At 38.5% G+C, this 103314-nt stretch overlaps 2 protein-coding genes across 3 annotated transcripts in view; both read right to left on the bottom strand.

The window, feature by feature from the left end:
* Nucleotides 1–11406: 11406 nt before the first annotated feature.
* On the bottom strand, nt 11407–57190 carry LOC102810059 (lysosomal leucine aminopeptidase-like). 2 transcript variants are annotated; one of them, XM_085502511.1, is made up of 10 exons: nt 57042–57190; nt 53515–53734; nt 52758–52980; nt 52229–52390; nt 47924–48068; nt 47507–47707; nt 18472–18612; nt 18061–18246; nt 15578–15684; nt 11407–13101 (listed from the first exon to the last, which is right to left on the bottom strand). In XM_085502511.1, the coding sequence occupies exons 1-10, from the start codon at nt 57109–57111 to the stop codon at nt 12934–12936; spliced, it is 1623 nt and encodes a 540-aa protein (XP_085358637.1). In that variant the 5' UTR covers nt 57112–57190; the 3' UTR covers nt 11407–12933. The 2 variants fall into 2 exon arrangements, with proteins under 2 accessions (XP_085358637.1, XP_085358638.1); XM_085502512.1 differs by lacking the exon at nt 47507–47707.
* A 28847-nt stretch (nt 57191–86037) lies between these two features.
* Nucleotides 86038–103314, bottom strand: part of LOC102807083 (uncharacterized) — an 18427-nt gene continuing 1150 nt past the window's right edge. Inside the window, exons 2-9 of the mRNA XM_085503000.1 lie at nt 100448–100583; nt 99541–99676; nt 98722–98878; nt 96632–96778; nt 93741–93872; nt 91700–91786; nt 91144–91286; nt 86038–88257 (exon numbers count right to left, since the gene is read on the bottom strand). Coding sequence (XP_085359126.1) covers nt 88096–88257; nt 91144–91286; nt 91700–91786; nt 93741–93872; nt 96632–96778; nt 98722–98878; nt 99541–99676; nt 100448–100583 — 1100 coding nt within the window. The 3' untranslated portion in view covers nt 86038–88095. The remainder of the gene's footprint in view (nt 88258–91143; nt 91287–91699; nt 91787–93740; nt 93873–96631; nt 96779–98721; nt 98879–99540; nt 99677–100447; nt 100584–103314) is intronic.

The following is a 103314-nucleotide window of genomic DNA, read 5'->3' on the forward strand; positions in this document are numbered from 1 at the left end:
CCAGCCTTTTTTTCAAGAAATTGATGTTTGTATTTTAGTGGAAAGTCGCCATTTTGACACTTTATAACACTTTACCACAGGTTCCTATGGCAGAGATATTATGCAATATCTCAAAATCTAGCCTGGTGACAGGCTGAAAAAAATCGTATATTGTTAATGATTGAGTACTTTTTGTTCTGATTTATTTAAAAAATCTGGGTTTTAAAAAGTGTCAAAAAATGCAATTTTTCTTTAACATTATGTTCTATGGAATTGTTCTAAAAATAGCATTTTTCAAGAAATATTACAATATGTTTTTCAAAGCATAACTAACACACAAAATATTGTACCATGAGATACTAGCTTCATGATTGTACATAATAAACTAATGAACATTGTCATGCAATTTATGACGAATTTTGTAAAAAAATTATGACTGCTTCTACTTACTTTACGTGGCAACGTTATCCAAGTTCTACTCGGTGAATTGCTTTGTGGCACATCGTGTAACACGGCGCGATTTTTTCACCTAGGCATAAGTTGGACTAGAGTTCTTCCTACCCTAACTATGTGTGAAACAAATGCCTAACTGGTTTATTTTATTTAGTCTGAATACAACGCAAAACAAATTCATGATCGTACTTAGAACTGTAAACATGCCAGTGTCTGATTCCCCACTGTGAAAAACGCTATGACTCAACGCCTCAACGCAACTGATTTCTATTAAGCAGATGCTATGATAGGATCTTGACAATTCTTGTGTGGGATTGATGAAACGTTTAATATATTGCAAGTAGTTAGTGGTGGAACCCACATATACCACTTACCACAAAGATACCACTTACAACTAATCGTTGTTTTCCAAACATAACTATATATACACTAACTGCCTCATCACAAATGTGAGTGATCAACACTCGCCCCGCACGTCATTATAATAAGAATATTGGCCGTGTAAGAACATGGTCCATGTATTCCCACTGAAGGCAATCCAATTACTAGTATTATAGTAGGACACGATATGCAGTATTCTCCGTGGCAATTCTAAATAATTTATGCATTCTCGTCAGAGTAAATGAACACCGTAAATAGAATTTTGACGTTAAAACATTCATTTATTAGGCTCTTTTTGGGCGCAGTCCGAAAATGGAGACTTAAAATGCATCAAAATCGCACATGCTCACTATTCCGGAGCTGTGACCTAGTTGCACACAATTTGAATTTTTCGGATAATGTTGAGAATCTCAGACTGGCGGCCACTTCATTACAGAATACAGTTCCAGACTGATTGTATCATTGTCGTTAGTAGTGAAAAGTGTTAATAACTTACCCAATTGTGGATCTTTGTACAAAAGCCACGGTCGTATAGAGAATTTCAAAGATCACAAAACAAACTACTGGCAACAATTTACAAGAACAAAACAACAGACACAACGCAATCTGAATCTGAGTGACAAAGATGTATGGTCAGACGTTTTCCCGACAACTCCGCCTGTGGCACCTATCATGTGCAATTCTGAGACTCCTGAATTTGATAAACTGAAGATAAACTAGTAGCACAGAATGACTACATGAATATGTTCAAGGAAATATGAAATCCATCGCACAACAGCCGGGAGACTAGAAATATGTTAAAGTATTGATACAAAACAAAATATCGTGTCGCTGGTACCATGTAATTCGTATTTTAGAATCGTTTAATGGTACATGTTAACAATCGCAGTATATTAGATTATCATATGCGTTTTTATGGTAAAATCTAAGACTGTCAATCCTCGTCCTGAACTTGTAATCTAAGTCGTGTGGCGGCGGTATTTAACAATCCTTGTCACATGATTCACAAAGTCTTAGGATGGCATTCTTAAAATGTTCAGTCCCATCTGCACACAGGAGTAATCCCCTGCCTTCCATAGTACTGGAAATGGATATTTCAGTTCAGAAATACACTAATGAGTCCCAGAACATTTACATTAAGTTATTCGTAACCAATATATATATAAGTTATTCAGAAAAAGTCCCACTTTTCATATTCAAAACTGTATAATAATTTGCATCAATTTGCATGAATTCATGCTACTGATGCACCAAATATCACCAAAAGGTCTATTGTTTCCTGAAATAGTATCTCACTGGCATATATGCAAGACTTGACAATACCCTGAAGGTTGTAACGTGAACCAAATGGCTCCCCTGACTGATCGATATGACTGCCGTCTTGTTGAACAAGAGTCTTTATTACTGCCAGGGTAAAAATCTACTAGATGTTAATTGGCCAGCCGCACTCCCTCTCTCTGTTAATTGATTCTTGACTAAAAATAGATATTTATATCATCTCTAAGTATGGATGTATCACCTCGACAGCAATGCAGACGGCGACTGTCCCAGAAATCATCTTTTAAATTGAAATGAGAAGTAGAATGCTCTGGGTGTGGTAGACTTTTTCGTGTGAGGTTGGTACACAAGAAGGCCCGTGAATATGGTCAGACTTGGAAACCTGCCCCAATCTCGAACTACTATTTGATAATGAGGCTACCCCAAGGTGCAAACATTTCTCAACAATATTAACTTTAAATATTGACATTGCTTCTTTCGTCCAAACCGCAATGGTTTTATGGAGAATGAGTGGCGGTAACCTTGAACAGACTGTAATGAGCTTGTGAGCAAATACGATAATGCTCATCTCACTTTGCATCAATGTCACTTTTATGACGTACACCTTTGGTTTCTTTTAGAGATCTTATTTGACCATGACTCGTAATTATATATGACAAACATATATGATGTGGGACAGGATGTGCTAACTTTTATCGAAACGCCTAACATCAATTTATGTACTGAATTACATATATCGTTCTACTGATTTGACTATGTAGTGTAGTGTCAGTTGTTTTGTTCGTGTGAATTGTTTGTTGCATGTAGTCACGTTTTTATCTTGTATATATTTCCTATACAATTTTGTCACAAGATCTACAATCCAGCATGTTATTTCCACTTTAAAAAAGGGAAATGAAAACACTTATTAGTATAACTTGATAACATATGGTTATATCACTTTGAAAGTTTGGTTTTTGTAATCGTATTCATGTCTATAAATGGCTCTGACACGAGCTACAGTGAAGCAATCAAAGTATTTATGACGTGAAAGTGAGTATGATGCATTGCGAGCCCTGGCTGTAATCACTGTGTATCTTGTTCAAGGTAGGCTTCTATTAATGTGTAATTCTGTGTTTGCCTTTGTGCAGAACCTCTCACAACTCCTTCCAGTTGACGTGCATGTGGTCTGTTGTGGTTTTGACCAAGGACTGCTCTTGGCAGTCCATTAAATGTTTATCCCGAGTCTACATCTATGTGTGATGATAGACAATCTTACCATCCATGAAAATCAAGAAATCGTCTACGTTTGTTATTGGGAAGGATTCAAAAACTGTATTGAAAGTCATAACTCATCTGAGATGGAAGTCCACTTCTGTCTTAAACAACCTGGGGGTATTGTTGGGTTTCAAATGTGAGTTTTCTACATTGATAAACACTCCCTTACGAATAGAGAAGCAGCATAGTGAGCTTGGTTCCTGCTTCATGAAGTTCTGATCAAACAGACAATTTTTGACAACATATGAATTTTCTGCAAGTATCAAAGAGTTGGTAAAATTGCACCTGAGAAGTTTAACCCAAAGATTATGTATAGGAAGAACTAGTTGAATCCACTTGCAAATCTCTTGATGTCACTGTTTATGGTTTATTTTGGCAATGTGTCAGTTGGTTATTGCTATAGCAACCAAACTATATCTTGTAAAATATTTTATTTTAGTTGAAAAGACCTTTTGGAAGTTTTGTATGGATTATATTTTGTAAAATATAAGAAAAGGTATATTTGCAGGATTTCACTGAATCATAGCAAAAATAAATTCAAAGCGAAAATAAAGTGTTTTACAGTAGTAGTAGTAAAGTTTCACATGTTTCAAACAGTGATGGACATTGTTTGTTTGAACGTATTTTAATTATGTACTAAGAATGTATGAATCAACAATATATGTCTAGACTTTGTGGTCCACATGGACACAGAAGGAGGATTATATTAAGTGACATGGTAGACATGCAAACTAACTTTGTCATCACCAAACTCTTACTGCCAAATCAGATTTGTACAAGCTGGAACAAGACCTATTCAACTGTTCCTAGTCTGCATTCGTTCATTGCTTGTTCTTCAGTTGAGTGAATATAGGTAATGTGAGGTGTAATTTTCAGTGGTCATCAACCGGATGTATACGAGAAATGGCCACTAGGAGCACACTAAACGCACATTCTCTGTCCCCTCCAAGCAGAAGGTAGGGGTGGTGGTATCACATCTCAAAAGGGCCGTTCTGTAATAATTGAAATTGTTAGGAGAGCCATAATCAAGAGCTTTCAGAGCTAGTTCACCAGAAGGCATAGGTGCCTTCTAACCATGCTTCTGCATCAAGCTGAAATTGTTGTGTGGTCTGAGCCACAGCGTTGAATTTGTCAGCAGCTTTTTTTTACAGACAAATATTCTAACTTTACTCATTAGTAATAAGGGAGATCATCAAGGGTGCGTCTCTCGAAGGACTGTAAATATGCATCCCACCTTTTTGACTTCAAACCTTAGGGCAAGGTGATCACTGGCACATAATCATCTTCAAGCACTTGCTACTAGCAACAGGGGAACATAGAACCGGAACTTTAAGTTGACTGATTGCAATTGATGGATTGCATCTCTGCCAAAACAATTTTTGCTTTTTCTGAAATCTTTGGCAATGAATGTTGTACCCTCAATGTACCACTGATAGAACAAACTTATGTGAGACTGATATACTCAATTGCGCCATGCATAGCCAACCCATGGGGATGCTAGGCAATGGGGTGTGGCCAAGTGAATGTGCAGAATTGATGTCTCCCGTTTCGAAAAGTGTCTAATCTACAGTGTTTTTCAAGAACTGTTAGTTATCCACATAATTTATTTTTGTTTTGATCGTATAAAGGATAGAGGCCTAACCAATTACATGTATGCAATTGTATGTCTTGATGTGGTGAACAACTTATTTTTATCATTAACATGCAAAAAGTCCTGGTACTGCAAAGATGATAATCCCTCCAGAGCTTCCAGTTGAGCAACTTCATTCACATTGCAACTAGTATTTGGGAGTCCTGTGTTTATAAACAGGTGGTGGCACAAGGAAACACTGATGAAAGCCTAATTTCTTCAATGAATCAATAATGAAGTGCCAATGCAGCACAATTAGTTTTGTACAAGTTGTTCCCCCTCAAATTTTATGTCTCTGATGAACAGCTTTGAAATAAGCTTCATCATAATTAGTTTAGCTTTAGAGTTGGAAGGAATTGCTTGAGCTTCTTTTCAGCTCTCTGGTTGTCAGATTTGGGAGAGTCAACTATGAACAAGTCATTGAAAATGACACAGTCTCAGTTAAATTTTTGAAAGTTCTCTTTGTGCTCGTCATATTAAAGCGAAGGGGTTGTCGTGAGTGTGTCTCTGAAACTTGAGTCCCAAGTGGCAAATACATTATTTATTTACATCAAAATCGAACACGTGTTGCATGACAACCCCTCCGGTTTAAGACATAGCAAAGAAAAACATAGATCACAAGTGAAAGTAAAACAAATTGAGGTGCATGTCTATGTTATTGCACTTGCTTAAATTGTTTAAAGTATGTTTGAGAAAATGCAAGTCTGAGGATCGGAATGAGACACTAAATTACCATACATCTCATGAATATGAATGCTTGTTGCCATTGTACTCTACAATAAATCTTTACATAGGGCTTACAATGTTAACATATGTGTAATGACCGAAATTGAGATTCTGGGATAGGAAATACAGCAATTGCAACTCTTTGCAATTGTATTGTTAGTTCTGGACTAAAGTGGCTAATAGACCCTTTGTACAAGTCAAGCGCCCTCTTGTGTTGAATAATATGGTGAAGACAGTGTCCTCAAATTTGCAGTTTTAATAAATATCAGTTCAAAATAATGTGTTGAATACAATTTAACGTTTGTCATGCCTCTAATTTAAATTCACATGGCAGGAGGTGTCAAACAAAGTTTATTAGTGTAAAACGACTATAACCTCATAACCATATCTGAGAGGCGGAAAGCAATCTCAGATATGCAAAAGGTGCTTGCTTGCTGTGGCAAAATGCAATGAGACATGTAATTGGCGAATCAAATAGTAGCATTAATGTGAATCTCCCCCTGAGGGTAAATGGCAAGCGGAGTTGAAGCGTAGGTCAGAATAACTGGCATGACAAAAAAGACACCAACATTAAGAGTAAGCTAGACACAGGCCCGATTCAAAAATGTCTAAGCATGTCCAAGTTATCACATTTTAAACAAGATGGATTTCTTCTATTGGCTAATAATACACGACACGACAATATTGTCTTACTGTATGTAGTTACCCGAGTGTCCCGTTATTTTATTTCTGTTATTTGGTTGTGGTTTCTGTTATGTAACAGTACACTGAGTTCACACTGCTAGTTTATCTGTTTCACTAGTGTCATGTATATGAATAATTCATTGCAAATCAAGCCATGCATGGCACAGTCCCCGTTATCAAATTTAAGATACCGGTATATGGTTTTGTTTATAGTAATATAGTTGGAACATAAACATGTCAGAAGTATGGATCCAGAAGCTGATGCTTGATTATGATAATTTACATCTTGTATCTGATTGTCAAATGACTACTTGTTCATATTGTGAATTATATTATACCAGTATACTGATGGTGTTAATTCATCGATTTGATTGGTCCAAACACAAAATTTACATATGCAATTAATGGTATATTGGCTGATAATGGACGGCTAAACAAAGTGGCCCTGGAACATGAATTGACTACAGGTTTAATACGGAAATACGTAAACCGGTAGTATTTTTAGGGAAATATAGTGGTTGAATTTTGAACAAATATTGAGAAAAGTACCGAATTAATACATATGAAAAATTATATAACTATAATATTGCTTTTTGTTAATGGCGAGACCCAAGTTGTGAGTGTCGGTCGTTGGGTGATTGTCGTTCGTCACACAAACCTAAACCACTGCCCCTCAACACCGTGAGGTGCCTAAACGAATGCCAGAATGCTGTGTTCTCCATGTTGTGACATTCAAATGGATTGCGAACCTCCAACAAGGGAAACATGATCTTTAAGATTTAACTGGTGACCAACTAGATAAGATTGAGGGATTGAAGAAAAAAAAATGCAAAAAACTACGAGTCACAGGCAAAAATGTATGCCACCAAAATTGCACCCGGGTAATTGCCATCTGTTTCAAAGAACATAGGAAAATGCAGAGTTCAACGACTATATATGGTATTGTAATTCTCCACTATGGGTAAATAAATTACAGGAGATGATGAAGGGAATTTTGAAAGCTGAAGATTTGTGCCGAGTGTACACCAACCACTTTATTAAGTGCGACGGCTGGAGTTGAGACAAGCCATATCAAGTACATGTCACAATCAAAGAAAGCTTAGAAAGAACTCCCATGTGCTGAGAGTATTGGAGACACATTAAATATAATTCGAAATTACTTAGCTGAAAACTAATTATGCAAATCAGAAAATTAATATGACCAGATTTGAGTGTAAAACTAATGAGGTCTGCGCAATGTAACAGAACCAAAAAATTATGAATTATTATGCTTATTAGGGAATTAATATGAACAGATTTTTACCCCAAACTAATTAGGTTTGTACATTGTCCTAGAGCATCTTTGTACTAAGTTTCATTGAAATGGAATAATTAACACCGCGAAAACTCCAAAATTTCGACCCCTCTAAAAATTTGACCGCCTATTTATTTGCCGGGTTTCGGTGTTTTATTTACCTCCAAATTTTCGACTCCACTAAAAATTGCCGACTCATTCTTATTCGAAAATTGCGACCAGTTTTAGTTTTCCCCCAAACGAAAAAAAAACCGATGTGAGCGTTCAAACGGGACCTTCCTCAAAGGCATGAATCCGGGTTTCTGATTGACTGAGAGATTTTTATTTTATTGGTAACGAAAATATATTCTAAATAAACGAAGTTTCAAATAAAAACGAACACAAAAATCTCGGCATGCTGCGTTTCTGAATTGTTGATTATTACTGTACTCAGTAGTGATTATAATAATGTACACAAAATAAATTTGTTGAATGGTTATGAAATACAAATAAAAGTCAACTTAGTTTCATCGTAAGCGAATGATTCCGGTCTCGTATAAACGTTTGATGCTGTAGGATATCCGCCATGTTCTCTTAGGTCAAATAGGTCAAATCGCTAATTAACCAATCAAAAAGCTGGATGATGCGAAAACGGCATGATTTTTTTTAAATAAAAAAATTAGTTGTTTTTAAAAAATAAACTGGTCATCTGAAGAATAATTTAACATTGTTCACAGTGATAACAGCTCATTCTCGAAAGGAAGCTTACCCGCTCACGCTAGTCACGATAAAAATCATACACGTGTACTCTTGAATAGACAGACGTCAATGACTACGGTAAAACTTAGACTCTATTTTAGCCGGCAGGATTGATTGAAATGTCCGAAAAATGACGCCAAAATACACCTTAAAAGTCCCATTTTATTTTCTTAAATCCCATTATATTTTTTAATCCAAGGGCGAATTTACGGCAGAATTTGGTCCCTCAAATCACCGGTACGGTGCTCAAATAAGGGACACGTGAGCTTTGATTCTAACCGGATACATTGCACTGGGTCGGGGAGATCGTTTGCTAAACTTCCATGTATCTTTTGTCCAATGGGTACCTGTACTTCGAACATTCACAAGTTTTCCTAGGTAGTGCGAGACAGCTTTGTCTTTTGACCTATTAGTTTTGTGCTGACCTCTTCTCCGCGTCTTGATGTTTTGTTTTGCTTGTCATAATACTCACTGATTGATGACTTTGTTTAGATTTTGAGTTACAACTCGGCCACGACCTTTGCTTTTACCGTGAAACATGAGGAAGTTTACGTCAATTGACGGACATTGCATTTTTTAAAAACTAATGAAGCACACTGTCTATCATCCCCATTTTTTTTTGCTGATTTCTATTCTGAAAAATTCGACCGTCCGAAAATGCACCTTAATTTTGACTCTAAAAACACGTCACATTTCTAACACAAATTATTTAAAACCAGTCGAAATTTTGGAGTTTTTACGGTACTTTAGATATCAGTGTGAAAGATTAAAATTGGTTAATTATGCAAATTAGGTAATTAATATGTACAGATTTTAACCCACAATTATTCAGGTCTGTGTATTGTCCTACAGCATCCATGTACATTCATTGATATGTGATGTATAGTACCTGAGATATCAGTGTGAAAGTTGGTTAATTATGCAAATTAGGTGATTAATATGCACAAATATTTACCGGAAACTAATTGGGTCTGCATAATTCTAGATTCATTGAAATATGATGATTAGTACTTTAGATATCAGTAGAAAAGCTGAAAATTAATTATGCAAATTAGGTAATTAATATGCACAATTATTTACCCTAAAACTAATCAGGTCTCTGCATAGTCCTAAAGGATCTATGTACCAAGTTTCATTGAAATGCGATGATTAGTACTTGAGATACCCATGGAAAAGCTGAAAATTAACTAATTATGCAAATTAGGTGATTAATATGCACAAATATTTATCGAAAACAATCAATCTCTGCATAGTCCTTGAGTATGTAAGTACCAAGTTTCATTGAAATGTAATGCTAACTACTTATATCAAATGCTGAAAATTAATTAATTATGCAAATTAGGTAATTAATATGTACTGATATTACCATAAAAACTATCAGGTCTGTGCAGTGTCGTATGACATCTATGTACCAAGTTTCATTGAAATGTGATGATTAGTACTTGAGATATCAGTGGAAAAACCGAAAATTGACTAATCATTATGCAAATTAGGTAATTAGTATCCACGGATTATTACCAAAAACTAATCAAAACCTAGCATTAGTTCAGAGCATCTATGTACCAAGTTTCATCAAAATCCAATGAGTGGTTGTTTAGATATCAGTGGAACAGTCATGGAACCACTAAAAAATAGCTAATTATCATGCAAATTAGGTAATTAATATGCACGGATTTTTACCAAAAATTAATCAAATCTGCGCATATGTTCAGAGCATCTATGTACCAAGTTTCATCAAAATCCAATGAGTGGTTCTTTAGATATCAGTGGAACAGTCATAGAACAGCTAAAAATTAGCTAATTATCATGCAAATTAGGTAATTAACGAGCATGGATTTTTACCAAAACCTAATCAAATCTGCGCATTGGCCCAGAGCATCTATGCACCAAGTTTCATCAAAAACCAATGTATGGTTCTTGAGATAGCAGTGGAACAGTCGGACACACATACACACATACACACATACACACATACAGACACACTAACTGCAAAGACTCCCATTTTGTGCTTCGCACATGGGAGTCAAAAACGATGCGAGAATCCGATCTTACACCATCAAACTTACCCCAGAACAACGACAAAACTTGTCAGACATACTGTCACAAAACTGTCTTTGGTTATACCAAAGAGGTATCCAGGTCAGATGTTTGGACTGAGATCGATGTACATACACCGCATCCCGCCGCGTCTCAAACTTCGGTCGAACCAAGTACCACTGAACGTCAAATATCCACAGTTACAAGTAGTATGATGAGTCACAAAACTGATTTGTTTCACTACTGTACTTTCAATGGGAAAATTACAATCCAAAAACTGGAATGAAAATGTGGAAATTTGTTGTTTTAATGATCCAAACTATGCATTCAGTGTACACCTACATGCTATCCTTATAAATATTCATGTTCAAGGGCCATAATCATGATCTAATAGTAGATACAAGTAAACTAGTTTTATCGAATTGTCAATACACTGGTATAATATAATAGCAATAACCCCCCGCCGAAGTTGGGTATACCACTTGATATTGGACAATTCTCTCCATATATGCACTCGGTGCAGCATCAAATATGTCACAATACCATTTCTGGATTGGTCAATTTGATTTCTATTTTGAATATACAGGTATATCCAAAATAAACTATCATAAATGTTAGTTCTCAGTCAGCACTTTCAAGACTTTCATTAACCTTCTCACCACCAGTTCCCTTTTTTCATCACAAATTCACAAAATAGTCCTGTTTATAGTCTGCACTTTTCTTCAGAAGATTGGAACAAAAATAGCAAATATTTTGGAGAAAATACTAAAAATTGACTCAAATTTTGTCTGTTGGCTAAAAAATTAGGGTTTATTTCCAAAACTATTGAAGAATATAAGAAAAAAGTGCAGAAAATTTTGGGCAAAAAAGTTTGGTGATGAAAAGGTTAATGAGATACGAGATAAATTTATGAGATAAATCTGGACAAAATGTGTTTATCATATGCAAATTAGATTTGAACACCAAAAAATAACCATTTATTCAAAGTATCCCAAATCACTGAAATGAAAATAAAACATAGTTGAACTCTGGTGACCTTGCCCTTTGTTATATAATATAATTCCCTTTATCACAGTTTGTTTCAATATAAATATGCATTGTCATAATTAATTTTGAATACAAACAAGTTTTGGGGTTGAACCAACAGTGGGGAATCAGTCTACCGAATGTCCTTAAAAAATGTAAATATCTTACAAAAACATTGGTGCCTTATTTGTTTATTTGTTTAATTATTTTAAGGGACATAATTTTCAGTTTTATTCAAAGTAATTCAGATATTTTAGTATAAAAATAAATGCCTCATCGCAAAAAAAAAGTTCTGCATTTAGACGTGAATAGATTCATAAAACATGCAAGATAACAGAAAATCTTAGCTGGCTTTTGTCCAAATTTTTTGTACAGGTGTCTGTCAAAAATTAATGATTCACTGAGACAAATACAAACTGCCTCATTGTGTGACTACTGTATTATATGAAAAGTAAAAACAACACCCTTTATGAATAGCTATCATGTTGCAAGCTCTGCTTTGTATGCAAATCAACTTAAATAGTTAGTTGGTGTCCAGTGGAGGGAGAAGTCAACAGTACTGTTGCCTCCTGAGAATCCAAATCTTCAAACACTGCAATCTTCGAAGTGCGTTTTTAAACTAGTATTATGAAAACTATCATTCTGTTCTAATAGCTGAAACATATTCCTGCGAGTTTTCATTTGTCGAATGAACTGTTTGTCAAATACAGAATACATATATTTTAGAACAATTTTCTTTTTAAAATGTGGATGAAATGTTTTGCTTTTTATGTATTGATTTTGATTTGATAACTTTGAACTAAACATATTTTCTATTAGCTTCAGATCTTGATCAAAGTTTGGCACCCAGTTCATAGGAGTGCTTATATTGATTTTCTGACATCTTGTTTTCTGTAAAGATTTTATTGGTAGGTTTAAAAATGTGTATCAGACTGTGCAATCTCTCCATGAGTTGGTTTTGAAACCCAATATGGGATTCTGAGATACATTACCAAGGATATTATTACAAAATAAATCATTTGCTTCATTGAACACATACAACAATGCATATTTCCACTGAGATCAGTGACCTTTGATGTGTATCACCAGTGATTAGTCAAGTCGAAACAGTCAAAATATTTTATCAGATTTTCTCAATTTTTGCAAGATATTTTCATACAGGACATCTGTTGTTCAAACTCATGGAAGACATTATACTGATGAATAAAGTGACCAAGTTTGATGAAGTTTGGAATAGAATTAGTAAAGTTATTATGCACACAATAACAATTATTAACGACGACGACAAAAACAACAACGGACAAAATCTTTCCCTTAATATACCTTTCCCTTCCATCTTTGATGGTACGGGCAAGGTAATAATAAACTGTTGAATTTAAAAAATGTACATTTCATGCAATTACAGTACAATTAAGTAGCAACAGTAAAGAAAAGCAATTTGAATCAGTTATCAAAGCTCTGGCCGCATGTGAATAAAATGAAAATTGTAGCTTTGTGGCACCCCAATATGGGAATCAGGAAATCTATCAGTCCATTTAAATGGCTGTAACCCTGTCCCGATTGTTGGTCCACTGATGGCCTCCGATGTCAGCTGCTTGGCCATGAAGAAATCAGAAACCTACAAGAAGACAAATAAAGATGGCTGTATTAAATCAGATCACAAACAAGTGATTTTCAATTCACTATGAAAACTCTGATGCAATATTGCAATGATTTAGTTGAATTTTCCTTTCTCATAGTTCAATGTCGAAATTTCCATTTTTTAGAGAAAATGATGTACAGAAATATATATGTAAATGTAAATCAGTACCATGACTGACAATTTAGAAGTCATGGTCAAATTTATTATTTTAAACATGAACAAAAAAGAATGTTCTGAGGGACACATGGTAGAATGTATGAACAAATAGACTATTAGTCTGTAAAGCCAATGAGCCAATCTTTGCTATCCAATGTTTCTGGGGATAAAGAAGATATGTAAATGTAAATCAGTACCATGACTGACAATTTAGAAGTCATGGTCAAATTTATTATTTTAAACATGAACAAAAAAGAATGTTCTGAGGGACACATGGTAGAATGTATGAACAAATAGACTATTAGTCTGTAAAGCCAATGAGCCAATCTTTGCTATCCAATGTTTCTGGGGATAAAGAAGTACTGTGATGGATAAAGAAGTACTGTGATGGATAAAGAAGTACTGTGATGGATAAAGAAGTACTGTGATGAATAAAGAAGTACTGTGATGAATAAAGAAGTACTGTGATGGATAAAGAAGTACTGTGATGGATAAAGAAGTACTGTGATGGATAAAGAAGTACTGTGATGAATAAAGAAGTACTGTGATGGATAAAGAAGTACTGTGATGGATAAAGAAGTACTGTGATGAATAAAGAAGTACTGTGATGAATAAAGAAGTACTGTGATGAATAAAGAAGTACTGTGATGGATAAAGAAGTACTGTGATGGATAAAGAAGTACTGTGATGGATAAAGAAGTACTGTGATGAATAAAGAAGTACTGTGATGAATAAAGAAGTACTGTGATGGATAAAGAAGTACTGTGATGAATAAAGAAGTACTGTGATGAATAAAGAAGTACTGTGATGGATAAAGAAGTACTGTGATGAATAAAGAAGTACTGTGATGGATAAAGAAGTACTGTGATGAATAAAGAAGTACTGTGATGGATAAAGAAGTACTGTGATGGATAAAGAAGTACTGTGATGGATAAAGAAGTACTGTGATGAATAAAGAAGTACTGTGATGAATAAAGAAGTACTGTGATGGATAAAGAAGTACTGTGATGGATAAAGAAGTACTGTGATGAATAAAGAAGTACTGTGATGGATAAAGAAGTACTGTGATGGATAAAGAAGTACTGTGATGAATAAAGAAGTACTGTGATGGATAAAGAAGTACTGTGATGAATAAAGAAGTACTGTGATGAATAAAGAAGTACTGTGATGGATAAAGAAGTACTGTGATGAATAAAGAAGTACTGTGATGGATAAAGAAGTACTGTGATGGATAAAGAAGTACTGTGATGAATAAAGAAGTACTGTGATGAATGTATAACATACATGTACTGTGATGGATAAAGAAGTACTGTGATGGATAAAGAAGTACTGTGATGGATAAAGAAGTACTGTGATGAATAAAGAGAAGTACTGTGATGATGAAAGTAAGTAATGGATGGATAAAGAAGTACTGTAGATGATGAAAAAGAAGTACTGTGATGGATAAAGAAGTACTGTGATGAATAAAGAAGTACTGTGATGGATAAAGAAGTAACATGTGATGATGAAGAAGTACTGTGATGATAAAGAAGTACTGTGATGAATAAGAATAACTGTGATGCAATTATAAAATGTACTGTGATAATAAAGAAGTACTGTGAGGATAAAGAAAGTACTGTGATGAATTAAGAAGTAACTGTGATGAATAAATACATGTACTGTGATGAATAAAGAAGTACTGTGATGAATAAGAAGTACTGGTGTATACAGTACTGTGATGAATAAAGAAGTACTGTGATGAATAAAGAAGTACAGTACTGTGATGGAATAAAGAAGTACTGTGATGAATAAAGAAGTACTGTGATGGATAAAGAAGTACTGTGATGGATAAGAAGTAGGATGAATAAGTACTGTGATGGATAAAGAAGTACTGTGATGGGAATAAAGAAGTACTGTGATGAATAAAGAAGTACTGTGATGGATAAAGAAGTACTGTGATGGATAAAGAAGTACTGTGATGAATAAAGAAGTACTGTGATGAATAAAGAAGTACTGTGATGAATGTATAACATACATGTACTGTGTTGAATCAGAACACTATAGAAGGCATCTGAATTCTGAATTGTGATTGTTTATAATCTTTATCTCAAATGTAAAATAGTTTGAGCAGTAACACACAGAAATGTTGCCAGCGTAGTAGATTGAATTCTCAATGGTGTATGCAGCTTGACTACTGACTCAAATTATAGTCATTCTGAACGCATAATTAATCACTATGTATGACCAACTTTATATCTCTAAATCTAACAATAAATGATTTTTAAACTTAGTAACAATTAATATTTGCATATTTCACCTTTGTATCATAGCAACCCTGAGCACGAGGATTTTTGATATTAAGGTCGCCACGACAACATATAGTATTGCACGAATTCATTTCTGAATATGGATCGTGTAAATAATCTGCAAGAAAGTGAAACACAAAAATTATGATATAATAGTAAGTTACCACAAAGTATTGTACACACATGTTACATGTGTTGAGTGTTTAGATTTCTTCCTCTAACAACTAATAAAGTCAGCAGAGTCAGCTAAGTTAAGGTGCATGTCATAAAGTATTCAAAAACCTGAATAACAAGACCTCAAATGTACATTTTATGCGAACGTGCAGTGATGTACATTTATGTCAGATTGATGTGCAAGTACCCGGTACTTCATAGAATAGGGGAGGCACCTGCCAAGCTAATCCAGTCGTTTAGTTTTCATATGAATAAGAGTGATTTCAAATGAAAACCTTTGGGTTTATAAACAAATATACATTTAAAAGAATAAACATGCCTTTGCTGATTTCAGTGTAAACCATTTGCTTTATTAACAAGTCATTGACAATGACATAGTCCCTGCCATGTTATAGTGACTTGGTCAAACTATGAAAAGCATAGTCAGATTATGTTAAAATATTGGATAGCATTTAGCATATTAACTACAAATGTGCATGAAACAGGTATAAAGACTAAGTTTGAATAAAATTGGTCAGGGCATACCCCAGAAAACTGTTAATGAAATGTCCAAATGTTGATTTTTGGAACAATTAATGGCTGTCAGTTGAAGGTCAACAAATAAAACAAAGCGATATTAACATTTATCATGATTTGTGATGTACCAACTTTAAAAAACAAAACAAAAAACATTTAATCCATTATATCTTGCCTTTACCAAATTTAACCCAAATCTACAATTATCTCTGTATAATTAGCAGAACACTCACAAAAAACAAAATGGTCACCAGTCCACCATTTTGAATTGAATCACGAAAAAACAATGACTTGCCTCAGTAACCCACTATCACTGATGTCAACACCAAGTTTGCATGAAATAGGTCAAGGCATGTCCAAGAAACGGTTGATGACATGTTTCAATTTTGTGATTTTATTTGTTTTTGACAAAAAATTGCCGCCATTCAGCTAAATTTCAATGAAAAAGAAAAAATAACTGAAAACAATATTTAACTCATTATATTTTGGCTTTGTACAAAATTTAACCCAAATCTGTACAATCATCTTTGTAAAATGAACAGAACACTCATAAAAAAACAAAATGGCCACCAGTCCGCCATTTTGAATCGAATCAACAAAAAAATGATGTGCAACTTTAACCCACCATAACTGATGTCAATGCCAAGTTAGAATGAAATCAGTAAAGGCATGTCCGAGAAACGATTGATGACATGTCCAAATGTTGATTTTTGTTTTTTTTGGAACAAAAATCCGCCAGTCGGGTAAAAGTGTGCATATGTCTCCCATTATGACTTGCCTCTGTACTAGCTTTTAAGAAAATCTGTCCCGGTGTCTCTGAGAAATGACGACGGATGCCAAAACATAAGTCTCTGTATCGGACTACGTCATGTAAATGACTGAAGCAAGTCTATGGACTAAGGAAGATGTATTTTAATGATTTCGCATAAAATATTTGGTTTATGTTGGCTTCAAATAAAGAAAATACGATACTTTTCGCCTGCAACCTAATAAGTGCTGTCCTCATACAAAGTCTGATTCAAATATGCCATCTTCAAATAAGTCATCTTGGCTTATTAACATATTCAAAGTTTTGAATTGTTAACAGTCAAACTCAAATTAGATCATAAAACAAAATTTTGTACCCAAGTATCTCTGAATCATGTCAGCATACAAAATCATTGTATGTCACGTAACCATATGTAAAAATAAATATAATGCCATCATATGAAAGCAGATGACACAATATTTTATACCGTAGATGTCTGAGTATAAACCCCTCCGGGAAAACGGCAAATTGACGGAAAATTGGGGGGGGGGGCTTATAATCAGATAAATGACTTGTAAAATGCTGCAAATTTGGAGGGGGGGCTTATACTTGAGCAGAGGTTTATACTCGGACAACTGCGGTAGTAATATAATATTTATCACACTTTTAGAATGTTTTGTGAAAATGCTTCATTTTTTGTGTGGAAATTTTCTTTAAGATTGTTCTATTCTATTCTACCCTATGAGCAGTTCCACTATCTTTGATGACAGCAGAGAAATTTAACATTACATAACTAACAAATTCAAAATCTATCACCGTATACAGCTATTATTTTCTTTATTAGACTAGCATCACCAGTAGAAACAAAGGTACATCGAAATTGCATACATGATCATTAAATTATGACTTAATTACATATTAAGCATGGAGCAAATAGCAGAAGCAGATACAGGAAAGCATATTAAACTCCAGTCAGTTATTATTAGTTATATATTGACACACGGATGGCAGATATTTTGCTATATCGACACAGATTAATATTTTCTGTTGACTTACCATTATATCTCATTATCGACTTCATATCATCAAAATTGGACACTTTTCCCTGGTCTCTTCGGAATATTTTTGCTCTTGGAGCTAGCTGATATGAATAATCAAGTCCAAACTTTTCAACAATCGCTGGATATCCACTCATATTGTAAATACTTTCGTAAAATGGTATGTTGTAAGACGGCCAGTAACCTGCAGATTGAATGAAATTCAAAAATGAATGTTTGTGGTTGCACAAAAAAATGCTTCATGCAGAGTGATCAGGAGGCTAGATTTCTTTTTAGTTATTATCATTTTTGACCACTTCTCCTTGACCAAACTTGACCCATTCAAGAAAAAATAAAACGATTAAAAAATAAGTCAGTAACTTATTCGGATACTAGCGATGTACTTTTTAATGAGATAATATAAAATTACCTGATCTGAGAATGGCAGTCTGGTCCCCAGATTCTACCTTGGACGGCATTTGCTCAACAACCCAGAATGCATCATCCCTGATAGTTTGGTTCAGAGTAATAAGATTAAGGTTTAATATCATATACTGGTTGTTGTAAGTTCCTAATAATTACAAACAAATAAATTTAAATATACTGTATTCCTCACATTTCCAAATGACAAAAAATTACATTTTGAACTGACATTTTTAAGATCATCATGACAGAGAGTTAGATACTTGAAAAAATGTATCCACATGTATCTGTCCTGAAACTGTCCTGCAATAACAATATACTGTTTTACAGTATGACACAATAAAAGCACTGAATTATTTGCCCTGTGGTGGCGCTATTTAGTATCAATAGGTCCTATCTCCCATGTTCAACACTAGAGGGCATATTTTCAATATTTTGTTCAGCTCAGTGAAGCTGTTACATTATTTTACTCCTGAACTACAGGATTTATTCTCCCCAAAGTTTTCAATTTCATTGACTGTACATTGCTACAATAACCTGCAAACTAACAAAACAAGCAGCCTATCGGCTGAGATAGCTCCACTGTTAGCAATGCACATTTCAATTAAAGAACTGAAGACATCATTAGAAAATGAATAATATGTATAGTATCAAAGCAATCGGACTTACAGTTTTTAACAAGAAGTCGAAAATATCATTTTCTACCAAAAATGACAAAAATATTCACCAAAATTAGAGAATTTAAGATATCATCACGAAATGAACAAATCTGAACAAGTCATTGTCAATGACACGTCCCCGTTCCGTTCATATTTGAGTGACATATACATTCAAAGCAGATCATGACCGAAATGCACCTGCATATGTACAACACATTGTACTAAATCTGAACAAAATCCATGCATGCATGACTGAGATCCGGTTCTGGAATTGTGAAAATACGTGATTTTAATGCATTTTCGGCCTTAAAATGGCCATCATTCAGCTATTGCTAAGCGGATCATGAAACAAATGCACATATCTATTTGTGACATGATGCACCATGTGTGTGTGAAGTTTGAACTTGATCAATCCAGACATGTCTTGGATACGGATCCAGAACTGAATTCTTTAAGAAAATGGCCGCCAGTCGGCCATTTCGAACTTGATCCGAAAAAAAAAATGACGTGCATCAAGGTCCTATTATGTTTAATGTAAGTACCGAATTTGAACAAAATCCGTCCATGCATAACTGAGATCCGGGTTCGGAATGGTGAAAATGTGCGATTTCAATGCATTTTCGGCCTTAAAGCGGCCGCCATTTGGCTATCGTTAATGGGATCATGAAACAAATGCACATACATATTTGTGACATGATGTACCTTGTGTGTGTGAAGTTTGAACTTGATCAATCCAGACATGTCTCGGATACGGATCCAGAACTGAATTCTTTAAAACAAAATGGCCGCCAGTCGGCCATTTCGAACTTGATCTGAAAAAAAAAATGACGTGCATCAAGGTCCTATTATGTTTAATGTATGTACCAAATTTGAATGAAATCCGTCCATGCATAACTGAGATCTGGGTCCGGAATGGTGAAAATGTGCGATTTCAATGCATTTTCGGCCTTAAAGCGGCCGCCATTTGGCTATCGTTAATGGGATCATGAAACAAATGCACATACATATTTGTGACATGATGTACCTTGTGTGTGTGAAGTTTGAACTTGATCAATCCAGACATGTCTCGGATACGGATCCAGAACTGAATTCTTTAAAACAAAATGGCCGCCAGTCGGCCATTTCGAACTTGATCTGAAAAAAAAAATGACGTGCATCAAGGTCCTATTATGTTTAATGTATGTACCAAATTTGAATGAAATCCGTCAATGCATAACTGAGATCTGGGTCCGGAATGGTGAAAATGTGCGATTTCAATGCATTTTCGGCCTTAAAGCGGCCGCCATTTGGCTATCGTTAATGGGATCATGAAACAAATGCACATACATATTTGTGACATGATGTACCTTGTGTGTGTGAAGTTTGAACTTGATCAATCCAGACATGTCTCTGATACGGATCCAGAACTGAATTCTTTAAAACAAAATGGCCGCCAGTCGGCCATTTCGAACTTGATCCGAAAAAAAAAATGACGTGCATCAAGGTCCTATTATGTTTAATGTATGTACCAAATTTGAACGAAATCCGTCCATGCATAACTGAGATCCGGGTCCGGAATGGTGAAAATGTGCCATTTTGATGCATTTTCGGCCTTAAAATGGCCGCTATTCGGCTATCGTTAATCAGATCATGAAAAAAATGCATGTGCATATGTCCCATATAATGTGTGATGTATGAGTGAAGTTTAAACATAATCGGTCCATGCATGTTCGAGATACAGGTGATCACGGACGCACGGACGCACGGACGCACGGACGGACGCACAAAGGGCAAAACATAAGTCCCCGTTTTCGGACTCCGTCCGAACGGGGACTAAAAAGGTCTACATGTAGTATCTATATATGTAATATCAAAGCAATTGAACTTTTGGTTTTTAACAAGAAGTCGAAAATATTACTTTTTACCAAAAATGACAAAAATATTAACCAAAATTAGAGAATTGAAGATATCATCACGAAATGAACAAATCTGAGAAAGGTCTACATGTAGTATCTATATATGTAATATCAAAGCAATTGAACTTTTGGTTTTTAACAAGAAGTCAAAAATATTACTTTTTACCAAAAATTACAAAAATATTAAGCAAAATTAGAGAATTGAAGACATCATCACAAAATGAACAAATCTGAGAGAGAAACACATGTAGTACCTATATATGTAATATCAAAGCAATTGGACTTGCAGTTTTTAACAAGAAGTTGAAAACATCACTTTTACCAAAAATGACAAAAATATTCACCAAAATTAGAGAATTGAAGATATCATTACAAAATGAACAAATGTGAGTGAGGTCCACATATAGTACCTATATACTTAATATCAAAGCAATTGAACTTGCGGTTTTTAACAAGAAGTCGAAAATATCACTTTTTACCAAAAATGACAAAAATATTCACCAAAATTAGAGAATTGAAGAAATCATCATGAAATGAACAAATCTGAGAGAGGTCTACCCAAGGTACATATACACGAAGTATCAAAGCATTCAGGCTTGTAGTTTTCAAGAAGAGGTCGAAAAAGTAAAACATTGACACGGACGACGACGACGGACAATCACTCATATGATAAGCTCCGCTCGACAAAGTCGACAGCGGAGCTAAAAATAAAAAAATAATTTGTTCTTGTTTTGTTTAATGTGATAATTATATAAGAAAACCATGACAAAAATGTTAATAGATTCCTACAACAAGTTCTTATAAAATTCATATAAAACAAGATGAAGTGGTGTATGGTCATAGCAATTTTGGCAACCTTCCTTTGTGGATGGGTAACCAATCCTATAAAAATGGCAACCTGTCCTGTGGATGGGTAATCAATCTTATAAGAATGGCAAACTGTCCTGTGGATGGGTAACCAATCCTATAAGAATGGCAACCTTCTCTTGTGGATGGGTAACCAATCCTATAAGAATGGCAACCTGTCCTGTGGATATGTAACCAATCTTATAAGAATGGCAACCTTCTCTTGTGGATGGGTAACCAATTCTATAAGAATGACAACCTGTCCTGTGGATGGGTAATCAATCCTACAAGAATGGCAACCTTCTCTTGTGGATGGGTAACCAATTCGATAAGAATGGCAACCTGTCCTGTGAATGGGTAACCAATCCTATAAAAATGGCAACCTGTCCAGTGGATGGGTAATCAATCCTACAAGAATGGCAACCTGTTCTGTGAATGGGTAATCAATCCTAGAAGAATGGCAACCTGTCCTTTAGATGATTAGCAATCCTATAAGAATGGCAACCTTCTCTTGTGGATGGGTAACCAATCCTATAAGAATGGCAACCTGTCCTGTGGATGGGTAATCAATCCTATAAGAATAGCAACCTGTCCTGTGGATGGGTAGTCAATCCTATAAGAATGGCAACCATCTCTTGTGGATGGGTAACCAATCCTATAAGAATGACAACCTGTCCTGTGGATATGTAACCAATCCTATAAAAATGGCAACTTGTCCTGTGGATGGGTAATCAATCCTATAAGAATAGCAACCTGTCCTGTGGATGGGTAGTCAATCCTATAAGAATGGCAACCTTCTCTTGTGGATGGGTAACCAATCCTATAAGAATGGCAACCTGTCCTGTGGATATGTAACCAATCTTATAAAAATGGCAACCTGTCCTGTGGATGGGTAATCAATCCTATAAGAATGGCAACCTGTCTTTTGGATGGGTAACCAATCCTATAAGAATGGCAACCTGTCCTGTGGATGGGTAACCAATCCTATAAAAATGACAACCTGTCCTGTGGATGGGTAATCAATCCTATAAGAATAGCAACCTGTCCTGTGGATGGGTAGTCAATCCTATAAGAATGGCAACCATCTCTTGTGGATGGGTAACCAATCCTATAAGAATGACAACCTGTCCTGTGGATATGTAACCAATCCTATAAAAATGGCAACTTGTCCTGTGGATGGGTAATCAATCCTATAAGAATAGCAACCTGTCCTGTGGATGGGTAGTCAATCCTATAAGAATGGCAACCTTCTCTTGTGGATGGGTAACCAATCCTATAAGAATGGCAACCTGTCCTGTGGATATGTAACCAATCTTATAAAAATGGCAACCTGTCCTGTGGATGGGTAATCAATCCTATAAGAATGGCAACCTGTCTTTTGGATGGGTAACCAATCCTATAAGAATGGCAACCTGTCCTGTGGATGGGTAACCAATCCTATAAAAATGACAACCTGTCCTGCGGATGGGTAATCAATCCTATAAGAATAGCAACCTGTCCTGTGGATGGGTAGTCAATCCTATAAGAATAGCAACCTGTCCTGTGGATGGGTAATCAATCCTACAAGAATGGCAACCTGTCCTGTGAATCGGTAACCAATCCTATAAGAATAGCAACCTGTCCTGTGGATGGGTAAACAATTCTACAAGAATGGCAACCTGTCCTTTGGATGGTTGATCAATCCTACAAGAATGTCAACCTGTCCTTTGGATGGGTAAACAAACCTTTAAGAATGGCAACCTGTCCTGTGGATGGGTAACCAATCCTATAAGAATGGCAACCTGTCCTTTGGATGGGTAATCAATCCTACAAGAATGGCAACCTGTCCTGTGGATGGGTAATCAATCATATAAGAATGGCAACCTGTCCTTTGGATGGGTAATCAATCCTACAAGAATGGCAACCTGTCCTGTGGATGGGTAACCAATCCTTTAAGAGTGGCAACCTGTCCTGTGGATGGGTAATCAATCCTATAAGAATGACAACCTGTCTTTTGGATGGGTAATCAATCCTATAAGAATAGCAACCTATCCTGTGGATGGGTAGTCAATCCTATAAGAATGGCAACCTTCTCTTGTGTATGGGTAACCAATCCTATAAGAATGGCAACCTGTCCTGTGGATGGGTAACCAATCCTATAAAAATGGCAACCTGTCCTGTGGATGGGTAATCAATCCTGTAAGAATAGCAACCTGTCCTGTGGATGGGTAGTCAATCCTATAAGAATGGCAACCTTCTCTTGTGGATGGGTAACCAATCCTATAAAAATGGCAACCTGTCCTGTGGATGGGTAATCAATCCTACAAGAATGGCAACCTGTCCTGTGAATGGGTAATCAATCCTAGAAGAATGGCAACCTGTCCTGTGGATGGGTAACCAATCCTATAAAAATGGCAACCTGTCCTGTGGATGGGTAATCAATCCTACAAGAATGGCAACCTGTCCTGTGGATGGGTAATCAATCCTAGAAGACTGGCAACCTGTCCTTTGGATGAGTAATCAATCATACAAGAATGACAACCTTCTCTTGTGGATGGGTAACCAATTCTATAAGAATGGCAACCTGTCCTGTGAATGGGTAACCAATCCTATAAAAATGGCAACCTGTCCAGTGGATGGGTAATCAATCCTACAAGAATGGCAACCTGTTCTGTGAATGGGTAATCAATCCTAGAAGAATGGCAACCTGTCCTTTAGATGATTAGCAATCCTATAAGAATGGCAACCTTCTCTTGTGGATGGGTAACCAATCCTATAAGAATGGCAACCTGTCCTGTGGATGGGTAATCAATCCTATAAGAATAGCAACCTGTCCTGTGGATGGGTAGTCAATCATATAAGAATGGCAACCATCTCTTGTGGATGGGTAACCAATCCTATAAGAATGGCAACCTGTCCTGTGGATATGTAACCAATCCTATAAAAATGGCAACTTGTCCTGTGGATGGGTAATCAATCCTATAAGAATAGCAACCTGTCCTGTGGATGGGTAGTCAATCCTATAAGAATGGCAACCATCTCTTGTGGATGGGTAACCAATCCTATAAGAATGGCAACCTGTCCTGTGGATATGTAACCAATCCTACAAAAATGGCAACTTGTCCTGTGGATGGGTAATCAATCCTATAAGAATAGCAACCTGTCCTGTGGATGGGTAGTCAATCCTATAAGAATGGCAACCTTCTCTTGTGGATGGGTAACCAATCCTATAAGAATGGCAACCTGTCCTGTGGATATGTAACCAATCTTATAAAAAGGGCAACCTGTCCTGTGGATGTGTAATCAATCCTATAAGAATAGCAACCTGTCCTGTGGATGGGTAATCAATCCTATAAGAATAGCAACCTGTCCTGTGGATGGGTAATCAATCCTACAAGAATGGCAACCTGTCCTGTGAATCTGTAACCAATCCTATAAGAATAGCAACCTGTCCTGTGGATGGGTAAACAATCCTACAAGAATGGCAACCTGTCCTTTGGATGGGTAATCAATCCTACAAGAATGGCAACCTGTCCTTTGGATGGGTAAACAATCCTTTAAGAATGGCAACCTGTCCTGTGGATGGGTAATCAATCCTACAAGAATGGCAACCTGTCCTGCGGATGGGTAACCAATCCTTTAAGAATGGCAACCTGTCCTGTGGATGGGTAATCAATCCTATAAGAATGGCAACCTGTCTTTTGGATGGGTAACCAATCCTATAAGAATGGCAACCTGTCCTGTGGATGGGTAACCAATCCTATAAAAATGGCAACCTGTCCTGTGGATGGGTAATCAATCCTATAAGAATAGCAACCTGTCCTGTGGATGGGTAGTCAATCCTATAAGAATGGCAACCTTCTCTTGTGTAAGGGTAACCAATCCTTTAAGAATGGCAACCTGTCCTTTGGATGGGTAATCAATCCTACAAGAATGGCAACCTGTCCTTTGGATGGGTAAACAATCCTTTAAGAATGGCAACCTGTCCTGTGGATGGGGAATCAATCCTACAAGAATGGCAACCTGTCCTGTGGATGGGTAACCAATCCTTTAAGAATGGCAACCTGTCCTGTGGATGGGTAATCAATCCTATAAGAATGGCAACCTGTCCTGTGGATGGGTAATCAATCCTATAAGAATGGCAACCTGTCCTGTGAATGGGTAACCAATCCTATAAAAATGGCAACCTGTCCAGTGGATGGGTAATCAATCCTACAAGAATGGCAACCTGTTCTGTGAATGGGTAATCAATCCTAGAAGAATGGCAACCTGTCCTTTAGATGATTAGCAATCCTATAAGAATGGCAACCTTCTCTTGTGGATGGGTAACCAATCCTATAAGAATGGCAACCTGTCCTGTGGATGGGTAATCAATCCTATAAGAATAGCAACCTGTCCTGTGGATGGGTAGTCAATCATATAAGAATGGCAACCATCTCTTGTGGATGGGTAACCAATCCTATAAGAATGGCAACCTGTCCTGTGGATATGTAACCAATCCTATAAAAATGGCAACTTGTCCTGTGGATGGGTAATCAATCCTATAAGAATAGCAACCTGTCCTGTGGATGGGTAGTCAATCCTATAAGAATGGCAACCATCTCTTGTGGATGGGTAACCAATCCTATAAGAATGGCAACCTGTCCTGTGGATATGTAACCAATCCTACAAAAATGGCAACTTGTCCTGTGGATGGGTAATCAATCCTATAAGAATAGCAACCTGTCCTGTGGATGGGTAGTCAATCCTATAAGAATGGCAACCTTCTCTTGTGGATGGGTAACCAATCCTATAAGAATGGCAACCTGTCCTGTGGATATGTAACCAATCTTATAAAAAGGGCAACCTGTCCTGTGGATGTGTAATCAATCCTATAAGAATAGCAACCTGTCCTGTGGATGGGTAATCAATCCTATAAGAATAGCAACCTGTCCTGTGGATGGGTAATCAATCCTACAAGAATGGCAACCTGTCCTGTGAATCTGTAACCAATCCTATAAGAATAGCAACCTGTCCTGTGGATGGGTAAACAATCCTACAAGAATGGCAACCTGTCCTTTGGATGGGTAATCAATCCTACAAGAATGGCAACCTGTCCTTTGGATGGGTAAACAATCCTTTAAGAATGGCAACCTGTCCTGTGGATGGGTAATCAATCCTACAAGAATGGCAACCTGTCCTGTGGATGGGTAACCAATCCTTTAAGAATGGCAACCTGTCCTGTGGATGGGTAATCAATCCTATAAGAATGGCAACCTGTCTTTTGGATGGGTAACCAATCCTATAAGAATGGCAACCTGTCCTGTGGATGGGTAACCAATCCTATAAAAATGGCAACCTGTCCTGTGGATGGGTAATCAATCCTATAAGAATAGCAACCTGTCCTGTGGATGGGTAGTCAATCCTATAAGAATGGCAACCTTCTCTTGTGTAAGGGTAACCAATCCTTTAAGAATGGCAACCTGTCCTTTGGATGGGTAATCAATCCTACAAGAATGGCAACCTGTCCTTTGGATGGGTAAACAATCCTTTAAGAATGGCAACCTGTCCTGTGGATGGGGAATCAATCCTACAAGAATGGCAACCTGTCCTGTGGATGGGTAACCAATCCTTTAAGAATGGCAACCTGTCCTGTGGATGGGTAATCAATCCTATAAGAATGGCAACCTGTCCTGTGGATGGGTAATCAATCCTATAAGAATGGCAACCTGTCCTGTGGATGGGTAATCAATCCTACAAGAATGGCAATCTGTCCAGTGGATGAGTAATCAATCCTATAAGAATTGCAACCTGTCCTGTGGATGGGTAACCAATCCTATAAGAATGGCAACCTGTCCTGTGAATGGGTAATCAATCCTACAAGAATGGCAACCTGTCCTGTGGATGGGTAATCAATCCTATAAGAATGGCAACCTGTCTTTTGGATGGGTAACCAATCCTATAAGAATGGCAACCTGTCCTGTGGATGGGTAATCAATCCTACAAGAATGGCAACCTGTCCTGTGGATGGGTAATCAATCCTATAAGAATGGCAACCTGTCTTTTGGATGGGTAACCAATCCTATAAGAATGGCAACCTGTCCTGTGGATGGGTGATCAATCCTACAATAATGGCAACCTGTCCTGTGGATGGGTAATCAATCCTACAAGAATGGCAACCTGTCCTGTGGATGGGTGATCAATCCTACAATAATGGCTACCTGTCACATGGATGGGTTAACCAATCCTTTAAGAATGACAATCTGTCCTGTGGATGGGTAATCAATTCTACAAGAATGGCAACCTGTCCTGTGGATGGGTAATCAATCCTACAAGAATGGCAACCTGTCCTGTGGATGGGTGATCAATCCTACAATAATGGCTACCAGTCACATGGATGGGTTAACCAATCCTTTAAGAATGACAATCTGTCCTGTGGATGGGTAATCAATTCTACAAGAATGGCAGCCTGTCCTGTAAATGGGTAACCAATCCTACAAGAATGGCAACCTGTCCTGTGAATGGGTAACCAATCCTTTAAGAATGGCAACCTGTCCTTTGGATGGGTAACCAATCCTACAAAAATGACAACCTGTCCTGTGGATGGGTAATCAATCCCACAAGAATGGCAACCTGTCCTGTGGATGGGTAACCAATCCTTTAAGAATGGCAACCTGTTCTGTGGATGGGTAATCAATCCTACAAGAATGGCAACCTGTCCTGTGGATGGGTAACCAATCCTTTAAGAATGGCAACCTGTCCTGTGGATGGGTAATCAATCCCACAAGAATGGCAACCTGTCCTGTGGATGGGTAACCAATCCTTTAAGAGTGGCAACCTGTCCTGTGGATGGGTAATCAATCCTATAAGAATGACAACCTGTCTTTTGGATGGGTAATCAATCCTATAAGAATAGCAACCTGTCCTGTGGATGGGTAGTCAATCCTATAAGAATGGCAACTGTCCTGTGGATGGGTAACCAATCCTATAAGAATGGCAACCTTCTCTTGTGGATGGGTAACCAATCCTATAAGAATGGCAACCTGTCCTGTGGATATGTAACCAATCTTATAAGAATGGCAACCTTCTCTTGTGGATGGGTAACCAATTCTATAAGAATGACAACCTGTCCTGTGGATGGGTAATCAATCCTACAAGAATGGCAACCTTCTCTTGTGGATGGGTAACCAATTCGATAAGAATGGCAACCTGTCCTGTGAATGGGTAACCAATCCTATAAAAATGGCAACCTGTCCAGTGGATGGGTAATCAATCCTACAAGAATGGCAACCTGTTCTGTGAATGGGTAATCAATCCTAGAAGAATGGCAACCTGTCCTTTAGATGATTAGCAATCCTATAAGAATGGCAACCTTCTCTTGTGGATGGGTAACCAATCCTATAAGAATGGCAACCTGTCCTGTGGATGGGTAATCAATCCTATAAGAATAGCAACCTGTCCTGTGGATGGGTAGTCAATCCTATAAGAATGGCAACCATCTCTTGTGGATGGGTAACCAATCCTATAAGAATGACAACCTGTCCTGTGGATATGTAACCAATCCTATAAAAATGGCAACTTGTCCTGTGGATGGGTAATCAATCCTATAAGAATAGCAACCTGTCCTGTGGATGGGTAGTCAATCCTATAAGAATGGCAACCTTCTCTTGTGGATGGGTAACCAATCCTATAAGAATGGCAACCTGTCCTGTGGATATGTAACCAATCTTATAAAAATGGCAACCTGTCCTGTGGATGGGTAATCAATCCTATAAGAATGGCAACCTGTCTTTTGGATGGGTAACCAATCCTATAAGAATGGCAACCTGTCCTGTGGATGGTTAACCAATCCTATAAAAATGACAACCTGTCCTGTGGATGGGTAATCAATCCTACAAGAATGGCAACCTGTCCTGTGGATGGGTAATCAATCCCACAAGAATGGCAACCTGTCCTGTGGATGGGTAACGAATCCTTTAAGAATGGCAACCTGTCCTGTGGATGGGTAATCAATCCTATAATAATGGCAGCCTGTCCTGTTAATGGGTAACCAATCCTACAAGAATGGCAACCTGTCCTGTGGATGGGTAATCAATCCTATAAGAATGGCAACCTGTCCTTTGGATGGGTAACCAATCCTACAAAAATGGCAACCTGTCCTGTGGATGGGTAATCAATCCCACAAGAATGGCAACCTGTCCTGTGGATGGGTAACCAATCCTTTAAGAATGGCAACCTGTTCTGTGGATGGGTAATCAATCCTACAAGAATGGCAACCTGTCCTGTGGATGGGTAACCAATCCTTTAAGAATGGCAACCTGTCCTGTGGATGGGTAATCAATCCCACAAGAATGGCAACCTGTCCTGTGGATGGGTAACCAATCCTTTAAGAGTGGCAACCTGTCCTGTGGATGGGTAATCAATCCTATAAGAATGACAACCTGTCTTTTGGATGGGTAATCAATCCTATAAGAATAGCAACCTGTCCTGTGGATGGGTAGTCAATCCTATAAGAATGGCAAACTGTCCTGTGGATGGGTAACCAATCCTATAAGAATGGCAACCTTCTCTTGTGGATGGGTAACCAATCATATAAGAATGGCAACCTGTCCTGTGGATATGTAACCAATCTTATAAGAATGGCAACCTTCTCTTGTGGATGGGTAACCAATTCTATAAGAATGACAACCTGTCCTGTGGATGGGTAATCAATCCTACAAGAATGGCAACCTTCTCTTGTGGATGGGTAACCAATTCGATAAGAATGGCAACCTGTCCTGTGAATGGGTAACCAATCCTATAAAAATGGCAACCTGTCCAGTGGATGGGTAATCAATCCTACAAGAATGGCAACCTGTTCTGTGAATGGGTAATCAATCCTAGAAGAATGGCAACCTGTCCTTTAGATGATTAGCAATCCTATAAGAATGGCAACCTTCTCTTGTGGATGGGTAACCAATCCTATAAGAATGGCAACCTGTCCTGTGGATGGGTAATCAATCCTATAAGAATAGCAACCTGTCCTGTGGATGGGTAGTCAATCCTATAAGAATGGCAACCATCTCTTGTGGATGGGTAACCAATCCTATAAGAATGACAACCTGTCCTGTGGATATGTAACCAATCCTATAAAAATGGCAACTTGTCCTGTGGATGGGTAATCAATCCTATAAGAATAGCAACCTGTCCTGTGGATGGGTAGTCAATCCTATAAGAATGGCAACCTTCTCTTGTGGATGGGTAACCAATCCTATAAGAATGGCAACCTGTCCTGTGGATATGTAACCAATCTTATAAAAATGGCAACCTGTCCTGTGGATGGGTAATCAATCCTATAAGAATGGCAACCTGTCTTTTGGATGGGTAACCAAACCTATAAGAATGGCAACCTGTCCTGTGGATGGGTAACCAATCCTATAAAAATGACAACCTGTCCTGTGGATGGGTAATCAATCCTATAAGAATAGCAACCTGTCCTGTGGATGGGTAGTCAATCCTATAAGAATAGCAACCTGTCCTGTGGATGGGTAATCAATCCTACAAGAATGGCAACCTGTCCTGTGAATCGGTAACCAATCCTATAAGAATAGCAACCTGTCCTGTGGATGGGTAATCAATCCTACAAGAATGGCAACCTTCTCTTGTGGATGGGTAACCAATTCGATAAGAATGGCAACCTGTCCTGTGAATGGGTAACCAATCCTATAAAAATGGCAACCTGTCCAGTGGATGGGTAATCAATCCTACAAGAATGGCAACCTGTTCTGTGAATGGGTAATCAATCCTAGAAGAATGGCAACCTGTCCTTTAGATGATTAGCAATCCTATAAGAATGGCAACCTTCTCTTGTGGATGGGTAACCAATCCTATAAGAATGGCAACCTGTCCTGTGGATGGGTAATCTATCCTATAAGAATAGCAACCTGTCCTGTGGATGGGTAGTCAATCCTATAAGAATGGCAACCATCTCTTGTGGATGGGTAACCAATCCTATAAGAATGACAACCTGTCCTGTGGATATGTAACCAATCCTATAAAAATGGCAACTTGTCCTGTGGATGGGTAATCAATCCTATAAGAATAGCAACCTGTCCTGTGGATGGGTAGTCAATCCTATAAGAATGGCAACCTTCTCTTGTGGATGGGTAACCAATCCTATAAGAATGGCAACCTGTCCTGTGGATATGTAACCAATCTTATAAAAATGGCAACCTGTCCTGTGGATGGGTAATCAATCCTATAAGAATGGCAACCTGTCTTTTGGATGGGTAACCAATCCTATAAGAATGGCAACCTGTCCTGTGGATGGGTAACCAATCCTATAAAAATGACAACCTGTCCTGTGGATGGGTAATCAATCCTATAAGAATAGCAACCTGTCCTGTGGATGGGTAGTCAATCCTATAAGAATAGCAACCTGTCCTGTGGATGGGTAATCAATCCTACAAGAATGGCAACCTGTCCTGTGAATCGGTAACCAATCCTATAAGAATAGCAACCTGTCCTGTGGATGGGTAAACAATTCTACAAGAATGGCAACCTGTCCTTTGGATGGTTGATCAATCCTACAAGAATGTCAACCTGTCCTTTGGATGGGTAAACAAACCTTTAAGAATGGCAACCTGTCCTGTGGATGGGTAACCAATCCTATAAGAATGGCAACCTGTCCTTTGGATGGGTAATCAATCCTACAAGAATGGCAACCTGTCCTGTGGATGGGTAATCAATCCTATAAGAATGGCAACCTGTCCTTTGGATGGGTAATCAATCCTACAAGAATGGCAACCTGTCCTGTGGATGGGTAACCAATCCTTTAAGAGTGGCAACCTGTCCTGTGGATGGGTAATCAATCCTATAAGAATGACAACCTGTCTTTTGGATGGGTAATCAATCCTATAAGAATAGCAACCTATCCTGTGGATGGGTAGTCAATCCTATAAGAATGGCAACCTTCTCTTGTGTATGGGTAACCAATCCTATAAGAATGGCAACCTGTCCTGTGGATGGGTAACCAATCCTATAAAAATGGCAACCTGTCCTGTGGATGGGTAATCAATCCTGTAAGAATAGCAACCTGTCCTGTGGATGGGTAGTCAATCCTATAAGAATGGCAACCTTCTCTTGTGGATGGGTAACCAATCCTATAAAAATGGCAACCTGTCCTGTGGATGGGTAATCAATCCTACAAGAATGGCAACCTGTCCTGTGAATGGGTAATCAATCCTAGAAGAATGGCAACCTGTCCTGTGGATGGGTAACCAATCCTATAAAAATGGCAACCTGTCCTGTGGATGGGTAATCAATCCTACAAGAACGGCAACCTGTCCTGTGGATGGGTAATCAATCCTAGAAGACTGGCAACCTGTCCTTTGGATGAGTAATCAATCATACAAGAATGACAACCTTCTCTTGTGGATGGGTAACCAATTCTATAAGAATGGCAACCTGTCCTGTGAATGGGTAACCAATCCTATAAAAATGGCAACCTGTCCAGTGGATGGGTAATCAATCCTACAAGAATGGCAACCTGTTCTGTGAATGGGTAATCAATCCTAGAAGAATGGCAACCTGTCCTTTAGATGATTAGCAATCCTATAAGAATGGCAACCTTCTCTTGTGGATGGGTAACCAATCCTATAAGAATGGCAACCTGTCCTGTGGATGGGTAATCAATCCTATAAGAATAGCAACCTGTCCTGTGGATGGGTAGTCAATCATATAAGAATGGCAACCATCTCTTGTGGATGGGTAACCAATCCTATAAGAATGGCAACCTGTCCTGTGGATATGTAACCAATCCTATAAAAATGGCAACTTGTCCTGTGGATGGGTAATCAATCCTATAAGAATAGCAACCTGTCCTGTGGATGGGTAGTCAATCCTATAAGAATGGCAACCATCTCTTGTGGATGGGTAACCAATCCTATAAGAATGGCAACCTGTCCTGCGGATATGTAACCAATCCTACAAAAATGGCAACTTGTCCTGTGGATGGGTAATCAATCCTATAAGAATAGCAACCTGTCCTGTGGATGGGTAGTCAATCCTATAAGAATGGCAACCTTCTCTTGTGGATGGGTAACCAATCCTATAAGAATGGCAACCTGTCCTGTGGATATGTAACCAATCTTATAAAAAGGGCAACCTGTCCTGTGGATGTGTAATCAATCCTATAAGAATAGCAACCTGTCCTGTGGATGGGTAATCAATCCTATAAGAATAGCAACCTGTCCTGTGGATGGGTAATCAATCCTACAAGAATGGCAACCTGTCCTGTGAATCTGTAACCAATCCTATAAGAATAGCAACCTGTCCTGTGGATGGGTAAACAATCCTACAAGAATGGCAACCTGTCCTTTGGATGGGTAATCAATCCTACAAGAATGGCAACCTGTCCTTTGGATGGGTAAACAATCCTTTAAGAATGGCAACCTGTCCTGTGGATGGGTAATCAATCCTACAAGAATGGCAACCTGTCCTGTGGATGGGTAACCAATCCTTTAAGAATGGCAACCTGTCCTGTGGATGGGTAATCAATCCTATAAGAATGGCAACCTGTCTTTTGGATGGGTAACCAATCCTATAAGAATGGCAACCTGTCCTGTGGATGGGTAACCAATCCTATAAAAATGGCAACCTGTCCTGTGGATGGGTAATCAATCCTATAAGAATAGCAACCTGTCCTGTGGATGGGTAGTCAATCCTATAAGAATGGCAACCTTCTCTTGTGTATGGGTAACCAATCCTTTAAGAATGGCAACCTGTCCTTTGGATGGGTAATCAATCCTACAAGAATGGCAACCTGTCCTTTGGATGGGTAAACAATCCTTTAAGAATGGCAACCTGTCCTGTGGATGGGGAATCAATCCTACAAGAATGGCAACCTGTCCTGTGGATGGGTAACCAATCCTTTAAGAATGGCAACCTGTCCTGTGGATGGGTAATCAATCCTATAAGAATGGCAACCTGTCCTGTGGATGGGTAATCAATCCTATAAGAATGGCAACCTGTCCTGTGGATGGGTAATCAATCCTACAAGAATGGCAATCTGTCCAGTGGATGAGTAATCAATCCTATAAGAATTGCAACCTGTCCTGTGGATGGGTAACCAATCCTATAAGAATGGCAACCTGTCCTGTGAATGGGTAATCAATCCTACAAGAATGGCAACCTGTCCTGTGGATGGGTAATCAATCCTATAAGAATGGCAACCTGTCTTTTGGATGGGTAACCAATCCTATAAGAATGGCAACCTGTCCTGTGGATGGGTAATCAATCCTACAAGAATGGCAACCTGTCCTGTGGATGGGTAATCAATCCTATAAGAATGGCAACCTGTCTTTTGGATGGGTAACCAATCCTATAAGAATGGCAACCTGTCCTGTGGATGGGTGATCAATCCTACAATAATGGCAACCTGTCCTGTGGATGGGTAATCAATCCTACAAGAATGGCAACCTGTCCTGTGGATGGGTGATCAATCCTACAATTATGGCTACCTGTCACATGGATGGGTTAACCAATCCTTTAAGAATGACAATCTGTCCTGTGGATGGGTAATCAATTCTACAAGAATGGCAACCTGTCCTGTGGATGGGTAATCAATCCTACAAGAATGGCAACCTGTCCTGTGGATGGGTGATCAATCCTACAATAATGGCTACCAGTCACATGGATGGGTTAACCAATCCTTTAAGAATGACAATCTGTCCTGTGGATGGGTAATCAATTCTACAAGAATGGCAGCCTGTCCTGTTAATGGGTAACCAATCCTACAAGAATGGCAACCTGTCCTGTGAATGGGTAACCAATCCTTTAAGAATGGCAACCTGTCCTTTGGATGGGTAACCAATCCTACAAAAATGGCAACCTGTCCTGTGGATGGGTAATCAATCCCACAAGAATGGCAACCTGTCCTGTGGATGGGTAACCAATCCTTTAAGAATGGCAACCTGTTCTGTGGATGGGTAATCAATCCTACAAGAATGGCAACCTGTCCTGTGGATGGGTAACCAATCCTTTAAGAATGGCAACCTGTCCTGTGGATGGGTAATCAATCCCACAAGAATGGCAACCTGTCCTGTGGATGGGTAACCAATCCTTTAAGAGTGGCAACCTGTCCTGTGGATGGGTAATCAATCCTATAAGAATGACAACCTGTCTTTTGGATGGGTAATCAATCCTATAAGAATAGCAACCTGTCCTGTGGATGGGTAGTCAATCCTATAAGAATGGCAACCTTCTCTTGTGTATGGGTAACCAATCCTATAAGAATGGCAACCTGTCCTGTGGATGGGTAATCAATCCTACAAGAATGGCAACCTGTCCTGTGGATGGGTAATCAATCCTTTAATAATGACAACCTGTCCTTTGGATGGGTAACCAATCCTATAAGAATGGCAACCTGTCCTGTGGATGGGTAACCAATCCTATAAAAATGGCAACCTGTCCTGTGGATGGGTAATCAATCCTACAAGAATGGCAACCTGTCCTGTGAAGGGGTAATCAATCCTAGAAGAATGGCAACCTGTCCTGTGGATGGGTAACCAATCCTATAAAAATGGCAACCTGTCCTGTGGATGGGTAATCAATCCTACAAGAATGGCAACCTGTCCTGTGGATGGGTAATCAATCCTAGAAGACTGGCAACCTGTCCTTTGGACGAGTAATCAATCATACAAGAATGACAACCTTCTCTTGTGGATGGGTAACCAATTCTATAAGAATGGCAACCTGTCCTGTGAATGGGTAACCAATCCTATAAAAATGGCAACCTGTCCAGTGGATGGGTAATCAATCCTACAAGAATGGCAACCTGTTCTGTGAATGGGTAATCAATCCTAGAAGAATGGCAACCTGTCCTTTAGATGATTAGCAATCCTATAAGAATGGCAACCTTCTCTTGTGGATGGGTAACCAATCCTATAAGAATGGCAACCTGTCATGTGGATGGGTAATCAATCCTATAAGAATAGCAACCTGTCCTGTGGATGGGTAGTCAATCATATAAGAATGGCAACCATCTCTTGTGGATGGGTAACCAATCCTATAAGAATGGCAACCTGTCCTGTGGATATGTAACCAATCCTATAAAAATGGCAACTTGTCCTGTGGATGGGTAATCAATCCTATAAGAATAGCAACCTGTCCTGTGGATGGGTAGTCAATCCTATAAGAATGGCAACCATCTCTTGTGGATGGGTAACCAATCCTATAAGAATGGCAACCTGTCCTGTGGATATGTAACCAATCTTACAAAAATGGCAACTTGTCCTGTGGATGGGTAATCAATCCTATAAGAATAGCAACCTGTCCTGTGGATGGGTAGTCAATCCTATAAGAATGGCAACCTTCTCTTGTGGATGGGTAACCAATCCTATAAGAATAGCAACCTGTCCTGTGGATGGGTAAACAATCCTACAAGAATGGCAACCTGTCCTTTGGATGGGTAATCAATCCTACAAGAATGGCAACCTGTCCTTTGGATGGGTAAACAATCCTTTAAGAATGGCAACCTGTCCTGTGGATGGGTAATCAATCCTACAAGAATGGCAACCTGTCCTGTGGATGGGTAACCAATCCTTTAAGAATGGCAACCTGTCCTGTGGATGGGTAATCAATCCTATAAGAATGGCAACCTGTCTTTTGGATGGGTAACCAATCCTATAAGAATGGCAACCTGTCCTGTGGATGGGTAACCAATCCTATAAAAATGGCAACCTGTCCTGTGGATGGGTAATCAATCCTATAAGAATAGCAACCTGTCCTGTGGATGGGTAGTCAATCCTATAAGAATGGCAACCTTCTCTTGTGTATGGGTAACCAATCCTTTAAGAATGGCAACCTGTCCTTTGGATGGGTAATCAATCCTACAAGAATGGCAACCTGTCCTTTGGATGGGTAAACAATCCTTTAAGAATGGCAACCTGTCCTGTGGATGGGGAATCAATCCTACAAGAATGGCAACCTGTCCTGTGGATGGGTAACCAATCCTTTAAGAATGGCAACCTGTCCTGTGGATGGGTAATCAATCCTATAAGAATGGCAACCTGTCCTGTGGATGGGTAATCAATCCTATAAGAATGGCAACCTGTCCTGTGGATGGGTAATCAATCCTACAAGAATGGCAATCTGTCCAGTGGATGAGTAATCAATCCTATAAGAATTGCAACCTGTCCTGTGGATGGGTAACCAATCCTATAAGAATGGCAACCTGTCCTGTGAATGGGTAATCAATCCTACAAGAATGGCAACCTGTCCTGTGGATGGGTAATCAATCCTATAAGAATGGCAACCTGTCTTTTGGATGGGTAACCAATCCTATAAAAATGGCAACCTGTCCTGTGGATGGGTGATCAATCCTACAATAATGGCAACCTGTCCTGTGGATGGGTAATCAATCCTACAAGAATGGCAACCTGTCCTGTGGATGGGTGATAAATAACAATAATGGCTACCTGTCACATGGATGGGTTAACCAATCCTTTAAGAATGACAATCTGTCCTGTGGATGGGTAATCAATTCTACAAGAATGGCAGCCTGTCCTGTTAATGGGTAACCAATCCTACAAGAATGGCAACCTGTCCTGTGAATGGGTAACCAATCCTTTAAGAATGGCAACCTGTCCTTTGGATGGGTAACCAATCCTACAAAAATGGCAACCTGTCCTGTGGATGGGTAATCAATCCCACAAGAATGGCAACCTGTCCTGTGGATGGGTAACCAATCCTTTAAGAATGGCAACCTGTTCTGTGGATGGGTAATCAATCCTACAAGAATGGCAACCTGTCCTGTGGATGGGTAACCAATCCTTTAAGAATGGCAACCTGTCCTGTGGATGGGTAATCAATCCCACAAGAATGGCAACCTGTCCTGTGGATGGGTAACCAATCCTTTAAGAATGGCAACCTGTCCTGTGGATGGGTAATCAATCCTATAATAATGGCAACCTGTCCTTTGGATAGGTAACCAATCCTATAAGAATGGCAACCTGTCCTGTGGATGGGTAATCAATCCTACAAGAATGGCAACCTGTCCTGTGGATGGGTAATCAATCCTTTAATAATGGCAACCTGTCCTTTGGATGGGTAACCAATCCTATAAGAATGGCAACCTGTCCAGTGGATGGGTAATCAATCCTATAATAATGGCAACCTGTCCTTTGGATGAGTAACCAATCCTATAAAAATGGCAACCTGTCCTGTGGATGGGTAATCAATCCTATAATAATGGCAACCTGTCCTTTGGATGGGTAACCAATCCTATAACAATGGCAACCTGTCCTGTGGATGGGTAATCAATCCTATAATAATGGCAACCTGTCCTGTGGATGGGTAACCAATCCTATAAGAATGGCAACCTTCTCTTGTGTATGGGTAACCAATCCTATAAGAATGGCAACCTGTCCTGTGGATGGGTAATCAATCCTACAAGAATGGCAACCTGTCCTGTGGATGGGTAATCAATCCTTTAATAATGGCAACCTGTCCTTTGGATGGGTAACCAATCCTATAAGAATGGCAACCTGTCCTGTGGATGGGTAACCAATCCTATAAAAATGGCAACCTGTCCTGTGGATGGGTAATCAATCCTACAAGAATGGCAACCTGTCCTGTGAATGGGTAATCAATCCTAGAAGAATGGCAACCTGTCCTGTGGATGGGTAACCAATCCTATAAAAATGGCAACCTGTCCTGTGGATGGGTAATCAATCCTACAAGAATGGCAACCTGTCCTGTGGATGGGTAATCAATCCTAGAAGACTGGCAACCTGTCCTTTGGATGAGTAATCAATCATACAAGAATGACAACCTTCTCTTGTGGATGGGTAACCAATTCTATAAGAATGGCAACCTGTCCTGTGAATGGGTAACCAATCCTATAAAAATGGCAACCTGTCCAGTGGATGGGTAATCAATCCTACAAGAATGGCAACCTGTTCTGTGAATGGGTAATCAATCCTAGAAGAATGGCAACCTGTCCTTTAGATGATTAGCAATCCTATAAGAATGGCAACCTTCTCTTGTGGATGGGTAACCAATCCTATAAGAATGGCAACCTGTCCTGTGGATGGGTAATCAATCCTATAAGAATAGCAACCTGTCCTGTGGATGGGTAGTCAATCATATAAGAATGGCAACCATCTCTTGTGGATGGGTAACCAATCCTATAAGAATGGCAACCTGTCCTGTGGATATGTAACCAATCCTATAAAAATGGCAACTTGTCCTGTGGATGGGTAATCAATCCTATAAGAATAGCAACCTGTCCTGTGGATGGGTAGTCAATCCTATAAGAATGGCAACCATCTCTTGTGGATGGGTAACCAATCCTATAAGAATGGCAACCTGTCCTGTGGATATGTAACCAATCCTACAAAAATGGCAACTTGTCCTGTGGATGGGTAATCAATCCTATAAGAATAGCAACCTGTCCTGTGGATGGGTAGTCAATCCTATAAGAATGGCAACCTTCTCTTGTGGATGGGTAACCAATCCTATAAGAATGGCAACCTGTCCTGTGGATATGTAACCAATCTTATAAAAAGGGCAACCTGTCCTGTGGATGTGTAATCAATCCTATAAGAATAGCAACCTGTCCTGTGGATGGGTAATCAATCCTATAAGAATAGCAACCTGTCCTGTGGATGGGTAATCAATCCTACAAGAATGGCAACCTGTCCTGTGAATCTGTAACCAATCCTATAAGAATAGCAACCTGTCCTGTGGATGAGTAAACAATCCTACAAGAATGGCAACCTGTCCTTTGGATGGGTAATCAATCCTACAAGAATGGCAACCTGTCCTTTGGATGGGTAAACAATCCTTTAAGAATGGCAACCTGTCCTGTGGATGGGTAATCAATCCTACAAGAATGGCAACCTGTCCTGTGGATGGGTAACCAATCCTTTAAGAATGGCAACCTGTCCTGTGGATGGGTAATCAATCCTATAAGAATGGCAACCTGTCTTTTGGATGGGTAACCAATCCTATAAGAATGGCAACCTGTCCTGTGGATGGGTAACCAATCCTATAAAAATGGCAACCTGTCCTGTGGATGGGTAATCAATCCTATAAGAATAGCAACATGTCCTGTGGATGGGTAGTCAATCCTATAAGAATGGCAACCTTCTCTTGTGTATGGGTAACCAATCCTTTAAGAATGGCAACCTGTCCTTTGAATGGGTAATCAATCCTACAAGAATGGCAACCTGTCCTTTGGATGGGTAAACAATCCTTTAAGAATGGCAACCTGTCCTGTGGATGGGGAATCAATCCTACAAGAATGGCAACCTGTCCTGTGGATGGGTAACCAATCCTTTAAGAATGGCAACCTGTCCTGTGGATGGGTAATCAATCCTATAAGAATGGCAACCTGTCCTGTGGATGGGTAATCAATCCTATAAGAATGGCAACCTGTCCTGTGGATGGGTAATCAATCCTACAAGAATGGCAATCTGTCCAGTGGATGAGTAATCAATCCTATAAGAATTGCAACCTGTCCTGTGGATGGGTAACCAATCCTATAAGAATGGCAACCTGTCCTGTGAATGGGTAATCAATCCTACAAGAATGGCAACCTGTCCTGTGGATGGGTAATCAATCCTATAAGAATGGCAACCTGTCTTTTGGATGGGTAACCAATCCTATAAGAATGGCAACCTGTCCTGTGGATGGGTGATCAATCCTACAATAATGGCAACCTGTCCTGTGGATGGGTAATCAATCCTACAAGAATGGCAACCTGTCCTGTGGATGGGTGATCAATCCTACAATAATGGCTACCTGTCACATGGATGGGTTAACCAATCCTTTAAGAATGACAATCTGTCCTGTGGATGGGTAATCAATTCTACAAGAATGGCAGCCTGTCCTGTTAATGGGTAACCAATCCTACAAGAATGGCAACCTGTCCTGTGAATGGGTAACCAATCCTATAATAATGGCAACCTGTCCTTTGGATGGGTAACCAATCCTATAACAATGGCAACCTGTCCTGTGGATGGGTAATCAATCCTATAATAATGGCAACCTGTCCTGTGGATGGGTAACCAATCCTATAAGAATGGCAACCTTCTCTTGTGTATGGGTAACCAATCCTATAAGAATGGCAACCTGTCCTGTGGATGGGTAATCAATCCTACAAGAATGGCAACCTGCCCTGTGGATGGGTAATCAATCCTTTAATAATGGCAACCTGTCCTTTGGATGGGTAACCAATCCTATAAGAATGGCAACCTGTCCTGTGGATGGGTAACCAATCCTATAAAAATGGCAACCTGTCCTGTGGATGGGTAATCAATCCTACAAGAATGGCAACCTGTCCTGTGAATGGGTAATCAATCCTAGAAGAATGGCAACCTGTCCTGTGGATGGGTAACCAATCCTATAAAAATGGCAACCTGTCCTGTGGATGGGTAATCAATCCTACAAGAATGGCAACCTGTCCTGTGGATGGGTAATCAATCCTAGAAGACTGGCAACCTGTCCTTTGGATGAGTAATCAATCATACAAGAATGACAACCTTCTCTTGTGGATGGGTAACCAATTCTATAAGAATGGCAACCTGTCCTGTGAATGGGTAACCAATCCTATAAAAATGGCAACCTGTCCAGTGGATGGGTAATCAATCCTACAAGAATGGCAACCTGTTCTGTGAATGGGTAATCAATCCTAGAAGAATGGCAACCTGTCCTTTAGATGATTAGCAATCCTATAAGAATGGCAACCTTCTCTTGTGGATGGGTAACCAATCCTATAAGAATGGCAACCTGTCCTGTGGATGGGTAATCAATCCTATAAGAATAGCAACCTGTCCTGTGGATGGGTAGTCAATCATATAAGAATGGCAACCATCTCTTGTGGATGGGTAACCAATCCTATAAGAATGGCAACCTGTCCTGTGGATATGTAACCAATCCTATAAAAATGGCAACTTGTCCTGTGGATGGGTAATCAATCCTATAAGAATAGCAACCTGTCCTGTGGATGGGTAGTCAATCCTATAAGAATGGCAACCATCTCTTGTGGATGGGTAACCAATCCTATAAGAATGGCAACCTGTCCTGTGGATATGTAACCAATCCTACAAAAATGGCAACTTGTCCTGTGGATGGGTAATCAATCCTATAAGAATAGCAACCTGTCCTGTGGATGGGTAGTCAATCCTATAAGAATGGCAACCTTCTCTTGTGGATGGGTAACCAATCCTATAAGAATGGCAACCTGTCCTGTGGATATGTAACCAATCTTATAAAAAGGGCAACCTGTCCTGTGGATGTGTAATCAATCCTATAAGAATAGCAACCTGTCCTGTGGATGGGTAATCAATCCTATAAGAATAGCAACCTGTCCTGTGGATGGGTAATCAATCCTACAAGAATGGCAACCTGTCCTGTGAATCTGTAACCAATCCTATAAGAATAGCAACCTGTCCTGTGGATGAGTAAACAATCCTACAAGAATGGCAACCTGTCCTTTGGATGGGTAATCAATCCTACAAGAATGGCAACCTGTCCTTTGGATGGGTAAACAATCCTTTAAGAATGGCAACCTGTCCTGTGGATGGGTAATCAATCCTACAAGAATGGCAACCTGTCCTGTGGATGGGTAACCAATCCTTTAAGAATGGCAACCTGTCCTGTGGATGGGTAATCAATCCTATAAGAATGGCAACCTGTCTTTTGGATGGGTAACCAATCCTATAAGAATGGCAACCTGTCCTGTGGATGGGTAACCAATCCTATAAAAATGGCAACCTGTCCTGTGGATGGGTAATCAATCCTATAAGAATAGCAACCTGTCCTGTGGATGGGTAGTCAATCCTATAAGAATGGCAACCTTCTCTTGTGTATGGGTAACCAATCCTTTAAGAATGGCAACCTGTCCTTTGAATGGGTAATCAATCCTACAAGAATGGCAACCTGTCCTTTGGATGGGTAAACAATCCTTTAAGAATGGCAACCTGTCCTGTGGATGGGGAATCAATCCTACAAGAATGGCAACCTGTCCTGTGGATGGGTAACCAATCCTTTAAGAATGGCAACCTGTCCTGTGGATGGGTAATCAATCCTATAAGAATGGCAACCTGTCCTGTGGATGGGTAATCAATCCTACAAGAATGGCAATCTGTCCAGTGGATGAGTAATCAATCCTATAAGAATTGCAACCTGTCCTGTGGATGGGTAACCAATCCTATAAGAATGGCAACCTGTCCTGTGAATGGGTAATCAATCCTACAAGAATGGCAACCTGTCCTGTGGATGGGTAATCAATCCTATAAGAATGGCAACCTGTCTTTTGGATGGGTAACCAATCCTATAAGAATGGCAACCTGTCCTGTGGATGGGTGATCAATCCTACAATAATGGCAACCTGTCCTGTGGATGGGTAATCAATCCTACAAGAATGGCAACCTGTCCTGTGGATGGGTGATCAATCCTACAATAATGGCTACCTGTCACATGGATGGGTTAACCAATCCTTTAAGAATGACAATCTGTCCTGTGGATGGGTAATCAATTCTACAAGAATGGCAGCCTGTCCTGTTAATGGGTAACCAATCCTACAAGAATGGCAACCTGTCCTGTGAATGGGTAACCAATCCTTTAAGAATGGCAACCTGTCCTTTGGATGGGTAACCAATCCTACAAAAATGGCAACCTGTCCTGTGGATGGGTAATCAATCCCACAAGAATGGCAACCTGTCCTGTGGATGGGTAACCAATCCTTTAAGAATGGCAACCTGTTCTGTGGATGGGTAATCAATCCTACAAGAATGGCAACCTGTCCTGTGGATGGGTAACCAATCCTTTAAGAATGGCAACCTGTCCTGTGGATGGGTAATCAATCCCACAAGAATGGCAACCTGTCCTGTGGATGGGTAACCAATCCTTTAAGAATGGCAACCTGTCCTGTGGATGGGTAATCAATCCTATAATAATGGCAACCTGTCCTTTGGATAGGTAACCAATCCTATAAGAATGGCAACCTGTCCTGTGGATGGGTAATCAATCCTACAAGAATGGCAACCTGTCCTGTGGATGGGTAATCAATCCTTTAATAATGGCAACCTGTCCTTTGGATGGGTAACCAATCCGATAAGAATGGCAACCTGTCCTGTGGATGGGTAATCAATCCTATAATAATGGCAACCTGTCCTTTGGATGAGTAACCAATCCTATAAAAATGGCAACCTGTCCTGTGGATGGGTAATCAATCCTATAATAATGGCAACCTGTCCTTTGGATGGGTAACCAATCCTATAACAATGGCAACCTGTCCTGTGGATGGGTAATCAATCCTATAATAATGGCAACCTGTCCTGTGGATGGGTAACCAATCCTATAATAATGGCAACCTGTCCTTTGGATGGGTAACCAATCCTATAAAAATGGCAACCTGTCCTGTGGATGGGTAATCAATCCTATAATAATGGCAACCTGTCCTGTGGATGGGTAATCAATCCTATAATAATGGCAACCTGTCCTTTGGATGGGTAACCAATCCTATAAAAATGGCAACCTGTCCTGTGGATGGGTAATCAATCCTATAATAATGGCAACCTGTCCTTTGGATGGGTAACCAATCCTATAATAATGGCAACCTGTCCTCTGGATGGGTAATCAATCCTATAATAATGGCAACCTGTCCTGTGGATGGGTAACCAATCCTATAAGAATGGCAACCTGTCCTGTGGATGGGTAATCAATCCTACAAGAATGGCAACCTGTCCTGTGGATGGGTAATCAATCCTACAAGAATGGCAACCTGTCCTGTGGATGGGTAACCAATCCTTTAAGAATGGCAACCTGTCCTGTGGATGGGTAATCAATCCTATAATAATGGCAACCTGTCCTTTGGATGGGTAACCAATCCTATAAGAATGGCAACCTGTCCTGTGAATGGGTAACCAATCCTATAAGAATGGCAATCTGTCCTGTGAATGGGTAATCAATCCTACAAGAATGGCAACCTGTCCTGTGGATGGGTAATCAATTATACAAGAATGGCAATCTGTCCTATGGATGGGTAATCAATTCTACAAGAATGGCAATCTGTCCTGTGGATGGGTAATCAATCCTATAAGAATTGCAACCTGTCCTGTGGATGGGTAACCAATCCTATAAGAATGGCAACCTGTCCTGTGAATGGGTAATCAATCCTACAAGAATGGCAACCTGTCCTGTGGATGGGTAATCAATCCTATAAGAATTGCAACCTGTCCTGTGGATGGATAACCAGTCTTATAAAAAGGGCAACTTTTCTGTGGATGGGGTGCACAGTTCTATAAGGGAAACCTGTCCTATGGATTGGGAACCAGTCCTATAAGAAGGGAAACTTGTTCCACTGATTGAAAGACATTCTTCAAGACTGGTTGGATGTGTTTCCTGTGTTATAAAATGTGACAAATGCCCAGAAGATTTTTGTTGGTAGTCAAATAAGATGAAAACAAGCCATGCATGGCACAGTCCCCGTTAGTTATCAAATTTAAGATATATAGTTTTGTTTATAGTAATATAGCTGGAATATAACCATGTCAGGAATATGATTTTTTAACATTAAAATGATTGACATTTGTATTTGATCGTCAAACAAGTACTTTTTTGAATACATGTATATATATATAACATGATGTATAACAAATATATAAAATTTAAATATAATAAGTCAAAGCATTTAAGAGATATGGCTCTAGAAGCCCAATCATTAAAACAAAATGGCCGCCAGCCATCCATTTTGAATCCAATCTGAAAAATAAAATGACATGCATCAGGAATCCGTAATGTCTAATGTATGTACCAAGTTCGAACGAAATCCACCAATAAATGCTTGATATTTGATGATTTTTTAGCACAAAAATGACCACCATTCGGCCATTTTGAATAGGATAGTCAAACCAATATATCTGTTTATCTATGACATGATGTATAATGAATATTTAAAATTTGAAAATATTATCAGTTAAAACAAGTCGGAGATATGGGTCTAGAAGCCCATTCATTAAAACAAAATGGCCGCCAGACAGCCATTTAGAATCCGATCTGAAAAATAAATGATGTGCATCAGGAACCTGTAATGTCTAATATATGTACCAAGTTTGAACGAAATCCATCCATAAATGCCAGAAATGCTTGATATTTGATGATTGCTTAGCACAAAAAAGGCCACCATTTTTTGGGCATTTTGAATAGGATCGTCAAACCAATATACATGTATCTGTCTATCTATGACATGATGTATAATGAATATTTAAAATTTGAACATAATCAGTGAAAGCAAATCAGATATGGCACGAGAACCACATTCATTAATACATTTTGAATCTTATCTGAAAAAATTATTTGCATCAAGGTACCATAATGTCTAATGTATATACCAAGTTTGAACAAAATCCATCTGTAAACAGCAGAGAAATGCTTGATTTTGATGATTTTTAGCACAAAAATGGCCGCCATTCGGCCATCTTGAATCAGATTTTGAAACAAATTGACGTGCATATGTATAATATCATGTATGATGTATGTGTGAAGTTTGATTGTGATTGGTCCAGGCATTTCTAAGATACAGGTCCGGACGCACGCACAGACGCACGCACAGACGCACGCACGGAGGTCAAAACATAAGTCCCCGTTTTCAGACTGCGTCCGAACGGGGACTAATAACCATGTGGTCAAAATTTACCTGAGTTATACTGCGACAACATGGATGCCCATTCTTTACCATTGTTGGCCATCATGTTTGCTACACGTACTCGTATCCATGCCAACAGAGACTGAGGTTTGACAAAATCATACAGGGTGTCATTATAGACATTGATGCTGGTTTGTATCATGACTAGCCCGTTTCCTAGAAGATAGTAGTCATCCAGAGATTCTAGGAAACCTAAAATTCAAAGCATTGAATATATCTGTGTTGTTTAGGGTTTATTAGAAAGATTCCTACTATACATAACGCTTCAACTCGGGGAATTTGACACATAAATGCCAGTTTCATAGACAGTTTGTTTATTTACTTTTGTGTCATACAAAGTAAACTATTCATATATAATGACTCACCTGCCCTGAAATTAAAAAGTATTTCTATTTAATGGAACCATACCTGGGTAACTTGAAAAAGACATCTGTTTGGATGCAACACTGATGGACTTCAAATTAAAATTATAATGCTTATAAATACGAATAGTTGAACTGTAGTCAAACCAGCTGGAATGGGCCATGAAAATATTCTCATATGCACCTAGAACCTGAAAATGAATATAAAATTATCCTTTATTTATAGCAATTTGACTAATATTCTCATATGCAACACTTACATGTATACCAATTTGTATGCCCAGTCATATACTTATGTGTATTCCCCTTTTATACCCATATGTATTCCACTTGTATACCAATTTGTATACCATATGTATTCCACTTGTATACCCATTTGTATACCCATGTGTATTCCACTTGTATACCCATTTGTATACCCATATGTATTCCACTTGTATATCCATTTGTATACTCATATGTATTCCACTTGTATACCCACATCTATTCCACTTGTATACCCATATGTATTCTACTTGTATACCCATTTGTATACCCATATGTATTCCTTTGTTATTCCCATTTGTATACCCATATGTATGCTCCTGTTACACCCACTTGTATATCCAAAAGTATTCTACTTGTATACCCATTTGTATACCCATATGTATTCCCTGTTATACCCACGTGTATACCCATATGTATTCCACTTGTATATCCACCTGTGTATCCACTTATATAACCCTAGTATACCCATTGTATGCTCATATGTATTCCACTTGTATACCCATTTGTATACCCATGTGTATTCCACTTGTATACCCATTTGTATACCCATATGTATTCCACTTGTATATCCAATTGTATGCTCATATGTATTCCACTTGTATACCCATGTGTATTCCACTTGTATACCCATTTGTATACCCATATGTATTCCACTTGTATACCCATTTGTATGCTCATATGTATTCCACTTGTATACCCATTTGTATATCCATGTGTATTCCACTTGTATACCCATTTGTGTACCCATATGTATTCTACTTGTATACTTATTTGTATACCCATATGTATTCCCGTGTTATACCCACTTATATAACCCTAGTATACACATCTGTATGCTCATATGTATTCCATTTGTATACCCATATGTATGCTCCTGTTACACCCACTTGTATATCCAAAAGTATTCTACTTGTATATCCAATTGTATGCTCATATGTATTCCACTTGTATACCCATTTGTTTACCCATGTGTATTCCACTTGTATACCCATTTGTATACCCATATGTATTCCACTTGTATACCCATTTGTATGCTCATATGTATTCCACTTGTATACCCATTTGTGTACCCATATGTATTCTACTTGTATACTTATTTGTATACCCATATGTATTCCTGTGTTATACCCACTTATATAACCCTAGTATACACATCTGTATGCTCATATGTATTCCACTTGTATACCCATTTGTATACCCATGTGTATTCCACTTGTATACCCATTTGTATACCCATATGTATTCCACTTGTATATCCAATTGTATGCTCATATGTATTCCACTTGTATACCCATTTGTATACCCATGTGTATTCCACTTGTATACCCATTTGTATTCCCGTTATACCCACTTGTATACCCATATGTATTCCACTTGTATACCTATTTGTTTACCCATATGTATTCCTCTGTCACACCCTCTTGTATACCCATATGTATTCCATTTGTATATCCACCTGTGTACCCACTTATATAACCCTAGTATATCCATTTGTATGCTCATTTATATACCCACTTGTATTCCACTTATATATATACACACACCACAGATTTTGACATGTTTCTGCTATTATACAAATGAAAATTAGGCAGAGGGTTTTTAACTCGCCTATTCACCTACATGTAGTTCATACCCACAATAGACTCCGGTAAGTCAGTCAAAATGATTATTTTGAACTGTAGGCATTAATCTGCAATTCAGCCAATGACGGAGTGAGAAATTGAGGTCAGGGGAAGCCCCATGCACTAGCTCCAACTTGTGAGAAGGCATCTGATATAAGAGTCACAACTGTGGTGAGTGGGTCCAAGGAGGGTCCTGAGTTAGGCATTTGCCACCCACCAGGGCAAGGAATCCCTCGCTTAGTTCGAGAGAATAACTCACTTCTTCAGTTCCAGTAGGTGAGACCGATGTTGCAACAAAGTGGGTTGCATCGGGCGGCTGTGCAGTACTTGGGAAACTACCCTGTGAACTGACTCCATCCAAATGATGCGTGTCAGTTTTGGGAGAGACACAGAGGGAACGTTGACTAGACGTTCAACTAGACTGCTTATTGCTAGACAACGAGCCTGCAATGGACGGACAAAGCTTTCCTCTATGTTGAACTCCATGCCCAGAAAAACCAACTGACGTGTTGGGTGTGAATGGGACTTTCCTTAGATTTACTAGAAAGCCTAATTAGTGTAGTATATCCTGTGTTAGTTTGACCTGCTCGACCAACAACCTCTTGTTTTGGTTGTGTAGCAACCGGTCGTCTAGGTAGGGTTGATGTGTACTGATGACTGATGAGAGGCAGCACCACATATTTCAACACTCTGGTAAACATGTATGGAGCTGAGCTTAACCAGGAGGGCAGCCCAGGTATTTGAATACTCTGGTGAACATGTATGGAGCTGAGCTTAACCAGGAGGGCAGCCCAGGTATTTGAATACTCTGGTGAACATGTATGGAGCTGTGCTTAACCAGGAGGGCAGCCCAGGTATTTCAACACTCTGGTGAACATGTATGGAGCTGTGCTTAACCAGAAGGGCAGCCCAGGTATTTGAATACTCTGGTGAACATGTATGGAGCTGAGCTTAACCAGGAGGGGAGCTCCGGTATTTGAATACTCTGGTGAACATGTATGGAGCTGAGCTTAACCAGAAGGGCAGCCCAGGTATTTGAATACTCTGGTGAACATGTATGGAGCTGTGCTTAACCAGGAGGGCAGCCCAGGTATTTGAATACTCTGGTGAACATGTATGGAGCTGTGCTTAACCAGGAGGGGAGCTCCGGTATTTGAATACTCTGGTGAACATGTATGGAGCTGTGCTTAACCAGGAGGGGAGCTCCAGTATTTGAATACTTGGTTCGAATGGGTGACTCGAAGGAGTCAATGACTTGCTGGGTGCATTGGTATGTGCCAGTAAGCATCGCTTAAATTTAGCGCGGCTAACCAATCGAACGGTGCACTCTGCCCCCACCAAACACTCTCCCATCCTTGCGACCTGGAGGGGGACCACCTGGGGAAGAGGAGGATCCAACACCTGGTCCCTTCTTTGGCGGGCACTCTTCTCTCCCCCAGGAGAGTAGGGGCGCTTACCTCCTGGCTGCTTCTGGCCAGTAGGTGCCAACTTCAGGCGTTGCGTTTTCTCTGCTTGAGGTTCCATCTGCTTGCCCTTGGCAGCAGCCAACTGGCTCGTGGATTCCACCTGTACTGTCTGGTTAGTGGCTTTGTAGTGACTGCACCCTCCGTCTCCCCACATTCAGTAATCTGCCAGACCAGGAGAGGCGCGCAGTCGGTGTTGCCTTGAATCCTGTCGTCTCAGATCCTGGAAGCCACAATGCTACCAGTGCGACCGCTTCAGGACCGAGGGTGAGTATATGACCAAGCCAAATTTGGGCAACAACCCGGGAGGTGAGGAGCTCTTCTTGGAGTGCTTTTCATTCCTTCTAGTCCATTTGAACTACACTAAGAAATGAACAAGGCATGCATGAGTGGAACGCAATTACAGTTGAAACTGACACAACGCCCTACAAAAGTAGCTATACGCGTCACCCAAGTTTTTTTGTATGTGATACAAAAAGAACATGGGACCCCTAATAAGAAAAATGTTGTCCTACCAGACACCACTTCTCACTGTTACCAACGGTCACAGGAGTACCTCAGAAAACTCAGATGAAAAACAGCTGACTGATCCAGACTGTTTTGCTGCGATGCACACTTGGTGCAGAGAAAACAGGGAGTGAAGATAAGGCAAAATGGCGCTGACCTCTCTGCCTCGGTCACGTGTTACGTGACATGGAAGAAAATCTATGAGGTCATGGGGCTTCCCCTGACCTAGATTTCTCTCTCTGTCATTGGCTGAATCACAGATTATTGCCTACAGTGTAAAATAGTCATTTTGACTGGCCGGAGTCTTTGGTGGGTAATTGAAGTAGTGAATATAATTATATGCATTTGGTGTTGTGAGTGTGAGCTGGTTTCACTGTTTTAAGAGCTAGATTGTTTGGGAAATAGAATATGCCTAAAATTTAACTGAATTGCAATTGTATATGTAGGCATCATTTTGAAAGAAATGAATTGATATATTTATATATATATTACCTTGAAGAGAGCTGAACAATGACCATGGTTGGCAAAATACATCTGGAAATGTGAAGGTGACATCTTTGTCCAATCAGGACGAGTAGATGGAGAAAGGGCATCACGTAAATCAATCATATCACCAACACCATTTAAAAGTTGAAAAGCAAACCTATCCAAAGTCTGCAAAACAAAACAATTTTATAAATAGTACTTTAATTTTTTTCAAGTCGAGGGCAATATCAAAATTTGATATAAGTTTTGTGATAATGTTAAAAAAAATAAAGTTTATGTGTGCACATCAATTTTGAAAATTTACAAATTATGAACATTTAGCAGTTTTGTGTTTTGTCAATATATAAGCCTTATTAATTTAATAATCACAAGGCAGCTCTTTTACTAAGCATGACAGACATTAGCAAACCCTCAAAATGGCTTTCAATGGTTAGAACAGCAGTCTATCCAGCAATAGCATTCAGACATAATAAGCCTTCACATGTAATACTGCATTCTTAACATTAATGGTGATTGCTAACCTGACAGTATGTACCTTGTTTTCATATGGATATGCTGTATAACCATCCACCAATCCATCTAACTGGGCAATAATAACAGATACTGCTTTCCAATATTCACTACTCAGATTATCAGATATTTGTTGCCGAACCCAATCTTCCTGTTTATTGAAAAATATTCTGACTTTCCTCTCCAAGTCCTCTTTTCCTTTACCCAGGAACAAAGAGTGTATGTTTACATAGTGTTGGTAAATTCGCCTGATTATTCAAAACAAAGTTATGTTATTAATTACTCATTAATGCATATATTCATTTACAACAATCAAAATGAGGAGGAGGTTCAGTTTTGTGTATTTGTACCCACATCAAATTTAGAAGTAAATGACATTTTATTTATACAGTCAATATTATCAACGCTACTCAAATACAGAAAATAAAAAAAAATCAGAGTCAATTGAAAATTTTCAAAAAAAATATGACTTTCTTCCTTATAATGCCTTGTCAAATGCTCAGTAATAAGGTAAATATATTGTTTTATTCTTTATTCAAATTAAAGATCGATTGATTGTTAGATCCTAATATTTACCCAAGGATTATGTTCGTAGCTTCATAGCCAAGGGATAGTTTGTAATAATTGCACACCATTAATAAGATTTATTCTGTGTTTAAATTGGTTTTTTATCAGTAAATTCACAAGTGGGTAGGACAAATAATTATCAATTATTTATAGAGAGGTTGTTCATCTGGCACTACAAAAAAAAAGATACCATGTAATAACCTAATAATACTTACTCGGCAGTGAGGGCGCCCTCTAGATACCCAGCTGCATACATCACATCTGTATCCTTCATATCAGATTTACTGTATCCGGCCTTGACATTGAAAACACCCCATCCTGTAGTGTACATTGTATCATTGTAAGTGCCATAAGCTGTTGATGATTTATCAAGTCTGTCTCTTTTCAGTACAGCATGCCCATCAATGATGGAAACCGAACCAGTGGTGTACATAGCTGCAAAACAAAGAACACAATTGTTCATTTACTGTATTTATTTATTGATTGATTGGACAGCATTATATTTATTTAGGTTCACCAAAACTGAACTACTTGTAAATAAAAAGATTGGTATCACATGTTTTGTCAATCACCAACAATATGAGACTGATAAAACAAAAAAATTATAAAGGCAATCCCAAAAAAGAAACAAATTATTTAAAATCGAAGAAAGCTTAGAAAGAACTCCCATGTGCTGAGAGTATTGGAGACACATTAAAAATAATTTGAAATTACTTATACATGAGATATTGATGGAATGGCTGAATACTAATTATGCAAATCTGAAAATTAATATGAACAGATTTGAGTGTAAAACTAATGAGGTCTGCGCAAAGTAACAGACCATCTATGTACCAAGTTTTATTGAAATATGATTAGAACCCAAAAATTAAGATTTATTATGCTAATTAGGAATTAATATGAACAGATTTTAACCCCAAACTAAAGTAAGTTTCATTGAAATGGAATAATTTGTACTTTAGATATCAGTGTGATAGCTTAGAATTGGTTAATTATGCAAATTAGATAATTAATATGTACGGATTCCCACAATTAATCTGTCTATTGTCCTACAGCATCCATGTACGTTTCATTGAAATGTGATTAGTACTTGAGATATCAGTGTGAAAGCTGAAAATGAATTAATTATGCAAATTAAGTAATTGATATGCACAATTATTTACCAAAAACTAATTGGGTCTCTGCATAGTTCTAGATTCATTGAAATGTGATTAGTACTTGAGATATCAGTGGAAAAGCTGAAAATGAATTAATCATGCAAATTAGGTAATTGATATGCACAATTATTTACCCTGAAACTAATCAGTTCTCTGCATAGTTCTTGGGTATCTATGTATCAAGTTTCATTGAAATGTAATGCTTACTACTTGAAATATCAAAAGCTGAAAATTAATTAATTATGCAAATTAGGTAATTAATATGTACTGATATTACCCTAAAAACTATCAGGTCTGTGCAGTGTCCTATGACATCTATCTACGAAGTTTTATTGAAATGTGATGATTAGTACTTGAGGTATCAGTGAAAAAAATGAAAATTGACTAATCGTTATGCAAATTAGATAATTAATATGCACGGATTTTTACTAAAAACTGAACAAATCTGTGCATAAGTTCAGAGTATCTATGTATCAAGTTTCATCAAAATCCAATGAGTGGTTTTTTTAGATATCAGTGGAGCAGTCATGGAACAGCTAAAAATTAGCTAATTATCATGCAAATTTGGTAATTAATATGCATGGGTTTTTACTAAAACCTAACCAAATCTGCACATTGGCCCAGAGCATCTATGCACCAAGTTTCATCAAAAACCGATGTATAGTTCTTGAGATAGCAGTGGAACAGACGGACGGACACACACACACACACACACACGCACACACCCATACACACACACACACACACGTACAGACAAACTAACTGTAAGGACTCCCATTGTGTGCTTCGCACATGAGAGTCAAAAAATCAGACTTGATGAAACAATCAAGCAGTATTATATACCACTGCCAAAATATGGGCGTTTGTGCCTGAGCGCAGGTCATCATTTGCCCGACGTTAGCACAAATGCCCATATTTGGGCTGTAATATTTTTATTACATGCCTTAAATAACATAAAGAATACAGGGTTTATATCTTAATGTTTAAAAGTAAATTACGCATCCTGGCGATAATGGCTGCAGCAGACGAAATAGATAATGTGCAGTGGTTGCGGTCGATAGGACGGCCAACTTGATGAAATTTTTGGACCAGCACTAGAAAATGAAGTTCCAGACGAAGTGGACAGTTTTATAAAAGCACGCCAGAAGAAAAGTACCGTTAAAACCACCGAACGTGATGTCCGTCGCTGTACCGAGTGGCTAACTTAGAATACCGGAGCTTGTGTCAATAACCCGTATACAACTGAATTTGCGTGAATTAACATGTGCGAGTTGATTTTACATGTATTGTTGTAAAATTGGATTTGTGTGTGGTTGCAAACTTGTTAAAATATTGAATAAAAATTATTATTAAAATATTGAATATTAACATCATCATGATTGTCCTTTTTATTTTTTATAAATTTTCTCCAAGCAAAACGAAATCCTGTTTTCCAAGTTTTTATTTCCATAAAGGCAGTTGCTATAATGGAATATAAACAGAACATATATAAAGATCTAAATCACTATCAAATACTCAAGGTTTCAACCAACAATATTACTCCACCTTTATTTTGTTATTGTTGCAGTTCTATTTTCATTTTGCATTATCGGTTGCTATGGCGGCAAGCCACCACATCAAGTAATAAACAATATGGCAAGACATGGGAATAAGATCCAAAGCTACCTTTGGCACAGGCTCATTAGTCGGACAAGTTACACCGTGATATAAGCCGACAGTTTTGAAGTTGAAATGCAGGTCACAACTATCTGAAGTTATTACTCTCCCCTTCTCTATTAAGTCAATCCCGCGTATGCATATGAATAATTATCTCTTAGAACACTAAAGAAAAGTAAAACTAGTGTCATTTTCATAATTTTTACCTATTTGATATATTATGTAATACAAGGATTGAAAAAATGAAATAAAACATTTCAGTACAAAGAAATCAATCGATAAAATACAGTGAAAATTGAATGTTATGTCTGTCTAAGGCCATTTTACCATTGTTCCTATAGCAAGTATATATGAATATCTCAAAAGTTTGGTTGGTAACATATGCTGAAAACGAATAATTTGTATACAGCCCGGGGGAGGGGGGGTTACCTACATTGAAGTGCTATATGTATATGTGCCGCCAAAACGGGTCCTAAATTCACAACTTCTGTTTGAAAAGGGGTGTGTTATTTTACCCTGTCTGTCTGAAAAGGGGTATCCTTTTTTCATTAATTACTGCCTGGAAAGGGTTGTCAAATACCCATATAGTTTGTCTGAAAAGGGGTAGGAAATTTGAGTTTATTTCTGTCTGATGAGTGGTAGAAGTTTCAAACAACCAGCTATACACACCCCTATCAGTATTTTTTGCAAGTACCCCCCCCCCCCCCAGATTTTGACACAAAATATTGCTACTGCTACCGAGGTCTGTTCTGTACTCATTGATTCCTTCATCTCGGAATACATACAGTCTGTGTTGGGTTGTCTTTAAACTATTAGCCATTGTAATTTGATGAATTTGTATCTGTAATTTTTGTTGTTGTTGTAACCTTTAACCTCCTTCAGTAGGTTGTTATGAGTTAATAAATTGTTGTTGTTGTTGATGAACATACCTTCGGTATCAACGGTTCTCGTCGCAACGACAATCAACATACATAATACTCCCCGGCCTAATGCTTCCATTATTCCGTATTTACAGTACAACAGATTTGAGTTATAAACTACATAGGAAGGCCGCGGACGCACAGACTGAAGAATAAAACTGATCACGTGTAGAAATCACATGACGTTACATAGCAGAGTTCACCCACAGGGAGCCCAGGAACTATAATCAACTGTAATACGGAGTTTCTATGAGCGCGGGGGGGGGGGTATCGGCTGGTATCTAGTGTAAGGAATAGACGAAACGGAATAGGTGAAACAGGTGAAACGGAGGAGCCAAACTTAAGGCGTAAAAATAGAACGCGTATTTTGACCTCTACGCGGCCACCCACTGGCTGGACTCCCATTCTCTACCATCGGCCCCACGGAGGATGGCGCGTGACCCTTGTCACGCAGGATGGCTGGACTCCGTTACGTTTGCGGTCGTTGCCAAAGAGCCCCGCGTCCATTGCCTGGCGATGCTCTTCTTTTCATCCCCTCCGGAATGTTCTACTTTCGCAGCCTAATCACAGTTTTTTTTCGAAAAACGTCGAAAAAACATAAGAATTAGTAGAAATGTTTCTATTTTGGGCGGATTATTGATAGAGAATAATGTCTTTATTACAAAAATGCTGAAAAACCGTGAGTTTTTGCCTTAGTTATTTTTTTTATCGGCGAAAAACTGCGAACTCGGCAAATTTGGTTGCACAAATGCCAACTGACTGTGGTTTTTGTAATAGCAGTGTTCAAATGAGCATGCTTTTTATTTTGGCTACGTTCCCGCTACGTTGCGCACTGGTAGGAGATCGCCGGCGCCGACATTGTTGCACTGTATCAACGTAATCCCAAAGCAACTTTGAACTTTGAATGAACTGTAAATGCTGCCTACATTCTAGAAAATACTATCGCAAAACGGATGGAAATAGTAAATTATGTAACAGAAGAATACGTCCTAGTAATAAACGAAGTGACTTCTAAAGACTGAATGTTTTTAGTCGAGTAGGAAATATGGGTCCCCATGCACCCCAATGATATATTTTTTTAACTTATATTTTTGGAATCGTCAGGTTGTCTAGTACACAAATTTTTATGTTCCCATTGTGAAATTTTGTCCCATGACGTCACTAGGCGGCCATTTTGGAAGCCATCTTGGATTTTTTTACAGAAATCAATGATCGGTAGAACTTTTGAACCAAACATCCCAGAGAGACAAACAAATGCATTTATCCATATAATTTGGACATGGGGACAAGGAGAATATTATTTTTAATATTGAAGCAGTATAAATGCCCAAAAGCCAAGATATCTTTTTTGGTCAATTAGCATAAGTAGTAAAAATAAGTACACAATATTATGCATACAAAACAATATTTATTCACCAGTATATCTGTAAACTAAAGTTAGTGAAAAGCACAAAAGCGTAGTTCAGTTGATATAAAAGTTGACAGAAAAATGATTTATTTTTTTTCGCTACAGGTTTTGGTAATGTCATCATTTAGTCGTCATCACTTGAAAAATCTTCATAATCAATCTCTTGCTCCTTTTCTTCTTCTTCCTGATCGTCATCTACAGTTTTCACCAGCAAGTCAATTAGAGAAGAAGGGAGGATCGGACCACATGACAACAATGGCTCCAAGATACCTTTCTCATTCTTCGCCCAGCCCTGTCCTGGATCATATGGTTTGGGGGACCAGTAGAAAGACTTGTCAGCTCACTTGAAGATGGCAAGCCGATAATTTACACATGCAACATGTGGAACAAGATCGTCCCTACTGGAAAGATCCACTTTTGATTTATTTGTCAGCTTTTCATCCTCCCCTACCAGAGAGTCAAGTTGTTAGTTTTCACAGAATACTGCAGCATTAGAATAAGACGTGCATGGTCTATCACACTAAGCCAAAAGATTGCTGTCTTGCCAAGGTGGCCTGTACGTACTTTGTCTTCATAGGCAACATACTTCTCAAGGACGGTGAGAGTAGAGGGGTCCTGCAAAGCAAGGTTGAGGGTCTCATGACTACATGACTGGACAAGATTGAGTAGAACTGCAGGATTGGTTATCTCAATATCTTCTTCTTCAATGAATTGCTCAATCATCAATCGTTCCATGACTTCACTGACAGTTTTCAGACAAAAGAGAGCTTAAGCGTATGCCTTCCCTTTCAACACACTAACTAGGCAGCCACTTGTGATGAGTTCAGCTCCAATTAGTATTTCAAAGTATCCTGAGCGTCTACACTTGCGACCAGTTACCATGCCCATGTAATTCATCCCAGTGTGAAACGGCCCTATTGTGACAATGTGTATCTTGTATTCATCTGGAAACTTCCAAATTAGTGGTAGTGCCTTCATGCAACCTCCAACGTCGAATGTGTTGAGGACATAATCCTGTCCCACCTCCATGGTAGCCTCCTCAGACCTCTTTAGCAGCTCCTTAATGACAGAGTACTCGGTGAAGGGTTGATTAATTGGGGTGAAGTAATCGATGGTTGACTTTTTGGAAGGCTTGACACCAGTTGCTGATATAAAACCACCAAATCCTGGAATGAGTTGTTGTTCTCCACTGCTTCCAACAACCCATGCAAATAACCAGGTTCGATACTCTTGAATACACTTCAAGACACTTCATTATTTACCATGGGTTGAGTAAACACAGCTTCACCAGGAAATGTTGGTCTCACTTGACTATAGATGTGGATTGGTATCAGTGTTTCAGGAGTTTCAACCTTCTATGAGCATATCTTGCTTCATTGAAGTAGAGGAACTATTCAATCTTGGCTGGTTACATCTAATCCTGGTTTCACCTCCTGTATCATGATTCCACCAGCACTGTTTACGACATTAGGGCCATGCATGTTTGTTGTTATTTTGTTCATGTTGTTCCACTCAAGATGAAACATATCATTCCCTTCACCAGTGATTATTTTTGGAGTGAGCGAACTGGAAACCTCATCAATAGCATGAGTTAGTACAGTCTCAAGTTCCAAGCTGAAGTCATATGTCTCTCAGTGACCTAGTCTGTTGAGAATAGTAGTGAGCTGTCTACCGCGGTACATGTGTCGTATGAAGAAGGAAGTGTTTTGATAATTCCACTCTCCTTTTGATACAGCTCGACAGATATCCTGCAAAAAAAAAATAAGAGAAACTGGAATGACACAAAACTATTATAAAATTATGGAGAACATTATTATTAAGACGTGTCAGACTTAATATTACATACCTGGCCAATTGAAAGCACTATACGTCTAGTCTTCTCACATATACCCATGTCAGCATCACCAGAGATATTAAGAAACTTGACTAACTCAGCGGGAAGAAGTGCGTCTGGTGAGTGCAACTCAAAATCATCTGCAGTAGGAGGCCAAGGAAGTGGTTGTGACTGATTGAATGCTTGATTCATTTTAGTACAAAGAAGCTCGGCCACTTCATGGTACTTGTCTTTTGATCCAAGCTTATATGCATATGTCACTACATCTGCAACAGACATGTTGGTACTGTACACCAGGTTATAGGTGATACAGCCTTTGTCACCTGGATTGACCTTTGCAAAGGCAATTGATTTATAAATGTCATGGTTCTCAAGACAATCCTTTAGCTTCTCACTCCTATAAGCTGGATTAGCAATCCCATGTCTTTCCAACTCTTGTATGTAAAGAAGACACAGTGATGTTAGCTGCACAAGTACAGTATTGAAAGACTTGAGATGAGCATCAGTGATGCGACCTTGCTCTGTGTTGTACATATAGCGAGAGGATTGGGATTTATAACGCATGTCATTAACATACTGCAAATTGAATGACTTGCGACATGACTGGTGGGAATTTGCCTCTCGTGCAAACAAGTCTTCACCTTGCACCATCCGATGGAGACGGATATTCCCCACTTCTAGTGCTCTAGACTCTATCTGTTTCCAGATTGGTTCATAGAGGGTTCCACTCTTGTCCTTAAATACAGGGAATTTACTACATCGCTCAATTGTAGAAAAAAATATTGCTTTGAAATACCATGCTATTTGGTATAAATGTTACTAATTTGGTTATACAATCCAATCTATTACCTGATTTTATCACAACCAGCACCAGACTTGTTGTGTGCCTGTGGATTAATAGGTAGTGTGAATCCTAAAAAACTATCCTCTGTATTACAGAAACAAATTGGATATACACATGGTTACTGCAATAGAGGTGACTATTCAGTTTTGTTGACCCAATGAAAGAGGCTATGATCGCCTTGGTTGACAATGCAAAATTATACCACTTTAAATAAATGGAAAGGTTTATTTCGCCAAAATTGGAAAACTAATGTACTGAGAACAAAAACATGCCTTATTTCAACAAAAACTCACTGCACTTTGGATGCACAAAATCTACACGTGGATCGCATTAGATTGCGTGACAGTGAAATGTGTGAATCAGATATGCATATACTTAAATGACATGTTTATCATTGTTACTGGTCAGGTTGAATATATGTTACGATGCGGACATTTTATTGAAAATTATACACAGTTTGAAATAGTTATTGCAGGTGTCGTCTGGTAAATTTGACACTATTGAGTTGTATCTTTTATTGTGTAATTAGAACATTTTATAGATTATCAGACGAACATGACATGCAGTGAGTTGTGTGGATGTGCTTTTTGCATACACTATACTAACAGAGATAGCCGTAAAAGAGTTATGAAACTTATTTTGGCTCCTGAGTGAATGCGAGTATCACGTGATCACTTCGTGGAAGGGATGACGTCAGCGTAGTGAAGAGGACGAGGGGAACAATGGCTGCTCGTTAAGTGGAACCACGCCGTCCCGAGTTGACTGGTTGAAACGCGGCCTGAACCGATCAGCGCGACCAGAAAAGGCCATCGCCGATGGGACTGTGAGTTGAAGTCCCTGCTGAGTGACAGGTACATTTGTACCCGTGGGGCCTGAGTATTTCGAGTCGAACGACTAATAGAAGCAGTTGTGGGCGAGTGAAGTGAACTGGTTTTGTCAAGTTTGTGAAACTACTGTAAGCGCATGGGGCTACTTGAAAGTCAAAGGGACCTACGCTCCATCGCTACAGTTGTGAGGGTTTCGCCGTTGCTTTGATGTGATCGACGCCAGTATGCCATTGAGGGACTCGCCGCTACCGTAAGGAACTTGAAGATCAGGTTTGATACTCGTTATTGACTAACAAAAGTTAACTTTGTGCGAACTGTCATACGATTTCGAACAGTGATCAGTTCCGTTACTCACATGTACACGCGCGACTGGATGATTTTTGTGTGTTGAACCTTTGCGCTTGGAGGGACGTTTTTCGTTTGGCTTATTGTTAAAGTTAGCAATTTCGTGTGTTGTGCCCTACAAGACAGCAAAGATTGTGTGTATCTGACTGTGTGATGCTCGTCTGAAGTGAATATTAATTAGAGATTACATGTAATCAGTTAACTAGGGTTAGGGATTTTACTGTTAGTACATTCATGGATGTATAGTTTTATTAGGCTGTACGTTGTACTAAAGTTCATGCAGAATTTTATTGAGTTGTTGTACCAGTTAACTGTTGTTGTATTTACCTAACGAGAGATTTTCATAGCACTATAGTTATTGTTGTGTTTACGCTACATGTATATTGTTGGACATTGTGTATTTCTCTATTGAGTCGTACAACTTTAGTAATTATTGTGATGAACATTGCTGTTAATCCTGTCAACCGGAAGTAATTATTATTGTGTGTATTACTGCCAATCCATGCATTTGTAGTGTTTATTATCATACCATTGTTAGTTTATACTTCAGTGAGCGAGGTGCCAATTATTGTGTTATGTACAAACAATTATGTGTGCCCACTGTTGACCTTGGTTCACCTTTATAAATATTGAATAGATGTTGTTGTTTACTTGACCTGTCTGCGTCGTTAATTAATGGTGTGAATGTCTCCCTGATTATAATATTCGATGTACGTCGTTACCTCGGTTTACCACTGGACTGCCGAATTGTCTCAACCGGAGTAAGAGATCCCTGGTTGTTATTGTATAGATACCAGTTAGTTGCCCTTCATATAAATTTTCCCTATCTGTCCACCTGTGATTTGAGCTAATCTAGTTTTAGGCAACTTATGGGTGTGACAGATAAATGGCGCCCAACGTGTTAGGCATCGACTGGATCCAGATTGTATCCAGTATCCGGTCTGAGTGGTAAACAGTTGTTATTTAATGAGATTATTTTGAGTATTTTTTCAGGAGCAGACATTTTGCAGTGTGCTGAGTATTATTGCTACTATAATGGAGGACAAGGTAGCATGGGGTTATGTGAGCGATGGTGATGAGAGACACTCCGTAGATACGTCACCGGACGGGACGGTGGGCACTGGTGATAGACTGTTAAGCTTTGCACAAATACGTGAAGAAAGAGAAATGTTGCGCAGAATTGACCAAGAGAAAATAAAATGGAGACTCGAAGAGGATGAACGTTTAAACAGAGCCAAGAGTCAATGGTTGTTAGATGAACAACAGAAAAGAGAGGCTTGGATGGTGGCCATGCATGCAGAGCAGGATGAGAGACATGAGAAATTTCAGAGAGAGATAGAGAAAAGGTATGAACAGCGAGAAGCTGAACAGTGTGAATGGAGACATAGAGAACAGTCTAGACTCGCTGGTGAAAACTGGGATGTTGATTATGAGCGTGACAACGATAGTTCTGTACGAGGGGGGTGTAGCCGAGCGAATACACCCACTAGACAAGAGCGACTTGAGTCATCTAGAACTATGATAGGTACTGGGAAGACTAATCGTTCAGATTTGTTTGGGAACGATATCGACCGCTTGGATCGTGAATTAGAGAATGAGAAAATGTTATTGGGCCCCTATGGTAGAAGGTGTGATACCAATGATGCTGTGGTTGATACCCGCACTGATAGAGATGGTAGCTACACAGCAGTATATCTGGGAGACAGACACAAGTTGAGTACGTTTTCGGGAGATGTTGGTCGAACATCTGATGTTGACTTCCTGACGTGGGAAGGGGAGGTGAAGACGTACTTACATGGTAATAAAGAGTCCCCCATATCGATGCTGCGGACAATTAGAGCCTCATTGAAAGGAGGCGCGGTTCGGCTCATAGACGGGATGGGACCTGATGTTACGTTTGACCAGTTACTGAGAAAGCTACGCAAGCGCTATGGTGATGTTCAATCCACTGAGACACTTCTGGCGAACTTTTATAGTAAGGGGCTACAGAAAGAAAAAGAAACCATTGCTGACTTTGCTAACAGACTAGAGGAAGAGTTAAACAAAGTAGAGCGGAAGGGTGGTATACTTCAATCGGCCATGGACCAACGCCTGAGAAATACATTTTGGAGAGGTTTGCGAGATGAAGCAGTCAGGGATGCTATCAGACATCGTGTAAACAGAGTGTATGATTTTGATGAGATGGTAGGGCTGGCGAGAGAAGCTCAGGAAGAAGTTAGTGAGAGGCGCCAGCCATGCCAACCCATGTCACGGTTGAAACCCGCAATGACTCGACTGATGGCTACTGATGATGCCGTGCATGTACAGGACAACTCTGGTGAGGCGCGGTTCAGCGAAACAGATGTTGTAAGCGGAGTAGCTAGAGAATTTGCTGAACAGTTGAAACCAACACTATCGTCTGTTATTGAACGCTTGGATAGGTTGGAGATGAAAGTCAAATCAAAGCTTGAGTATGGCATACAGACTACAGGCTTCACACGGGAAAACGATGACCACGGTTCCAAGAGACAGTATAAAAGTAACCCTAAAGTGCCTAGACATTGCTATGTGTGTGGTGATCCAGACCACATGGCCAGAGACTGTCCAGACAAGAAACAGCAGGCACAGAGATGTTTCTATTGTAAAGAGGAGGGACATTACTCCAGGAATTGCCCTCAGAAAACATCCACTTCTGGTGAGTCTGATTGCAAGACGCGTGACCAGCCTGCGAGATATGAACAAAGAAGAGTTCGACAGCGGAAACGTAACCGCCCAAGAAAGAGAAATGATAGGACACCCCTGAGTGTAGATGACTCCATCCCCAACCTGCAACTGATGCAAACGGATATTCGTCGCAGAGTCGTAGGACCGGCATATGAGGAAGTAATAACAGTGAGCAATCATAGTGCACGTTGTCTAATGGATACAGGTTCACAAGTAACTACATTGAGTAAGTGGTTTTATGATGCTCATTTCTCTGGTTTTCCCTTGGACATGTCTGCTGCTGATTTGCGAATACTGGGTGCTAGTGACCAAGCTGTGCCAGTATTGGGACTATTGGAAGTACAGTTAGGACTGCCACCCTCGATATATGGTGTAGAACAGACCATGGATGCCCTGGTAGTGGTAGTTCCAGATACAGAGTATGGAAATCGAGTACCAATAACATTGGGTACAAATGTGTTGGAGCCATGTATGCGAGCTGCTGCGGACAGTAGAAAGAAGAATCACAATGAAGTTGGTAAGATGTCTACACCTGGGAAAAGGACATATGATAAGTTGAGGTCTAGACATTGCTTTGCTGGTGTTAACGGTCATATGGGATCTGCTCGTGCCTTGATGAAGAAACCTGTTACTATTCGTCCCGAGGACAGTGTTATCATTACTGGCAGGTTACAGCATCCGAAGTTGCCCATTGATATCTATCTAGGTTTGGAGCCTAATGACAAGGACAAAGAGACCTATGAAACATATGTAGAGAGAGTACGCAGAGACTTACAGACAGCGTATAAGATAGTTGGGAACAAGATGACTAACAGAGCGAGGAAGAACAAATATCTGTATGATAAAAAGGGCGAAAGAAGCCGACTTGGAGCCTGGCGATCGTGTTTTGATACGCAATGTATCTATCCGAAGTAAACAGAAACTTGCAGACAAGTGGGAACATGACCCTTACTTGGTAGTCAAGAGAGTAAATCCTGACATCCCTGTTTACGTACTGAAGCCAGAGAGTGGAGGGAAGTGCCGGACGATTCATCGTAATTTGTTGATGCCGTGCTATGCCCTGCCAGCAGTTCCACAGGATCGTCCAATGCGTACACCAAACGTACCTAGACGAAATCGTTGTAGACGGACTCGCACTCGACAGACCAATAGAGTGGTCAGGGAGTCTAGCGATACCGAAATAGAGAGTTCTTCTGATGATCAGATATTATTAGAGAGAACACGAACGAGAGATAGCAAAAGTGGTTTGCCTGTGACAGAGGCGATGTCTAGTAGTAGCAGTGAAGAGACTGACCGGTCACAGGATGAGACAGTTATGCCACCTGTTGATAGTTCAGTTGTGACTGAAATAGATGCATCACCAGCTATCGTAACTGTTAGCCTTGACAATACAGTGAGTGACAACGGGACTATAACCGCTGATACGCCATGTATTGGAAGTGGCACTTTGGATGAGGGTACTGTCGTCCTTGAGAGTGTGGGAAGTTCAGTACATGACCAAGACCGCGTTACTGGGGATGCGAGCCAAGCATCTGGATCCAGCCAAGACACTGAATTGGCACATACTAATAGTGAGAACATGGAGGGTTCTGCTGATGTAATGTCGGAAGAAAGAGTGATGCCATGTGAAACGGCAACTGAGGTACCGACAGATGATGTAACGACAGGAAGGAGATACCCTATGAGAAATAGACGAAGAACACAGTATTATGGCTTTAATAACATGAATCACACCGTGGATTTTAGGTTGAATGCAGCCACACCAACGTTCATACCGAACGATCGAATGGTTGATGGTGAACCGCTTGGGGCGCGACTCTATCCTTTAACGCAGGAGAAGACCGGTGTGTGCCCGTGGGAATTACCCGGGTGTTCACGGAAGATAGCTTTAGCCAGGGTAGCTAACAAACAAGCGTCTAATCATCTCCCATTCACTAGTCTGCGGACCACGAAAGAAGATAAGTTGAGTACGCCAGATGATGCTAAGAGCTGTAGGAGATGTGGAATTCGACATGTACAGAATTTGCATCATTCCCTGACAGGTCTACTTGCATTGGATAGTAATTCAGCAGTATCTGATTGGAGAGGAATACTATTACCGACGGTTAGTGATAGACAACCGATGAGGTGTTACTAATCGTAATATGGATGCGATTGGAACATGCCTACCTGCTACGGGTATATGTATGTCGTCAGATTGTCGTATAGTGAGGTTGTCGAGGATGAGGATTTGGTTGAGCAACTCCGAATGACAACACCCACCTGAGAGGAGAGTGGGACTTCGCATATGTGGTATTATCTCCGACCACGTTGTAGTTCAGCGTATTGTGAGGTTTCGAGTTGGTATTATCCTTCCCATATGGCTCAACAAGTTGGGAGATGGACCACAATATAGTGAAGAGGTGACGACTGGTGCAATGTACATGTACCTGGGGAGCAGGCTAGTGTGATGATGAACATTGTATTTATTTGTAGAGTCATTGGTATGTGGAGACACTCTGAAGACACTTATTGGGATCGCCCTTGGTGAACCCTTGGTCATATCTGTGGACATGTGTGATTGTGTAACTGTACAACTGCATGTATTTGCGCCTCGCTCCTGAGGGAGTATACCTGGTACACTTTTGTTTGCTAGGGTGATTACTTGCAGGTTGGACTCCCAGATTGCCAGGGAAGAGCAGATGCACTCTTATTGGGCCATGATGTAACAGACCTGTATTAAGCTGAAGTTCAGCTATTACTTAAAGCCACGACGAAGAGTACAGTGGTACATCCACCATGAGAAGACGGTCCCTTGCTCTCTCTCCCATTAGCTGTTTTATGGTTAGCTATGGGAGTGGAGGAGAGGGGATGACATGTTTTTGGGAGGGAGGGTGTCGCCTGGTAAATTTCACACTATTGAGTTGTATCTTTTATTGTGTAATTAGAACATTTTATAGATTGTCAGACGGACATGACATGCAGTGAGTTGTGTGGATGTGCTTTTTGCATACACTATACTAACAGGGATAGCCGTAATAGAGTTATGAAACTTATTTTGGCTTCTGAGTGAATGCATTTGACATGCGAGTATCACATGATCACTTCGTGGAAGGGATGACATCAGCATAGTGAAGAGGACGAGAGGAACAATGGCTGCTCGTTAAGTGGAACCACGCCGTCCCGAGTTGACTGGTTGAAACGCGGCCTGAACCGATCAGCGCGACCAGAAAAGGCCATCGCCGATGGGACTGTGAGTTGAAGTCCCTGCTGAGTGACAGGTCCCTGCTGAGTGACAGGTACCCGTGGGGCCTGAGTATTTCGAGTCGAACGACTAATAGAAGCAGTTGTGGGCGAGTGAAGTGAACTGGTTTTGTCAAGTTTGTGAAACTACTGTAAGCGCGTGGGGCTACTTGAAAGTCAAAGGGACCTATGCTCCGTCGCTACAGTTGTGAGGGTTTCGCCGTTGCTTTGACGTGATCAACGCCAGTACACCATTGAGGGACTCGCCGCTACCATAAGGAACTTGAAGATCAGGTTTGATACTCGTTATTGACTAACAAAAGTTAACTTTGTGCGAACTGTCATACGATTTCGAACAGTGATCAGTTCCATTACTCACATGTACATGCGCGACTGGATGATTTTTGTGTGTTTGAACCTTTGCGCTTGGAGGGACGTTTTTCGTTTGGCTTATTGTTAAAGTTAGCAATTTCGTGTGTTGTGCCCTACAAGACAGCAAAGATTGTGTGTACCTGACTGTGTGATGCTCGTCTGAAGTGAATATTAATTAGAGATTACATGTAATCAGTTAACTAGGGTTAGGGCTTTTACTGTTAGTATATTCATGGCATGTATAGTTTTATTAGGCTGTACGTTGTACTAAAGTTCATGCAGAATTTTATTGAGTTGTTGTACCAGTTAACTGTTGTTGTATTTACCTAACGAGAGATGTTCATAGCACTATAGTTATTGTTGTGTTTACGCTACATGTATATTGTTGGACATTGTGTATTTCTCTATTGAGTCGTACAACTTTAGTAATTATTGTGATGAACATTGCTGTTAATTCTGTCAACCGGAAGTAATTATTATTGTGTGTATTACTGCCAATCCATGCATTTGTAGTGTTTATTATCATACCATTGTTAGTTTATACTTCAGTGAGCGAGGTGCCAATTATTGTGTTATGTACAAACAATTATGTGTGCCCACTGTTGACCTTGGTTCACCTTTATAAATATTGAATAGATGTTGTTGTTTACTAGACTTGTCTGTGTCGTTAATTAATGGTGTGAATGTCTCCCTGATTATAATATTCGATGTACGTTGTTACCTCGGTTTACCACTGGACTGCCGAATTGTCTCGACCGGAGTAAGAGATCCCTGGTAGTTATTGTATAGATACCAGTTAGTTGCCCTTCATATAAATTTTCCCTATCTGTCCACCTGTGATTTGAGCTAATCTAGTTTTAGGCAACTTATGGGTGTGACACAGGTTTAAATGATTTTTTTTTTAAATCATACAAATAACATTCTCATTGAATTCCCCATGTCCAAATTAAATGGAAAAATGTATTTGTTTGTTTCTGTAGGATGACTAGTTCAATAGTTGTACCGATTATTGTTTTCTGTAAAAATGCAAGATGGCCGTCAAAATGGCCACCTAGTGACGTCATGGGACAAAATTTGGCAATGGGAACATCAAAATTCCTGTACTAGACATCCTGAGGATTCAAAAAATAAAAGTTAAAAAGTTAAAAAAATATATCATCGGGGTGCATGGGGACCCCTATTTCCTACTAGACTATTTTTGCAAACTTCGTATATGGGCCCATTTAGTTATAAACCGACGTTAGCTTCACGTTAATGTCACACTATAGAAACAACCAAAAATATGTTGCTTGTTTTTGAGCGGAGCGGATCGCCAACCAGCCTACTGGCTTGTAATTTCCAGTGTTTCACGTATTATTTTTTCTCTGATTTTTTTGGCTTGGCCAATTTCGCTCAAACTTGGCAGGTAGGTCACACCTTCACCCTAGTTATTAGGAAAAGTCTAAAAAAAAAAATTGGCCCACCGTTGCCATAGCAACAACCAAAAACTGTTTTTTTTTGGATAGCTTCGCGCCAAATGTATCTCCCCCTACAAATTTGGGATAACACACCTCAGACATAGCTCATTCTACTCAGCTTGAGTGTGGGCACAAAGTTCCTATTTGAATTTTTGATATCTTTTTTCATTACCGAGAAACTTGACCTCAAAGTTGGGATAACTTTTCACCAGCAACGGCTTTTAACTACTCTGTGTGTTTGTTTGTTTTTTTTGGCTTCGCTGATTTTGTTCATATTTGACAGGCAGGTCGTACCGTCACTAATTGAAAACAAATTCTGGCCCGCCACTGCCATGGCAACAACTTAATACGTTCGCCCCAAATTTATTACCTCCTACCAGTCTTGTAATAGCAGTACAGTGTTCATATGATCATGTTTATTTTTTATTTTTGCACCATTGCGCACTGGGAAGAGATCACCGGCGCCGACATTGTTACACTATATCAACGTAATCCCAACGCAACTTTGAATGAACTGTAAATGCTGCCTTCAATCCAGAAAATACTATTGCAAAACATTTGGAAATAAGAAATATAACAGCAGAATACGTCCTAGCAATAAAATAAAGTGACTTCTGAAGACTGAATGTTTTTTGCGAACTTCGTATACGGGGCTGGTTTTAGTTATAAAACGACGCCAGCTTCTCGTCCATGTCCTACTATGGCAACAGCCGAAAACATGTTTTATAAACTGGCTTGGCAATTCTCACCAACAATAAGACCATGTCACAGCATTTCGGCTACTTTTCCAACAAATCCAAAATCACTGGATAATTTTGTTTACTTTACATTTGTACTATGATTACAATTTAAGTTTTGATAATTTTAATGCATACATGTACACTCACAAAAATACCCCCAAAATAAGAGAATTTAGTATGATAGCCTTGACAAAAAAGAATTATTTTTCCTTGTCTTAATATTGCATTTTTTTCTATCTGTGTAACTTCATGTGGAAATCCTGATGAGATTTAAAGTTCAGTTTACAACTAACGGTTTTACAATATTATTGTGAACTTGTCCATGGAGGCTGCAAATTAATAAATATTGTATTTACTGACATTTATTTTGTATTTACATTTGCAATGAGTTCCACAGTATCTTTTTCTTACTGGCGTGGCTACAGTGACTGTATAGTGTTTTTGTTTTGTCGATTGTTGTCAGTTGATTGTTTTGTGTTCTTGGAATTTTGTACAAAAATCAACAACGGTTAAATAGGTATGTTATTTATAAACAAACAAACAAACAAATAACAAATAAACAAACACTGTAAAAATATAAAAGAAATGTTAGAAAAAATGTTAAATATTAAAAGTTTAATTTTTGTTTTCTGTTAAAATATCATTGATGAATTTTCCCAGGCTGTTGGTAATGAAACCATCATTTGAACTTAAAATTTGTTTGAACATGTTTTGTTCTGATAATGTTAGTAGACTATCATTATACAATGACAAAGTATTAATAAATTGTGTACGACTAGTTATTAACCTTTGGTTCTTACAAACCAATAATGCATGTATTTCATCACCAATAGCCTTGTCTTCACACAAATTACAAATTCTTTCCTCTGGAGGAATGCCTTTGTATCTTAACCTTTCAATTGGCAGCGTATGAGCAGAGATTCTAAATTTGATTATACTTGTTCTATGACTAATATTTTTTACAAGTTCTAGATATGGCTCAAATTCATATTTTGATTTAAACGTCTTTTAAATGCGTAATTTATTATTTTCTATTTTTTGGAGGGCTGGTGTCGTATACGACTTATTTACCACTTCCGTGTCACTGAGAATGTTCTAGAACCGTACTGTGTCTGGGTGGAATATTCTAGATTTTGTTTAGAAAATGGTTGAATGGGTAATAGAACACTGTAGGAGGCAATAGAAGGTAATGGAACATTCTAGAAATTGGTAGTAAGTTCCAGACTCATTATGTATGCTGATGTAATGGTCTATTTATAGACAGTGGGGGTATATATAGGGGAGTTGTTCAGCACTGAGTTCAGATTGGAGATCTCGTTGAATTGTATTGGAGTTTAAGTATCTAGTTATTAGAGTAGTGGAGTTTTATCGCGTTATTGTACTTGTTTGTACTTGTACTTTATTGTACTTATTGTATGTTTGCAGAGTATAATAATACCAGTACCAGTTGAAACCTCATCTGTTGGCTCCGTGTTCGTGTTTTATCATCGCCAACAGGGAAGTCTTTCTGTAACTGTTGCCATTTTGGTATTTGAACCATCACACCTGTACTATACCAATTACGGTAATAATACGTTGCGTGTGACAGCTGGCAACCACTGGTTATCAATATAGGTTTTCTGTAATTTCATTTTTGTTTGTATACTATTGAACTCTGCATTATCATGTACATTGATATTTCCTGTAATTTGTTCATGAATGCTGTCCATGTGTTGCTTTCTGACTTGAATGCACATTGAACTAAAGGGCTACATTCTGGATTTAATATTCTCCTTTGGTATTTTAGCAATTGTGAACATATATCAGTGATGATTGGGTAGCTTCCAAGCTCTGCTCTAGAAGCAACTTTACTGGACCATTTATGTACACCGAGTGTTTGCTTGCAAAATTTGATGTGCAGTTGTTCAATTTGTAATTTGTCATTGAATAATTTTTGAATGAATGAATCATTTGCAATAATGTTACAATTTTTTGATTTAAATAATTTAAAGTTAAAAGCTGCCCATACTTCTGATCCATACAATATGATTGGCAGAACTGTACTTCTGAATAGTTGTATTGCATTCTTTGGTGAAATGATATAATTGTGCAAGTTTAGTGTCTGTCTTAGTGCACCTAGGGCTCGCTGTGCTTTCATCACTAAGTTATCTATTGCTAGTTTAAAGTTTCCACTGCTATGAAAGATAATTCCTAGGTATGTATAAGTGGAAACTATCTGTATTTGCCTATTACCTGAATAAAAATTAAAATTATGACCCATGATTTTACCCTTTTTATTAAATATTAATATTTTAGTTTTATTGATATTGACCTGCAATTTCCACTTTTCACAATAACTGTTTAATTTGTTAATACTATTTTGAAGTCCTGTCTCTGAACCTGATAGTATTACAATTATATTATCAGACAAGTCATTTATAAATATGTTAAACAGTAGTGGGCTTAAATTACATCCCTGTTTAACCCCACTAGCTGATACAAATGGTTTAGTGTAACCATTATTTGTTCTGATAGCATAACATAAGGTATTGATGCAGATTCCTGGGCACAATTTTTTTTTTCTTAGGGAGACAGTCTTGGCTAGAGAGTGTTAAAGTTTCGGAGCATTGTCAATACTGGAACATACTCAAATATCAATTTAAAATATAGGGTACCGATGCGTGCGTATGTGATTACAAGTCCCGAAAGTTTGTCACTATTGGTGTTATATGCAAATGAGTTGCTGGCCTTAGTTACAGTGCAGCGATGTGTGACTTCCTGTCCTCCACCCAATTAAATGTAACTTGTCTCAAGCGCTATCAACTAGTCTCGCAAACTAAAAAAAAGACGTAGACGCTTCCAGCATGCAAAGTGAATAAAAAAAACATACAGTTGATAAGTAAACGTTTTCACTCTTATTTCGCAACATGTCGATAACTTTCAGCCTGGCAACTTCCAATGTTATCCTGAAGGCATTTTAATTAACGTCGCTTTCATAAAACGGGCATTATCTCTGTTCGTGACAGATTGAAAATTAAGTAGGTCACACAGTTTTTGTCAGTTTGAAGACGTCTCTACGAACAAAGGGACGTTTGGGCTTAATTTTAAAGCTTTGCACTCTCGAACAATTACATTCGAAGTGTGAAATACTGACCGGGATGAATATACAGCACACATCCTGCTTGACAATTTTGTAATGTGAAAACAAAACATACTATATATATACGCCTGGACGCCCATTTGTTAATAAACAACTGATAAACGCATGATTAAATTAAAATGGCTGTAACTGTCCTGAATTTAAACCTATATGTATTTATAAAAAGTTAAATATAGTGCATAATATGGGGATCCCGTCATTACTTTTTTCACCATGTTTCTTTTTTATTATTTATGTACAGCCTTGCTAAATCTTGCTAAGTATTCAAAAGAGAGAATGTTTGTAACCTTGTTGTACGCGTACGTGTGTATTGTTATGTATTGAACACTGCGAGATCCCACGATATGCTGGGAATAGAACGTAATAACTGGACGAGTGTGGAAAACCTGCTATGTAGTGCTGCTAATTTAAGTGGCTATTTTAGTAACACTGATGACCTGGGGTCACGTTCACCAGGAGCCGAGAACAAACTTCTTATTTATCGATTTTTATGTTGACATTTGTTCCAAAAGTCTAGTTATTATATTAGAGTCTCAATTATTGTTATGAACATTAGCGAAGTGAAATATGAGAAATAATTCTTAGTTAGAACTTTCGGTTATTCAGAGCGCATTATGAGAGTTGTTATGAACATCGTGACTGAATTATTATTATCGAACAACAAACATTCAGGATATATCATTGTACAAGATTCGTGATTTATTTGTGTATACACTCTGATATCGGGAAATCGTTTATTACAAAATGTATGCACCAGCTATTCTACAGTTATTGTCATTCGCGATGATTTCACTCTGATTTGTAAGATAAATTCTCCATACTCTTCCATTACCCATGATACTGTTCGAGCCTCGTTGGTAGGTTTTTCTAGAATGTTCAAGATGTCGCTGATGTAACAAGTGTTTGTAAACCGTTCCGTTGAAATAAAACAGAGTTTGTGTTCATCGAGAACCGTGAGTTTCTTCAGTGTCACTGGGAATGGGCGAAAACCTGTATCAAAACATTAAACGTTCCCCACACGAGTACTGCTGCGATGTCGAAATTATGAAACCCCGCAACCATGTGAAAGCGACTGTGCCTCCAGCCAACTTGTGATTTCCATACTGCGATACTGTTTTAAATGTTTTATATTCGTTCATACAATAAATGTACTATTTATAGACAAATTTGCATCATTTAGACGTATAAAAAAATGTCTAGTTGTTTATTTTGTGACTATATAGTAACGGATAAGTAAAGTCTGTGTTTATTATGGCGTACACTAAAATCGGTATCTATTACGCCGGTGACCATTACATCACCTGTCTCTTTAGAATTCATATACGCGAATTAGTCGACACCCGTGCCTGTCAATCAAACATAGCCAACACGTTCTAGATGCAAACTCAAGATTGTAGTCTTTCAACGGCAATGATTAACACCTGAATCGCACCTAGAAATAGTTTGTTTGTTTAAATACCGATCACAATCGAATTTAGATTTATATCCTCCGCATTAAATGTAGTATGATGAATTTGTTTTGCGTATCTGTTGATCGACTTATTTAGCTGATTACTAGCGAATGGCTGTGTTATGTCTGTCATCGTTTAGGCCAATGCGAGGTCCTGGACGGAACTCGACTCAGTGATTTGGAACTAATTACGATATAACCGTCGCTATTCGAACTACCATTTCTGACAGTTGGTATTCGCAGTTATTAATATAGTGAACGATTAATCAAAAGATATGACGTGTTCAGTACTTAGTGTGATTGGCTTTATGATTGAAGGTTACGCCCTAGAGTTTTTATACTGCTTTGTAATTGGTTAAGGTTTTGAAAGTGAATAAAGTTGTTTTGGGTTGGTCTTGGCGAGTACTCCGCGACAGACGCAGTCTTGGGGCAGTCTTGAGACGCAGTCTAGAGAGAGTCTTGGGTCAGCCTTGCGATAGTCTTGGGGACTTTTCCTCAGGGCGCTGTGTCTTATAGAGTACCCGACTGACCGACTAAATACGAGAGTTGAAACGTAATTTGTTGTTTACGTCTATTTGACTGAAAGTATAAGTGACTTTCCCGATCCCGTACCTCAAGGAGACGAGATATAGAGACGAGACGAGATTTCCCCCTGGCAGGTGTGGAGAACCCATAGGAGAAGATTTCCCCCCTGATAGTAGACAGGCCCAGTTGACTGACGGGGCATTTTTTGTTTTATACAATAATTCCTTCGGAGTTTATAGAACCTCTCTCATCTATATTAAATGGTTTTTAATTCAACTATTGAGTCATTTCCCATCATACCACAGTATGAGTACGTTTGATCCCGACATTCAAACTATTGAATAGTCGGTATACTCCTACCGTTCGTAAGAACGAAAGAATAAATAATGACTTGGTTAACTTTGAACATTGGCGTTGCTTCGTGATTAAATTCTTTCTGTCGCCACCTCCATAAATTCAGCACTGAAAACAAGCTTTATTAGGTTAACGGATTGCATTTATCGTATTAAAACAAAAGAATCAGTAGCACAAGCAGACTTGATCAAAACGGCATTTGGTGCCCAGAACCTACACGCAGATCAACACGCAGACATCAGTGTTATGGTTTCGGCGTGCCCGCAAAACTTACCCGCAGATACGCTTTTGAGGTACTCGTAGTACATACCTCGATATTGCCCGAATTACCATGTGTTATTTATTTTATCACATCGACCAGACATCCACCATGCACAATCACATCTACCATACATCACTCACATCTGCTCTCCCACAAAATAACAACACTTTTATTGAAGTGGGTAATATTGTATTTTATGTATTATAACAAGTTTCACATTACTGGATAACATATACTAGTATACATTGTATACAAAACTGCGAAATACACACAATAAATGCTATTTTCAGCAACGGATACTCTTTTTTAGTAACCGTGTTTCAGCAGTGTGGGCACTCAATTTATCGAGTATAAAACAATTGTTTGAATGAAGTGCGAAATTCTCAAACCGCTCGCCAGATAAAAATTGTCAGGCTACCTTCGAAGTGACTGAAATTATTTTCTAACAAAAGTATCCCACCTTATATTCACAAGTCCCTGGGACCAGAAAGATTTTGTGAAACAAATATCTATGACAATGCTTGAAAAAAAATCTTAAACTATATGCATGTAAAAAACAATTCTGAAACTTTCAGACCCCCTGAAAAAAAATGAAGACCGGACAAAAAATAAAATTTTTAAAGAATGATTTTTATTGATCCTTTACCTCAACAATTTCATCAATTATGTTGTTTTAACAGTTCTTTCACAATGACTTTCTGCTGTATTTCTGTATAAACTAAAAATGCATGGTGTGCGCCTAACAGGCTGCCACTCACCGTTTGCTCTACAAACTGTTCTGGTTTATTGATCATCATCAATGTTAAACCACTCAATTTTACCAGTCATCCTCTTATGAACTATTAGTGACCATACTGGATCGTCAATTGCGGTCGTCTATGCTACAGTTTTCACTGATTTCTACAAGTTTCGCGTCAGTGACTCAAGAAAGTTTTTCCAACATCAACCATCACTGTCTATTATTATGGTAATTCAAACTTACATAGACAATGGACTTCTTGAGAATCTTTACAAATACCAGTGCACCTGGAATTAGTAATGATCTACTCAACATTCCAAATGCTGGGTTTCTCTCTGTTGTGTTACTAATGACTTGTATGTATATTCAAATGAAAAAATAAACCAATTTATGCAAGTAACCAACTACTCCATCTCCGGAACAATAGTAATCAAGGTAAACTCAAATGCTCCCCCTCTGCCTGGCAAAGCATTATATTGTTGAACATAACATCGATGCACTAGCAATTACTGAGTCATGGCTAAAACCTACTGGTGATGAACCCGTCATCAATGAAGTAACACCAACAGGATATTCATATAGTCATTTTCCACGTGTGAAATCTAAAGGAGGTAGGATTGCTTTCATATGTAAATCACAAATTAATGTCATCACCTGGAAACCGCTACGTAATTTCACTACCTTTGAAGCTGTTGAAATCACACTTCGTCATCATGATAATACCTTTAAAATTATCATAATCTATAGATTCACCGTTTCAAAATTCTTAGATGAATTTGGGTCTCTTATCAGGGGGAAATTCTCTCTCTCTGGGTTTCTCCACACTTGTCAGGGGGGAATATCGTCTCGTCTCTCTATCGCGTCCCCTTGAGGTGCGGGATCGGGAAAGTCACTAAAACTTTACAGTTAAATAAGACACACACAACGAAATACGTTTCAACTCTCGTCTTAGTCGATCAGTCGAGCACTCTATAAGACACAGCGCCCTGGGGAAAAATCCCCAAGACTATCGCAAGGCTGGCCCAAGACTGTGTCAAGACTCGCCCCAAGACTCTCTAGGACTGGACTCTTAGACTGCCTCTGTCGTGGAGTACTCGCCAAGACCAACTCAAAACTCTCTTTATTCACTTTCAAAACTCTAACCAATTACAAAACAGTAAAAAGACTCTAGGGCGTAACCTTCAATCATAAAGCCAATCACACTAAGTACTGAATCCGTCATATCTTTTGATTAATTGTTCACTACATTAATAACTACGGATACTAACTGTCAGAAATAGTAGTCTGATTAGCGACGGTTATCTCGTAATTAGTTTCAAATCACTGAGCCAAGTTCCGTCCAAAACTTCAAATAGGCCTAAACGATGACAGACATAACACAGCAATTCGCTAATAATCAGCTAATTAAATCGGTCAACAGATACGCGAAAACTAATTCATAACACTCTCCTGGAAACATCCTCTGTATATTTTAGCAGTCTGATTATTACTGGGATTTCAATTTCCATTGAACAACCTTATCATCCTCCACTGATCTTCATAGATATAAGGAATTAACTTGCAACCTCATTCAGTGGGTAAGTGTACCGACTCACAACCGCGGCCACATTCTGGATCTGGTTTTCACTAATATAGACACCATCATTGGTTCAGTTGACTCAGCGATTTGGAACTAATTACGATATAATACGCCATCCGGACAGCTATTTCTGATGTTTGGTATTTGCAGTTAGTAATATAGTGAACAATTAATCAAAAAATATGACGTGTCCAGTACTTAGTGTGATTGGCTGTATGATTGAAAGCCACACCTTAGAGTTTTTAAACTTCTTTGTAACTGGTTAAGTTTTGATACGTAATAAACAGTCTACGTCCTTGGTCACAGAGAGAGAGAGAGAACTCGGCGAAGCGTGAGAGTCTTAGTCAGTCCTGGGCAGAGACCCGACGAGGCAGTTTGCCACGGGCGTTCTCGATGTGGCTAAAGACTAGCTATTGAAACGTATTTCGTTGTGTGCGTCTATTTTACTGTAAAGCTCAAGTGACTTTCCCAGTCCGGTACCTCAAGCAGACAAGATACAGAAACCAGACGAGAATTCCCTCCTGACATGTGCTGAGAGAATCCGGGCATGTGTTTAACACACGTTGACATCCTGTGAAGAACTGTCAAATGGCGAACTTGGAGCGACCGAATGTGTCTTTCTTGTGAACAGAACTAGCAGCTCGAAGGCAGAGACGAAACCGCGCTTGACGACTAACGCCTTTAACATTATGGCATCGATGAACAACGCTGAAGAGATGAAGATTTCTGAACCCCTTAGGAAGGATGAGTATCGAATAGGACTGAATAATCAAGGTGAATTGAGCGACCTTAAAGACAAGATGAGAAAGAACGACCCCGACTAACGCGATAAAAGAAAAGAGGCTCCTAGACTTTGAATTAGAACTTCGGTTATTTGTGTATTGTATACAGAACTGCTCGCAGGACACTGTAACTCAAAGACGTTGAACTCTTTTTCAGAATCCTGGCATTATTGTTCTGTATGTATATTGCTTGCTTTTTACTACCGTTTTTTCGAACGATTTCTTGGGGTATTGAATTGTATGTATGTGAGCGCCCAGATCTTTGTTTTGAACTGATATTTAGTGACGTGCGAGGTCCTTTATAATGATTTAAGCTCATCATGATGGATATTAGGCGCTATACAAACTCTTAATTATTATTATAAACTATCTCTAACAATGCATTTATTATAGATGGGGGTGGTGGATTGACGAACATATCACCGACTGAGGGCAGTATTGCATTAGCTAACTAAATACGTAACAGATGTATTATTCCGTGTTAAATAATTTCAGGTGTGATCCCGATTGAAGTAAACACGGAAACAATATTGGAATACGAAACTCAATACAGCACTCAAATTTATCCGTAATTGGATTATTCACTAGTGTGATGGTGCTGTTTCGGGTTCTTTGTGGAAGCCTTCACCAGTCGGAACAGTACTTGACTGAATCGTTCAATTTATTTAGCTTTCAGAATGTCCGACATTATTACTTTCATTATACAATTTAGTTAAAATGGAAAGTAATTCTTCGTCGTTTGGTGTGTCGTTTTTTCACGAGTTTGTCAGTACGTAGAGTAGAACTTGTAAGTTTATCTTTCATGTTAGTATTTCTACAAAATGCAATAAGGGGAGGATTTGGAAAAATGTTAATGGGTAACTGATCATTCCGAATTCAGTCCCAGTTTTTTAATAGGGCTTTTTTGAGCTTAGACCCTTGTATATAAGGGTTGAATCTAGTTGTGAATATCGTTTGCCCTTCATTATTAGGCATTGATTCACACAAATGTGAGATAGGATTATCATGTTCATTAATTGAAGAGTATTATTTCGATATGATTATCACCTAATTTTCCAATAAATATATTACGTTTATGTAAGAAATCGTTTAGATTATTACATGTTCGAGCATACTGAATGGTTACGCCTTTAATAAATCCTTTGAATACCGATGTAGGGTGACAAGAATTACGTTTCAAAAATTGAAACGTTTCCGTTGTCTCGGTGTGCGTTTTCACGTAGATCAAGGTACGTGACTTGTGTCATGGAGTATTGGGCCGGTATTTGTAATTCAGGTACGGTACCATTAAATACCATGAAAATGTCATCTCGAAAACGATACCAAGTGTTAATATATCGAGCACCAAGTAGTAAAATTCGATTTCCCAGTAGGTGGAATGTAATGTCAGCAATATCCGGCAAAGATGGTGATCCCATGCTAACTCCACATGTTTGGGTACAATATTCATTATTTAACACGAATGTATTTCTTTTCAAAATGAATTCAAGGAGTGTAATTATATATTCCAAAGTTAGTGGTTTCAAAAGACTATCATTGTGATTGTAATTCGATTGCATTGCATTAGCGGTTGCTCGGATCACTTCTTCGTGAACAGTATTAGTATACATTGATACGACGTCCATGGTTACTAGGACGTTATTTTCACTTGTATTATTATTGTATTATTTGGATACTTGTATAAAATCAGTAATATCTGATATTTTCTCTGTCGGACCAGAGCAACCACCGACTGATTATTGGTCTACCGACGAATATACTGCCCTCTGGTGGTAGTTTTGTACTTTAGGCAGTAAATACCACCGGAGCGTTCTATTAAACTTTCTAGTTTGATGGGTCTGTATCACATACGTGTCGCAATCGATTAATTCCATTTCTGTAACGAGCTCATGGACCACACTAGTTGTAACTATGGTATCGTTACCACTAATTTTAGTATAGTATTGGTCGTTGTTTAGTTGACGAAAACTTTCATTTATATAGTCAGTTGTATTCATGATTGCAATGCCACGACATTTGTTTTATTACAATTGTGTTATCATGATGTAGTCTATTTATTGCTGCTCTTTCGGCCGAATTCATGTTTTGTTTGGGTTTATTTGTAGTAATATTGGATATCTCGACTTTGGTTGCCTCAATGTGATTTTCGAGGCTACTGTTATGTGCGTGTGGTGGATTCCATGTTGATTTCATTTTGAAAGGATGTTGCTGAGCTTGTTTATTGCGCATTTAATATTTGATACGCATTCTCCTAGATAGAAAGTGTGATAGGTTGGCTTAGGTGGGGTTGGTATAAATTTGTGTCCGTTGTCAAGGGCACTGACCTCTGTTGTGATTAGAATTTTACCCGAAACATTCTGAATAAAATTTGAGACCAACTGAGCTTGATCAGCCAACCGTTTATTTTTTAGTCAGTTTTGCATTGTATTTCTTTATTCGTTTGCATCTAGCAATGTGTTTCTTACGTGAGAAGTGTTTATAGTGTTTTATGTTATTGATTGCATGGACAGAGTGCATAGTAATAACGGTAGTTCTTTTTTGGGAGAATGCGGTGGTTTGGTTTGTGTGCCGAAGTACTGGTTTATTTAAGTCTAGAAGTGCGTTTCCTGACTTTTCGAGGGTCCTGCACTCTTTTCCTTAGATTTTCAACAACCAGAGCCTGATGTTTTTCTCCAGCCAGGCGTTTGATATCTGCAAACGTTTCCTTCTCCTCCTTTACCAGAATGGTCTGGATTTTTTTCAGGTGGGCGGGTAAATAAATGTTAAGTAGTTTAGTGTACTGTCTGGGTTGAAAGATTGTGGTTTGGAAGAGAGAAGACATCCAGGAGGTGGACTGATAACAAAACCATTTCATGATGTTAAAGAGAGCTGTTGTACAAGTCATCTACTTTACTTAAAATACTGAAAAAAATAAAAACAACTGTTGAGTGCAAACACGAAATTAGAGACAAGGTCTGCTGAAAAAAAATCCATATCAGATAGGGGGAAAAAGTAGGCTTCATGGAATACCATCTGGTCCCCTTGCTTTATTAATTATTAAGGTTTTTGTAATTCGTATTATTTCTGTTAATGTTAATATGGGTTTATTCATGTTTTGGTCATTATCCATTTCATATTCTAAATCTGTTACATTTGTACTTTAGATTCTATTCCTTTCATTCTGTCAGATGTGGTGCTATTTGCTGTGTGGTATTTCGTTAGTTGTAATGGAGTTGGTTTTCTTTCAGAATTCTTGTTCATGTACATTCTTATTATACTGTCAATTAATCAATTCGTGTTAATATTTGTAGATGTTTTTCTTTTTTCATTCGCTTTAACGCATTTCATGTGTATTATAGTGCTGATATGAATATTGAAGAAATCCAGTACAGGCTGGCATTTCTTTTGAGTTGTGAGTGTTATCTGCCCCCTTTTTGTCATTATTCACTGTTTTTTGTTTTTGTTTTTTTTATTATTATGAGGAAACAAATTTGTAAGTGTTTCGAAAACTGTTAAACAGAATTGCATTATTTTGCTTTAACCTGCTTTGGTCCTACATTTTTGATTAAAAGATTGTTCATACAAGTAACCAATTTTTAATATTATTGTCATCCAAATGTGTATGATTTCTGCAAGGAATGCAATTTCTCTCATTTATCAGAGTTTAATACAGTATTTAATCACTTGTTCCGTGCGTGAAACTAAGAGGGGCCTAAAATTAAAGGGTGGTGGTCGTCGCACAGCGCGTGTTCTAATTTCATGATGTACCGGTAAACAAACAATGGACTTTACAGGCGTTGTAGTACGCTATGAGTCCCGTATCGAACAGAGCGTACCGCCCTATTATTTAAATAGCAAATAGAGTCACTTATCCACATTTCGCTGTAAAAAGCAGACCTGATTTCAACATGGAATCAGACATTTTAAGGTGCAATTTGACTGGAGTGTTACTTTCTATATACTGCTTGGTATCAATATTATACAGCATTAATATTAACGCTTATATTATATATTTTTCCTCTTATTTCTAACTAGTTGCTTATATTTTATTTTCAGGTTGTAACAATGTGCTCTCAATTCTTTATTATTAGAGCTTAGTTTTATTTGTCAGTGACTCTGGGGCCTTATCAACTGCCAGTTGAGCATTTTCAAAATGGACATTATTAAAGTTATGAGTTTATAAAATCTTTGCTCAACAAAGTTTTGTTAAAAGGAAACTTAGTACAGGTTAAGTTGTTTTACGTATTACAATGACTGGTACTTTTTACCAGAGCAATAATTCGATATGGTAAGACATTTGGCAGTGACATGAAAATGTTTAATATAGAATAAAGAAATATGATTGAATAATTTACTACTGACTATTGTGTAATCTACAGTGCTATTTCATTTGCTCTGATAGCAGGTGAATTTACCGGCGAGGTCTCCCACACGTCTAACATTAAGAATAATCATCTGTGCCAGATCATGTAATGCTCTTACTCTGAAGGAACTATCTGTACTCACTGTGAATATTCTCATAATACGAATTAGGTATGTTAGAAACAGGTTGTCATTGATGTACCCATTAAGTTACTTGAATCTTGACAGCATGCAGTATTTTATATACCGGTATAAAATATATTATATTTCAAATGACAGTTGAAACAACTGGATCACTCACAATGGCTCAATGATTGAAGAAACCAAGCAAAGACTATCAAGTAAGTTGCGTTACCATATGGCCTCTATACTAAATAAAAACATTCAAGTAAATAATGTTTCATGCTCCCCATGAGGACAGCGACAGTTTACACAGACTGCAAGAAGCTAGCTGGCACTCTTCCCTACAAGATTGACAACAGTTTACACACCAATGCAAGGAGCTTGCACTCACGTGACAATAATAGCTATTTACACACTGTACCAATGCGAGAGGGTTGTACTTTCCCCAGAGAATGAGGGCTATTCACACACCACTGAAAAAAGATTATTCCCCCCCCCCCATGATGAAGACAGTTTACCTTCACTAAAATGAGGTTGTACGCTAGTTTTACAAACTACTGCAAGATGATTGTATGCCCCCCCCTATGACAACAGCAGTTACATAACACTAAAAGAGGGATGTAATCTGAGAACGATGTCTGTTCACACACCACTGCACCATGAGTTACATTCATAAATATCAACAATTGATAGTAATTTTTGTCTATATTTGCATGTAACAAGTCATTGAAAATGACACAGTCCCTGTTAAATTTGTGAAAGTTCTCTTTGTGCTCGTCATATTAAAGTGAAGGGGTTGTAGCGAGCGTGTCCTTGAAACTTGAGTCCAAAGTGGCGTATACAAAATATTGTTTATTTACATCAAATTCAAACATGTGTTGCGTGGCGACCCCTCCAGTTTAAGACATAGCAAAGAAAAACATAGATCACAAGTGAAAGCATGTCCAAGTTATCACATTTTAAACAAACAAGATGGCTGCCAGTCGGCCATATTTGATCAAATTGCAAATTGAATTGACATGTACATGTATCCATTTATGACATGCTAAATATCAATGAAAATTATACATGGGTGACAGAGATATAGTAACATGGCCAAAAATAAAAACAGCTGTTATTCGGCCATCTTTGGTCTGATTATGAAACAAAGTGACATGTATGATGTATGTGACAAATACGAATAAAAATGATACATAAATCTTGGAAATATAGTAGTAAGGCAAAAAAGTCAGATGGCTGTCAATCGGCCATCTTTGATCCGATTTTGAAACAAACTGTCATGGACATTTATCCTAACATGTATAAAATATGCAAATTTTGAATGAAAACTGACAAAGCATGTCCAAGATACCACATTTAAAAAAAAAACAAGATGCCTGCCAGTCGGCCATCTTTTATCCAATTGCAAAAAAAATTTGTCATGGACATGTATCCTAACATGTATAATCTATGTACCAAGTTTGAATGAAAACTGACAAAGCATGTCCAAAATAACAGATTTTCAAAAAACAAGATGGCTACCAGTCGGCCATATCGAATCACTAAACTACTGCTAGTGCATATGTTCCACATAAAGTACTAGGCACATGCAAAGAATGAACGAAAATTGGTCCAAAAGATTCTGAAATATGACTCTGCACGGATGCTTGCACAGACAGACTGAGGACATGTATCCTAACATGTATAATCTATGTACCAAATTTGAATGAAAACTGACAAAGCATGTCCAAAATACAACATTTTCAAAAAACAAGATGGCTGCCAGTCGACCATATTGAATCAAATCGCTAAACCACTGCATGTGCATATGTCCCACATAAAGTACTAGGAATCGGTCCGACGGATTCTGAAATATGACTCCGGACAGACGTACGGACGCACGGACAGAGACCAAATTACAAGTCCCTGTTTTCGGACTTCGTCTGAACGGGGACTAATAAACTAATAATGAAAACAATATTTAAATTGAAATAATTCTTTATTTTTATTGTATCATATTTGCAAGCAAATACATTTTACACGAACACATAGCAGTGTATAACAACAAATACTGGAAGCATTAATAAACAGCATGAATTTCTCATAATTTCTTTTGTACACATGTTGTATACATCGATATAAGAGACACATATTGAACAGGACATGAAGCAGAAACAATTGCTTTTTAAAATTCCCTGATATTTAATCCCACTATAATTCTGATATTCAATCAAATAAGCTGAGTTTGAAAATGAACGATTTTCCAGCAAACATTGAGTTCTAACACAACTTTTACATTTCTACTTATGAGAATGAGCAAAAATAAATTCAACCTCAATGAATAATTAATGCAATCAAAGAAAACATCAATGATGTAAGCATTAATTACATATTAACTCAATTAAAAAAATGTAAAAAATAAATAGTATGACAAAAATTGCATTGTAATTCATGTAAAAAGCATTGTAAACCAAGAAAAAATAAACATTTTAAGATAAAAACTAAATTTTGATTGATCAGTATTGAAAATACAAGAATTGTTAACCAAACTGCTGGTGTGAAATCCAATAGATTAATAGATTCTATTAATGATTGACCAAAATAAATAATTTGTAATAAATGTATATTGTGTGCATTTATTCAAATGATGAATGAAAAGTAAATGCTGATGCACTCCTCCATGTTTTCAAATGACTCCTACCCCTAAAGTACAACAGGTTATTCCAAAAACTGGGAATTCAGATTATTGAGGTTAGACTGTACATACAGTACAATTTAAGCTCAGCCTAGGGGGTTCAGATTATTGTGGTTAGACTGTACATACAGTACAATTTAAGCTCAGCCTAGGGGGTTCAGATTATTGTGGTTAGACTGTACATACAGTACAATTTAAGCTCAGCCTAGGGGGTTCAGATTATTGTGGTTAGACTGTACATACAGTACAATTTTAGCTCAGCCTAGGGGGTTCAGATTATTGTGGTTAGACTGTACATACAGTACAATTTAAGCTCAGCCTAGGGGGTTCAGATTATTGTGGTTAGACTGTACATACAGTACAATTTAAGCTCAGCCTAGGGGGTTCAGATTATTGAGGTTAGACTGTACATACAGTACAATTTAAGCTCAGCCTAGGGGGTTCAGATTATTGTGGTTAGACTGTACATACAGTACAATTTTAGCTCAGCCTAGGGGGTTCAGATTATTGTGGTTAGACTATACATACAGTACAATTTAAGCTCAGCCTAGGGAGTTCAGATTATTTAAGTTAGTCTGCACACTTGGCTGTGACAACATTCAATGAATTAGATTCAGCTTTTGGTGTCAACGGGATTTAGTGAAAACCACTACAGAACAATCCTGCATAATGACAACTACACTCACAGGTATGTTTGTTTAGGATTATAAAAATACACTGCAATAACAGTGTGTGTAAAAGCATAGAAGTACTTGATGTAAATAAATCTGCAATCTTTGGAAACACTGAAATGAGCAAATACAATTAAAATAAATTTATGTAAATGGAAAGAATATATTGTAATCTCTATAGCAACTACAACCATAGATAGACTGTAATTGACTGCAGACATTAGTTTCTAATATTAGAGGTCATTTCAGTGTTAACATTGCTTCAGCACATATTTGGCACTTGCTGCAAAACACTTTACAAAATTTCACTTCCTGAAAACACATTTTTACGACAAACTTTGTATAATAATCAACCTACGTACTAAATACACAGAGCTCAGTGATTCTGAAAAGCTCCACAATTCGTATGAATCCAATATATGTCTGTAACTACTTTGAAAAGAAATGGTGCACCTTGTAAAAATGGAAATTAGTTTTCTCCCATTCTTGAAAAATTGTCTGTGTGTATGCCAATTAGTAAGCCACCACAATTTATACAAGGATTCATGGAAATGCCACATTTAGAACAAAGGATTCTTGTAAATGACTCATGTAAAATTCCCCAGATACCACTTTGTCATTCCAACATTAATGCAAAACACAATCCTCTGATCACCTGTAAGGTGTCAAAGTCTACACAGTCTTATGTTCATCACCTGCTTTGTGAGTGAATTCATAATCTATGTGCACAAATGCTCTTTCTATATCCTTAAGCCTTTCAAGTTTCCTCTGTAAAGGCTCTCCAATATTGTGGGCTTCTTTCAGGGTCATATTCTCAGGCAGAACAATGTCAACCTACAAACAAACAAACAAACAAATTATGTAAAAATATGTCAGTTTTATTGACATATTGCAGAGTACAACCCTATATATGGAATAATATAAGGCATGTACTGTAGTTCACTGTATGTACTGGAATTGTTCCAATTCTAAAAATAAAATTCATATTTAAACTACTGATATTCAAATCAGGTGAAAAAACAACATAATTTTGTCTATTGTTGTTTATTTTAGTGTTTATGTGTTAACAACATATGTAGATTTGAAAAACTTTATCGTACAATATTAAGAATACAAATGTAGCACTGGGTTCCTGGTCACAGTGCACTGGTGCAGCGCTTGGCTTCCTGGTGACTACTTGTGTAACACTGCGTTACCTGGTCACAGTATACTGGTGTAGCACTATCTTCTGGTCACAGTGTACTGGTGTGGCACTAGATCTTCTGGTCACAGTGTACTGGTGTGGCACTAGATCTTCTGGTCACAGTGTAACTGGTGCAGCACTCGATCTTCTGGTCACAGTGTAACTGGTGCAGCACTAGATCTTCTGGTCACAGTGTAACTGGTGCAGCACTAGATCTTCTGGTCACAGTGTAACTGGTGCAGCACTCGATCTTCTGGTCACAGTGTACTGGTGTAGCACTCTATCTTCTGGTCACAGTGTAACTGGTGTAGCACTAGATCTTCTGGTCACAGTGTAACTGGTGTAGCACTAGATCTTCTGGTCACAGTGTAACTGGTGCAGCACTCGATCTTCTGGTCACAGTGTACTGGTGTAGCACTCAATCTTCTGGTCACAGTGTACTGGTGTAGCACTCGATCTTCTGGTCACAGTGTACTGGTGTAGCACTGGATCTTCTGGTCACAGTATACTGGTGTAACACTCGATCTTCTGGTCACAGTGTACTGGTGTAGCACTGGATCTTCTGGTCACAGTATACTGGTGTAACACTCGATCTTCTGGTCACAGTGTACTGGTGTAGCACTGGATCTTCTGGTCACAGTATACTGGTGTAACACTCGATCTTCTGGTCACAGTGTACTGGTGTAACACTCGATCTTCTGGTCACAGTATACTGGTGTAACACTCGATCTTCTGGTCACAGTGTACTGGTGTAGCACTCGATCTTCTGGTCACAGTATACTGGTGTAACACTCGATCTTCTGGTCACAGTGTACTGGTGTAACACTCGATCTTCTGGTCACAGTATACTGGTGTAACACTCGATCTTCTGGTCACAGTGTACTGGTGTAGCACTGGGTCTTCTGGTCACAGTATACTGGTGTAGCACTGGGTTTTCTGGTCACAGTGTACTGGTGCAGCACTGGGTTCCTGGTCACAGTGCACTGGTGCAGTGCTTGGCTTCCTGGTGACTACTTGTGTAACACTGCATTACCTGGTCACAGTATACTGGTGTAGCACTATCTTCTGGTCACAGTGTACTGGTGCAGCACTAGATCTTCTGGTCACAGTGTACTGGTGCATCACTCGATCTTCTGGTCACAGTACACTGGTGTAGCACTAGATCTTCTGGTCACAGTGTAACTGGTGCAGCACTCGATCTTCTGGTCACAGTGTACTGGTGTAGCATTCGATCTTCTGGTCACAGTGTAACTGGTGCAGCACTCGATCTTCTGGTCACAGTGTACTGGTGTAGCACTCGATCTTCTGGTCACAGTGTACTGGTGTGGCACTAGATCTTCTGGTCACAGTATACTGGTGTAGCACTAGATCTTCTGGTCACAGTGTAACTGGTGCAGCACTCGATCTTCTGGTCACAGTGTACTGGTGTAGCACTCGATCTTCTGGTCACAGTGTACTGGTGTAGCACTGGATCTTCTGGTCACAGTATACTGGTGTAGCACTATCTTCTGGTCACAGTGTACTGGTGCAGCACTAGATCTTCTGGTCACAGTGTACTGGTGCATCACTCGATCTTCTGGTCACAGTACACTGGTGTAGCACTAGATCTTCTGGTCACAGTGTAACTGGTGCAGCACTCGATCTTCTGGTCACAGTGTACTGGTGTAGCATTCGATCTTCTGGTCACAGTGTAACTGGTGCAGCACTCGATCTTCTGGTCACAGTGTACTGGTGTAGCACTCGATCTTCTGGTCACAGTGTACTGGTGTGGCACTAGATCTTCTGGTCACAGTATACTGGTGTAGCACTAGATCTTCTGGTCACAGTGTAACTGGTGCAGCACTCGATCTTCTGGTCACAGTGTACTGGTGTAGCACTCGATCTTCTGGTCACAGTGTACTGGTGTAGCACTGGATCTTCTGGTCACAGTATACTGGTGTAACACTCGATCTTCTGGTCACAGTGTACTGGTGTAGCACTGGGTCTTCTGGTCACAGTATACTGGTGTAGCAGTGTGTTTGCTGGTCACAGTATACTGGTGTAGCACTGGGTCTTCTGGTCACAGTATACTGGTGTTGCACTGTATCTTCTGGTCACAGTATACTGGTGTAACACTCGATCTTCTGGTCACAGTACACTGGTGCAGCACTCGATCTTCTGGTCACAGTGTACTGGTGTGGCACTAGATCTTCTGGTCACAGTGTAACTGGTGTAGCACTAGATCTTCTGGTCACAGTGTAACTGGTGTAGCACTAGATCTTCTGGTCACAGTGTAACTGGTGCATCACTTGATCTTCTGGTCACAGTGTACTGGTGTAGCACTGGATCTTCTGGTCACAGTGTACTGGTGTAGCACTGGATCTTCTGGTCACAGTGCACTGGTGCAGCACTTGATCTTCTGGTCACAGTATACTGGTGTAGCACTCGATCGTCTGGTCACAGTGTACTGGTGTAGCACTGGGTCTTCTGGTCAGTGTACTTGTATAGCACTTCGTTTTCTGGAATACCACCCTGTGATAAAGCAGAACATTACTTACCTCAACAAGGTAGTTGTTGCCGATATGGAAAGCCCGGACTGTGTCAATTTTTGTTATTCTTTCATCGTGATGAATACAAATCCACGTAATTATCTGTAAGAACTCTGGTGGTGCAGTCCTCCCGGCAAGTTGTTTAATTTGTACTATTGAGAAATAGGAAGTACCACGTTATATCGATAATTCACATATGTTATTGACCAAATCAGTGTTATAACCTTTTGAACACCAGACTTTGTTGCCCAAATTTTTCTGCACTTTTTTCTTACATTCTTCAATTATTTTTTGGAGCCAACAGACAAAACTTTGGTAAATTTTCAGTTTCTAAACAAAAAAATTGGCTATTTTTGTCCCAATATTCTGAAAGAAATTGCAGACTACAAACATTTCTCAAGGAAAGAGGAATTAAATGGAGAGATTACAGTTTCATTCTAACTAGGAAGAAACACTTTTATAAATAATTCTTCTAATATTCAATGGCTTTGCATGTGAGTGATTTCTCAGAATCGCTGGCTGATATTTACACAAATTTAAAGACAATGCATGATGTATGACTGACCTGCACCACTCATGTACCAGTTATAACCAATATATACACTCATCAAAATAGCACCAATAGGGTCAGCATATAACCAGTAGTAGGTAGCTATAACATAAAACAATAGGGTCAGTATATAACCATAGTAGGTAGCTATAACATAAAACAATAGGGTCACAGTATATAACCAGTAGTAGGTAGCTATAACATAAAACAATAGGGTCAGTATATAACCAGTAGTAGGTAGCTATAACATAAAACAATAGGGTCAGTATATAACCAGTAATAGGTGGCTATAACATAAAACAATAGGGTCAGTATATAACCAGTAGTAGGTGGCTATAACATAAAACAATAGGGTCAGTATATAACCAGTAGTAGGTGGTTATAACATAAAACAATAGGGTCAGTATATAACCAGTAGTAGGTAGTTATAACATAAAACAATAGGGTCAGTATATAACCAGTAGTAGGTGGCTATAACATAAAACAATAGGGTCAGTATATAACCAGTAGTAGGTGGCTATAACATAAAACAATAGGGTCAGTATATAACCAGTAGTAGGTAGCTATAACATAAAACAATAGGGTCAGTATATAACCAGTAGTAGGTAGCTATAACATAAAACAATAGGGTCAGTATATAACCAGTAGTAGGTGGCTATAACATAAAACAATAGGGTCAGTATATAACCAGTAGTAGGTGGCTATAACATAAAACAATAGGGTCAGTATATAACCAGTAGTAGGTAGTTATAACATAAAACAATAGGGTCAGTATATAACCAGTAGTAGGTAGTTATAACATAAAACAATAGGGTCAGTATATAACCAGTAGTAGGTGGCTATAACATAAAACAATAGGGTCAGTATATAACCAGTAGTAGGTAGCTATAACATAAAACAATAGGGTCAGTATATAACCAGTAGTAGGTAGCTATAACATAAAACAATAGGGTCAGTATATAACCAGTAGTAGGTGGCTATAACATAAAACAATAGGGTCAGTATATAACCAGTAGTAGGTAGCTATAACATAAAACAATAGGGTCAGTATATAACCAGTAGTAGGTGGCTATAACATAAAACAATAGGGTCAGTATATAACCAGTAGTAGGTAGTTATAACATAAAAAATTAGGGTCAGTATATAACCAGTAGTAGGTGGCTATAACATAAAACAATAGGGTCAGTATATAACCAGTAGTAGGTGGCTATAACATAAAACAATAGGGTCAGTATATAACCAGTAGTACGTAGTTATAACATAAAACAATAGGGTCAGTATATAACCAGTAGTAAGTGGCTATAACATACAACAATAGGGTCAGTATATAACCAGTAGTAGGTAGTTATAACATAAAACAATAGGGTCAGTATATAACCAGTAGTAGGTGGCTATAACATAAAACAATAGGGTCAGTATATAACCAGTAGTAGGTAGCTATAACATAAAACAATAGGGTCAGTATATAACCAGTAGTAGATGGCTATAACATAAAACAATAGGGTCAGTATATAACCAGTAGTAGGTGGCTATAACATAAAACAATAGGGTCAGTATATAACCAGTAGTAGGTGGCTATAACATAAAACAATAGGTTCAGTATATAACCAGTAGTAGGTAGTTATAACATAAAACAATAGGGTCAGTATATAACCAGTAGTAGATGGCTATAACATAAAACAATAGGGTCAGTATATAACAAGTAGTAGGTGGCTATAACATAAAACAATAGGGTCAGTATATAACCAGTAGTAGGTGGCTATAACATAAAACAATAGGGTCAGTATATAACCAGTAGTAGGTGGCTATAACATAAAACAATAGGGTCAGTATATAACCAGTAGTAGGTGGCTATAACATAAAACAATAGGGTCAGTATATAACCAGTAGTAGGTAGTTATAACATAAAACAATAGGGTCAGTATATAACCAGTAGTAGGTGGCTATAACATAAAACAATAGGGTCAGTATATAACCAGTAGTAGGTGGCTATAACATAAAACAATAGGGTCAGTATATAACCAGCAGTAGGTAGCTATTAGAGATTTTTACTTACCGATTGCACCACAAGCCAGGGCAACACTATTTGAGACAACATCATTTCTATGATCCAGGGCCAATGCATCTGTGGATGGTGAGTGTATTCTTCTACAGAACAGGAACAGAAAGAACTTCACAATAACTGTACCTAGCAAAGACAAAATCAACAGTAACCAGATTAGGGCAATGGTTGTGATGATTCAATAGATAACCCTTCCAAACTTTTGAAACATTGTCCCATAGGACAAAGCAGGTGATTCAGTAGAATTCTTCTCAGCCCTTATTAAAGTTTAATCCTTTCCCATGAGGCCATTGGCAACCAATTTTAAATTAATAAAAGAGTACAAACTTACTAGTCGCCAGAATTGATTATTTTACAAATACATTAAAGATGTTAAAAATTAGATATTTCAGATGCGATGTTTTTTCTATCATTATCAGCAGACACTGACAACCTTCAATCACATTATTGTGCTGCAATCTATGTGATTTATTGCTCAGACTCAAAATATGCAGTGATTGTTGCACACATTGTCATAACAGTAATTAAATACGGTGAATAATGGAATGCATAGAAGTGCGCCACCAAGAATTGACAACCTGTATAATCTGTTTTATTTAACAGAGAATTTGTCGTCAGTCAGACTTTGTTTAGGTTGGCAACTTAGATAATATTTTGTAATCACCGTTGAATAAATTTATTAGCCATTGCGACCAAAATGGTCACAAGAGACCTGCTTATACAGATCAACAGAACAAAGTGACAAAATCCTACATACATTTTTGTAAGTTCTGCATGTGTTCTACAGGACAATGCAATTATAGCGTACCACCACACCCAATCATAGCGCACTGACAACCCAATTATAGCGTACCACCACACCCAATTATAGCGTACCACCACACCCAATCATAGTGCACTTACAACCCAATTATAGCGTACCACCACACCCAATCATAGCGCACTGACAACCCAATTATAGTGTACCACCACACCCAATCATAGTGCACTGACAACCCAATTATAGCATACCACCACACCCAATCATAGTGCACTGACAACCCAATTATAGCATACCACCACACCCAATCATAGTGCACTGACAACCCAATTATAGCGTACCACCACACCCAATCATAGTGCACTGACAACCCAATTATAGCGTACCACCACACCCAATCATAGTGCACTGACAACCCAATTATAGCATACCACCACACCCAATCATAGTGCACTGACAACCCAATTATAGCATACCACCACACCCAATCATAGTGCACTGACAACCCAATTATAGCGTACCACCACACCCAATCATAGTGCACTGACAACCCAATTATAGCATACCACCACACCCAATCATAGTGCACTGACAACCCAATTATAGCGTACCACCACACCCAATCATAGTGCACTGACAACCCAATTACTGCGTACCACCACACCCAATCATAGTGCACTGACAACCCAATTATAGCGTACCACCACACCCAATCATAGTGCACTGACAACCCAATTAGTGTACCACCACACCCAATCATAGTGCACTGACAACCCAATTAAAGCATACCACCACACCCAATCATAGCGCACTGACAACCCAATTATAGCGTACCACCACACCCAATCATAGTGCACTGATAATCCAATTATAGCGTACCACCACACCCAATCATAGTGCACTGACAACCCAATTAGTGTACCACCACACCCAATCATAGTGCACTGACAACCCAATTACTGCGTACCACCACACCCAATCATAGTGCACTGACAACCCAATTACTGCGTACCACCACACCCAATCATAGTGCACTGACAACCCAATTAGTGTACCACCACATCCAATCATAGTGCACTGACAACCCAATTATAGCGTACCACCACACCCAATCATAGTGCACTGACAACCCAATTATAGCGTACCACCACACCCAATCATAGTGCACTGACAACCCAATTATAGCATACCACCACACCCAATCATAGTGCACTGACAACCCAATTATAGCATACCACCACACCCAATCATAGTGCACTGACAACCCAATTAAAGCGTACCACCACACCCAATCATAGTGCACTGACAACCCAATTATAGCATACCACCACACCCAATCATAGTGCACTGACAACCCAATTATAGCATACCACCACACCCAATCATAGTGCAGTGACAACCCAATTATAGCGTACCACCACACCCAATCATAGCGCACTGCCAACCCAATTATAGCATACCACCACACCCAATCATAGCGCACTGACAACCCAATTACAGCGTACCACCACATCCAATCATAGCGCACTGACAACCCAATTATAGCGTACCACCACACCCAATCATAGTGCACTGACAACCCAATTATAGCATACCACCACACCCAATCATAGTGCACTGACAACCCAATTATAGCGTACCACCACACCCAATCATAGTGCACTGACAACCCAATTATAGCATACCACCACACCCAATCATAGTGCACTGACAACCCAATTACAGCGTACCACCACACCCAATCATAGCGCACTGACAACCCAATTATAGCATACCACCACACCCAATCATAGTGCACTGACAACCCAATTACAGCGTACCACCACACCCAATCATAGTGCACTGACAACCCAATTATAGCGTACCACCACACCAAATCATAGTGCACTGACAACCCAATTACAGCGTACCACCACACCCAATCATAGCGCACTGACAACCCAATTATAGCATACCACCACACCCAATCATAGTGCACTGACAACCCAATTATAGCATACCACCACACCCAATCATAGTGCACTGACAACCCAATTACAGCGTACCACCACACCCAATCATAGCGCACTGACAACCCAATTACAGCGTACCACCACACCCAATCATAGCGCACTGACATACTTACTGCCCATAACTATAATACTTGGTAAATCCATGTTGACGTCACTTTTAGATGCAATTCTATTGATGGCTTCCACAATAATTTGAACTGCACATACTGCCATGATTGAAGACAGTACAAGGATTGCTAACGGCTCAAGTCGAGTCTTACCTTAAAATATTAAAAAATATAACTATTATTATATGAATAGGGTTCATCATTTGTGATGATGTTTGGTTCCACCATGACGTTGAAGTTGCAAATGCAGAAAAATATATGCCTGCATTCTTTGGTAAATTATGTCTAAGGTGACTAGTGGGGACTGTGCTGATTGGAGGAGAAGGAGGTTGACATTCCAAAACAAAAGTGCTCAATAAAAAGTATATGTAGAGCGGGTGAATAGGGTGATAGAGGAATTAATACACAACTACATGAATATTGAAACTCGACAGCACTGTTTCGTAAGGTACAAACAATGTACAAGTACCTCACTCATCAGGAGCTTTATGTTTAATAATTCACTACACCAAAGAGCATACAATATAAGCTTCGCAAATTAAACAAACAAACAAACATTGTTGATCCACAATCAATCGTCGTGGCAAAAGAGGGACTCCAACACGTTTGATGTCACAATGGGAGGTTTTGACGGCGCAGAGACCTGCGAACTTGTGGGCTGCTACCTGCTTTCACAGCTCAAAGCACAGTTAGTAAAGAACGTTCACATTGGTCTATACAGAGATGATGGCTTAGTCGCCTTAGACTTAGCCCAATGAGACTGAAAAAATCAAAAAACTGTCGCGTGTTTAAAAACAACGGCTTAAAGTTCACGATCGAAGCAAACAAGAAAATCGTAAACTTCCTTGATGTCACGCTAAACCTCATTGAAAGTTTGTACAGTCCCTTCATAAAACCTAATGCCAACTTAGTATATGTACACAAGGAGAGTAATTACCAACCGGCTATCACAAAGAATATCCCGGCCGGGATTAACAAGCATCTTTCTGCAATATCGTCAGATAAGAAGATGTTTGACATCGTGGCACCACCTTACCAAATAGCTCTACGCGAAATCGGCTACAAACACCAATTAAAGTTTGAGCCCCCCACGTAGCAATGTCCCAATGTTCAACCCACCATATAGATGCAACATTCGCAACAGTATAGGAAAGCAATTGCACCTTACAAACAGTGCTGTCGAGTTTCAATAATCATGTAGTTGTGTATTAATTTTAATTCCTCTATCACCGTGTATATATATATATATATATATATATATATATCATTTCAATACCATCACCTTTGTGGAGAAGCTTTGACCTTGCTATAAGTTTATGACTAATCTTAAAAAAAGCAAGGGTCACATTATCAACAAGCCGACTATCAAATCAACAAACAACATATATATTGACTCAGATAACGATTCTCACATTATCGTGTATTTTTGCTGCAAGGAAAAGTAGGTAAAGGTCAATGTGCTATATGAAAATGATTTGATCACAGGTCAAATCTTAGCCCGTACTTCGTGTAACAACTCATGTCTATGTAATTATTTATGCATGGTATAAAACAAACAAGAATGTTATTTATTCTTGACTCATTAAATACAATGTTTAGGTAAAAAGCAAGCTGTGGTTGTGATTTATTTGTTTTATGTGTTTTTTTAAATGGCACCAAATGTTAATTTGAATCTATGCTTAAACCATACATGAGGCAAAATGTACAGCATCTATGTATTTACATTACTGCCCATGCGTATTCATAATAAAAACAGATTCGTATATCAAATCTGCACTACCCATCGCACATCCCTATAGAGAAACTTAGATCTAACCACAACAAAAAACCTAGTTAAGACAGGTCTTGCATAGTACCAACTTGTTCCACATTCATGAATCACACATCGCATTTCAGTTTGAATTGTAGCATACAATGTGATGGAGTCGAATGGAGAGTATTATTAAAAGTGTCTCAGCTGATGTCCAAAAAGTTTCTCCCCAACAAAAGGTACATAGCAGTCATTACTAGACCAGAAAAAAACCTGCATGTTCCTATTTTACCATATACATGTACTGCTTTTGTAAAAAAAGAGAAGGAATGTAATGAAATGCTACCTATTGGGTATTTGTAGATATTGGTTTTCTTGATCGATCTACCAGATGCGAATATGATGACGCCAGACACCAGATCAATGGCACTGTCAACCAAGCTGGAAATGATTGATATTGACCCAGAGAGATAAGCAGCGATCACCTTAGCAACCAATAGTAACTGCAATACAATATTAAATATGTAATAAAGTGTAATAAAGTTATTATTAATTAAATATCAGGGCAACTGAATAAACTTAAAGCGAGGGAGTCGTCACCTGCACATGCGTCAGATGGCCATAGTGTGTCATAGTTTACAAGCAAGCGTCTATCCATGAGCCTTTGCGTTTTTGACATGTGTTGTTATCGTTGCTTGGAACTCAATTCTCATGTGTGCACAGGTGAAGACCCTCCCACTTTAAATTAAAATTAAATCAATAATGAACTTACATAATGCAACTCTCAAGCAACTCTCAAAACAACAACTTACAACATAATGAACTTGTAACATACTGCAAATTACAACATAGAGCAACTTATAATAAAGCGAAACTTACAACATAATGCAAATTACAACATAGAGCAACTTATAATAAAGCGAAACTTACAACATAATGCAAATTACAACATAGAGCAACTTATAATAAAGCGAAACTTACAACATAATGCAAATTACAACATAGAGCAACTTATAATAAAGCGAAACTTACAACATAATGCAAATTACAACATAGAGCAACTTATAATAAAGCGAAACTTACAACATAATGCAAATTACAACATAGAGCAACTTATAATAAAGCGAAACTTACATAATGCAACTTACAACATAATTTAACTTACAAGATTCATAAAGAAACTCAAAGCAGCAGCTCTAGCAATCCATTTATTGCTGGTATCAGCATCAAGACCACTCTCAATCTGATCTATCGCATCTGATAACATCTTAATCAGGGCATCTTGCTTCTTGTAGAAAGATCTAAGGAATAAAAAAGATGAGTTGGGAAAATAACTATTATTTATTTAACTGGAAAGATGAAAGTAAAATAAACCAGTGATGCCTCACCACATTCCAAAGGGAAGTTAAATTGAATTGCTTACGATACGTGATACAAGATCTAAATCAGACACAATTTTGAATGAAAAGTGAGCATGCTGGGGATAGAAAAAAAATTGCCATGAAAACACCTTGGGAACATTATTGTCCCAAGGAATGGCTGGGAAAACAATTGTCCCAGATACTGGATAGGAAGACCATTGTCCAAGGAAATATCTTGGGAGACCATTGTTCTAGGGAATGGCTGGCGAGACCCTTCTCCCACGGATTGGCTGGCAAAATCATCATCTCAGGGATTGGCTGGAAGGATTATATCCCAGAGTTTGGCTGAGTAGAGCACTGTCCTGATGTGGGAGGCCATTCTTCCAGGGAGTGGCTGGAAAAACCATTGTTCAAAAGATTACATGAGGATATCAATGTACAGGTGTGGCTTGGAAGATCATTCTCTCAGTGATTGGCTGGGGAGTTCACTGTCCCAGAGATATAATGATTAGACCATGTCTTTGGGGTCGACTAGAAGGAACTTGTTCCAGACAATGACTGGAAAGTCCATGTCTCAGCAATCAGCTGGGTAGACCATAACCAGTCAGTAGCAAAATCAAAATTTGTTACACTTTAATAAAGCAACCTTATATATCTATACAGTATATCTCATGAAAAAGCAATAATCCAAGAAATCATAGACGTCCTTACTTAACATTTTTCTTTATAACAATCTTTTCATCTGTGATGGAATCTTGTCGTCTTTTCTGATTATCTTTAAGTTTGGCCAAGGATGTGTATGTTGTTGTTTTGACAAGCGGTCTCCTTTCTGAGATGTCATGATTACCTGTAATGTGGAAGCCATCTTGAATTCAATACACAAATCATAAAAAATACATAAATCAATCAATCAATGACAATGCATCAGTGGATCAATACTACTCTTATAGAATTCTACAATAATCAGTATGACCTTTGACCATCACAATTTCCCTAATGTCCAAGAATGAGAATGTTTTACAAATTATATATTGTGAGTCAAACTGTAGCGATCCTTATAATGCTCAAAATATATACAAAATTTGATGGAATCTATGTTTTATATAAATTAGATACATGTATGATTCAGGGAAAGACTCATGGGTAATTTAGATACATGTATGATTCAGGGAAAGACTCATGGGTAATGGGTGTTCCCAAGGGCTTCTCTAGCCAGTGAAAAGATTTTCTGAATTTAATGTAATGAGAAAGTCTTCTGCAATAAATGTTGTAACAATTTTTCATAAGATTACCGTTTTATCAATTCCAAATGCGAGTTATGAAGCTAGTCCTTTGACATCATTCAGTGAGCAAGTCCATGTTTGGATCAGAATTTCAAACTAATGCAAGTTAATTATTAATATGTGACACAATGTACCGGTACAATTTAGTCAGGGCATGTCCAGAATTAAAGGTATGAAACAGTATTCATAAATTATACAAAATGTCTGTCAGTCGGCCATCTTCAATCCGATCTAAAAAAAAAATGACATCCATCAGCATTTTAAAATATATTTTGTTATAATACAACGAGTAAGTAAGTAGATTTTACATTCATGTTCAAGTTGCATATTACATATTCAGTTATATTTAATAACTTCAGGCACACTATACATGTACATGTTCATAATGTGCAAAAGTTTACAAGAATCTAGCAGTTTGATATTAGCTCATCTGTTCATCACTGTACAAAAAATCAATACAATCAGGGTGACTGTTTTCAAGAAGAAGTTATTGCAACCACAAAAAGACAAATTTAAAGTTAAAAATATACATAGAAAACATAACAAAATAAAACTTGGTTTAGATGCCATACTGGATACTATTAATGTTTGATTAACTGAGTCATTTTAACGATAAGAAAATTGACTACAACAACAACAACAATGAAGACCTCAAACATTTCCCTTCCATTTATGATGGTACGAACAATGTAATGAAAAATAGTTTGGTTAAAGTGAGGAAGTCGTTACCTGCACATGTGGTAGCAAACCGTCATAGTATGTCGTTGTTCGCAAACAAGCGTCTACCCATGAGAATTTATGTTTTTAGCGATCATTGTGAATGTCATTTGAGACCCAATTCCTGCACATGAGATCTCCTCTATTTTAATACATATTTCTAAATAGTACATGGATTCCACACTATAACTAATAAATTTTAACTGAAAGTAAATGAGTATGCACATAAATACATGTTTTTATTTCTTTAGAAATTAATTAAGCAAGTATTCTCTGTATTTTTATGTTTAAATAACAACCAATTCCTTTTGATATTTTAATATTATTAGTAATTTGGGTTGTTTTTACATGGTTGACACAGATATGAATGAGAAATGTCACATCAATAGAAATACTGAAGTACCAGCAACATATTACTACCCACATTGTTTCAATTTGAAACATTGTAACAAACATACCAGCAACTCATAATTATGTTAAAACTAAGAAGTACACATTTCTTTTTCTTTAAAAATATGTGACAAACTGGTCATAACAAAATGTGATATTAAAGTTGCATTGAACTGTATTTACTCTATTAGTAGTGCATGCACCTTATGTAAATGTAAATATTTTAATGACTCAGTATACAATAAAATGCAATTTTATATTATGTGTACTTGTATTGGAGATGCACTTTTCTAGAGAAAATACTTGATTTACTAATGCATTTTTTCAGTTTTGTAAGATATTTAAAGGTAAGAATATATGTAAATTGCAAGTAAAAAATACAATATAATATTTCCCTAGATCTGAATTACTGCAGTCTTTTGTAAATTCAATGGAGCGAAAACATGATTCAAATACATCACATCCAGTGACTGGTTAGGGTTAAAAGACATGCACCACATCAGCTACATCCTACAATTTATCCCTATATTCTTTGGATTATGACATAACTAATTTTGTAACAGGATGTTTTTCAACTATTTAAGTTCATTTTTTTGACATTCTTGTTAGAGGGAGTTGTTTACTTATTCTAATCAGTCAATAATTAACACAACAAAACAAACATGCAGATTAGCCTAAGATAAGTACATATTGGTTAAACCAGGTATAGATAGGTACATATTGGTTAAACCAGGTATAGATAGGTACATATTGGTTAAACCGGGTATAGATAGGTACATATTGGTTAAACCGGGTATAGATAGGTACATATTGGTTAAACCAGGTATAGATAGGTACATATTGGTTAAACCGGGTATAGATAGGTACATATTGGTTAAACCAGGTATAGATAGGTACATATTGGTTAAACCAGGTATAGATAGGTAAATATTGGTTAAACCGGGTATAGATAGGTACATATTGGTTAAACCAGATATAGATAGGTACATATTGGTTAAACCAGGTATAGATAGGTACATATTGGTTAAACCGGGTATAGATAGGTACATATTGGTTAAACCGGGTATAGATAGGTACATATTGGTTAAACCAGGTATAGATAGGTACATATTGGTTAAACCGGGTATAGATAGGTACATATTGGTTAAACCAGGTATAGATAGGTACATATTGGTTAAACCAGGTATA

This window comes from Saccoglossus kowalevskii, chromosome 8 (genome assembly GCF_978046115.1).
Source record: "Saccoglossus kowalevskii chromosome 8, keSacKowa6.1, whole genome shotgun sequence".
NCBI classification, from domain to species: domain Eukaryota; kingdom Metazoa; phylum Hemichordata; class Enteropneusta; family Harrimaniidae; genus Saccoglossus; species Saccoglossus kowalevskii.

Excerpts from the sequence above, each read along its gene's own strand:
- LOC102810059 (XM_085502511.1), bottom strand. The coding sequence starts at position 57,111 with ATGGAAGCATTAGGCCGGGGAGTATTATGTATGTTGATTGTCGTTGCG. Across the intron at positions 48,069-52,228 it reads ATTGTTCAGCTCTCTTCAAG|GTTCTAGGTGCATATGAGAA; the intron begins GTAATATATATA and ends ATTCATTTTCAG. Across the intron at positions 18,247-18,471 it reads GACTGCCATTCTCAGATCAG|GTTACTGGCCGTCTTACAAC; the intron begins GTAATTTTATAT and ends TTCAATCTGCAG.